The sequence below is a fragment of the Ochotona curzoniae genome, unplaced genomic scaffold, assembly GCF_017591425.1.
Source record: "Ochotona curzoniae isolate NIBS_2020 unplaced genomic scaffold, NIBS_Ocur_1.0 scaffold_4506, whole genome shotgun sequence".
Classification (NCBI taxonomy): Eukaryota; Metazoa; Chordata; class Mammalia; order Lagomorpha; family Ochotonidae; genus Ochotona; species Ochotona curzoniae.
The window spans coordinates 16313810-16457552 of record NW_024467119.1 but is presented as its reverse complement, the minus strand read 5'-3'; the positions used below and the strand labels follow the sequence as shown (position 1 = coordinate 16457552).

Below are 143743 nucleotides of genomic sequence, written 5' to 3'. Positions count from 1 at the left end.
TCCCAGCTTCAGATTGGCCCAGCTCTGGCCATTGTGGTCATTTGGGGAGTGAACCAGTGAATGAAAGATTTCTCGCTGTCTCTTCTCACTGTAAATCTGCCTTTCAAAAAAAAAAAAAAATCCTGGACCCGGTACAATAGTCTAGTAGCTAAAGTCCTCTCCTTGCATGCGCCAGGATTCCATATGGGCACCAGTTTGTGTCCTGATTGCTCTAATTCCCATCTAGTTCCCTGTTTGTGGCCTGGAGGAGCAGTAGCAGATAGTCCAAAACCTTGGGACCCTACATCTACGTGTAGGAGGCCTGGAGGAAGCTCCTGGCTCCTAGCTCCGGATCAGCTTAGCTCTGGTTATTGTGGTCACTTGGGGAGTGAACTAACAGATGGAGGATCTTTCCCTTTGTCTCTCCTTCTCTCTGTATATCTGCCCTTCTAATAAAAGTAAAAAAAAAAAAAAATTTTAAAAATTTAAAAGAACAAAATAGAGTTCATCTCCACCTGTGTGTTGCTGACTGCCTCAGTCCCTGGGCCATATGCCTGTACTGTGTCTCAAGGGAGGCTTTAGAGGTGTAGACGACACACTGGTGTCAAACCAAGGCCTGGAATCTCAGAGGCAGTGAAAAGAAATGTTAAAGGGACTAACTCCCTTAATTTTTATTCAGTATCACATAATTCTCTGTTTATGCACCTTTTACAATCCCAATGTTTTTGATTGACAGTATCCCAGGATGGTTTCACTCTACATGCATTAGATAGAGCTGGGCTCAAATTCTGGTAATGTATGAGATGTGATTTCATTTCCTCGTCCATAAAACTGGGACACATGGGAAGAATTAAATGGGATGTAAAACATTTGGGAAGATTAAAAACCACACACACAACAGAAAATAAATATTTGTTCCTTCCATTTCCGGAAGACACTGTGGTCCCCTTCCAGCCTTGGTTTGGATTTTCATATCCTTGTATGAGTCTGTAAGGCCTCCAAGGGCTCTGGCAGGACAGGCAGCCCCAGCTGGCCCCCGGGGCATCACTGGGAACAAAGAGCTGCTTTCAGGCCAGTACAGAGCAACCACATGGCCTCCTGGGAGGAAGCCGCCTTTTGAGCCCTGTTGTGTGGCCCACCAAGGGTTGCTGAAGATCCAGCCAAGATTTACAGAAATTACAAGCGTGAAGGCCCTGTGACAGTGACTCTATTACGTGATGCAGGTCCCTGGAGGTCACTGAATGGAAGAAGGAGAACCAGAACATAGAGACGGCTTTGTTCCTGGAAAAAAGAATTGTGGGTCCATCTCAGTCCCTTTATATACAAACACACCTGCTCCAGCTTTAGACTCACCATTTGACCACAGTATTTGAGTTCATTGCTAAAGGCTGTATTTTAAGTATTCACAGCACCTCTTAGGAGATGTGGTTTGCTTCCTGTGAGATGGCCACTTGGGGAGTGAATCATTGGATAGAAGGCCTTCCTCTCTGTATATCTGACTTTCCAATTAAAAATAAATAAATATTTTAAAATAAATAAATAAATGAAGGGGCTAGCACTTTGGCTCATCAGGCTAAGCCCCCAACTTCAAGCAAGGGCATTCCTTGTGGATGCTGTTCTGTGTCCCAGCTATTCTGCTTCCCATCTAGCTACGGCCAGAAAAAGCAGTGGAGGATGGCCAAGCCCTTGGAACCCTACACCCATGTGGAAGACCCAGAGGAGGTTCCTGGCTCTTGGTTTCAGATTGGCTCAACTTCCACCAGTATGGCCATCTGGGGACTGAACCAGCACATGGAAGATTTCCCTGTCTCCTCTTCTTTCCGTATATCTGCCTTTCCAATAAAAATAAATAATTTTAAAAATGTAATAAGGGCCTGGCATGGCAGCCTAGCAGCTAAAGTCCTCGCTTTGAACAAGTTGAGTTCCCATATGGGCACTAGTTTTAATTCTAGCAGCACTACTTCCTATCCAGCTCCTTGCTGTGGCCTGGGAAAGCAGTCAAGGAGAGCTCAAAGCCTTGGGACCCTGAACCCACATGGGAGACCTGGAAGAGCTCTTGGCTCCTGGCTTCGGATTGACTCAGCTCCGGCTGTTGCAGTCATTTGGGGAGTGAATCATCAGACAGAAGATCTTCCTCTCTGTCTCTCCTCCTCTCTGTATATCTGGCTTTGCAATAAAAATAAGTAAATCTTACAAGAAAGAAAGAAAGAAAGAGAGAGAGAGAGAGAGAAAGAAAAGGAAATGTATCCTCACGAATGCATGTTCCCTAATTCAAGTGTAACTTCAACACAGTCCCTTTTCCTGTGTTTTGCCAAATATCCACAGGATGGAACTCCCCTTCCCCAAAAATATTGTCACAACTTTTTTTGAATTGTATTGTTTTATTTTCATTTTAGTTGAAAACCACAGACACTTTCCATTCACTCCTCAAATGCCGTAACAGCCAAGAATATGCCAAGGCAAAGCCCAGGACCCAGGACTCCATTCAGGCCTGCCACGGGAGTGAGAGGGACACGTCTCCTTGAGCTGTCACCTGCTGCCACCCCAGCTGTGCACTGGCAGGGAGCTAGACAGGAAGTAGACATCCCAGCACGTGAGCTAGGCACTCTGATATGTGATGGCAAGTGTCCTGAGCAGCAGCTTTACCACTGCAACAAACGGCCTCCCCAGATGAGTATGTTTAAAAACTGAATGTGCAAGCTCAACCAGAAATCAACTAATTCGTTAATTAATTAAAATGCATTTTAATTATCTGGAAGGCTGCATGACACAGAGAGATTTTCCATTTGCTGATTCTCTGCCTAGATGGCCGCAATGAACCTGGATTTCATCTGAATCTCCAACATGGGTGATAAGGACGAAGTGTTGGCCACTGTCTGCTACTTCCATAGGAGTATTAGCAGGGAGCTACTCAACAGGATCTGACTGGTGCTCCAACATGGAATGCTGGAGTTGTTGGAGTTACTGGTGTTGGGGTAGTAAGTTAACTAATAACTGCACCACAACACTGGACCTGGGGAAGGAAATATTTTTTGAAGGAAAGGATATTGAGAAAGCAACAGCCTACCACATAGCAAAGTATTATGAAATTATAACCTTTGGGCCCAACATGGTAGCCTAGTGGTTAAAGTCATCATCTTGCACGCGACAGGATCCCATATGGGCGCAGGTTCTAATCCCCACTTCCTATCCAGCTCCCTGCTTGTGGCCTGGGAAAGCAGTCGAGGACGGCCCAAAGCCTTGGGACCCTGCACTTGCGTGGGAGACCGGGAAGAAGCTCCTGGTTTCTGGCTTTGGATCAGCTCAGCTCTGGCTGTTGTGACCACTTGGGGAATGAAACATTGGACAGAAGATCTTCCTCTCTGTCTCTCCTCCTCCCTCTTTATATCTGACTTTCCCATAAAAATAAAATAAACCTTTAAAAAAAGAAATTATAAGCTTTAAATGTTTACAAAGAAACCTAGATCCAAGGGATGAGTAGGAAGAATAGAAATAGATGGTATATAAACCAAAACAATTAAAGAAAAATTATTCAACAAATGGTGCTGGGATAACTGGATTACTATTTGAAAATACTTGCTTACCTAATTTCTTATACCAAGTTAAATTTCAAATGAATCAAAGATGTAAACATAATATTGAACCCATAAATTACAGGTGAAAATTGATTGAAATATTCTTTAGTAATTTCATAGAGAAAGTCTTTCCAATATTAACATAATTCCAGATGCCATACAGATACACACACCTAAAATTCAATAAATGGAAAGAAAAATCAAAACTAAAAAACCACCATTAACAAAATTTTTGAATCTGCACATTGAAGGAAATATTTGCAGTATATTACGTGTTTATTTCTTGACAGAATTAACAATTCCTCTGATTCAGTGTGAAAAAGATTGGGCTCACATTGTGGCATAGCCTGCTAAGCTGCTGCTTGGGAAGCCTACGTCCTCTGTAAGAGTTACTGAGATCAGTGTCCCCTCTGTTGCCCATCCAGCTTCTCCATAATGTGCCTGAGAGACAGAGGCAGGCGGTGGTCCCACTCCTAGGGTCCCTGCCCCTACTGCGATCACAGACAGACCTCCTGGCTCCAGCCTTCCTGCACTGCACTGCTGCTACAGGCATTTGGAGAGCGAACTTGCAGGTGGAAGAGCTTCTCTAGCTCTCTCTCTCTCTCTCTGTCACTCTCCCTCTCTCATTCTCCCTCTCTGCTTTGAAAAAAAAAATTAAGCATTTGACAGCTTAAAACAGTTTCATAACCTTTTTCCCAGCAGCCGCTGAAGATGGCAGAGAGGTAGGAGGGCTTGGTGCTGTTTGGTCAAAGCCATGTCTTAGTGTTCATGTTTCTGGCAATTTCTACAAAAAAAAAAAAAAAAAAGGTTACAGCTGTCTGGCCTTCCTTTTCAAGCAGGTGTGCACCAACCTGACCATCAGCACTTTCCCTCTAGGGTCCCCAGCCACATCTTGTGAAGAAAGCCAGGCATATTTCCCACACAAGATGTGCTGGCTCAAGCTGCCCCGGACTGCCTCAAAGTGTTGCAAGGAATCTACTTCCCTGTGACAACAAGTGCATGGTGGTTACTGCAGCCTTCAAGGTCATGGGTCTGAAGCCATGCTGACGGGGCACCTGGCTCCCGAGGCTGGCTGGAAGGCCCAGGGGTGAGAACTACCCCAGAGGAACAGGCTACAGAAACGGTCAACAAAGAGATGGTGGAGAAAACCAACATTCACAGAGATCCTCCAACTTGGGGGACCTGGGGCAGGGCCCAGGAAGCGGTATTCTTTCGCCAACCCCTCTGCGCCCCCCCCAAAAAAAAGCTCAGAATAATTCTGCACATATTTCTTTGTTTATTTGTGTTGCAATCATTCGTGGTCAACTAGGGTAATGGTTTTCAGAGAGACTGTGTAACTTTTCTAAGTTAGTATGACCTATTAGTGCTGATAATAATAATTAAATGAATAAAAGGGAAAAAAAGTCAGCATTTATTTAACATTTACTGTGTCTCTTTACCGTTTTGTAGGCTCTTCTTTAACCTTGCTGTATCTTATTACCACTGTGTGGTAAATACTATTGATACCTGCATTTTCTGGATGGTAAAACGGGTCATCAGTTCATTTAGCTCCACATCTTTCAGAATGGAATCGGGGTGCCAGATCATGATGCCAGACTAGGAAGTTTAACGTGACTTCCTGCTGGCTCCTAACATCTATATCCTATGGTTTCTTTTGCTGTTATTGCTTTGTTAGCTACAATACCATGTTACTGCTGCTAATTTACTGCTTCTTAAAAAAAATATATATTTATTTATTTTTATTGGAAAGGCAGGCCAGATTTATGGAGAAGAGGAAAGAGAGAAAGATTAACCATCTACTGGTTTACTCCGCAAATCGCAATAATGGCGTGAGCTGAGCTGATCCAGAGCCTAGAAACAGGAGCTTTTTCTGGGTCTCCAACACAGGTGCAGGGTCCCAAGGCTTTGAGCCATCCTCAGCTGCCTTCCCAGGCCACAAGCAGGGAGCTGGATGGGAAGTGGAGCAGCCGGAACACGGACCATCATGCACATAATAATCCTGGCATGTACAAGGAGAGAATTTAGCCGTTGAGCCATCGTGCCAGGTCTAATTTGCTACTTCTTGTGCCAGAAGCCTTTGTCCATTTTCTGTGGTAAGATTATGGAAATTACTTTGATTTTCTTCCTCTCAGCATTTTTTAATGGTGTGAGAATTCCATTTACAACATGGAAAAAAAAGAGAGAAAACCTTAACTGTAGCGTCTGTTCAGAAAGCAGTTCAGTGTTGAATACGGCTGGAACCAGAGGGCACAGCACAGGTTGTCAGGAACGTGGGCTGTGGGATCTCCCGGGGACTGGGTCGTGACCATCTTCTAGCCTGGGTAATCATCTGAACTCTGCTGCACAGGGAGGAGGGACGAAGCTTTCTAAGCTTGTGGTCACCAGTCAGGGAAAAGCTGGGCTCGGTGGATTATTCCTACTGGTGCAAACAGAATTAAAGTGGGCAAGGTTTGTTTGGGCAGCAGTAACTGGAATCTGGGAGTGGGAGAGGCCTGGGAGGGTAATAGTGGGCTCATCCCTCTTGGGTTACCACTTCCACGGGAGGACATAAAACTAAACAGTGGCTGGGGTGGAATGGGGTGTGGGACAGACTGGATTACTGCTACACTTACTGGCAAACCAGGGTAGGGGCGGTCCTGGTGGGGGTTATTGTGGGTCGCTCCAACTAGGCTGCAGCTCCCACTGGTTTAGGTGAGGGCCAAATATGTGCGGGGCAGAACCAGGCTGGACCACAACACCCATTGGCTCCAGTGGAAGTCGGGAGTGAAAACAGAACCAACCCAGCAATTACAACCACCAGCTGATTGGAGCGATGGACGGTGCCTGGCCCTGTACTTGTTAGCACATACAAGAAGTTTCTTTGGAGATCTTCCTAATCTAAATGCTGGACTCAGAACCCTAACGAAGAAAAGAGAGAAGACAGAACAGGTCGACCAACCATCTCAGCTATGATGGACTATGTCAATCAGTGGATTTTTCAAAGACCTCATAGTGCTTGGAGTGGCAAGATTGGCTGCAATATCAAAACCACTTGAGCAAGAACCTCAGAGCATGCCCTACATCCAGGACCTGGGGAGGGTGGGAAACTGGGTGGGCCTTCTCCCTTAATACCCCCCTTTAAACATGAAGGTAACAATATAGAAAAAATACTAGTCTTATCCACTTTCCTGTAGCCCTTGAACCTTTTTACCCTAATTAAATATGTAAAGATTGTAAAAAAAAAATTATAAAAATAAAAAGAATATGGTACTACCAAAAAAAAAGACTCATTTTAAAGATTCTGATAAAAAATGAGAAGCTCACACAAGAGTTCAAAGAATTTAAGGAAACAATGAAGCAAATCAAGGCTGATATATCAGAAATTAAGATCACAGTAGAGCAAATTAAAAGCACAGAGAGAGTCTCCAAAATAGAATGAAGCATGCAGAACAAAGAATCTCAAAATTGGAAGATATCTCCTGTCATCTGGGGGAAGCAAACAAAAAGCTGGAAGCAGAGCTGGATCAGGCCAAAAAAAGTATTCAAGCATTTAAAGACACCATTAAGAGGCCAAATATAAGAATTATGGGAGTCCCAGAAGGTGCAGAAAGAGAAGCTGAGTTTGCAAATGTATTTAATGAAATAATAAAGGAAAATTTCCCTAATCTGGAGAAAAAATTGGGACACAACATCCAGGAGGGGCACAGAACTCCCAACAGACTTGATCAAAAGAGATCTTCACCATGACACATGATTATCAAGCTCTCTTCAATTGAACACAAGGAAAAGATCCTTAAATGTGCACGGGAAAAAAATTAATTGACATACAAAGGAATGCCAATTAAGCTCACAGGAGATCTCTCACAGGAAACTCTACAGGCAAGAAGAGAATGGAGTGACATATTCCAGATTCTAAAAGAAAAAAATGTCGGCCTAGGATAATATATCCAGCTAAGCTTTCTTTTGTCTTTGAAAATGAAATAAAATTCTTCCACAGTAAAGAAAAGTTCGAAGAATTTGCCTCTTTCAAACCTGCCCTACAAATGATACTTCAAGGGGTTCTCTTGACAGAGAAGAGGAATAGCACCAAACAAAACCAAAGGCAAACGGGAAGGACATCCTAGTAAAAAGACAACAGAACTAATCCAATGAACAACCCATTCCTAAAATGACAGGACCAAAGTACCATCCATACATATTAACTCTGAATGTAAATGGCTTAAGCTCAATCAAACATCATAGATTAGTAGACTGGCTTAAAAAACAAAACCCGTCTGTTTATTATCTGGAGAAAACACACTTCACCAACAAAGATCAGCAGAAACTATATCGCATGGGTTTTGTTGTTTTCAGTTAGTTTTATCTCTTCAAAACACTTTCTTCAGATTAAATCATTCAACGACTCGTAGATCATACAGTAGCATCATTTTTGTCAAGAAGGTTATTGATTTTCATTTCTTCAGCTATATGTTAGTCATCTAGTAGCATGTTATTTAACTTCTTGGTGTTGTTAATTTCTTTTTTCTCCCTGATGTTGATTTTGTCTTGTGGCTTTTCATTTAAGGGGATGTATAGTAGCTGTGAAATGGAGACTGTCATATCTAGTAACATGTCATTTAACTTCATGGCACTGTAAATTTTGATTTTTCTTTCTATTGTTGATTTTGTATCATGACTTCATTTGAGGGGATGTACAGTAGCTGTGAAATGGAGACTAACATCCAGATGTGAGGATGCAGTGTGGTATGCATTTCTGCTTCCAGACAAAGATGGACTTACAGTGAAACTATTTGCTATATCTTGACCATAGGATTCTGGACTCTCTGCCATTGTCCATGCCCGCAATGATGGACATATGACTGAGTATGAAGAACCATATGTTAGTAATGATATAGAGGAACTAGGTGGCGGGGGAGGGGTTTGGAGAGGGGATAAGGGAATATGGAACTGTATCATAAAATGAAAATAATAAAAAAAATTTAAAAAATAAAACATTCCAGTAAGTTAATGAAAAACCCTGCTCACATCAAGCATGAAATATGAAATTATCTGGTAGTTTCTGGTTAGCTGGATGAAAGACATACCACTTACTGATTTTTAAGAAAATGAAATGGCATGGCTAGTTAATGTCAAGATGACACTCACACAAAACACATACTGTATTGATGGATAATATCAACATTCCTGCAACTCAAACTGTACCTTTTAGTCAGGTCTAGGCAAATAAAACCACATTTCAAATTAGAAATACCAGTGTGCTAAAAATACCAATTGCTACCAGCCGTCTGGCAAACAAGAGCAGGGCACAGTCAGGCACTGGAATTCAGCAGATAGACGTCTTTTCTAGCCATTTATGGATGATAAGGTTTTCTTATCATTTTCAGATTGCACTATCAGAAGAGTGGTGAAGTCTTAGGCAACAGAACCTGAATGGGTATTTTTCTTGGTTCAGGTTCTATTGGACACATGAGCTTACAGGCCAGTTATCACATCTCTGTGTGTAAAAGTTTCTCTTTCAACAGACGCGTGGGATTAGACCAAGTTATTAGGCTTAGCCACAGACGATGCTAACAGAGCAGTCTGAGAGAGCCCTGAAGCTCTTTGGGTGATTTGTTTGTTTAATGTTGTGTTTGTAGTTGTAAGGGGTGCATGCCCACATAGGTTTCCAGTTAGGGTGGGCAGGGTCAGGTATGGAGGAAGGTGGGTGGGACACATGTTCAGCATTTGTTTTCTCCTGTGTCGCCAGTATGGGACGACAAGCAGGAGATCAGTCCTTGTGGTCAAACTACCACAGCAACTGGGAATGTGGGCCAGTCATTCGATGATGCCTGGAGTCCTGATGTGGGAAGAGTGTTTTGAGTATAACTTGGGTTGTTTGGATAGTTCTGAGATGTTATTGGTTTCACTGCACCAGGGTTAAGAAAATATTTCCATGGTCTTTTGGCTGGTCAAGCCCACTTTAGTGCATCCACAGGCCCAGGAACTGTTACAAAGCTTAGGCAGAATTGTCCAAACTGTTCTGTTTTCCATCTTCTAACATGGCACTTGGTGTCTTTTATTGGCCTCGATTACTGGCGATCATGTCCCCTGTTTGCATTTGGGCATGCTAACTACTGCACAGGGATCAGCAACTGTGAAGGCACAGGCCCAATACATGCACTCCAAGATTGCACTACACATCCTGTGAGTTTTCCTGTAGCCAGGGTCTGAGTCCTTCTATCTTGCTGTGAAGTCCCCTAATAAACCTCACCTATGGTTGTGTTAAACTTGACTCTTGTGTGCCAGCCAATTCAGGGTCAGGTTCCATCTGTCACCTGCACCAGCCAATGCACACACTGGTATCTGCAGCTGTCTAGCTGCTTCCACATCCAGCCCCACTTATCATGGAAACTGATGGGTGCTGCTATCTAGCACAGCCTAGCCCACTACAGACCTGGTCTTATACACACCAGTGAGTGCTGCAGCCTAATTAGGGTGGCCCCAAATAACCCCTACCAAGTTTGCCCCCACTCCCAGTTTTTACATGTGCTAGCACGTGCTGCAACCTAGCTCAGTCAATCCCGCATCCCATCTGGCTTTTGTGCACACCCATGGATGCTACAGCTTACCTCAGCCTGATGCACCCCCATACCCAGCCCACATGTGTGCTGACAAGTACTCTACCTTGAACAGCCTGGCCTGCCCCCAACCCTGGCTCTCATGCTCACCTGCAGCCCAACAGAGGAGTGCCACAGTTTCTCTACCAGGAGCATTACCTACTCCAGACCTGCACCTGCCAACAGGTACTGTGGTCCAGCCTGACATGACTCACACCCAGTTCTAGCACCTCCCAGGAGTGCTACAGCCTAGCCCAAACTGGCCTGCACCTAAACATGCCCACCCCCAGTCCCAGCTCCCACACTCACCAGTGGAAGCAATGACCCAGCAAGGGAATGCCCAAAGTTCCTCTACCAAGGCCACTCCCAGCCACAGATCTTACACATGCCAGCAGGTACTGTAGCTCAGTCTGAAAGGGCTTGTCCCTAGTCCCAACTCTCACCAGCAGGTATAGCAGCCTAGCTCTTTATGTTTTTTTTTTTATTAGGCCATTTCCACATCTATCTATTTTTTTAAAGATTTATTTATTTTCATTGGAAACGCAGAGCCACAGAGAGAAGGAGAGATAGAAAGATCTTCCATCCACTGCTTTATTCACCAAATGGCTACAATGGCCAGAGCTGAGCCAATCTGAAGCTGAGCCAGGAGCTTTTCCAGCTCTCTCACTTGAGTGTAGATCATCTTCTACTGCTTTTGCAGGCCACGAGCAGGAAGCTGGATGGGAAGTGGAGCAGCCAGGACATGAACTGGCATCAATAAGGAATGTCTGCACTTACAGAGCAAGGATGCATCAATTGAGCCAATGCACTAGCCTCTGTTTCTACTTTTATGCACATCAGTATTCATCTTCAAGATCCTGCATTCCAAAATAACCTAAACCCCAGTCTCTGTCTAGGTTTTTCATTTATCCTCTTAAATGATTTTACAGGATCACACTTTGCATTTACTTGTTACATCCCTATGTCTCCTTGCCTTAGCTAACAAGCAGACAATGAGACAAAGCTCATGTCAAAGCTCAAAATGTTACTTCTTTATAAGATAGTTCAATAGCAGCACAATAATTCTGAAGGAAAAGAGCCATGGGGGTAAAGAAGCTGGGAGAGTGAATTTAAGGGTGTGTTGGCAAGCTGTCCCTTTCAGCAGGTGGCTGTTTACTGCTGCAGAGCCATCTTTTGGGAGGCTAGATGAACAGATATATTCTAGGATGGTATGTGGCAGAACAAAGAATATACCATCAGTCATTGCTTTCTCTTGACCAAAGTTCTGCATGATGAGGCACCACCTCCTCTTACTGCTTGGCACACATAAACCAAAACATACCTCATGCCTCGCCAACATAGGACTCATTCAGGGCAGGAGACAAGAATTGAGAAGCATGAGTGTAAAGATGGCGGGTGTTGTGTGATCCCCTTGTGATCCCTCTGTGAGGCAGCACTGATGTCGATGCTCATATACACTGTTTCTACAACTCTACAGCCACTGTGTCTTCTGAATTACACTTAGTGGCCACAATGCATTTTGAGATTGTAAATAATTAGTGTTTAATACTCTCTAAATCATGAATTCTCCCCCGTCTACCTTTTTCCATATTGACTTGTAAAAGGAGACACACTGTCCAATATAAACCACCCTTTCAGTATTTGTTCACTGCTTTCCTCATGAAGTCAATTAGTTTCTTCTTTTATCCCTATTCTTCCTGTAAATTGTAAGTTCAATATAAAGACTTATTTTTTTTTTTACATTTGTTCTGTCTGTTTGAAAGGCAGAGGGGCAGGAGAGAGACAAAGATAAATTTTCTATTTGCCTGTCCACACCCCAAATGGCTGCAAAGTTCAGAACTGAGCCAAGTTAAAACCAAGAGCCCAGAAATCCATCTGGGTGAGTAGCAGGGGCCCAAGTGTTGGGGCAATCAGTTGCTGCTGTCCCAGGCATGTTAGCAGGGGGCTGGATCAGAAGTGGAGCAGCCAGGATGGCAACCTCTTTGCAACAGTGTTACCTGCTTATAGCCCTCATTTCACCTGGCCCCCGGCTCGGGGCGCCCAGCTTCCCCATGGCGGGACACCTGTCTTCGGACTTCTCCTCGCCCCCTCCGGGGGATGGCGGCGACGGGCCGGGAGGGCCGGAGCCAGGCTGGGTGGACCCTCGAGCCTGGCTGAGCTTCCAAGGCCCTCCCGGTGGGCCCGCCATCGGGCCCGGAGTTGGGCCAGGGTCGGAGCTGTGGGGGTTTTCCGGGTGCCCCCCGCCGTACGACTTCTGCGGAGCCATGGCGCACTGCGCACCGCAGCTCGCCGTGGGCCTCGTGCCTCAAGGCGGCCTGGAGAGCTCTCAGCCGGAGGGCGAGGCAGGGGCCGGCGTGGGGAGCATCTCCGAGGGGACCTCCCCGGAGCCCGGCGCTGCCCCACCTGGTGCCGCCGTGAAGATCGAGAAGGAGAAAATGGAGCAAGCCCCTGAGGAGTCCCAGGACATCAAAGCTCTCCAGAAAGAACTGGAACAGTTTGCCAAGCTTCTGAAGCAGAAAAGGATCACTTTGGGATATACCCAGGCCGACGTAGGGCTCACCCTTGGAGTTCTCTTTGGAAAGGTGTTCAGCCAAACGACCATCTGCCGATTTGAGGCTCTGCAGCTCAGCTTCAAGAACATGTGTAAGCTGCGGCCCCTGCTGCAGAAGTGGGTGGAGGAAGCTGACAACAACGAGAACCTTCAGGAGATTTGCAAAGCTGAGACCCTGGTACAGGCTCGGAAGAGAAAGCGAACTAGTATCGAGAACCGAGTGAGAGGCAACTTGGAGACCATGTTCCTGCAGTGCCCGAAACCCTCGCTGCAGCAGATCAGCCACATCGCCCAGCAGCTGGGGCTTGAGAAGGATGTGGTCCGAGTGTGGTTCTGTAACCGACGCCAGAAGGGCAAGCGATCAAGCAGTGACTGTTCCCAACGAGAGGAGTATGACGCCGCTGGATCTGCCTTCCCAGGGGCACCTATCTCTTTTCCTCTGGCTCCGGGGCCCCACTTTGGTACCCCAGGCTATGGCAGCCCTCACTTCACCACACTGTACCCCTCGGTTCCTTTTCCTGATGGGGAAGCCTTCCCTGCAGTGTCAGTTGCTGCACTGGGCTCTCCCATGCATTCAAACTAAGCTGCCTGCCCTTCTCTCCCAGGAATGGGGTGGGCAGAGGTCAGAGGAGATGCTAGGGAAAAAGCACCTGGAGTCTGCAGCTGGGGCTTTGGGGATCCAAAGTTCTTCATTCACTAAGGCAGGAATTGGAAACGTGGAGGGTGGGGTAAGGAGTTTTCAGGGGGAAACTGGTTTGAGGGAAGGTGAAATTCAATGATGCTCTTGATTTTAATCCCCACATCACTTTGATTTTAAATAAAGAAGCCTGAGACACTAAAAAAAAAAAAAAAAAAAAACAGTGTTACCTGCTTATAAAGACTTACATATATTCAAACTAACATTTTTGGCTAGAATATAATGGATGATAGTGTATATTTTATCTTGAATTACATTAGGAGACATATTATCTTTTCCCATTGAGAGAGGAGTTAGACTGGGTAGTAGGCAGTTAGGGTATTCTGGGTCCTCAAGTCATCATTTTTTTTTCTTGGATATAAAAGGGTATTTTCCCCACCATGTCTTGGATTCATCAGAGCACTTCTCCAAGGTACAAGAGTGACATTAGCATATCAACTCCCCACCATTATCTCCTGCCATTGTGTGGGATGGCCTCAGGCTGGTCTTCTTATCATTGAAAAAAGGGACTGGACTCACATTCCCAAGGCCAGGAAAGTCCAATGTCTGACACCTGTCTGGTCTTTTGCCCCAAAGCCAGATACCAGGGGGACCAGGAATTTCCTTTTATATTTGGAGAGCCCCTTTGAAGTAAACCTTTAAAAGGTGCTTTCCCCACCATTAATATGGGTCTCTTTTTTTCTCCACTTCTTCGGCTGTCACTATGGCAGGGGGTAAGGGTCCTTTATATCTCCTTTCTCAACTTTCCTAATAAATCTTGCTTTAAAACTAAATTGTGTCTGCACAAAAATTCTTCTTTCCTACGAGACAAGAATTGAAAGTGCTGCCATATTTGGGGTGAAAAACCCTACAACACCATTAACCATGATGCTAAAATTGACCTCTACTGCACAACTCATCATCTTATATTAATTTGTTTACTGACAGCTTTTAGGTTCAACTACAAACTCCAAGTAGGTATCTTTTTGTCTCCTCTTTATATCAAGTGCTCAGCTAATATCCGGCTTCTAGATAACTGTTTCTTAATGTGCCTTCCCAGTTTATAGCTCCCACAGGCAAAATCTCCTAAGAGTACCCAGAATAGTTCAAGAACAAATAATGTGAAGAGAAATTGTGGCAACAGGTTTTTCAACAAATTCCAGGTCCTTCTGCAGTCAGCCAAGCCTCTCTTGGTTTGTGGACCAAAGACCTCTGGTTCACCTGGCTCCAAGTCTGGCTCCATCTTCCTTGCTCTTTCCTTTATGATAGGGGCTATACTTCCCAGAGTCCCCAACATCAGCTGAAATCTGTCTGATAAGTCATTCACACCCTGCTGTGACTTGGTTGAATGGGCTATTTCTTCAGAAATGCTAATGGTGTCATTTGAGGGTCTATGATAGCATTGGGTGGGAGTGGTTCAGGGAGGAGACTTGCTTCCTGGCTCCACAGATGACTAACTGGAGAATAACTTCCTTTTACTTACCCACAGTCAGCCCCACTTAAAAATTATGCATCACCTTGCCATTCAGAGAAGAATTTCAGGAAGAAAGTGTGAGTCAAATCAATGGAAAAATAGGAGTAGTACCTAGTTAAACAATCCCTCTCTTTTGTTCTTTATCTTTTTGTTTTCTTTTGTTTAATTGGAGCAAATATGTAAAAGTTTTCCTAGAAAGCAGAGGATTACTCTCCCTGAAACTACTCAGTGTAGTCTGTATCTCCATTTGGCAGAGATTCTAGAAAGGGGATTAAATTTATTTAGACTCTTCCAATCATCCTTAACGCTTTTTCTGTACCAGTAACTGAAAATGTTGGCTTCTTTGCTTCTTGGTCCAGTATTTCCCCAGTTTATGACAAGTGGGATGAAAGCCTTCCCTTTTGACACTTTTTGGTAAGTGACATGGGTTTGAACTTTCAACCCTTGATCAGAGTTGCCCACAGACTTGGCCAGGGCCCTTTCAGGATAGTGGGATGTCCACAGGCAGCTCTTGGGTTTGCTCCTCTGGCCAGGCCCTGGGGCTTTGCTCCTGTGCATTACTGAATTAGTCCCTTAGCCGCCTTCAGCTTTCTCATCTTCCTACAGTCAATGCTCCCAACCATTGCCAGAGCTGAAGTTCTTAATTTAAATTTGTGGATGTCACTTTCCTACTTGACTAGATAAAACCATCTTCTTCCAGACAGTTCAGGTTCCTTAAAATGCACGCATTAAGCTTTTAGCAATCAGACTGCTATTAGTCTTTGCAAAATTTCCATTAGACTAATATTCCTGCTAAAAACCATTTGTAGTTCCTTGAATTCTCCAGGTTCTCTTATGCCTGAGGATTTTGAAAAAAAAATGTTCATTCTCTTCTTGGGACAACCGTCCCTTCTTCATTTTGTTAATCTTTATTGATTTTTTAAGATCCAACTTCAAGGTCAGTTGTCTTTAAGCCATCTTTCATCACTAAGAATGTGAAGATTCTCTCTTTTGAAGATCACTGGTATTCTGAGTTTCCCCCATTAAAGTAGTAATTGATCTTTTAAAATTCATTTTCCCTACTAAGAGAACCTCATTGTTGGGAAACTTGAATATACAGATTATTTTCATTTTTCTATTTTTCCTTATCTAATACCAAAAAATGTATATACTCATAAACATTTCTGAAACCAATGACCTTCAGAAGAAATGACTCATAACTCCATCTTATGAAGCATGAAGTCAGATTCATGTTCAGTCAAGCCAGCATGATCAACCTCAAAAATTGCAATAAATGGAGAAACAAAAACCTGTGTGAGAATACCATCCACATCAGGGGAGGGTACACTACTGAAGTAAGGTTCATCATAAAAATTATGAATAGAGATGTCCCCAAAATGTTAGACATGGCATATGGCATAGAATGGGATTAAACTCAGTGGGGGTGGTGGTGAGTACAACTATTTTCCTGAGCTTTTCTAGGGTTAGTCCTTATAATAACTTTGACACACGCCCCCACTATAGCATATCAACAACAACAACAAAAAAAAGGTAAGCCCTTTTTATCATAGTTAACCTCCTCATCCCAAAATCTTGAGAGTTTGTTATTATATTAGTAACAGACTAATGAATTCATTTCATACAAATTAAGTGTAAGTGATCATAATAGAATTATATCCTAGGTGAATCATTTCTCATGCTACCGTACAATTGACAAAACTGAACTTAACATATAAATTGGATATCATATATGTAGTTCTAGAAGTCTCTAGTGTTTGTAATCATTAGGTGCTACAATGCAAATTAGAAGTACCTAGGAGAGAAACCATTTTCACCAAGCTGGCGCCGAAGGTGAAGAAGGAGGCTCCTGCCCCTCCCAAGCCGAAGTCAAAGCGAAGGCTCTGAAGGCCAAGAAGGTGGTTTTACAAGGTGTCCACAGCCACAAGAAAAAAAAGATCTGCATGACACCAACCCTCCAGCAGTCAAGATGCAGCGCCTGCAGCCACTGTCCAAGTACACTTGGAAAAGCAGCCCTAGAAGACACAAGCAGGCAGAGCTCTATCTGATGGTTCACTCCTCTAATGTTCCAACAGTTTGAACTGGGTCCAGCCAAGGACAGAAGCGGGGAAGGTAATCCAGGGCTGTCACACATGTGCAAAGGCCCACTTTCTTGTGCTATCATCATTGACTGAACGTCTGCTTTAGCAGGAGGCTAGAGTTAGAACTGGAGCTGGGGACTGCACCCAGGCATTTTGATGTAGGTCACAGGCTCAACACATGCTCCTGATATGTACGTGGTGAGGGAAACAGACTAAACATAATACAGAAGAAATAAGCCCAGGCTGAGGCCAGCACTGTGGCATTGCGGGTGAAACCACCTCCTGCAGGTCTGGCATCCCCAAATGGGCACTGGTTCAAGTCAAAGCTGTTCCACATCTGAAAAAGGCAATGGAAGATGGCCCCTGCTACTCATGTGGGAGACCTAGAAGCAGCTCCTGTCCCCTGGCTTCCATTTGGCCCTGCTCCGGCCATTGTGGCCATCAGGGGAATGAATCAATGGATGGAAATCTCTTTCTCTCTCTAACTCAGCCTTTCAAGTAAATGAATAAGTCTTTTAAAAAGAAAGCAAGGAAGCACGGCTAACACAGTTTCACAATGAGGATTCATACTCCTTTGATGTCCCTCAGAAAAGTATATTCCTGCCCCAAACCCGACACTCAAAGAGCCTCACAGAGCTTAATTTTAAACTTGATGTATTCTTTCTTTAAAGGATTTATAATTATGAGAGATTATAAAGAAATAAATACTGACATGAAATCAGAGGGAAGAAACACATGTAAATACAACAATGACTATTTTCTTTCAACTATATCCATAGAAACAATAGTCAGCACTTACTAAGTTCTTGCGTACCAGGCATCCCACAACTCTGTGGTAGTTAGCATTGCTGCATTGTTAGAATGAGGGAACCCAGAACCAAGAGCAGGCCAGACCAAAGCCATCCCATAGCTCCTTCCCAGAAGATAAACACTAAATAAGATACAAATACTTATCAACAGTCCCAGTGTGATGGCTCAGTTGGTTAAATCCTCACTTCGCAAGCACCACAATGCTATATGGACACCAGTTCATGTCCTGGCTGTTCTACTTCCCTTCCTGTTCCCTGTTTATGGCCTAGGAAAGCAGCAGAGGATGGCACAAAGCCTTGAGACCCTATACCTACGTGGAGACCTGGAAAAAGCTTCTGGCTCCTGGTTTCGTATTGGCTCAGCTCTGGCTGTTGTAGACATTTGGGGAGTGAACCAGCGAATGGAAGATCTTTCTCTTTGTCTCTCCTTCTCTCTATAAATCTGATCTGCCTCTCCAATAAAGATAAATAGATTGTTAAAAAAAATAGAACAAAACACAAATATTTACCCATGAGGACAGGATCTAGGTTTCAAGCAGAATGCCCAAGAAATGGCTCCATTAAGACTGCTCTCACCAGGCCAGTGTGGTAGCCTCATGGCTAAAGTCCATGCCTTTCACGTGCCAGGATCCCATCTGGATGCTGATTTGTGTCCTAGTGACCCTGCTTTCCATCCAGCTCCTTGCTTGTGGCCTGGGAAAAGCAGTGGACATCGGCTCAAGGCTGCTGGACCCTGCACCTGTGTGGGAGGTCTGGAAGCTCAGCTTCGGCAGGTGCAGCCACCCGTGGAAGATCTTCCTGTCTCTCCTCTCTGTATAGCTGACTTTCCAATAAGAATAAATGAATCATATAAAAAGAAAAGACTGCTCCCATCTTCACAGTAACTAATGCATGACCACCACCTTTGTCCCTTGGGGGTAATGTGGTAAAGAGTGGCTTGGCCTTTCTGCCATCCCTCTGGGGCTTCTCCTTTTCTTTCTTATATAAGACCACTTTTTGTTATTTGTGTTTGACCTCATTGACATAGGGTAGGAACCTGAACTCATCTCACCAGTTTTTCTCCAGCAATAACTTAGAAAAACAAAATTCAGAGAGATAAAAATATCTGGAGCAGTGTCATATAGCTAGACATTGCATAGCCAGGATTTCAGCAAAGTGTCTCAAATGTGAAGACTTACATTTTTGCTATAACTATGCTGTTAAGGTGCAATGGGTAGCAGGAATTATTTTTTTCAAATATAGCAGATTTGCCTTATCCTTTCATATTTTCTGTGCTGGCGTCTGTGTGTAACACAGGATCTCACTTGTCTACTTTGCTTCCTTTTCCTTCTTGGTCTAAATTTAGGAACACACTGGTTTCAGAATATTCCTCGCAGCAGGTGTAAAACCTGTCAGAATCTCAAGTTCAACAGAATTACCAAATTTAAAAATGATGAAACACTGCACAGACCATCCCTGAAAAATACACAGAACTCTGATGCTAGTGTCTGTCATTGAGGATGGTGGTTGGAGGCAAGCTGTGTTCAGCCTCCTCTGCTTCATGTGTGTATGCACATGTGGGCACATCGATTTTCTTTAACACTGTATTATATGTTGCCTGTTTAAAAGATACAATTCATTAGAGCAAAGCATTTTTTGCTATTGGGTATCCTGTGCCAGCTGCTCCTCTGAGAAATAAGAAAGTGAACTGTTTTTACCCCTAGCTTTTGTCCTCCTACAAAGAACCAACTACAGTGACTCCTTCTGTCTTATCTTTGAAGATATGGCCAGAAGATGCCACAGCTCATCCTTGCACCTGCTAAATGCCCCCAGTGTTACTACACACCCTTGACAAAGTGAGCAGCCACTTGGCACTTAGTTTTTGCAGTTGCCTTCATTATCTGGAGTAAATCATTCTTCTTACCACAATCATGCTGACTTTGTATTCCAGGAGCCCTCTCAGGAATGCAGTTTACATTAGCCAGTCTTGTTCATTTTTAAATATATGTCAAATGCTAGAAATGTAGTATTCAGTCACTTTTGATTTTCAAAGGAAGCATTACTTCTTGACAAGAACATTTCATTTAAATAATCAATTAATTCCTTTCTTTCCCAGAGACGTATCTTAACGTATTTACAGGAGTATTAGTCTGTGTATGTCAATCATAAATAGATCTATTTTATTCCTTCACAGAGAGTTTTCCAAAAACAATGTATAGGATGGGCATGCAATCTGGTTAACATGGACCTGCTCTTATGAATATAGGGCAAGGGATAAAGCATTTCTAGGAAAAGTGTGATTCCAGCAAAAACAAAAGTTTCAGCCTGTGGCCCTAGAGTTTCAGTTCACCTTGTCAGATAGAAGGAGGCAATGAACTGGTGCTAAAACGCATCTCTTTGTCTTTCCTTGGAAATAACTGGTAACCCCCATTCCTGAATTTCTCTTACATCTACCGAACCTAATAAACTTCTTTCTTTAATCTTGGATGACAAATAGCACCTTAATCACAGGTTACACAAATGGGCACCATTTCTTTATGGCACTGACTACAATCCTTTTCCTTTTGCCACCCTAGGCTATTTGACATCCATGGCTCATGATTTTTGGCTTCTTTCAAATGCAAACAAGGCCATGGGGCAGGACCCTGGGAGATGAGCTCAACTTCATTGCATATCAGAAGGGAGGTATGTTCACCTCTGAGAACTGAGCGGCACAGACAATAAAATGAGTTCTTTCATTTATTTGCTAGGAATCCAAGGAACAGTCCACTTCCAGCCTTCTCCCAGCTATCCTAAAGTGCTATTTTGAGCTCTAAGAACTTCCTTTGAACATTTTTCCTAGGCATGGAAGGGAACTGTTTTTTTTCCCCTTGTCCTTACCCTACCCAAATTCTAGAATGTTTCCCCCAATTTAGATTCAAGAAATTGTCAGAAAGGAGGCTTACAACCTTCTAGTACTACTCTGTCATCCGTGTAAGTGCTCTATGGCCATCCCAGGGGAACAATGCTCTATGATCAGTTTATTCTGGAAAAAAGTGGGGAACCCTTCTATTTAAAGCTACTCTCAGCACGTACACTTTGATTATGTATGTTTTTCTCCTGGGTAGAGTCCTTCCCAACATCAGTCAGCTTATCCTAGAGTCACAAACTTAATGTAAACAAAGCAAAACAAAGCCTACTTTTGGCCTCTATTTGCTTTATGCTCAATCCCTTTCTTCACCCACAAAAATCAAACTTTGTTGGCATTTCTTCCCTTCTCCTAAGAACTTTTTTTCATTTTTAAAGATTTATTTACTTTGGGCCCGGCGCAGTGGTTAAGGTCCTCGCCTTGAACGCCCCGGGATCCCATATGGGCGCTGGTTCTATCCTGGCAGCCCCGCTTCCCTTCCAGCTCCCTGCCTGTGGCCCGGGAAAGCAGTCAAGGACGGCCCAAAGCTTTGGGACCCTGCACCCGCGTGGGAGACCCGGAAGAGGCTCCTGGCTTCGGACCAGCATAGCATCGGCAGTTGCGCTCACTTGGGGAGTGAATCATCGGACGGAAGATCTTCCTCTCTGTCTCTCCTCTCTGTATATCTGCCTTTCCAATAAAATAATAATAATAATAATAATAATAAATCTTTTAAAAAAAGATTTATTTACTTTTATTGGAAAGGATCTTCTGGATCTTAAGGATCTTCTGTCCGGTGATTCACTCCCGAAGTGGCTGCAATGGCCAGAGCTGGGCCAATCTGAAGCCAGGAACTTCTTCCAGGTCTCCCACACAGGTGCAGGGTCCCAAGGCTTCGGGCCGTCCTCCACTGCTTTCCCAGGCCACAGGCAGGGAGCTGGATGGGAAGTGGAGCTGCCAAGATTAGAACCAGCACCCACATGGGATCTGGGCGCATTTAAGGCGAGGACCTTAACTGCCACGCTATCACGCTGGGCCCTCCTAAGGACTTTTGAATACTCCCTTTCAGAAACATGCTGTTGACTTCTCTTAATGTGCTTCAATCTCTTCCTCTTTTCTTTCACGTAGCAGGTTCATTTTCCCTACTTGACATTAAATGTTAGAATACTTCAAATCTGGTTATCAGATTATCTTTTGTTTCCTTTTTTAAACTGCTGTATTTATTCATTTGAAAAGCAGATTAAACATAGAAGAGACAATGAGATCTTCCATTTGCTCATTCACTCCCCAAATGGCTGCAGTGGCCAGAGGGGGCCCATCCAAAGCTAGGAGCCAAGAGCCTCCTTCGGGTTTCCCATGTGGGTGCAGGGACCCTAGCATTTAAACAAGGCTCCGCTGCCTTCCCAGGTCGGTAACACCAAGCTACATCTGAAATGGGGCAGCCAGGTCTTGAACCCTTATGAGATGTCAGCACAGTAGGTGGTGGCTTTACCCTCTGCTTCACAGCACAGGCCCTTTTCTTCTCTTTTCACTCGAAATTTGGTTCTAAGCAATTTTTTCTACACCTGTAGCTTCATTTATACCGACAGGTCTCAAACGGATATTTGTAGGTCAGTCTTTTAAGACTTAATACAGAATGACTTTTTAACACTTGCTTGTTTGCAACACATCTGTATTTATTAATTTCAAACTTTCACAGGGAAGCAAAATTATCCCTGCCCACACTACTCCAAATATAGTAACAAAACGACACAATAGCCCATCAGCTCTCCAGTCCTGTCAATTCTATGCCCAGTCTCTCAAATCCTCTCTCTTCCCTTCCTCCATCTCCATCTTTACCATCTCAGTCAAAAATGGCATGTCAGGGCAGAGGTTTGTCACGCAGTTAAGACACAGCGACGAGGGTGGGTATTGCAGTGCCTGAGGCTGGGATGCCTGTATCCAAAGTCAGAGGGCTGCTTCTGGTCCTGCCCCCATCCTGGCAGGGAGCAGATGTGGATCCCAGTACCTGTAACCTGCCACCTGCCACCCTGTGGGAGGCTGTGTGTGGCGCCCGGCTGCAGCCTGACCCCCAGCTGGCTCTTTAGCGCCCTTGAAGAGTGAGCCAGCAGACAGAAGAGCTCTCTTCATACCTGTTTCTCTCTCTCTCAAAATATTCTTTCTGTGTAAATACTTTTTGTCCAACAGAACTTTATTTTTAACTTTCCCAGAAAAAGAAAATAATTAGCACTACAAGGAGAATTCGTTATTTGTTTTCAAAATAATATTTGCTGGGGCTGGTGTGGTGGTGCAGTGAATAAAGCCACTGCCTGCAATGCTGGCATCCCATATGGGTGCTGCTTCACGTCCTGGCTGCTCCCCTTTCAATACGGCTCTCAGTTTATGGCCTGGGAGAGTAGAGGAGGATGCTCAAAGCCTTGGGACCTTGCACCTGTGTGGGAGACCCAAAAGAAGCTGGCCCTTGAAGGTGAAGGATTAGCCAACTGAGCCATCATACCAGACCCTAATTGACCCTTTATACACACAGACACACCCACACCCGCACGTTGCTGTTATTTATTTATTTATTTTTGAGATTTTCAAAACGCTGATACACAGAGACAAAGGGGGAGGCAGAGAAATCTTCCTCCGTCGTTCACTCCTAAACGGCTATAACACCTTGGTTTGGGCGAGCACAAAGCAAGAAGACAGGAGTTTCTTCTGATTCCCCTATGTGGACATAGGGATTCAAGCACTTGGGCCATCTTCCACTGGTTCTCCAGGCACATTACCAGGGAGCTGGATCAGAAGTGGAGCAACTGGGATACAACTGATGCCTATACAACAGGCAACAACTTAACCTTCCATCCCACAACACTGGCTCCTCACATTGGTACCTAGTCTGTAAACCTTTTATATAAGCCTTTTACATCCCAGAATAATGACCAGAACAGACAGACAGACATGCACCTGTGCACACATGCGCACACACACACACACACACACACACAAAAGGGTGTTTTTTCTTTCTTTTTCGGAGATTTGCAAAGTCTTTATTTCAGTTTTTTTTTTTTTTTGCATTCCTGGTAATGCGCATTGCATGCATGATTTTAACACTTTCTTTTTTTTTTTTTAATTATTATTGGAAAGGCAGATATACAGAGAGGAGAGACAGAGAGGAAGATCTTCTGTCTGATGATTCACTCCCCAAGCGGCTGCAATAACTGGAGCTGAGCCAATCTGAAGTCAGGAGCCAGGAGCTCTTCCAGGTCTCCCACACGGGTACAGGGTCCCAAGGCTTTGGGCCATCCTTGACTGCTTTCCCAGGCCACAAGCAGGGAGCTGGAAGGGAAGCGGAGCCGCCAGGATTAGAACTAGTGCCCATAAGGGATCCCAGCATGCAAGACGAGGACCTTAATCACTCCACCATCGCGCCAGGCCCGAAAGAGTCTTTTTCAAAGCTAGTTTCTTTTTTTGCCTTAGATTCTCCTTAAGTAGGCCTGCACAATGGTGCGATTGCCTAATCCTCTACCTTCAAGCATGGGCCTCCCATGTGGGCACAGGTTCCTGTCCCAGCTGCTCTAGTTCCCATCCAGTTCCTTGTTGTAGGCCTGGGAAAGCAGTGGAGAATGGCAGTGGGAGGCAGTGGGACACGGCCCGAGTGCGTACATGTGGCAGACCAGGTTGGAGGTTCTGGTTCCTGGCTTCCAAGGGGTCAAATCCTGCCTTTTGGGGCATGCATGGCACATGCAAGATATAACTTTTTATAATTTTGCCTTTCAAATATACAAAAATTTTTTAAGATTTATTTATTTATTGGAAAGTCAGATATACAGAGAGGAGGAGAGACAGAGAGGAAGATCTTCTGTCCGATGATTCACTCCTCAAGTGAGCGCAATGGCCGGTGCTATGCTGATCCAAAGCCAGGAGCCAGGAACTTCCTCCAGGTATTCCACACAGGTGCAGGGTCCCAAGGCTTTGGGCCGTCCTCCACTGCTTTCCCAGGCCACAAGCAGGGAGCTGGATGGAAAGTGGAGCTGCCAAGATTAGAACCGGCGTCCATATGGGATCCCGGGGCGTTCAAGGCGAGGACTTTAGCCGCTAGGCCACGCCGCCGGGCCCACAAATTTTTATTTAAAGAAAGCTGTTACGTTTCTAGAAGTTCAAGGAAATATTTCTATGATGTGTTGCACAATAAAGCTCCCCTTTTGTTAGTGTTTCCTTTTTAACCGTGAGAATTCATTTATGTCACCTTTGGGGGTCATCAAACTTCCTCCAATATCACCCCATGTCTATCCATCACCGCGATATCACATGCTTTCCCGAAAGGGCTCAGGTGCCGCTCACGTCACCAGTCTGGGGGTGTGGGGTCCACCGCTGTCGGACCTCCCCCGGGAAGGGGCAGCCGGCGCCCGGGAAGGCCCGCCCACAGGGCGGAGACCGGGCGGAGCGGCGCGCTCTCCTCCGCCTCCTGGCACCTCACCGCTTCCCCGGAGCCGGCGGCGCATGTGCCCGGCGTCCCCTCCCCGGCCCTGGATTCCACTTCCCCTTCGCTCGCGCTGCAGCGGCAGCCGCCTCCAGGCCCCGTGCCGCCGCTGGAGTCCATGGCCGGGACGCGCTGGGTCCTCGGGGCGCTGCTCCGGGGCTGCGGCTGTAACTGCGGCAGCTGCCGGCGCTCCGGCGCCGCCTGCCTACCCTTTTATTCCGCCTCGGGCTCCTTCCCCTCCGGAGTCTCCGGCCGCCGCCGCCTGCTGCTGCTGCTCGGGGCCGCCGCCTCCCAGACCCGGGGCCTTCAGCTCGGGCCTGCGCCCGCCGGTACACTGGCGGGCCCTGCCCCCGCGGCCACCTCCGCCGCCGCCGCGGCCGCCGCCGCCTACCCGGCCCTGCGCGCCCCTCTGCTGCCCGGGGCCGCGGGCACGGCGCGGGGCTACAGCCAGGTACGTGGGCGCCGCGAGGGCCGCGCGCCGGAGCCCCCTTCCCGGCCGCGCGCACGCGCCGCACACCGGCCCCCTCCCCCTCTCCGGTCCGCTCCGTCCTCCTATTGGGCCCGGGAACAAGGGACGCTCACCCAGGCCTCCCGATTGTTTTTTTTTTTTTTACCCCCTCGTTTTGTTCTCTCTTTGAGTCTCTCTGGTCGGTTGGGCAAGTCTTAAGTGTGACTGGGGTGAATGTTGAGGCCTTGTTTCCCGCCGGGCCCATGGTAGGTTTGGTGAGGCTGCTGCGGACCGGCCTCCTTTGCTCCCCGCATCCCTCTCGCTCTCCACCCGCTGCTCGTCAAGTTGGGAGGCCGGACCCCGCGCCGGGTGGCGGGGAGCTTCGGTGCAGCCGACCCGCCGGGCCCCGGAGGGTTCACGCTCCCGGTGGCACGGCCGGCCTGTCGGGGAGAAGCCAGGGCCCCCGGCGCGCGCTCCTTGCTCGTGTCCTCGGGCCACGGCGCGCTGCCCCACTTTCCTGAAGGTCACCTCTGGGAACTCCGCTTGCTGTGACGGAAGGCCCTTCAGGATTGTGGGTCACGGGGAAGAACAGTTTGGGGAGCGGAGCGTTTGATTCCGGGGCATGGGGACAGATTGCTGGGCTCGGGCGGGCGGGGCGGGGGAATGCGCTTGCAGGGTCGAGGCCACAATGTGGGGGTCCCAGGAGTTCAGTGCACAGGGTTTTCCTGTTAAGAACTCCGATGGCAGATGTTTGGCACCTCGTCTGTGAGGCTAGGTGGCCTCTGCGAAGTGACTGCACACTTTGGACTGTCCTTCATTCTGAGGTGTTTGTCTTGATTCAGTTTGTGCTTCTCTTTGAATTTCTGGAAGCTGCAAGATTAATCGGCATGGCTGCTCTCTGCCAGGGGCTGAGCTAATTGATTTGAATCCTGGCCCAATACTTTGCTACTGCCCTTTTTCTGTAAAGCTTGTCATACTGCTTTTTGGAAGGCTGGGAAAACGGGGAAAGTTGCCTTAAAACAAACACCCCCTTCGCCAACTGAACCTTAGCGAATCACCTGCTCTTATTTTTTCTTTTCTGTAAAATTGAGGACAGTGGTAGAATCTGTTGAGCATCTCCCAGTACTGCGCGTTAGACGCAGTGCTGGCATGCATGCTTGGTTCCTTAGTAAGGGAAGACATCCTAAGACAGGGCTTGGGGGACACGGGGCGTGTTGCTGCGCTTTCCTGTTTTCTGAGCTCAGTGGATGTGTGTTAAGCTCCTGCTGGCCTCGCACTGCGGCGGCCTTTTTTGATGCCCGCCCCGTGTTGAACCGTCCTGGGGTGCCAGCTGATAGGTCAGTCTGCGGGGCATCCTGGCCCTGCATTTACCCACTGCGTTGTCTTTATTCCCTCTGGCTGCCTGGCAGAGGGCATGGGTGCCCAGGCTCCAGGCCTTGTGCTGCATCCTCCCGAGGTCCTTTTGCCAGCTCATTTTCTTTGGCTCCGAGTGCGTGTAGTTGCCGTTTTCCAAATGGGCCTTGGTTTTTGTGGCTGCTTTCCCCGCCTCTCCCGCTGTAATGCCCCGTCTTGTGTACATCTGGTATCCCATCTTGATTCTTTAGTTAGTGCTGTGTTTTATAACCCTTCTTACTTGAAGCCTTAGTTACAGCACTTAACGTGTGTTGTCTCATATGCTTGTCAAGATATGAATCTCTTGGAGAGAGGGGAGTCTGAGCTATCTTGTAGTATCTCAGTTAAACGTGAGAGGTGTAGTTTGAGGCTGATGAATTTTAAAATTTATGGCCTGCCATATCACGAGAGTATGCTTGCCTCTTGCTTTAGGATGTACATTTGAAGCCAAAACAGGACCTGTTCAATTTGGCAAGTTTGCATTTTGCCTCTGAAATGTTACTAATATGTAGAGCATTCATTTGTAGAAATCAACATTTTCCCCAATAGGTTGTCAGACACATTTTTACACGTCTTCATTTGTCTCGGAAGGAGTCCAAACCCACCTACCTGGAAGACCTTCCGGCCCTGCCCGAGTACGACCTGGCCCCGCCCAAGCTGGGAGAGGAAGTGGATGATGTTTTTCTCATTCGCGCGCAGGGGTTACCGTGGTCCTGCACCATGGAAGACGTGATGAACTTCTTCTCGGGTATGTTTTAAATGTGGGACTTCTTGGGAGTCGAAGGGAATCCTGCGAGATCCTGCAGGTGCGCTGTGGGCGTTTTGCTTGGTGATTGGGAATACTTTTATGCTGGCTGCTACCCTGGTCCGACCGTGACACCATGGGTTCCGACTGGTCTGTATTTGCCAGGTTTTTAAGTGAGTACAGTGAAAGTGTTTGCTATTAAAACTGTGGTATCAAAGCCGTTTTCTCTGGTTTTAATATGAACATATCAGAAAGCTACACCTGTTCATGGGGATACTGGGTTAAGAGCAGCGCTTTCTGTGGTATATCCACTTAGAATGCAAGATCACTTAATACCAAATGGTGGAGATCCCTCTGTCATGGGTTTTGACATGATACAATCTGTGTTCTTAATTTCTGTATGTGTGGCTCTTTAATTTGATCTTCAAGAGATTTTCAGAAGATGCCACTGTAAACTGGGGTAGAATAGTCTAACATTTGAATTAGTCCCGTCATAAGAGGTGCACTAGGGCAGCCCTTTCCTTCCTTCTGCAAAGGGGGTGAGGGATAAAATGTGGTAGCAAAACTATTCTTAGAGGAGGTGCTTCAGAAGCCTGTGGTTATGACTTTAAAGGAAGACGGCTGTGCAGCAGCCCAAGCACATTTAAATCCCATTAAGTGATGGGAACTGACGGAGAAGCAGAGGCAAGGACTTAATGCATTTTGTGTTGGGTCAGGAAAGCCTCCGTGCCAGGCTGAACTGCCCTTTTCTGCTTGGCGTGCTGTAGAGCTCCTTCCTCACAGCGTTTGGATGGCTCCGGAGATGGAGGTTGTGTAAGGAGCATGACAGATGTTTCTGGATAATTGCATGCTAGCCACTTGTGAATTTGAGCTGAAAGTTTGCTTTTCATTGATTTTTCATTCACTCTCAGACTGCAGAATCCGGAATGGTGAGAATGGAATACATTTCCTCTTAAACAGAGATGGGAAGCGAAGGGGCGATGCCTTAATTGAAATGGAGTCTGAGCAGGATGTGCAGAAAGCCTTGGAGAAGCACCACATGTACATGGGCCAGCGTTACGTGGAAGGTGTGTGAAGTTCTGGCTTTGGAAGAGGGGTTCCATGTTTGTGCTTTTCAGAGATGTTTTCGTTTAATCCCCAATAGTAGTGAAGTTGTTAGATATTTTAGGGATGTTGACCAAATTGTCTTGAGAGTTGAGTGTCTGGAACACCTCATGCCTTGTGAGAGTGGCTGAGTTCAAGAGCAGCAACTGCTCCTTGTCCAGCTTCCTCATGTGCATCTTACGTAGCCGACACCCAGATGCTCGGGTCCTTGTGAGCCACATAGGACACCTTAGTTATTAGATAACTCACCAAGGGGTAATACAGATTTGATTTTAAAAATAGCCTCTTCCTTTGTTCTGTGAAGTTTACACTCATGCTGTGCCTTTTCTGCGTAGTGTATGAGATAAACAATGAAGATGTGGATGCCTTAATGAAGAGCCTGCACGTCAAGTCCTCGCCTGTGGTGAACGACGGCGTGGTCCGTCTGCGAGGACTTCCCTACAGTTGCAATGAGAAAGACATCATAGAATTCTTTGCAGGTGTGTCTCACTCTAATGTGTGGGGTGTCATTTTTTGCTCATTTCCCTCTAATTATCTCCTGTATTTTATTGTGTGAGCCCTTTAGGAATTATTAAATTTCAAAATAATCTCTTATTAAAGTAAATATCTCATGACACGAGGCCCTACTTCAGACAGTAGCAACTTCTTTGGCTTCGAAGTGTTGTCTAATTCCTACTAAAATTAGTTATAATAATGTTAGCCTCAGTCTCCATTTAGGGTGCTTCAGAAAGTTCATGGAAAAATGAAAATAGGAGATTAGGTTATTTTGGTGCAGCTTCATGCATGCTTTTTTTCATAAAATGTGTTTTCCATAAACTTTTTTTTTCTTTTTAAGATTTATTTATTTTTATTGGAAAGGCAGATATACAGAGAGGAGGAGACACAGAGAGAAAAATCTTTCATCTGATGGTTCACTCCCCAAGTGATGCTGAGCCAATCCAAAGCCAGGAGCCAGGATTTCTTCCTGATCTTGCATGTGGATGCAGGGTCCCAAGGCTTTAGGCCGCCCTCAGCTGCTTTCCCAGGCCACAAGCAGGGAGCTGGATGGGAAGTGGAGCTGCCGGGATTAGAACCGGCACCCATATGAGAGCCCAGCTTGTTCAAGGTGAGCACTTTAACCACTATGCTCTTGTGCCGGGCTCTCCCATTAACTTTTTGAAGAACCCTTTTGTGCATGGATTTCACAAGATTTTTGCATCAAAGTCAACTTACTCTGATTCCTTCTTCCATGAACTTTTTGAAGTACCCCTTTTAATGGTCTTTGCTTACTGATGGAATCTGTTCTGAGAAAGGTGTGCCTGGGGGCTTTCTCCTTTAGTGAGCATGGAGCAGTGTGCTTACACAGACTGAGATGGCTTTGACGTCACTAGGCAGGGATCTTATGGGACCAGTGTCCTGTGCTGTTGTGTTTATGGGGTTGTTAGGCAGTGTGTGACTATTGGTACCCCATGAGTAAACAATGGATAGGTGTGTGTTTTAGAGGGGCTCTTTAGGCACCAGACATTTTGGAAATGCAGATATTAAATTCTGGCTGTCCTATCTGAGTACATCTAGCTTTAGGACAAGCAAAACAAGATGTAGGTTCTCTTAATAATTATGTTAGTTTTAAGATAAAAACCATTTCTGTTAGCACTGATTTGTAGTAATTTTTGGGTATCCTAGGTCTCAATATAGTAGACATTACTTTTGTGATGGACTACAGAGGGAGAAGAAAAACAGGGGAGGCCTATGTGCAGTTTGAAGAACCTGAGATGGCCAGCCAAGCCCTGCTGAAACACAGGGAAGAGATTGGGAAGCGGTGAGTGAAGGGGAGCCTGTTTGTCGGTGGCAGAGGTCCTGCAGGTCAGCCTGATGCATGGACTGGACCGAGAATGTGAAATTGTCCAAGTGCTGCAGAGCGGGGAGGGGAGGCTTCTGAGCTGTCGTGCCTGTCACTTGGAATAACAAATGATAGCATCTGTTAGATTTGTTTGATCTCTCTTTTCAGTATGCATCTTAAAACGCCATTGTCTTACATAAGCACTATGATCATGTGTAAAAAGTCAGCAGTTATCTAATAGCCTACAATGACACGTTCCCACGTGTACCAAAAATACTTTTTTACAGTTGGTTTAGAATTCTGCGTTCACATGTTGCATTTGATTGTTGTCTCTTAATTTCTTTTGTAAACTGGAGCATATTATTTATTCCCTTGCCCTCTTTTTTTTTTCCAAGATTTATTTTTTAAGATTTATTTGCAAGGCATGTTTACAGAAAAACGGAGAGACAGAGACCTTCCATCTGCTAATTCCTCACATGGCTGCAGTGGACGGAAGCTGAGCGGCTCAGGAGCCTAGAGCGGCTTTCTGGGTCTCCAACAAGAGTAAAGGTCCCAAGGACTTGAGTGATCCTCTGCTTCTTTGCCAGGCCACAGGCTGGGAAGTGGAGCACCTGGGACATGAACTAGAGCTCACTGTGGATGCTGGTGTGACAGGTGGAGGATTAGCATGTTGTGCTGCTGTGCTGCCCCCACCCCTTCTCTGTTGAAATGCACTTGGCGTTGGAAGAAGTTGGGTCTGCTGTTGTGTACTGTGTCTCATATAACACCAGTTGGGATGCAAATAATTATGGAGGTAGTTTGAGTTGGAACTTTACTTTTTGAAATGTAGAAGATGCCAAATTTTAAATCATTGTTTTGCTGCTTTCTACTCTTTTTAACTCAAAAAAAGGTGTGTCAGGTCTTTTAAGCAGAAATGCTCATTTAATCTTTGTTAAATATTTGTTTTTATTGGAAAGACAGATATACAGAGAGGAGGAGAGACAGAGAGAATGGTCTTCCAATCTGCTGGTTCACTCCCCAAATGGCCGCAACTGCTGGAGCTGAGCCAATCCAAAGCCAGGAGCCAGGCGCTTCTTCCAGGTCTCCCATGTAGATGTAGGGTCCCAAGGCTTTGGGCCATCCTCTACTGCTTTCCCAGGCCATAAGCAAGGAGCCAGATGGGAAGTGGAGCAACTTGGGACATGAACTGGCACCCATATGGGATCCAGGCTGGTGCTTAAAGGCAGGATTAGCCAGTTGAGCCATTGTGCCAGGCCCAATCTTTATAAGTCTGTAAATGAAAAATAATTTTACAGTTCACATGTAATAACTCTGCTTCAAAAAGCAGTGTTGAAAAAAATCTGATTCTAAACACTGCATTTAATAGTTAGTCCCTTTGCTGCTGCAACAGCTAGTCAGCATGACCGTTCGTGGTTCTCCAGCTTTATCCTGAACTTCTGGGGAAGTCATGTCTCACACTGTGGTTTTTTGTCTCTTATAAGAGCACTGCTCATGGAATTGAATTTCGAGGCTCCTATAGATTGTTGACCACTGTGTGTGTGTGTGTGTTGGGGTGGAGGGCTTCCTGTAGCTGCTTTTCTAAGTACATAATTGGCCTCACAGAGTTATTCACATGGAGCAAAACAGGGCTTAAGAAATACTATGCAAATAGGTTTGAAGGAGCTGGTTTTGGGGCAGCCCACTCTATGGTCACCGGTTTATGTTCTGGCTGTTCTGCTTCTGATCCAGTTCCATACTAATGACCTAGGAAAAACAGCGAGGATGGCCCGGGCCCTTGAGCCCCTGCATCATGGGAGACCCAGCTGAAGCTCCAGGTTCCTGCCTCCTGCCTGGTACAGCCCTGCTTGCTGTGGCCATTTGGAGAGTGAATGAACAGGTGGAAGACTAGTGTTTTTCCCCTCTCTGTGTTTCTGTAACTTTCCCTTTCAAATAATTTTTCTAAAAATCTTTAAAAGGTGCGTTTTAAGAAAACTGTTACTTTTGGAACCTCAGTGACCTACTGTCATGGGCTTAAGGTATGTTTCTGTTATCAGTTTGGAAACTTGGCGTTTCTAAGCTGTTGGAAATGTAACATATGCATGTTTGTTTTAAATCCTTTCGTTGTGAAGTTAGCTGTCGTCATCACTCACGCCTGCTCGTGTTTGCTTTCACACAGGTATATAGAGATATTTCCAAGCAGAAGGAATGAAGTTCGAACACATGTTGGCTCTCACAAGGGGAAGAAAGCTGCATCTCCCACTGCGAAGTTTATCACGGAGCCGGAAGTGGTCTTTGAAGAACAGGAAGTGAATGAGGAGGTTCGCCCCATGACAGCTTTCGAAAGTGAGAAGGAAATAGGTAATCTTGCATCTCCTTATACTCATCTTAGGTATTTTGCTTTTTGTTAAAAAGCTGTTTTTCTTTAAGATCATGTGGTATGAAATGATAAGATGATATGATAACTGAGTTATAGGTTAGAAGTAGTCAGTTGTCTCTGTGGCGAATACTTTGAATAAATGCAGGATGTAAATGTTCAGTTAGTTTTATTTTTATGATTTTTTTTTTAAAGAATATGTTTGAGAAGTGATGTGAGAAAGAGATCTTGCATGTGCTGGTTCAGTCCCCAGCTGGCCTTAATGACTGAGGCTGGTCTAGACTGAAGCCGGAAGCCCTGAGCTGCAGCCGGTGGCCCATAGGTGCCGGGGCCCAGGCCTGTTATTGGGGAGCTGAGCTGGAAGCTGAGCATCAGGCCTCTAGGGAACATTGAGATGTGAGATGCTAGCATTTCAGGCGGCAGCTTCACCCACAGCCCTGTGGTGCTGGCTCCTGGTTAGCTGTATTTTTACTTGAATCATTTTATGGGCTGTAAATCAAAAGCTTGATAGTAAAAATGAATGAAAGGAAGTAAAGTGACAGCGTTTAAACTAAGGAGCATGAGGATGTAGGTGGAGACTAGGAATATTGACTGAAGTATGGATTGGTATTTACTTCTGGATTTTATTCCTTCTTTGATTCTTAATTCAGAGTAAATTGAAATCTTGGTCTTGGAAGGTTGGTAAATACGTTTTTATTCAGAGTGGAGCGGCAGATTTCACTGAGAGAGCTTCTTCCTGCTTGCTTACTCCCCAGATGGACATCAACTCAGCAGCCAGAGCTGAGTTGATTTGGAGCTAGGAACTTTGTCCTGGTCTCCTGTGGGTGCAGGGGCCCAAGGACTTTAGCCATCCTTCACTACTGTCTCAGGTCATAAACAGGGAGCTGAATCAGAAGTGGAGCAGCTGGGACATGAGCCAGAGCCCATATTGGATTGATGACTCTGCCGGCGGAGGATTAACGTGTAGCACTACCACGTTGGCCCTGATAAAGACCTTCTAAACTCATACTCAGGGATATCTGTCACATTGCTTAGTATTAATTCTTTTTTTGGGTTGGGGTGGCGCTGCACATAACCCAGAAGGCTTTCTCTTGCTTTCATAGTATAACTCATAATATTTTACTTTTGCTCTGTTGTTACAGAAAGCTAAGTTCTTAGTGTGATGATGGTTGGAGATACTAAATGCTTATGGCTGTTTAGGTGATGTTTGCTAAGCAGAAGAACTTTCAGATTTTTTTTTTTTTTTAATGTTTGAAAGACAGAGTTATAGAGAGAAGAGAGATTGAAATGCAGGGACTCTACCAGGCCAAAGCCAGGAGCCCAGAGCTACTTCTGAGTCTCCCATGTGGGTGTGGAGGTCCAAACACTTGGCTATTTTTTTTTTCCCAAATACATGAACAGGGAGCTGAGTCAGAAGTGGAGCAGCCAGGACCTGACGATGCCCATATGAGACGCCAAAGTGCAGTTGGAGGTTTACCCACTCATTTTGGGCTTTAAAGCTTTTCTTTACTAGTTTAAGAGGAATTGAGAGGTTTTGACATAAATGTGAGAATGCTCTGTTAGGAACCCCCGGCGTTGTTGGGGTTATCACAGTGGTTTTTGTTCCGTTTCTCAGAAATGCCTAAGGAGGTTGCAGAAAGGCTTCCCGAGCCTGGCGACTTCGTGACGGCGCCTTCCCTGCATGTTGTCCACATGAGAGGACTGCCCTTCCAAGCCAACGCCCAGGACATTATAAATGTAGGTGGCACTGTTTGAACAAGTTCTAACCTCGCCTTGTGTTCATTCGGGGAGGCCGAGAGCAGGCCACACAGGCTCTGCAGTCTGAGCGGTAACAGCATCTCCCTGCTGGCAGAGGCTTGTTTTGATTTCCGTGTTTCGAGGTGTGGGTTTTTATTATTCTTACTGTATTTTAAAGTCAGAAAAGTCTTAGAGGATAAGATGGAAGGAGCCGGACAGTTTGCTGTCATTCGTTTGTGCATTCCCCTAAATGCTTGTAACCGGAGGGACTGAAGCGGGGAACCAGGGACGCAATCCCCATGTCTCACGTGGGTGCTGGGGGCCCAGGTGTTCGAGCCGTCACAGCTGCCTTCTTGAGTGCAGCATCAGGCACTCCGTGTGGGATGGAGGTGTCCGCACGGACATCATAGCTGCTGGGTTACATCCTGAAATGGAGAGTAAGATCCTCAGTTCATCACAACTCAGTTATGTACTAGACAAGAATCTGGTACTACTTTTTTTTTTTTCCTTCAAGATTATTTTTTATTTGAAAGAGTTATACAGAGAGAGAGAGATATTGTCCATCTGCTGGATCATTCCCAAATGACCACAGTGGCTGGAGCAAAACCAGGAGCCAAGAGCGTTCCCTGCACCTCCTGTGTGGGTTTAGGGTCCCAAGGACTTGGGCCGTCTTCCACTGCTTTCCCAAGCCATAAGCAGGAAGTTGGATTGGAAGTGGCACAGCAAAGACACAAATTTGGCACCCAAGCATCTGGTACTTCTAAATGCGTAGATTTTCATTGGGTACCATGTGGCTTGCTTGCAACATCTGTATGAAATGAAAAAAGTAAAATAGCAAAGCCCTTGATTTTTTTGAACTTGAGGACAAAAAGTCTTAGTAACGGGACCTCTTTTTCATTATTTCATAAAGTCTAATAGCAATAACACCCTGTTTCCCCCACCCCCAGGGTTATGTATTCATTTGGAAGAGCTACAAAGGAAGGGAGGAGCAGAGGCTGGGCCAGGCAGCAGCCAAGAGCTTCCTCCAGGTCATTCATGTCCATGTCAGGACCTCAGCCACTGGGTCCTCTGCTGGGTTGGTAGAACAGCATGACATGAACTGGTGCCCATAGGGGGTCTCAGCAGTGCAGGCAGTGGCTTAATTCACTGTGCCACAAGGCCAGCCCGAGGAATCGTGTCTTAAATTGCGCTTAAAAAAAATTTTTTTAAATTATCTTTATTGGAAAGTCAGAGAGGAGGAGAAACAGAGAAAGATCTTCCGTTTGCTGATTGACTCACCAAGCGGCCTCATCAGCCAGAGCTGTGCCAATCCGAAGCCAGGAGCCAAGAACTTCCTCTGGGTCTCCCACAAGGGTGCAGGGTCCCAAGGCTTTGGGCCGTCCTCAGCCCAGGCCACAAGCAGCAGGGAGCTGGATGGGAAGCGGGGCCACGGGTACCAGAACTGGCACCCACATGGGTTCCTAGTGTGTGCAAGGCAAGGACTTTAGCTGCTAGGATAATGTACCCGTCTCCAAATTGTACATTTTTATGAAAGCATTATGCTGTATTGCTTTGGTTTTTAATCATGACTGCTCAAGTGTGATAGCAGTGTTTATATAGCACTGGTAGGATAGAAATCTCTCAGGCTTATATCTCATTACAAAAATGGTGAAAAGTTAATCATCGTAAAAAGTTAGGCATATTTGATGGGCGTTCGTGAACAAGAGGAAGGATGTGTGTGGGAAGTCATGAAAGTGGTCCTTGTTGGTTCCCAGGGTGTGTGAGAGCTGTTTGTGCCGTGATTGTAGCAGACCCTTGAAATGTAACCCCGAGTTCTGAGCAAGGGAGGTCAGAGGAGCTGGTAGGTGTAGCAAGTCCGAAAAGCGGTTCGCGGGGCTGTGGGCCGGGGGCGGAGACGCGCGGAGGGGGCGGAGGCGCACAGGGACTTGGTGTCACTCTGGCCTGCCCTCTGCCCAGTTCTTCGCGCCGCTGAAGCCGGTGAGGATCACCATGGAGTACAGCTCCAGCGGGAAGGCCACCGGGGAGGCCGACGTGCACTTCGACAGCCACGAGGACGCCGTGGCCGCCATGCTCAAGGACCGCTCCCACGTCCGTGAGTACGCCTCCCTGCTGGCCAGGCGCCGCAGCACCGTCTGTGCCTACTGTGACTGCTGGGAATTGGCCCGCAAGTTTTCCTTTGGAAAATACAGGATAAAACACCGAGTATTATAGTGAAAAACACTTTCTCACCTGTTAATTAATCTGCATTTTAAAATTCAGAATTAGGTAGAAGCATCATTGTTGTCTTTTTAGTTTTCAGTTACAGAATGGAAATGGCAAAGAATTTGGGTTGTTTTCTGAACTAAAAAGAAAGATTCCAACATGTTTTTTTTTTCTCATTTTTCCTTTTTGACCTTTTAAAGCTAATGTTTTTTTTGCTCTGTTCTGTCTTTAATTTTTCTCAGATCACAGATATATTGAGCTCTTCCTAAATTCATGTCCAAAAGGAAAATAAAACTTCCAGGGACTCCGCAAAATAAGGTAAATTTCAGAGGTGTGATTATTTTGAATTGCTAACAGTTGTCAGCTCACTGGTTTGTAATATGGTGGCAGCAGCTTTGTTCAATAAAGGTCAAAGTCACCGCAATCATTGAAGCCTTAGTATAAAGATTGAAACTCTCCTGGGAAATGATGGTATAATGGCCTTACTTTCTTTTTAAATGTTTTAAATTTTCGTTTAATTTGAGAAGCGGACAGAGACAGACATCTGACATTGGCTGGTTCTCTCCACATAATGCCTGTATGGGCCAGGGCTGGCCCACCTCTCACAGCACTCCAGAATCGGCCCAGCTTTCCTGTGGTGCCTGGGAGGGACCCGACCGCTTGAGCCGTGCCCTGCTGCTCACGGGCATACTGGCATGCGCTTCGACAGAGAACGCTGCCATGCCAAGTGGCAGGTTTTCTTTCTTTTTTTATTTTTTTAAGACTTAGTTATTGATTTCACAGAGTTGCAGAGAGAGAGGGAGAGACAGAAATCTTCCAGTAGTTGCTTTACTTCCCAGATGGAAGCAGTGGCCAGAGCTGGGCCAGGCTGAACCCAGTAGGCAAGAACTGCTGGGTCTCCCACTTGGATATTGAGGTCGAAACACAGGCCATTAGCATGGAGCTGGTTTAGAAGTGGAGTAGTCAAGAGTTGAAACTGCACCCGTATGGGATCCCGGTGTTGCAGACTGCGGGTTAACATGCTGCACAGCAGCATCTTCATGGCTGTGGGAAATACCCCTGGAGAGTGGGCTTGAGCCTTATCCCCTTGTGGAATCTTTTCTTCATATTTTCATAATTTCCAAGATTCATCATGCTATGTGGTGAAGTTATTGGAATGGGAGTTTGGCACAGTGTTTAAAGTCCCTCCGCATTGGCGCGCCTGGCCGTGAGCCCAGCGCTGCTTCTGCTCCCAGCTGCCTGCTGCTGAGGTCGTGCCAGCCACGCGGGGGACCTGCGCAGGGTGCCTGGCTCCAGGCTTCTCCCAGCTTCTGCTGTTGCAGGTGTTCGGGCAGTGGGTTGGGTGGTGACACTTTCTCTGCCTCAACTGATAAATGAATAGATGAAATTTAAAATTTAAAACATATCTTTACTGGCTGCAATTCATAATATACTGTAAATGTGTCTTGCATTGTCTTCTCATCAAAATTTAAGTTTTTTCCCTAATTCTAAGATTTTTAAGATGTTTGAAATGATACATGGGAAACCAGGCCGTGTCCTCAATACAACAAATTTACAACAGTGTGCTACTGTTTCCTTTTTTATTAAATGATGTTATAATGAAATATTTCATGTATGACTTATCTAAGTCATTTTGCTAAGTAACTTGATGTCTTTTCCATGTCTAAATACATGTTGTCTGTTGTCCCCTTTCCCATAAAGTATTTTAAAATAGAGCAGTCTTTTTTCTGCTTGTAGTTATAGATTCTTCAAGACAGTTCACTGTAATGATATAATGAAGACACATGAGCATTCTGACATTAATAAGCATCATGAGCTATGTTTGGATATAAAGTCCCACAATTCAGTGGTGTTCTATATTTCTTTTAGCTAATTTTTATGTAAAATCTATGTTATACTCTGTTCTGAAAGTCTATCTTCATCCTAGGATGTGAACACTCACCTTAACTTTTTGAATTTTTTGGATGATTTGCACTTTATCAGAAAGGAAGTGTGAATGTGAATTTTCAGTGGTGTGGGAACACCTGTGGGCCTGTTTCATTTGGAGTAAATGTGTGACATTTTTGTTTCATTTTCAGGGTGAAACAAGAAGCATTTCATTTGCACATCCTTTTGGGACTTGGGATAGAATGTTCCAGTTTATTAGCAGCAACTGCTAGAAGAAAGGGTTTGGGGTTTTTGGTTTAATTACTTCTAAGAAAAATTTAATAGTGAACTATTTAGAAAGAGAAAGAAGAGTGTCAGTTTGGGATTATGAAACAAATCAATTAAAACTTTTGTTTAAACTGTTCAGGATTTGATTTCAAAAATTGACCTTTATATGGTTTCGACACTTTGTTTTGATAGAGGATATGTTACCCGTTATGAAGACTACAGATCTGTATTTGGCACTATTCTTTAAGATCTTCCTCCCTTTTAAAATACTCTGTTTGAGATCTTGTTTTTTCACTCATGGAGAACATGATACTATGCTTCTCATGGAATAAAATAATGTTTTATTTTAACCAAATGCACACCAAAGCAAAGGAAGGTTTCAGACCTTTGAACTGGTATGGTTTGGCAGAATATGATTAATTGTAGCTATATTTGATGACTTAAATAGGAATAGGAATTAAATGGACAGCAAATAAAAAATAAAAACCATGGTTTAGTGTAAATCATAGTTTGACAGTTTTATGTCTTTAGAAGTGTTTTGCCTTTTTAAGCCTTGTGCTAAAGGCATTGAACATTGGTGCCTGTCTATTTAAGGGGAGATTCTAATCTCAACTTAAAAGCTGTCTAAACTGCCCATAACCCCCAATTTGTTGGTTTTGGGTGAATCGAGCGTGTGTGTTAGTCTTGAAATTGTGGAGTGATGTGTTAGCAGTCCAGACTGGTGAGGACATTATGGCCGCACTTGAATTTAAACCAGCTCTAGATAGGAAAAAACAACATCTGAGTTCTCATTTGCTCTTTCCGTGGGGTCGCACATCCCATGTTTTAGAACAAGTAGGGGTGCCTTGCTTAAATAAAAATAGCATTTAATGTATATTTGTGTACGAGGGCGTTTTGATTAAAGCTATACTTGGGTCACATTGTGGCAGTAGCTGCTGCTTTAATATCCAACAGCTTGTGATTTAAATAGTGGACAAAATGGCCGGCCTCCCGATGTAGTCCCTAATAAACTAGCTTTCTGTGTACCTGCCTCAGACAATCCACATCCTGTATACTGTTTTTGCTTTTTCCCTGACGCATGGTGACAGCAGCCACCAGGGCCAGGAGATGTGTCTTTGGTTCTTAAATTTGTCCAGATCTCTAAAAGGTGGTATCTGGGACATAGAACGACAGATTGTGTCTTCTTTGCTGTACTACGTGACCGTCTAACTGCCATCCGAGATACAAAACCCCTGTATTGTTGTCAATAAATGAAGGCTGATTTCAGGTTGAAGATTACCTGAGAGTATTTTTTATTGGAGTGCGTGAGTCAACTGATTGTATTTCATTCCATCTTTCCTGATATATAAGAAAAAGTATTAATTTTCATTTGCGCTTTTTTGTTTGTTTCATATGAGGGAAGTCAAACTGCTTGACATTTTTTAGCTGTAATATTTGGATAGGAACAAGTTTTCATTACTGGTTAACACTGGATTCTGGTTGGATGATGTTAACGCTGTCTTCTTCCCACCTCCTTTCAAAGTTGGTATTTAAATTTGTAGTGGAAAAGGTCTGTAGGACCTATGGGTTTGGAGTCGGTGAGGAATTCATGGTCTTGCAGTCATTTTTTTTTAAAGATTTATTTGTTTTTATTACGAAGTCAGATATACAGAGAGGAGGAGAGATAGGAAGATCCGTCCGATGATTCACTCACGAAATGACCACAATAGCCAGTGCTGCGCCTATCTGAAGCCAGGAGCCAGGAACTTCCTCCAGGTCTCCCACGCGGGTGCAGGATCCCAAAGCATTGGGCCATCCTCAACTGCTTTCCCAGGCCACAAGCAGGGAGTTGGCTGGGAAGTGGAGCTGCCGGGATTGGAACCTGTGCCCATAAGGGATCCCGGGCGTTCAAGGCGAGGACTCTAGCCGCTAGACCACGGTGCCAGGCCCGGTTTTGCAGTAATTTTAAGCTGATGCATTTCATTTGCACGTATTTGGGAAAAGAGCAAAAGCATTAGACACTCGTGATAGCTGACCTGGAAGGTGGCCCATCCTTGGGAAGTTCTCTGAGGAATCTGAATACTGCCTTTAGTTTTTGCTCACAATGGAGGCTCTTCAGTGAGTGGTGTGCTGAGTTAGAGAGCTTCCATCCTCTGGTTCACTTTACAGATGGGTGCAGTATCCAGGACTGGACTAGACCAAAGTCAGAGCTTGGGATTCCATCTGGGTCTCTGCCACCGGGATGGCAGAGGCCCAGGGACTCGGCCTGTCTTCTGCTGCTTTCCCTGGTGCATAACCAGGGCTGAAACTGTGCTCATGTGGGATATTGACATCACAGGTGGCTTAGCATGCTGTGCTACAAGGCCGTGCCTGGATTTCTTTTAATTGAGTTTCTTTTACTTTATTTATCTACTCCATGAGAAAGGTATTGAAAAGAATTGTGGAAATTGTGTATATGGCCAGGGTGTTCATATCTCCCTTTGATCCAGGTATTACAGAACTGTAAACGAGAACTCTTAAAAGCAGGTGTAGGAACCAGCATAATAGGATGACTCAATTGGCTAATCCTACACTTGCAAACACTATCATCCCGTGTGTATGCCAGATTGTGTCCCGGATGCTCCACTTCCCATTCAGTCCTCTATGGCCTGGGAAATCAATGGAGGATAGCCCAAGTCCCTGGGCTCCTGCACCCATGTGGGAGACCTGGAAGAAGCTCCTGGCTTCTGGCTTCGGATCAGCTCAGCTCTGGCTGTTGCAGTCACTTGGGGAGTGAATCAGTGGACAAAAGATCTTTCTGTCTCTCCTTCTGTCTATAAATTTGCCTTTCCAATAAAAATAATAAGTAAATAAGTGAATTTTTTTAAAAGGGTAGGATGTAGATACCAACAAGAAATTGGTGTGATCTGATAGCCTCAGTTTCACCGGCAGATGGAGCACGGCCAGCGTCCCCATGCCTGGCCGCAGAAGCATCTGCCCTTGGGAAGGGAGTCTGCTGGGGGGCTGGTGTCTCAGTACAGAGGAAGCCACTGTGCGAGCCCCGAGCCAGCTGGTGAGTCAGTGCGCCTCGGCAGCATCCTCTGCTCCGGTGTCCTGAGGCAGATCCTCATTATGACGTGGAATGGTATAGTTCCGTGGTCAAGTAGAGGCCAGACTGACTCTTGGGTTGCCTCTCGCTCCACTTATTTGCGGATTAGAAACTGTGATGGTTGTAGGAAAAAAATAAGTGAGAGCTGCCATTAGCTTTCTTTCTTTCCTTTTTTTTTTTTTTTTTTTAAAGATTTATTTTTATTATTTTTTCATTGGAAAGGCGGATATACAGAGAGGAGAGACAGAGAGGAAGATCTTCCGTCCGATGATTCACTCCCCAAGTGAGCGCAACGGGCCGATACTATGCTGATCCGAAGCCAGGAGCCTCTTCCGGGTCTCCCACGCGGGTGCAGGTTCCCAAAGCTTTGGGCCGTCCTCGACTGCTTTCCCGGGCCACAGGCAGGGAGCTGGAAGGGAAGCGGGGCTGCCGGGATTAGAACCGGCGCCCATATGGGATCCCGGGCGTGCAAGGCGAGGACCTTAACCACTTGCGCCACCGTGCCGGGCCCTCTTTCTTTCCTTTTTTTTTTTCTTTAATAATTCTGCATCATTTATTTTTTTTTCTGGGTAAGATTATTATTTCCACATTGTTATCTTCATGTATCTGAGGTAAATTGAGGGAGAAGCCCCAACTGGTTTCCCACCCACCCCAAGTTCCACATGTGGGGCATGCTCTGAGATACTCGCCCAAGTGGTTTTGATAGTTAGATTTATTTATTTATTGGAAAGTCAGATATACAGAGAGGAGGAGAGACAGAGAGGAAGATCTTCCATCCGATGATTCACTCACCAAATGACCACAATAGCCAGTGCTGCGCTGATCCGAAGCCAGGAGCCAGGAACTTCTTCCGGGTCTCCCACATGGGTGCAGGGTCCCAAAGCTTTAGGCTGTCCTCAACTGCTTTCCCAGGCCACAAGCAGGGAGTTGGATGGGAAGTGGAGCTGCCGGGATTAGAACCGGTGCCCATATAGGATCCTGGGTGCGTTCAAGGCAAGGACTTTAGCCGCTAGGCCACACTGCCGGGCCGTGCCATTAGCTTTCTTTGCAAGGCTGGTGTGCAGTTCCTGACTGCTTTGGCTGAGCCCCAGGGGATGTGTCTGCAGGGAACAGTTTTGTTAAGAAACGGCCAAGTGGGCTTCCTCCCATCAGTGCTGTTTGGTGGTGTCAGTATTACGGGTTTTAGCCATTCATTCTGTTAGGTGTGTGGTGACATACTGTTTTATCTATTTTTGTATTTGAGGGAGAACCTGTGTGCATCGGTTCATTCCGCCTGATGGCCTGTAATGGCTGGGCCTGTGTGTGGTCACAGGGACCAGGAACTTAACGCAAGCTTGTCGCATGGGTGGTGGAGGCTCAGCTATGAGCCATCCCCCGCTGTCTCCCAGGGTGTGCATTAGCAGGAAGCTGAACCCGGCATGCCAGGCTTAGCTGCTGGTTGCAGTGCTACCCCAGGTATCCTAGATTACCTTTTCAATTTCATGCTTACTTATTCAGCATCTTCTGATCGTTCTTTAGCACCTGTGTATCATCTTCTGTGAGCTGTTTGTTCAGGTCTTTTGCCTGGCGTTACGGCTATTCTTACCAATTCTTGGAAGTGGTTTAGGAAGATCTCGTATGTCCTAAGTCCTGGTTATATGAAAATAAAAATTAGTGGTCTCAAGGTTGTATTATTATTGTGTGTGTGTGTTTGAAGCAAAGTTTAAGAGATGGAGTATATGGTGGAGAGTGTCCCTTTGGTCCTCATGGTAGCCACTTGGTTTCTCTCCTCAGGCAGCCCTGTCATCACTTTGACATATATTTCTAGTGATTTTTACTGTATACCTATCTATCTATCTATATATATATATTGCATATATTAAGACTTCTTTGTTTCTTTTATATATAGTGTGCTATGCATATAAGTCTATTTTCCCAAACATCCCGAAGATCACTTTATATTAGATTATATAAAAATATCTTTCTTTATTCTTTTTAAATTGTAGAATGTGGATCTATGTAATTTAGCTTGTCCCTTCCTAATGAACATGTAAATTGTCTCTAAACTTTTGCTATTGTAATGCAGAAATGAATGACCTTGTATAAACTTGTCATTTTGTGTATACATCTCTCTGTAGAATCGATGGTTTAGAGTATGTGCACTGAGTTGATACTCTAGATTTTTGTGGATGTCTGCAGTTGTTATTTCATAGCACCAGCAATGCCAGGACCCGTTCCTCCTGAGCTGCTCGGACTCGGGAGTGGATTAGCCAATCTGTTTTTCCAGTTTAAAAAAATAAACCCAAACAAATCCATAATCGATACTTTCTTGACATGGTAGTGGTTTTTCACATTTTAGAGCTTGGTTGTTCCCCCCATCCCAACCCCGGGGACCTGTCTTCATATCTTAACATTTATCTTTTTTCTTTTCTTCTAAACCCATATTGGATACTTCAAGCATACAAAAAATGAGTTGAGAAAGCTCCCGTGGGCAGCAGTTACCAGTCAGGCTTTTTCACCTGACATATCTGTCTACTCAGGGTCACTCTCCGAAAGCGCGTCCTAAGGGCAGCTTTCATTTCAGCATTTCAGGAGAGAACTCTTAAAAAGCACTTTTTAAAACCACCCCTAAAAATAGGAACATATTCTTGCCACCAGATAACTAATTACCTGCAATGTCATTTTAAAAGAATTGCTCTGAGTCGGGAGTCAGACAGGCCACACACTGATATGGGTTCCCTGGTTCTCTTGTGATTTTTTTTGTTTGCTTTTGCTAGAAAGTTCCAATCATGCAAGCAACATGTCTGTACTGACCACCTAAGATTCTACATTTTTCCATTTTTTATCATATAACTTGTTCAGTCTTCATAGCAAAGTCAATTGTAGACATCTGCACTTTTATGTTTTCAGCATATAGGGGCACTCAAACGTGTGGGAAAATGGGATTGCAAAGGAAGTTGTTTTGAGGCAAAAAAGGCAGAAATCTGCGGTCTTTTTCCATAAACGTTTTGAAGATCCTGTGCATGTCATGAATTTTTCCTGGAAAAAGAGCATACAGTGACACAAGTTCAAACATTGGATGGATTTTTGGTGTATACCAGTGCAACCCAAATCCCTAGTAAACTATAGCATATTTCCATCATGCCAGTTCTTCTCCCCTCCTTTGCAAGGAACCACTGTTAGCATTCTATTCATGATTTACATTTGCCTATGCTAGTACTTAGCTAAATGGATTCCTATGGTATGTAACCTTGTGTATGTTTCCAACACGGGGCGTGTGCTGAGGTTTGCCCTTGTGATGTATTTGCTGAGTAGTGTTCCATTGTATGAATATGCCACAGGATAACCATGACCTCTTAGGTGAACAGCTGATGGACAGCAGGCTGTTTCCAGTTTTTGCAATCCTGAATAAAGTCGCTGTGTATGTTCTGTGCAAGCCTTCTTGTGAAGCTATTCAATTTCTGGGTAGGTACTTGGGAGTGGACTATGCCAAGTTGTGTTTTCCTACACTTAGAAGTCAACATACCTTTTCTCAGAGGGGTACCCCGGTTTTCCATCCCACAGAGGCCAAGCAGTACGCATCCTCACCGTCTTAGGTACACCATTTGGTGTTGCTTCTGGGTTCAGCCACAGTGTTTCTAGTGGTACCTCATGGCTTTAACTTGTTTTTAAGTGGCTCAATCCTTAAATCTCCCATTATGGTTTCTGGTTTTTGTGTCGACGAAGGGTATCCCAGGAAGTGATTCTTCAGAGCACCTGGTGATGAGGTACAGGGATGTGTAAACAGGCCGACTCTAGAATCTGATGGAGAGTTCACAGAAAGGACCAAGATGCATGTATTTGAAACCCACATGCAAACCTTCACAAGACTGAGAAAAACCTCTCATCTAAAAACATACCTGGTTTGAACTGAAATAAAACTCTTAACCTTCTCTTCTGCCATTTGATGGAAAGAGAATCTCAGAAAATCAGCATTACCTTGGCCCAGATGCTGAGAATGGGATTCTCAAATGTTTATGAAGAATAAACATTTAAAAAATGCTAGATTTCAGTTTTTCAAAGTGTAACTTTTAAATTTTTCAATGAATTAAAGTATTAATTCAGGTACCAGTACCTTAGTATTAATTTTTTCAGTGAATTATTTTTTTTTAACTTGAGAGGGAGGGAACCCCCATGTACTGCTTTCCTCCCCAGATGCCCACATGAGCTGGGACTTAACAGCTGGCAACAAGGCAGCAAATGTCTAGGACTAATTCCAATTTGACATGGGGCGACTGTGTTAGATGTGAAGGAACATGATGTAAGGCCACTTGTGATACTTTCTGATTAAAAAGGATCTGCATTTCAGTGAGCAAAGCTGAAACGACATCTAGTGGACAGCGGCCTGAACAGCAGCTTCAGAATCACTAGGCCGCCCCTGGAACCCTGGAGCCCTGGAGCCCTTTCACGGATAGCTCTGTCTCCTAAACCTAAAAGAGTTTCCTCATACATTTTTTGCAATTTGACCATAAATAATGAGTGGACCAAGGATCGATCTCTTGTGCATTATACATCCCATTCAGAAGTAAAATATGAAGTAAAGTTCTGTCAGATCAGACCTGGCACTTGTTCTAAGCATGAAGGCACAATTCTTCAATCAAAAAAAAAAAAATTTAGACACACAGAACTGTTACAGAGACAAAATTCCCAAATAATACTTTTGCTTTATTTAGCACGTTACTACAATCTTGGTACCTTGGTATCAATTATATCCCACATTTCCGTTTTTCTTTGTTTTTCCCTTATAGCCTTCCCATTCCAGATTCCCACATGAGCACTCTTAGCTAGAGTGTCTCCTTCGCTTTGAGGAGCAGATTCTGGTTTGTTCTTGACGCACTGCTAATGTCTCCTAGCACATCCTTCAAGTTGGCTTTCTGAGGTTTCTCTGCTGGTTACACAGTGCTTGGATTTTGGCAGAAGACCACAAAGGGCATGCACTGTCAGCAGGATATACTGATGAGGCCAATTTGGGTCACACAGCCCAAAAGGGTTTGCTGGGAAACCATAAAGTTAACTTTTTTCTCCTTCCGTATTCTAGCCCTTTGAAACTGGTTTCCAAGCACAGCATGCACTGTGTGGGCAGTTAGGCCTCACCTCCCTGAAAAGGACTCAATTATAAGAAGTGTTCCTGTCCAAAAGACACGGCACCCTTCAGTCTACTTATTCATTAATACCCCCCCCCATGCTTAGAACCTCGGATTACATCCTCAATGCCACACTGCTTCAATGCTCACATGCTTTGAGCTCCAGGAGTTCCTGCAGTTGGCTCGTGTCCCTTAGATGTGTCTGCAGAACATGTCCGAGTATTCTAAACAAGATCTTGGTATTGGGCATGCCCTTTGCTACTGGGGTGTCTGCTGCCTTACTCTGCCAGCTGACTGTGTGGGAAATCTGTGTAGGTACTTACTTTGCATCCACCTAGAAAGCATTTTCAGAAACTTGGATAAAATATGCATAAAACATTCACCTTTCTGTGCACACGTCTGTGGCATTAAATATACTCATTGCACATTACTGTGCCACAACCACCACCATCTATTACCATACTTTTTCCATCTCCCCAAATGGAAACTATGCAGCCACTAAACATCAGCTCTTCCCTCCTCCGCCCTGAGCCCCGGCAGCCACTCTTTAACCTTCTGACCATCACAGCCACTTCATATAAACAGGATTGGAAATCATTGTGTAACTTCCTCAAGGTTGAGCATGTCACAATTTCCTGTTTACCCATCCACTCGTGGGCATTTAGCTTGTTTTCACCTTTTGACTTGTGAATAGTTCTATCAACACAGGTGTCTACATATCAGAAGGAATTCTAGATTTTTCTTTATTTGAAAGTTACAGAGAGGGGTAGAGACAGACCTTTTATCTGCTGGTTCACTCTGAAGATGATTACACAGGCTAGAGTTGAATTGGGTCAAAATTAGAAGTTCATGTGGGTTTCCCACATGCGTGGCAGGGGACCAAACAGACTATCTTCCACTGTTTTCCCAGAGATCTAGATTAAAAATGGAGCAGATAGGGCCTGGTGTGGTAGCCTAGTGGCTAAAGTCTTCACCTTGAACATACTGGGATCTCATATGGGTGCTGGTTCTAATCCTGGCAGCCCTGCTTTATATCCCACTCTGTTTGTGGCCTGGGAAAGCAATCGAGGATGGCCCAAAGCCTTGGGACTCTGCACCCGTGTGGGAGACCTGGAAACAGCTTTGGCTGTTGTGGTCACTTGGGGAGTGAATCATAGGGAGATCTTGTCTCTCCTCTCTGTATATCTAACTTTGCAATAAATATAAATCTTAAAAAATGGAGCTGCTAGGACATGTGCTGATGATGCCTCTGCGGCATGCCAGTGTCTTGGGTGGTGGCTTTCCCAGCTACATGTGGTCTTTACCTCCTTCCAGTGGTTCTGGGTACAAACCCAGAAATGCACTTGATGGAATGTACTGTAATTCCACATCACCATCCTTTTACAGCTGTTGTACCATTTTACATTTCCCCGGAAATCACACACTTCTCTTGTTTTGGGGTAGTAGTCACAGTGATCAAATGGTATACAATTGTAGTTCTGGTTTGCACTTCCTTGACGACTAGCGATACTGAGTTGTGCTTTACTGGACATTTCTGCCTTGGAAGATGTGAATGGCCAAGCACTTTACCCAATGCAACAGCTGGCTTTTTGTTGTGTGCAGGGCATCTTTATACATTCTTGGCATCAATCTCTTATCAAACATTTGATTTCCATATTTTGGGCTGCCGTTGGACATTGCTACTGACGTCCTCTGGTAAAGTTAAATTTTGCTGACGTTCAGGTTTTTTTTTTTTTTATGGCAAGGCTTTTGTTGGTATCTAAGAAATCTGACATATGCAACATGATTTAGTCTTATTCTGGGTTTTATAGATCCTCCTGGTGAAGGTCTTGGGCCATCTTGAGCACAGAGGAAGGGGTACAATTTCTTGCAGATACCCAATTTCTAACACAATTTGTTCTTTATCTCCTGAATGATTTTGAGTTTTTATCAAAAACAAACCACTTAGCAATATATGGGAAGATTTATTTCTAGGCTCTATTCCACATCAGTCTGTCTTTAGGCCAATTTTGGCAATCGCACCCTTGTGGTAAGATCTGAGACTGGAAACAGGATGCCTCCAGTGTTTTGTTTTCCAAGGTTGACTATTTGGAGTAGAGAGGCATCCCTTGAAATCCCTTTTATATAAAAATTAGGGAAAATGTTGGGAAATAACAACTGCATTCACTCGGTAGGTTGCTCTGGGTAATGCTGACATCCTCACAAACGTCGAGTCTTCCAGTCCATGGAACTTGCTCTTAATTTCACAGGCAGTATTTAACAGTTCTTAGTGAACTTTTGCCTCTTTAGTTATGTATGTGCCTTCTTAATTTTTAAAAGATGTATTTATTTTTTATTGGAAAGTCAGATTTACAGAGAGAGAGAGAAGGAGAACCAGAAAGATAAGCTATTCCATCTGCTGCTTCATTCCCCAAGTGGCCACAATGCCTGGTGGAGCTAAGGTGATCTGAAGCCAGGAGGCAGGAGCCTCTCCTGGGTTTCCTACACGGGTGCAGGATCCCAAGGCTTTGTGCCGTCCTCTACTGCTTTCCCAGGCCACAAGCAGGGAGCTGGAAGGGGGAAATACAGCAGCCAGGATATGAACTGATGCCAATATGGAAGCCTAGTGCATTCAAGGTGAGGACTTTTAGCCACTAGGCAATTGCGCTGCCCCCTCCCCTTTAAAAAACTATTTAAAAGGCAGCTTTATTAAAGAGGGAAATGCAGCAAGAGCTTTCCAATAAATCACTCCCCAGTGTCCACAAGGAGTGGGACCAGGACAGACAGAAGCCAGGAACTTTTGGGTCTCCCACAAGGGTGCAGGGGCCCAAGTGTTTTGGGTTTTCCTCCATTAGCAGGAAGCTAAATGGGAAACAGAACAGCCAAAATGCCAACCAGTGCCCAAGTGGAATGCCAGCATCACAGGTGGTAGCGTTATCTGCTATGCCATGTTTGCCCCAGTATTTCATTCTTGATGCTATGGTGAATGTTAGAAAATCATGTATATATAATATTAAGCCAAGTGATTCATGACTTAGGACTTTAGTTTTGAGAAAGGTTATACCAACAGATACTCAGTGTTTTTGTTTATAAACATGGTGAAAGCTATAGAAATAGCTATGTGCAATTCCAAGTAACAGCTGCAGTGAAGGGGCCAATTCATGTCCCCGCTGTTTCACTTCCCATCCAGCTCTCTGCCTGAGGCGCCTGGGAAAGCAGTAGAAGATGGCTCACAGCCTTGGGACCCTGCACCCGCGTGGGAGACCTAGAAGTCTCTGGCTCCTGGCTCTGGATTGGCTCACCTCTGGCCGTTGTGGCCATTTGGGGAATGAACCAGTGAATGAAAGATCTATTTCTGTCTTTCCTTCTCTATGTAAATCTTATCTGCCTTTCCAATTAAAAAAAATCTTAAAAAATTCTCCAGTGATGAATCTCTCCTTATAGCTCATATTATATTTCATTTTACTCAGAACTACAGCTTTTAAAAAGTATATACTTCCCCATTTTCCCCATTTCTGTTCATATATATATTGCATCATGTAGGTGGCCAAATAAGAATGAAAGCTGACACGAAATTATTGGAGAGGGAAAGGACTGATTGGGCAGGTGCTGTGCAGAAGTTTCCGCTGTTGCTTGAGAAGCTTGCATCCCGTTTAGGTGGGGCCCAGTCCCGCCTCTGCTCCTGATTCACTTTCCTGCAACTGTGCACTCTGGGAAGCAGCAGGTGACAGCTCCCTGATACTCACCCAGCTCCCAGATGAAGTTCCTGGCTCGTGTCTTCAGTTTTGATGCTGTGGGCCTCTGTGGGAAAGATCTGTTTATTCAGTTCTCTGTCACTCTGCCTTTCAGATAGAAACAAATGATAAAAGACAACAAACCAGACGAGAATTACTAGGTTTTATTTTCCCTAGTATTCTTAACGTGCAGTTTTACCAAGTAACAGGCAAAGCTTGTGGAAGAATAAAATCCTTTGCCAGGCTGTAACCTGGGACAGAATTTGTCAAGTAACATGGTGCCAGGATGTTTCCACCCCAGCAATCTAAACCATCAGACATTCATTTCTTCTCAGGTCCTATCAGCATCAGCAATGCAGCAGGTGTAACATAACCCAACAGGATTTCCCACTTTGCTTGCTGAACGTGCTTTCCCTCCCCCACTAACGAGTCTTAGAGATGTTGGAGAATCATCCTGTGTCCCCGAAGAGCATAAGGAATTCCTTGTTTAGAAAGCAATCTACTATTGTGCTCAATGTTGTCAGCAGTCCACCAATTTGGCTCATTTTATTTTTCAATGATTTAGCTTTTCTCTGTAATCAGTATTTCACTTATGTGAGGGGAAACCCTAACTGCAGAACTCCTTACAATGTCCGCAGTGACTCGGGAGGGGGCGGGGAGCAGAGCCCACTTGTTTGTGGTATGCGATTCTGAGGAGCACACGCGTTGTGCACTCAATATGTGGAACAATGATGGATGATGTTGTTCTGACGAGACCAGGAAATGGTGGTCCTCAAATCCTAATCTATTGCTTTTATTACATTCAGAATTTATATTAACTTTCTCTTCCCTGAGATTGGTTTCACAGTTTGATAGATAAAGAGGTAGTTAGTGGGGGTAAAGAGGAAAACAAGGCTTTCACCTAGCAGCACCTGAGACAGCAGGTGTCGTCTGTCATCTAGATGTTAACTGGCATTTGCCTGCCCTCCTTGGTCTGCAGGTATAATAGAGGGAGATGATAATCTTCCTTTTATCATGATCTTCTTGGACTTTCTCTGTTATTCTCCCCACCCCCTCACTATTCAAAACATAAAATAAATATCCCTCCCCAAATGTGCTACCAAAGTGGGGTTGTTAAGATTTAGAAGAGAGAGGCTCAACTGAGTCACGTTTATTTATCCAGCTGTGGGGACATCCCGAGCACCTCCAGTGGCTGCTGCCTTCTCTCCTGGGTCTGGATTCTTTCCATCATGCTGTCAGCTCTGGTTGATCCTATGGACTAAGCTGCCGGAGAGCCTGACGCCTAGCCTAGGCAGAGTGGCCCTGCATGGATGTTTTGGTCCAGGTCGTGGCTTCCAGTCTTAAGATGGGCTGGTGGAATATTGCTTCAGCAGCAGCTTGTGACAGGAATTGCAAACTCGCTCAGGCTTGATACTCGAGGGGAGAGGCAGTTCCTTACTTGAACAGGCATGACAGAAAGTCCCTCTGCAGTTCTTGCACACGTTCTGGAAGAGGAGGAGGAGGTTAGCTTGGGAAAGCTACAGCAGCAAGGCAGGATGTGTGGGCTGTCAAGGCCAGCTGTGGCAGAGGCGCAGCGCCCACGCAGCCCTCAGGGCTGGACCCCACCCGGACTTCACCTGCAAGGCTCGGTCTAGTTCTCAGCTCTAAATGGAGGCAAGGAACAGTACCAGTGAATTCAAAAGAACACACGCTTCACCAATCACTCACCCTCGGGATGTATTTCCCACTTTGGCTTCCCCTATGCACTGTCTGATGGGCGACTTTGTGTTTTTTTAATATTTTATTTATTTGAAAGGCAGAGTTGGGGGAGGGGAACAAGATAGAGTGAGAGATTCCCATCTACTGGTTTGGTCCCTGAATGGTTGCAGTGCCAGGCTGTGCCAGTCTGAAGCCTGAATCCTGGAGTTTCTTGCAGCTCTCCCACATGGGCTTATGCACCCAAGCAACTTGGCCCTCTTCCAATGTTTTCCCAGGCACGTTAGCAGGGAGCTGCATTGGGAGCAGAGAAGATGGCACTCCAATTAGGGCCCATATGGGTGTCAGTATTGCAGATAGTGGCTTAACCCATTGTATCACAAATTAAAGGCAGAGATAGAAGGAGGAGAGAGATCTTCCATCTTCTGGCTCACTCCCAGATAGCCTCTGTCTGGGTGTCCATGTGAGTGCAAGGACCCGAGCCCCTGGGTCGTCGACTCCTTTTCCAGATGCATTAACAGGGAGCTGGATCAGAAGTGGAGCAGCTGGGACTCAAAAGGTACAGATGGACTGTCTATAGAATTAGTTTGCAAGCCTTCAGTCCATGCTCCAAATAAGGCAGAGACATCACGATACATTGGGTGGGCAGGCTAGGATGTAAACTTTTGTTGACTATCAACTGAAGGTGCAATTCCTAAAACACTGATGACTTATCAGTCTTTCCTAGGCTGTTCTGTTGGCACAGCCTTTGGGATATCAGTGCAGCAGGAGCATGGCTTCAAGACAAAGTCCGTGTGAGGGTCACTAGGCTCTGTGCTGACAGAGCCCTATGGTTGTATGTATAAATGGATGCATGGAAGAGGGCCGGGCCCCGTGGTGCAGTAGGGTAAGCTGCCACATGTGAAGCTGGCATCTGACAAGGGAGTGCTGGTTGGAGACCTAGATCCTTTGCATCCTGTCCAGCTCCCTGCTAATGGGCCTTGGAAAGCAGCAGATGGCCCGTGTGCTTGGGGCCCTGCCACAGTGTGAGACCTGGATGGAGCTCCCGGCTTCAGCTGGGCCTGTCTCTGGCCCTACAGCCCTCTGGGAAGTCAGCCAGTGAGCAGATACATGCTCTCCCTTTTAGCTACGTTATATAAATCTAAAAATGCTGTGAACCATTTCTCTCGTGAAATGCTATGTTCACCCCAAATAATACCGCATCCTCAAAAGCCCCGTGGGTCACTAACTCGAAGGCCTGAGAAGAACTTCCCTCTCTCATACTAAAGCTACTTTACATGGCTTGGAAAAACCAGAATTTGATTAGCAGCTGCTTCTACTTTGGAACGTATTTCTCCAGCTGCATCTCCCAGTTCCATAAAGGCAGTCCATCTGTCTTTGGCTTGTGCGAACCTAAGACGGGGTCCCTTACAGTTCTGCTCATTAAAATGCAGCAGGATCACAAACGGTAGCATGTGTGCTATAATCCTGAACCTGCACATGTTCCTCGTGTCTCTCAAGCACCTGTTTCCCAAGTTCACTTGTCTGTCACACTTCCAGAGCGTCTGCTATGAAGTGTGCCCCAGATTAGATGCTGCGGGAGACTGCAATAAGACATAGCTCCAGCAGGACACAGTGGGACATGCATTCTTTCTTGACACTTCCTTCACTCTGCTCACCCTAGGGAGACAACCTAGGAAGGTGCTCAGGCGGCAAGCCCTACTCAGCCCTGCGGCAAACGGCGGCCTAACTGGGGAGAGTTCACTTCCCCTGTTCTGGGCAGGAAGGATTCCTGGAGGGAAAAAAATTAGGATGGAAACCAGACTCCATCGCTCAAAGATGTGAGTGGCTTTGGGAAATGTGCTTAACATCTCCGAACCTAAGGCTCTCCCTCTTTCACACGCCCGCCGAGGGCTGGAGCTGTGACACAGTGGGTGAAACTGCTGCCTGTGATCCTGGTATCCCACACAGGCTGAGACCTCACTGTTCCACCAGTGATCTAGCTCCCTGCAAATACACTGGGAGAGCAGAACCGGCAGCCGAGTCCCTGGGCCACTGCCGCCCATGCGGGACACACAGAAGAAGCTCCTGGCTCTGGCTTTGGACTTATCCAGTGCATGCAAGATCTCTCTGTAACAGCCTTTCAAATAAATCCTAAGTAGAAATGACAGGCATACAGGACACAATGTCTACGAGACAAGGGATATGACCTATTTTCATTTCTATCCTTTTCCTAAGCGCAGCCTACATAGTAGGCATGCCACAAATGTCTTATTGATTTGTAAATTTATACATACTTACTTGTTTCAAATTATGTCTATGGTTTTTCATACTAACCTTAACATAAGCACTAGCTCCCTCTGCACCACACCTGGCGCTCTCTCTGGTGCCCAGGATGCCTGGCAAGGGGCGGCAGAGGCAGCAGAGTGCCCAGGAAGGAGCCCGTTTGTGCCCAGCAGTTACCTGTGTGAGGCCGCCATCCGCCTGGCACAGCTGACACAGCCCAGGCTTTTCGGAGAGCAGCTGCTGATCCTAAAGCACAGGGAGCCAGTTAGCGTCCCGCAGGGCCACAAACATCACAGCTTCACAACATGCACTGGTGTGGGGACCACAAAATTAATCCACTCATACTATAGACTACCTAGAAACAGCATTCCTTTGTGCTTCAATGTCCTTCACGGGAATAAAACCTTACATTTTTACCAGAAAAATTACAAGAGCCAGAAAAATTACTGGATTCTTAAGAGTTGTGTTAATAAGGTGGTATATCTATCTAATTTGTTATTTAAAGCAATGGCCTTATTCCCTTTATCTCACTCCTGCCATCAGGAATAGAAAGATGGTATCATTTTATGTCCCAATAGGTGACAGGAGTCAGAGTAGCATATAATGTCCTTCTCAGGGACTGTCACATACTGTTCCATTCCAACTATTCTCCTAATTTTGTGTCTGTTTATTTATCTGTGAGCAAAAAGGGTTGTTTCTCCCCATTTTATGTTAGCAAACACTGAAGGGCAGGGAAGTCAATTGAGCTCTCTTGGTCTCAAGAGGTCATTTCACGTTGAGAACTGCTGTGCCCTCAGCAAGTGGCTGAAAGCCGAGCTGCTTTTTGCAGCAACTTGGGGCAGCCCACTGCTGGGGCCCGCCATTGGGACGGTGCCCGGCAGCGTCCTCCTTCACCTCCTGCCCGCTCTGCCCACCGCGGCTGTCCTGTGACCTGGCCAGGCCCGGGACAATGAACTTCATAATGACACTCAGTTACCTGTTCACTTGGAGGGTGCGACTGCGGCCTGGAAAGGGGAATACAAACAGTTAAGCCATGACAATTTACTGTTTCCACTGACGTCACCCCCATTAACAACTGAGAAGACAAACATTTTGCCAAACAAGTGACACCGCAGTTCTTTCACATCATAACTGTGGCTAGGAATAACCTATTACTTGCAATGTCTTAAAATTTGGGAAATTTTGTTTGAGTCTTATTACTACATACTACTAGTATCTAGTATCTTAGTATCTAAGATTACTAGTATCTAGTAATAAGATTCAAACAAAATTTCCCAAATGGCTGTCTTGGCCGGGCTGGGTCCTGGACACTGTTACCAAGGAATGCAGGGACAGAAGCTTCAAGACAGAGCACATAAGTGGGGGTAACGTAGGTATGCCACCTCGCCTCTCTCTGCTCCCCAGTTTTCTCCCCAGTGAAGTAGGAATCATTCTCAGTAAGCAGAGAATGACGTACGGTTTGCTTGCTAAGCTGCAGGGCACAATGAGAACCTCACGGAAGGCAGGCTCCGCTGACTGCTGAGGTAGGCTGGATTTTAGCGTGGCACTAGGGCTGACCCTCAAACACACTGGAAACTCTCACTAATCTGACAGCCTTTCCCTTTCCTGGGACCATGCCAAGCTCTGCAAGCAGTAGTTTTGCATTTGTGCTGGATTAAACCATACTTTCTAGGGGAAAAGTTAAAGACCCTGGATTCGGTTTGGCCTTGGCTGCCAGGAAGCCTTTAGGCAAAGCACGACCGGCTCTAGGGGCTGGGCTTTGTCATCCCGTTCTGGCAGCTCCTTTTCGCTGCAGGTGACATAGTATCTCTTATCTTTAAGTTTTCACTCATTTCTTGAGAGCCAGGAAAGCACGTGTGCACATACACAAACACACAGACACACACACACTCACACACAGAAAAAAACCTTCAATCCTGGTTCACTCCCCAGACGCAATGCCTGCAATGGCTGGAGTTGTCAGGGAGGAAATACCAGGAGCTGAGAAGACAACTCAAGTGCCCCTCAGAGGTGGCAGGAATCCAGACACCTGAGCCATGAACTGCTGCCTCCCAGGCTCTGCACTGGCCGGAATCTGGAGTCAGGACCCAGAGCACAACACTGCACCCAGCACTCACACCTGGCACATAGCACCTTAGCCACCAGGCCAAAGGCTGTCCCTATCCCACTCACGAGCCTGGATGGAGAGAGAGTGGCCCAAAGGGTCAGTGTATAGTTCTCTCACATCTTTCCCTCATCACTGAACTCTTCCTCCTCCTTTGACATATAGACAAAGTTTAACAGTGGTTTTAGCTTCACAGCTACGCTGGGCAGAAAGCAAAGAGACTTCCCCTGTGCCTCTGGCCTCTCCCATCGGCAGCACAGAGACCACGCTGACACAGCCTCGCCACCAGGAGGCCACTGTTCACATCGGGAGTCACTCCTGCCCTTGAGTGGGTCTGGACAAATGTCTAGGTGGCACTGCTCTGCTGCTGCTACAGTCTGGCACCGGACAACTCCACTGCCCCAAAACCCTCTGTGTCCTGCCAGTGCACCCTTCTCCCTAACCTCTGGTGACCACAGATTTTTTTTTTTAACTTTCCACTGGCTTTTTGCCTTTTCTAGAATATCAATTAGTTGAATAACTTTGATTCTAAAAGGTTTTCATAATTTTCCTCTACTTAAAATGCAAAGTGAAACACAGAGCCAAGAGACACCTTCCACGTGCTGGTCCATGCAGAGCCATTCAGGTCTCTTATGTGGGCGACAGAGGCCCAAGCACCGCGCCATCATCTGTGGCACCTCAGAACACACCAGCAGGAAGCTGCACGGGCACTCTGACCCACTGTGCCAACGCCACCACAGATACCCTTCATTTTTTAATGCTCTAGCATAATAGTACAATTTATTTCTAACCTTTAAAATAAACCAAAAAGCCAGCTTCCTTGAGACAATCTTACATTCTTTTTAAAAAGCCAATTAGATGAAGAGTCACAAAAAGGAATGACGTTAAGCTGTTTGATCCCCTTACAGGGATGGGAACTTCTGCCCATGGGCCATGTAAGTCCCTGAAATCATTTGGTCTGGCCCTGCCAAGGCAACTGCAGGTGAAACTCAAAACTCAATAAATGTGTAACATACTCAGGCACTGCAGAACCTAAGAAACCCAGGACGTAGGATCCTTCCTTCTGGGACAACTCGTTCAGAAAAAATGAGGAATATTGTTTTAAGTGGTTATTTATGTTTGGGGAATAATCAGGTGAAGTTCAGAGGGTACCTGGGTTATTCTGCTTCCTGCTGAAGTGGTCTAATGTGTCTGATCCAATAGCACAAGCTCACTGATCATTTATTCACTTACTCTTCAAAATGCCTTTCTGTCCAATGACTAGTACGAGTCAGTCTCTGGCCTTTGCCAGCGCCAGCATACATCGAAAGCACCCTCGTTCCTGCTTCCCCCAAACAACTTTATATATCCTAGTAAGTACTGAATTAACAAATACCTGTGGCTTTCTTCCGCAGGCTTTTTTAGTTCAACATTTTCCTGTTGGATTCTATGCTTTCCATCCTGGCAAAAAAGAAAAACAAACAAAATAAGGTTCAAAGTATCAGTTATTCAAATATTAAATGATACCGTAATTTTCTCCCCTCTGCAATGCTGACATTTCGTAAAACTATGGAGCTTTTCAATTGGGAGAGGGATCTGACTTTCAAATGCATTTTCTTCTCTGCTCAAAGTAGTTTCCTAACTATCTGAATAGTTTGCAACAAATGATCTTTTCCTTAATTCCAGAGATTCAAATAAAATCCAGAATGCATCCTCAAGACTGCAGCTCTCAGGGCAAATGGGATTCTCCTCTCTCTGACTCAGCCCTGAGGAGCTGCTAAAGCCAAGTCAGGTTGCCCCCGGGAGCCCGTGGGACCCTCTGCACAAGCGGGAGCCTCGGCGCCAATGCAGCTCCCACAACCCGTGCAGCTCAGCGAAGCTACTCGCGAGTTCCAAACTACCTTTTCCCCAATGTTCTGAAGTCCTGTCTGGATTAGCTTTTAGCAAGAAATTATTATAACTATTTAAAAAATATTTACTTACTTATTAGAAAGAGTCACACAGAGGTTCCCTCCCCAGATGGCTGCAACGCCCAGGGCTGGGTCAGGCAGAAGCCAGCAGTAAAGAATTGCATCTGGATCGCTCCCCTGGGTGGCAGGAGCCCAGCTCTTGGGTCATCCTTTGGTGCTTTCCTGGGTGCATTACCAGGGAGCTGGATTGGAAGCAGAGCAGCCACGAGTTGAACCCAGGCTCACGTGGGATGTCAGTGATGAAGGAGGCAGCATAACGCACTGCAGTGCTGGGCTCAGAATAGACTGTTTCCGTGCACTCTCCCGCCTGCTGTCTGCTTCCAAATGTGGAAAGGAGGGAGGTCAATGTATTTTACCTTCCTGGGAAGTGCACTGCTAGGCAACTGGAGATTCAGACCGAACTCTCATGGAAAGAAGAGCAGGAAATGAGATGTTCTAAAATCAATCAATACATGCACCATTTAGACTTCATGCTTGCTATACAAAAATTATAGAGGGAATGCTGGAGTGGTTCTCTGTACGTTTTATTAGTAGTGAATGCTGCATAATAAATTTCACTTTCCATTCTTTTCTAGTTTCTAGTTCAAAAATCAGTAGCACACTATACAAACTCTTAAGTAAGAAGCTTGTACTTTGTCCGATCTGGGGGCCAGTGCCACAGTATAGGAGCCTAGGCCTTCGTCTGCGGGGCCAGCATTCCATGGGGACGTAGGTTTGTGTCATGGATCCTCCATGTGTTCCAGCTCCCTCCTTATGCCCTGGGAAGGTCCTTGGGCCCTTGTACCCATGTAACTTGGAAGAAGCTCCTGGCTTTGGACTAGCCCAGCTCTGGTCATTGCAGCCATTTGGGGAGTGAACAAGAGGACGGAAGCTCTCTGCCTGTCTCTCCTTCACCTTCTATAACTCTGTCTTTGAAATAGAAATAAATCTCTATTTTTTTTTTTGTTTTGCCTTTTTCGATATAATATGTAAACACAGGAGGCAATTTTGTCACTGCTGTTTGTGTTTGATGACAACAATAGGTCAAGTTTTTCTGGTTTCACTACTTGAAGAAGCTGGTTCCTGGCAATAACGAGACGCTATTTTAGTCCACATCACTAGAGGTGCTGGAGACCCTCCCCTTCCAAAGCCACGTCGTAGTAATGTCCACTTGTGCATTTTAAACCACTCTGCATTAATTGCTTTTTCATCCTGAGGGCTGTTTTCTAACTATCTCCAGGAGAAGATTCTGACCATTCTCAACTGAGACGCCAATAACTGAGGATGGTACACACAGAGACAAACTCACATTTAAGAAATCCATATTCTTAAAACCATCCAATTCATAGTATTAAAACTATCAGCCAGCAGATTTCCAGATATATTTTTGTTAAGATAGCACTATAACTTTAGTTTTAAAATTGAAAGGAAAAAGAGAGTCACTGAAAATTATGACTTAGAATTTCACTTCCAAGTGAAGTTAGGCAGGACAATGTTCTAGATAGATCCAGAATCCAGCTTTCTTCTACTCACTTCATCTCTCAGTTTGCTGTGTACAACCTACAGGCCAAACTCAATCCAGGATATGAGCAATGAATGAGAACTGGCAGGCCCAGCAAGGTCGCCTTCAACATCAACGTGCACTTCGGGAAGCGGACAAGGGACTGAGGGGTCCTAATTACCATTTTGGGGTCCAGTTTCTGGGAAGCCCCTCCCTGGGTGTTCCTGCTGCTTTGTAGTCGTCTTTCTCTTTCCTGTTTTAGTTCTGACTCGAGCTGGTTCCTGGGGTGGGTAGGAGAGGAAAGGATGAAAACTTGGATTTCTACATTCATATTCTCTTAAAGGATGCCAAACTCTGTACCCAAAGTTCAATCGTTCAAATTTTATACTTCATCAAAAGTGGCCAAGCAAGCTTTAAGATAACAGAAAATGTAGTCAATGACTCCCAAGATACAGGACTAAATTGCAGTCTTCCTTAGATGGTGAACAATGGTCTTTAGGGCTCTCCCAGTCACTCTGAGGGCCAGCGCAGAGTACCAGGATGTTGGACGAACTCCAAGTGAAGAGCTGTGATCAACTAAATGACAGTTATTAATGCTACATGTGCTAACATCAGAAGACAGACGAAAGTCTGAACACAGTTACTTCTGCTGTCACTGTGATGGCCTCTTATTTATAGCTGTCTCCTTAAGTCCTGCTCACACTCTCATCATCACATTGCTCCTGGAGTTCAGTGCCTTATATTCAGCCACGCACTCCGTGTTCAAATTCAGTGGCTTCCACACAGAAGCTGAGTGTCAGAGGGTACAGAGAGTGCTTAAGGGCTGGGACTCAGACCGGGCTCCAAATGATCCTGCTGGCACTTACTATCTGTGTGAATGGGACACTCTTAACTCCTCTCCTAGCTTTTATTTCACCTGAAAGCAGGGGTAATATTGTTGCCTACATAAAGGGTGAAGATATGAGGGAGTTCATGCGAGCTATCTATAAAGTAGCTGGCACACAGAGCTCAGAAAACTCTAACGATCACACCGAGGATCATCTTGGCTATTTGTTACTGTTCTGGACCATGGGCTCCAACAAGCAGGCTGACAGATTAGGGGAATCTGATGTGTGAGCAGCTTTCTGAGTCCCAGCTGCAGAGGAAGGACACTGCAAAGCCAGAGCTGAGGTCCCCGCCCTCCTCCCATCTGGCCTGCAGCTGCCTGGGAACCCCCGCCAGCTCTAGCTGCCCCCTCTTCACCGCTGCCTGGTGAGCGCCTCCACTTGCAGCTGCAGAGTGTTGATCTTGTCTCCGAAGTCCTGTTTGAAGAGCCGGTTGTCCAACTCTGCCGACTGGCGGCCTCGCTCAGCCTGGCGCAATCTGGATGTGAGCCACATGAACTTGTGATAAAAAACAAAACCATGGTGGGGAGGAAGACCGAGTTCACAACACAAAATAAAACAACCCAGGGAGACAGCATGGAGAGACAGAGGAGGGGGAAGCGCAGGACACAGGGGAAGAAATTATGGGGGGAAAAGATGGAGAAGGAACACATTCTAAAGAAACACAAGATGATGGTGAACCAGGCAGAGGAAAAGCTGATTTTGCACTTTTTTTTTTATTCTAGTACTACAGTTTACAGCCATTAGATGACAAACGATAAATATCACGTTTTAGAAAATCCATATCCAAAGCCAACCTTAAATACACAGAAATTTAAGTCAAATCCACTTGCTTGCTCTTATGTCCTAATAGGTTTGATACTTTATATTTCTGTTTTGTACACATTAACTGGAATTTGCAAATGGGCAGCTACCTTGTATGTGGAACTGCAACATTTTTGCTGGTCCTTTCCTTAAACCACACTTACTATTAGCTCACAGGACATGATACATCAACCCTCCTCCAGGCTCCATCTGGCTACTGTGCAAGGAAAAGCCTCTGCCAAGTGTTTGGCTGTCTCTCCTTTTCCATTCCTGCCTTGTGGTGTGTGACTAATTGCCCCGGCACTGGGCCTTAGGGAGACTCCTGACCGTATTCTCAGGAAGATTCTGATGGACATTTTCTCCCAAGAGTTTTACAACTTTGCACCTACAAAGAATCAGGGTTTTAGCAGGTAAAAAATAAAAAGGGGGGGTTTACATAGTAGTATTTAGAAGCATGCTGTGCGTAGTCGTTTAAGTAGTTTTATTTTGGAGTTGGATCTTTCCTTTCACATCTCATCGCAAACAGCTGCTGAAGGTAGGAACAAAGTAGGAGCTGCGTATGAAAAGGTGTAAAATCTTAAGAACTAAAGTTAAGTTCCAGAGCACACCATCTTCCAGGAAGCTCATCTGGATGTGATTTGGATTCAAGGCTGTGCAAGAACCTATGGAAGCACACAGGAAATCTTACTCTTAATTTTAATTTTTCCAAGAAGGTAAGGAATTCCAAAAATTGGAAGCAAAGGGGTTGCCTTTGTCCCCACCAACGTAACTGCAATGTGGTAAAACCCACCAGATCAGGCAACAGAAGAAAAAAGAAACCAAAATATTATGCCAAGATCTTTTGAAGATCTTGTCTATGTAAAGCCTGTCTCCCCATTCAAGCCATTAAAAAAGAAAAAAAACATTTATAGGGTTATTTACAATATAACACGGAAGAAGGTCAGATACATGATTGCTTAGAAAAGAAGGTCTTCTAATATTGTTTGTGGTTATATACTGGGAATGTTTACTCAATACCAATAAAGAATGAGTTTATCATTTATTTACTTCCCATTTGAAATTTCAAAAAAAAAAAAACAAGTAAATGATTAGCTTCCCAGACCTGTTAGCAAATCTCCATTTGAACAAAAACTTCTGCAGGTGAAGAATGACAGAGGAAATCCTTACTTGTGCATGCACCTTGTCCTTCTTATTCCAGTAAGAAAAGCACAATAGTTCTCAAAAATGTATAGAGTTTTAAATTTTTTATAGGAGAGAGGAGTTTCTTTCATTAAAATTTTTCTCTCTAGTTATCTAAATAGAAAACAGATTGCAAAATTAAAAAAAAAAAGGCATAGGTGAAGATGGCCAATATTGGAGGGTTTTTCCCAAGCTTCCACATCACATTGTTCTGTTACCTAATTCCTAACTTTATCTCTGTGGACTTCAAAGAAATCTAAGGATGCTGGTTTTTTTCTCCCCCAAGTCACTAAGGCAAAACAAAAACCAGAAAAAAAAACAAAAACAAAACAAAAACAAAAAACAAAAAACAAAAACCACAACAAAAAACCAAACCCCTGCAAGCAATCTTGGTTATTGAGAGTAGGGCTATAGTGAAATACTTAAGTATTTATCCTCAGGCTTGGGGATGAAATCTATACAACAAAACTGAAAAGGGATCATGGCGTTAAACACAGAAGGACGTGAGAAGAGTCAGGTTCACAGGGTAGTCACCCCTGGTTCATGCCACGGCAGTGGCAGCACAGGCCCGCTGACACACACATGAACAATGCACCAACAATCTGACATCATCAAGGACTGGGCTGTAAAGGCATCCCTCATAAGTGTACGGAGCTCCGACTCCCTAGGCTTTTGCTTTAGTGGTATTTCATTTATTGGTTAATTCACAATTGTTGAAAGTTTTATGTGACACTTAATTAGGAAGCTATACCAAATTTTCTAACTCTGGGGAGAAAATAAAAAAAGAAATCCAACCTATATATTCAACCTATTTTCTTTAAAGTCTAACAAATTCAAAGTCAACTTTGGATAACATTTCGTAATAGGATCAGAGTTTAAAACACAGTAACTTTCCAGTATCTTCCTGTTACAGTTGTGACAGCAGACTTGTGAGGTGACCAACCGCAAAACTCCTAGTGGTGCTTTGGGATCAGTTTATTTGCTGCACTATTTAAGGTCTTTGCCTGTTTCACCAAATCCTTTTCACTAAGCAAAACCAAAATGAGAATGGAGTGAAAGGGGGATGAGAAAACAGATAAGCAGGAAACAGAAAAATAGTAAAATAATAAGTCAGCTCAGTACTCAAAGAGGTAAATCATCATTTCAGTTCTATCTGCTTTAAATGCCAAATCAAAATCACTGAAAAGTAATCTGTACATTCCAAACACTATTTAAGAATATTAAAATGAATTTATTAAATCACAAACACGAAACAGCATATAAAAAAATACTTATATAAACTTTCAGAAGTGAACTGATAGCTTTCTATTGGCCACATGCTAGTAAAGCTTAATTATTAATTTGCAATTAACTTTTGAGTTAACATGCATTGCTGTTCAGGACTCTCTCTGGTTAAGAATAATCTGAATAAAAGAAGTCATCCATTCATATATCCATGGAATGGATGTCTTATTTATTCAAGGCATTGTGAGAGATCTAGTGAGAGAACATAACAGGTGAGTCAACTAATCTGAAGAAATGTTACAGTTTCATTGGAAGGTCAGGTACAGATTACATGTATTGTAACTGTGTAATGGAGACTATCATATCCAGTAGCATGTTATTTAATTTCATGGCATTGTAAATTTCTATTTTTCTTCCTGTTGTTGATTTTGTATTGTGGCTTTTCATTTAAGGGGATACATAGTAACTGTGTAATGGAGACTATCATATCATATCCAGATGTGAGAATACAATGCAGAATGCATCTCTAATTCCAGACAAAGATGAACTCCCAATGAAACCGTTTACTGTATCTTGACAATAGGATGCTGGACTCTCTGCCATTGTCCATGCCCCCAATGATGGACATTTGACTATTTATGAAGAACTATACTATAATAATATAGGGGAACTCAATGAGGGGGGAGGGAACATGGGGACAAGGTAAGGAAAATCCCAGGGCCTATGGAAATATATCATAAAATGAAAATAAAAGTAAGTAAAAAAGACACAGATTAAAAAGAGCTACAAGATAGTGGGCAGTGAGAAGTGCTGTAAGAAGTGTGGATGATAAGGATGTAGGGCCACGGAAACTTCAAGAGGAATGACCATTTCTAGAGGGGAAGGGCCATGAGAGGAAGCGTGGCAGCTGGGTGTGAATCCAACAAAAGTAACTGAAGAGCAAGGGGGCGGGGGGGCGGGGAGGAAGAGAATAGAAGGACAATGGCCAGCAGTTTTACTTTGATCAAATACAAGAAGGATAATGAGTGAGGTTAAAGGTGCAAACACCGAATCACCATGGGGAGTGCCAATGTCACACTCCATCAGCCATTTCACTTGGTTCTGAGTCAACAGGAACCAAAAAGTCCTCTTAGAAAGGTAGGGATGAGAGTGGCACAGGGAGAAGATGTGTGATAGGCAGATGGGATTGTAGGCACTGCTGTTAGAAAAACTCAAGACTGGTCTCCAGATGGAGAGCTACACTGGAGGAGACAGGCAAGCTACAGGAGTGTGCAGGAGAAGGTAGAAAGAGGAGGCAGCTGTGAGCGTAGAACAGAGGGGTGAAGCTGAAGAGGGAAAGATCCAGAACAGAACTATGGTGGATGGCTCTCTCAGTATTCCAACCTCACCTGGCATCAAAATACTCAAAGACTTTACTGATGCACAATGGAATCACAAAATTACAAAGGATATGCTTTTATCTGGGGCTCTGTCTTCTTACAACAACCATGAAATGCATTAAGAGCTCCCACACTCAAAGCAACAACGAAAGGTTGCTGTTACTTAAAACTTAGAAAACACAAACGAACTCTAACTGGCTCTGTTCTACCACTGCATCTGATGCTAACTGGAAGAAGTCCATACACTTCTAGCTGCCAAATGCAACGCACATTTTCTCCACTTCCAGTACTGACTGCACAAAGTGTTGTATGAAAAGAACAGCACTTTTACCTTTGTTCGAGTTGTTTGATGGTGGCTGCCATCTGATTAGTCTTCTCTTCTAAGCGACTGTTTAATTCACTTTTCTGTTTTACCCCTAAGTCTGAACTCTGTTATGGAAAAGAATAAGAAGCAATTTATGTAACATATAATCCTTTTAAAACTTTTTTATGTTGATTATTTAAAATACAGCATTATAGAATTACAGAAAAACAGCTTGATCGAGATAAAGTATCTATCTATCTATCTATCTATCTATCTATCAAGATTCAAGCTACCAGTCCACTCCCCAAATGGCTGCAATGGCCAGTGCTGGGCCAGGCCGAAGCGTGGTGTGCCACCCAGGTCTCCCATGTGAGTAACAGGGGCCCAAGCACTTGGGTCATCTTCTACTGTTTTCCCAGGCACATCAGCAGGGAGCTGGACTGACAGTGGAGCAGCTGGGATCTGAGCCAGTACTCATATGCATATTGGCACCTCAGCTGGTGACTTAACTTGCTGGTCCCCACATATTTAATACCAAGATTTAATTGTACATGCCTTTTGAATGCAAGATAAATAAATAAAAATGTTCATATGCTTATCAACTGATTATTAAAAACAAAAAGAAAAAAATCAATTAAAATGAATAGTTTTACATGGCCCTCGCTCAGTACCAGAAGGTGCACCCATTTATCTGATACATTAGGCTGTTGTATGGAGCCTATCTCATAGGACAGGAAAGACTTGCACGCCCACTGCATGTAAAAAGTGGCTGTGGCTTTGCAGAGCGGTACGCGGGTCCTTGGACAGTCTGGTTCTTACAGTGGTTTACTGGCAGCTGATTTGAAATGTGATGTTCCTGAAGTGTGCCAGTGTGCATGCAGAGGACAAGGTGGTGCGGCACGGCAGAGATGGGGAGGCCCTGCTCCCTGCCTCCCGTACCTGTAGCTTGAAGGCAAGTTCGTGCTTGAGGGCCCTGAGGTCGTCCAGTTGCTGCCGCAGGGACACCAGGGCGTCCTGCTTCTCGCACACATCCTTCTCCAGCATTTTCATGGCCAGCTCCATCTCCTGCCTCATGCTGATCTGCAGCTCCAGTTCTTTTTCCACATCCTGTCCCCAAGAGCAAATAAATGCCTTATTCCCTTTCTATGATTAGGTACAACTCTTAACAGCTTAGAGGAAAAGGAAGATGAAGACCCATAGGTCTGAATATTTTAGCAGAATAGCTAAAGCTATCGTTTGCCTACAGAGACAATAATGGTTAGAATCACAGGATAATTACAGTAACCATGTATTCAATAGTGTATGAAAGTAAACTTGCTGGGCCAAAGACACCGCACGTAACATGCACATACTCATTCGTACCTCATTAGGCATAAAGACCACAGATGCCATGTCCTCTACACGACCAACACGCAGTGCTACGGCAGCCAGCGTGAAATGAGGCAGTTACAGCTTTTCTAAATGTGTATGTTATTGATACAGTCATGCGCCCAAGGAAACCAGAAGGTGCTCTGGGTCCCCAGGATAGCACAGTCAACACAATTAACTGAACTTGAGGCTCACTTGACAAGGAACCCCCTTTGGTTTGGATCATCATCCTTATTTTAAAAATTAAGTGAAATGCAGCACCACAGATGGAGGGGCAGAGACAGAGAGAGAGAGAGCTTTCCCAGCCACTGCTTCACTCCCCAAGTGAATGGAACTGCTGGAGATGGGTCAGGTCCACTCCAGGAGCCAGGGGCTTCATCCAGGTTTCCCACACGGGTACAGGGACTCGAGCTCTTGGGTCACTCTGCTGCTGTCCCAGGTGCACCAGCGGAGATCTGGGTGGGAGGTACACTAGCCAGGACCTGAGCCAGATGGGATGTTGGCACTGTCAAGGGTACCCTCTGTTTGGACTACTATTTTTAATTTTTTCCCTTATTTTATATGATGCACATACTCATGTGTGATCATGGTATTCCCCTGTAAAACCTTTTAATATGTTCTTGAACTATCAAAATTCTTTTCAAAAATTTAAAACTTTTTAATTTTTTTTTTAACTTTTTTATAGGCAGATTTACATATAGGTTGAGGGAAGAGAGAGAGAGAGACTATCATCTGCTGGGTCATCCCTCAAATGGCTGCAACGGCTGGGGCTGAGTCAGTCCGAAGCCAGGAGCCTGGAAACCTGTGGGGGTCTCCCATGTGGGGATCAGTGGCCCAAGTGTTTGCACCATGCTCTGCTGTCTTTCAGGCACATTAGCAGGAAGCTGCATCAGAGATGGAGCAGCTGAGACATGAACTGGCACCTCTATGGAAGGCCAGCACTGCAGTCAGAAACTTAACCCACGGGGTGATAGTATCAGCCCTGGACCCATCACAGCCTAAGCAGAGCTTACCAGTCGTAACTGTGTCTCCTCCTTCAAATGCTTTCTGGCTTCACTTAGTGCTTGCCCTTCTGAAGTTCTGTCTTGTTTAGGACCCTTAAAGAAACACGTAGCACAAATTTAAGGATTTAAACAATCTGGATAGAGCACACTGGCATGGCTATTCAACAGGGAAGACACCCCACCCATGCAGGCTTAACATTGTGGAAACATGACCAAGCGACTGAAGGGGTCTGGCAAATTTGAAAAGACCTTAATAGGCAATTTCCTACTACTTTATTTCAAATCAAACCAGGTGGTTGAAACATTAGCCTCAAAAAATCACAGTATTCAATGCAAAATATGAGTTGGACCAACAGTTTACATGGAAACACATTAATTCTCAGAAAACTCCCATCTAGTGTCCTCAACTGCCGAAGGATATCACAGCTGGAAATCAGTAAGCATCAAAAAACTGCTGGCAATTCAGAATTGTTGACCTATCAAAACCACTTGAGCAAGACCCTTGGAGCATGCCCCACATCAGGGACCTGGGATGGGTGGGAGACTGGGTGGGGCTTCTCCCTTTATCTCCCCCTTTACCCCAGATTCAGGAAAAAAACAATGTGGAAATAGTAGTCTTACCCACTTTCCTGTAGCCCTTGAGCCTTTGTGCCATAATTAACTGTGTAAAGATTGTCAAAGATAAAGAAAAAAATGGAAAAAAAAACCCAACCAAACATACAAATAAACAAAACCTGCTGAGCAGTAACACGTGTTTCATGGACCACGCACAGAGAGAACTGCCCCAGGCCCTGCTCAGAGCGTTCTGCTCTTTAGGAACATACGCATTCCTAGGTTAGAACAGATTAGAAAGACGCTGACGCTCTATCAGTCTCATAGTTCCCCAACAGAGCATCTTCACAATTTATTACAGAATTGCCTATGTTGATAATGGTGATCATCAGTTAGCAAAAAGGGCTAAATGTGCTTAATCAAGTCCGCCAAGTAAGAAGCCTTAGAATTGTGTAATAAAAATAAGATTTGCAAAACTTCATTAAAACACACACACACAAAATGTGCCCTTGAAAATGCACTTTTTACCAAAGCTATCAGGCAAATGAGGTGTCACTTCTTATAAAATTTACACACTATACAGAAAGTGCTATACTCAAATATAACAAGTACAACAATTAAAAAAAGTTTTTAAACAGATGTGGGTGGCCGTGAAGGCAGGAGCCATGGTGCAGCAGGGACACAGCCCACTCATAACGGCTGCTGTGCACTCAGCTCTGCACAGCACAGGAAGGCTGCCTGCTACATGTGAGCATCTGCTCCTACGGGTAACACCGCCGCATGCGCCCTCTGAACGTTCTGTGGGTCCGGGGAGGCTAACCTTCCGATTGGATTCCAGTATGTAGGAGCTTTCCTCTTTGACTCGTTCCATTTCTTCTTGTAAAGTAATAATCCTGTTGTTTGCAACTGCGAGCTGTAGAAGAAATTTTAAAGAGAATCATATATTTTTTCTTAATACAGCATAAACTCATGATGTGTTCGGACATTTTGAGGTTTCAGTACTCTTAAAAATAAGAAAAACTGTTTTTTTCTTTTTTTTTTTAAAGATGTATTTATTTATTTGAAAGTCAGATATACAGAGAGGAGAAGAGACAGAGAGAAATCCTCCATCCGATGATTCACTCCCCAAGTGAGTGCAACAGCCGATGCTATGCCGATCTGAAACCAGGATCCAGGAACTTCTTCTGGGTATCCCACACGGGGTGCAGGGTCTCAAAGCTTTAGGTCGTCCTCAACTGCTCTCCCAAGCCACAAGCAGGGAGCTGGATGGAAAGCGGGGCTGCCGGGGTTAGAACCGGCACACATATGGAATCCCAGTGTGTTAAAGGCGAGGACTTTAGCCGCTAGGCCACGCCGCCGGGCCCTGTCTTTTTCTTTTAAAAGAAATATTTATTTTTATTGGAAAGGTGGATCTACAGAATGGAGAGACAGAAAGAAAGATCTTCCATCTGCTAATTCACTTCCCAAGTTGTTGCAATGGTTGGAACTGAGCTAATCCAAAGTCAGGAGCCAGGCGCTTCTTCTGAGTCTCCTCTGAGGGTGCAGGATCTCAGCAGGGTCTCTTTGGACCATCCTTGACTGCTTTCCCAGGCCAAGCAGGGAGCTGGATGGGAAGTGGAGCAGCCAGGATATAAACTACACTCATATAGGATCCTGGTGCATATAAGATAAGCATTTAGCCACTAGGCTATCATGCCGGGTCTGGAAAACACTTTTAACTTAATAAAATGCTCTGTGCTGGTGGTTAAGATGCCAGCCGGGACACTTGCCATCTGAATACCTGGAGTCAAGTCCCATGTGCTCCTAATTCCAGACTCTTGTTTGTATAGCTCCTGGGAGCAGCAGGTGCCTGCTCAAACACTCACACAGGAGACCCGGATTAGATCCTGCCTGCCAGGGTCAGCCGTAGGTCAGACCCTGCTGTTACACAGAACATTAGGGAAGTAAAACAAGATGGGAGCTCCCTGTCACTCAAATAAATAAATAAATAAATAACTTTAAAAACGTTCTTGCAGGGGACTTAGAAGAAATTCTTTCAGAGCAGGCTTAAAAAAAAAATCAAGCAATAACTCTTATTACTGTTTTGAAAATACTTTTAATTCAAGGACATTCTGAGTATCTTGTAGTAATTATATTTAATAAGAATTTATATATATTTCTGGAAATGCTTGGTAAAGAGACGATCTCATGCAAAGGGAATCGCATTATAAATGCTTCATAAAAGCAGTTACAAATGGTTTAAACAGATTAAAGAAACAGACTCAAAGCTCCCACTCTTAAAGTCCCAATTAAGCACTGCAGAGGTTTTTTTTCAGTGTCACCATCTAAAAAGATTATGTTGTGAGGGTAAAATAATGAAAATTTCATTCTGAAGAGAAAAAAATCAGTAAACAGTAGCTCCCTAAGCAGTGCTTTCATTTGATATTATGCTAATCAAATGCATCTCACTGCATATAACTGGAAATAAGAGAAATGCCTTGTTGCCTGGGTAATTTTAAGACTATTTCTTTTAAAAAAGATTTATTTATTTTTATTTGAAAGGCAGAATTTTGCAGAGGAAAAGAGAGACAAAGAAATGTTTGTCTTTCGAGTCACTCCCCAGAGGAGCGCGATGACGTGATCTGAAGCCAGGAGCTCCCTCCAGGTTTCCCATGCGGGTTGCTGGGGCCCAGCGATGTGAGCCATCCTTTGGTGCTCTCCCAGCGCAGAGCAGAGAGCTGGACTGCAAGTGCAGCATCCAGGACGCAAACTGAATGGGATGCGCTTGCAGGTGAAGGATCAGTGTGCTATGCCACTCTGTCAGCCCCTTCAGATTTCACAGCAGAAATGTCTGATCAAAGAAATCTGTAGGTTAGACTTTGCCAAGTGGGGGAGGGGATCTTTATTAATCATGAAGCGATTTTTTACCAGGCTGTTTTTATTTTGGGGCCTTTTCACATATTCATTTGGATCGGATCTTCAGAGTAACTGTGAGGTTGAAAGGGGAAGTAAACACGCTTGCTCAGCCGTGAAGGAACTGGGCCTGCCAAGGTCAAGTGCCTGACTTAGCACATGACATGGGAGCAGGATTACTGGTCTTCTGACCTGGGAGTGGGAGCCTGCGATCTGCAGCACAGAAATCCACGAGTCTGTCTAGCTCTCCACATGAACCATGTCCACTGTATGTACTGAGTGAATAAATGAGGAATAGCATGCTAGATATTAACCGTGTGCTCCAGGTTAACACAGACACTCACACAAAAGAAACCAAGACACTCGATCAACCAGGAAACACGCCCATGTGGTCACACTGGGAAAAGCACACATCTGTGAGAAGTGCACCTCCTCCTCTGGTCAGAAAAAGGGGCTACGCACCACAGTAGGCGTTATCTGAGAGGTCAAGTTCATCATCCTGAAGTTACACAGAGACCACTGGTTCCCTAAGGCACAACAGACAAACTTTACAGGGCAAAAGGCCCAAAGCACTTACCTCCTCTGTCAGCTTAGTGTTGGATTTTTCTAAGGCATCAACTTTTGCCTGAAGGTTGTTTACAGTAGCGCTATCAAGAGAAGAAAAAACACCATGGTCTCCTTTCAAAAATGAAACATAGCCTGTACTTCTCTTTCCGGATACCCACTGCACTCATCCCTTTTTGTCTGAGGTCTGTGATTCCTGACAGACTCCCAGGCTCCAACACACAGCAAAGGGCTGTGTCTCCCTCAACTGCTTCTTTCTTGGGCACTGGAGTTTGTATTTAGTAGTAGTTCAGTGAAATAAAAGACCTACTGCCATGCATAATAACTTTTGAGGTGAATCTATATTTGACAATAACAGGCTATAAGAATTAAGTGTTTATGTGCACCAAAAACTTTTCTGAATAATTTTGTTTGCATTATTTCAGTTACTCATTTCAACACTCCCACATGTTAGATAGTCCTGGTCACAGATGAACAAACCAGGGCTTGGTGAGAGTAAGCAACCTGCTGCTCAGATCCCCATAGCTCATGACAGTCTGCATCAGCTCTTGGCCCCCTGAGAAGGGTACTGAAATCACCCTGAATATGTTAGCTGGAACCAAGACCACCCCAAATGTATACTGATGTTAGATAACCGTACTATGGGTCTTAAATTAAAAATGGCTATCATTCATAACAGAACAATAAATGAGAGAGAACCCAATGTAAAAATGAGAACTACAAGGAAAGAAAGAGATCTGATTCATCTACAAGTGCTAAGGGAATGAGTGGTTGACCTAACCAGTCCTAACACAGTAGGACCAAGAGAACTACTGATTTCAACTGTTGGGTATTTTTATAATTTATTTTTATTTTGTTTGAGAAAGGTATTTTAGGATTCTGAACTGCATGTATTTACCTACTCACTAGAGTAATAAGTAAACACTAATCTGCAATTGTCTTTCACCAAGCACTGAGGGCCCCCAGGAGGGCTGAATGAGATGACCCCTGGCCAAGCCAGTGCAGGACTTCAGCGCGGACTTGGTGAGCACTTTGTGCTTGCTGTTTTAACCCGTTCCTCCCCCCTCAATAAATAAATCCCTAGGAAAGTAAGATTATTCATCCATTACTTTAAATGTCTGTTGAGTTCTTCTACATAGTTCTTCTGGTCTAGAATTGCAGTAATCTGGCCATCTCTAGAGGAAAAAGAAAGAAAATGGAAATTAAATAAGTAACATCAGAAATACCAGGATCCTGCCCACCAACCTCATCTATTGTTATAACAGAAGCAGAAAGCTGTGGCGCAGAGACACTACAGCAGAAGACGGAAGTCAGGAGCCCTCAGCACAGCGATTAGAGAGACTTGGAAGTTTAAAAATGTTTTTTTAAAAATTCATATTAAGTCCTTGTTACAGCTTATAAGTCTGAAGAATTTGCAGATTTTAAGTCTGATGTTGCACTCACAGACATTGAAAGGATAAGCATTTTCTTGTAAGCTAGTAGTCTTTTTCAATTTCACTGGCATTGCATAGCAACAAGTTTGCATTTGTCATGGCAACCGAGGAAGGCTCACTCGGGCTAGTGGTGGTTCTCAAAGGCTATACAGAGCAATCATCCTTAAGTGCTGTTTACATTCACATTGAGTGCTTAGGTTCAGTATTTCTCATGTGAAAAGCCTGGCACCACCAGTGTTCAGATTTTGGAATATTTTCACATAATTTGCCAGCTGAGCAGCCCTAATCTGGAAATCTGAAATTCAAAACTCCAAAATATTTTGAGCAACAGTGTCAGTACTGAAAAAAATCTCAGCTCTTAAAGTAGTGCAGAATTTAAATTTTTGAATTAAGGATGTTCAACTTATATAAACAAACTAGCATAAAATTCATGAATGTATCATTACATGAACAACAGCAGTGTGGAAAAGGGTCACTTCGAAAACCAAGTAAAAGCAGTAACAGGCAAAGCTGAACAGAGTCGGCCCTGTTAGGTGAGGATGGGAAGGTCTTGTTTCGTATGACTACCAGGATAAGTGCCAGAATCCAAATTCAACAGCTGAAGCTGGGAACAGCAGACAGGGAGGAGCCAAGACCAAAACCAACACCAAAGCCACCTGACTGCCCTCCACACTGCTCAGTCCCACGTGGAAGGCGTGCTTCTCATCTCTAATTACCAAGCAAAATCATGACTGTTTTTTAAACGTTCACAATACTTGGATTTGAAAGAATTACTGTAAAGAGTTCCAAGTACGTTTTTAAAAACATAATGCCATTCACATCTTTCATATTGTAAATCTTAAGTAAAACGAGCCTGTAGTCCCTCTGTTCAAGAACATCTCGCCTTCAAACACACCTTTAAGAGGTGGCGAGCTGGATTCCTTTTTGAAGGTTTTTTATTTTGTTTGTCCCCAAAGTACACCGCAGGAAAATGACTCAACTCGGAAGCTTTCAGAGTGTAGCAGTCTGTACAGCTCTCAAGTATTTGGGGCTTGTTAATTAACAAATTATTAATTTATTCAGTAAAACTCATCATCAGAATTCTTACAGCCAGTCTGTTTAAAGCAGTATTCCTGTAAGTTTAACTACAAAGAAAAACATGACTGTATCAGAGAAAAAAAGAAATCTAATTTTTTTGTACCTACCCTTCACTGCCTTTACTGCTGCTCCCATCCTTGAGGTACATGGAAAAATCTATAACGCCAACCTACAGAGAGAATGTTCAGAATTAACATAGAATTAGATGCCTTTTCCAGAGCATACATAATTTATTTAAGTACTCATAAATAATAATATAATCATTACTGTCATCAGAACTTTTTGACAGAAAATGAATGTTTTAGTATAATCAGTAATTGGCAAGGGTTGGAAAGAAGAATCCAGATGAAGCCATCTTAATGAAGACCATCTCCCAACAGCCCACAGAATCCTTAACAAAAAAGGCTAACGTTTCTCTCCCATCTGGTTTATTTCAGGTCCTCTGCTACTGACTCAACATCAGGAATAACTTTAAAATTTTTTAATTTCTTTTTTTAAAAGATTTATTTTATTATTTGTATTGGAAAGGCAAATATACAGAGGGGAGGAAATATAGAGAAATAACTTCCATCTGGATTCACTCCCCAAGTGAGTGCAATGGCCGGTGCTGCGCTGATCTGAAACCAGGAGCCAGGAGCCTCTTCCAGGTCTCCCTCGCGGGTGCAGGGTCCCAAAGCTTTGGGCCGTCCTCAACTGCTTTCCCAGGCCACAAGCAAGGAGCTGGATGGGAAGTGGAGCTGCTGGGATTAGAACTGGCGCCTGTATGAAATCCTGGGCGTTCAAGGTGAGGACTTTAGCCGCTAGGCTATCAAGCTGGGCCCAAACATTTTTAATTTCAAAAACAATGTACAGCCTTCTGTGTAAATGTTTGCAGTTCAAAACAAAACAAAAAAAAAACAGTTAAATAAAAGACAGTCAACAGTCATAACCTCAGCCACCCCAAGTGACACTGCAAGTACTTTTATGTCTATTCTTTCAAACTTCACTGATGAAGATATCTTAAGTTTTTAAGGACTGACATTTAATAATTCAGTTTATATATCTTTAAAAATCTATTGTGGTGAGCCTGGAGCGATAGCCTAGTGGTTAAAGTCCTAGGCTTGTACGCATTGGAATCCCATGTAGGTGACAATTCTAATCCCGGCAACCCCACTTCCCATCCAGCCTGGGAAAGCAGTCAAGGATGGCCCAAAGCCTTGGGACCTATGTGGGAGACCAGAAGAGGCTCCGGGCTCTGGGCTCCCGGCTTCAGATTGGCTCAGCTCAGGCCATTGTGGCCACTTGGGAAGTGAATAAATGGACGAAAGATCTTCTGTCTCTTCTCCTCTCTGTATACCTGACCTTGTAATTAAAAATAAATAAATAAATCTTCAAAAAAAATTTTTTTAAATCCCTGTGGCCTGACAGGTTAAGCCACAATGCAGGATGTGGTGCTAACACTCTGCTTCAGTGTCGGGTCCCAAACTCTAATTGCAACCAACTCCTTGCTAATATGCAAAAGCAGCAACAGATGGCCCCTGCCCCCACGGGGGAGACCCACATGACACACCTGGCTCCTGGATTTGCCCGGACAGCCTCCCAGGTGCTGGAGCTATTTCAAGAGTGAGATCAGCAGGTGGAAGATGACCTTTCTCTGACTTTCTTACTGTAACTCTTTCAAACAAAAACCTCTGCAGTTTCTCCTCTCAGCACTTCTATTAAATAGACAGCTTTCTCAAATTAATTCGAAATTCGAGAGGCAGAGAGAGAGAGCGCGAGCAAGTGAGCGAGCAAATGTCTGCGAGAGCCAGGACTGGGGAGACTGCAGCCAGGACTGGGGAGACCGCAGCCAGGAGCTGGGACTCTGCCAGGGCTCGCACGTGGGTATTGGGAATTCAGGTACTTGAGCCATCACTGCCGTCCCTGTGATGTATATAAATATCCACATGTATGAGAATATGACGGTCAAAATGTTTATGGAATGGAATTAGAAGAGAAGTTCATTTGGTGCAAAAATTCTTAAATATTTGCCTGTTATTTCCAAATATGCATTTTTCATGAGCTTTTATATGAAGGGATTTAAAAATCTTTTTATCTTGCCTTTTAATTCTGTTTTCCACCAACAGTGATAGCACAGTTAAGAGAAGGATTTGAAAATCATTCATAATACATACATAATTCAAGTTGGAAGGAACAGGCTACTTTTAATATTCACAACAAAAGTGAAGCCAAAACTATTTGTGCATTATAATTTTTTCTAATTTTGTCACATAAAAAACTAATCAGTCAAAATTCTGAAGTCATGGGCTTGGCCTGACGCACTGGGGAGCGGGGCTTCCTTCCACACCTGTGAGTCCAGGTCTTCTCCTTTCATGCAGAAGTTGGCATCAATGACATTCAGACCCACCAACAAACCCGCAATTATGGCTCCTTCCTCTTCCATCATGAGGGCATTGGGTTCATAGAATTCACTGCAAGAGAAATACAGAGGTTCTCCGTTATAACACAGCTGCAAAAATCCAATTCTTCATGGTTGAACATGGTCATCTATGATGACGGAAAGTTGAAGACAAAAGCTTCAATAATTACGTAACAGGTGCAAGCAGATGCTGGATGGTCTAGCTGACTTTATATGACACTGAACATACACTATGGAGAGAGAAAGTGGAAGACAGTATTAATACCTGAGAAGCTCCTTCTTATTGATCAACGCTTTCATATACTCTGAAAGTTTCTTTTGCATTAATGCCAAACGAAGCCAGGCTCTTCCTCTGCCTACTGGAGTCCTACAAAGACACACACACCAAACAACTAAACACACGACAGACAGGAGCTACAGAACACACTTACTGCTACTAAGGGTTTTAAGTATAGCAAGCAAACAAGGTCTTCCTACAACCTCACCCAGCTCAGTCCTAGCCAAGGTTGTGTGGGCCTTGGACTCAGCGGTGCGTCTGAAACAACTGAGACCTCATAAATTCAGTACAGATTTTATGTTCAAGCATGCAAACACTAATGTGAGAACATAGGCAACTGAGGTTTCTTTCTGGTTCAAGTTAAAATCTCTTCCTTGGGAAGGTGCCCCCACTCCTCTCAGCTCCCCGGCAGGCTGCAGGGGCCAGGCTCTGATGCTCACCTGACAACGCTTCCGATCTTTGCTCTCAAATACCTTCCTTTTGCTACATCAAACCTGGCATGCCACCTCCCTAGACCACAAATTTACAAGTGCTTAAAAAATAAGAGTAATGCTTGGTATTCCACCAGGCAGATTCTCTAAGATGAATCATTATGGGGCACATTTTTCTTGATATTCGACCAACTAGTTCTCTCATTAACAGCGCCTATTCACAAAACTATGTGTTTTGGATTATTATCAAGTAAGTTCTTGTGGACATCTTTCATCTTTAGTGTCACACTTCAAGGACACATCTGAAAAACAAGAAGAATCCAGACCAAGACTTACTTTAGCCCAGGGAGATCTTTTACACTTGCTGTTATCTCTGCAGCTTCCGGGACAAGCTTTTCTACCAGTTCCAGAGGTCCCCAGAAGGACTTATTTTGTCCAAGGAAAGTTTTTTTAGCTAAGGCAATAAAAACAAAGAAATATTTTAATGTTCTTTATAACATAAATACTTCCTCAGCTCACGCACATGCGCATACACACATCCACATACACACATGTCTCATTTACTGTGTTTTTCAGGTTGTCAAAATCCCAGGTTATTAGTTTTTAAAACTATTCAAGCTGTCAGGATAGATAAGAGTTCATGAAAAAAAATTTTTTTTTCTCTGCATCCAACACTCAATCCTTCCTCTTTAAAAGGAAGACTTTGTGGCCTAGCCTTAAGAAAGAAATTCAAGGGAACAAGAGCACACCCTGCTCTTGGCGGCCGTGCGGGACGTGCGGGAGCAGCACTGAGCTGCGGGAGGAGGCCCGAGACCCAGGGCCCACTGTGCTCCAACTCCCTGCGCATGTCCCTGCAGGCAGGCCTGTTTCCGCCTGTCACATGCAACTATGCTCTTGTATTTGGTTACTTATAATGACCCTTACAACTGTAACATAATATGATCTCCATTTTTTAAAGCTACCATGTCCTTGAATCAGCTACAAGTCCACCCCCTTAGAGGCAGCATTCCAGGGGGTTATTATTATTAACCCAATCCTCTTACACTTGGGTTCCACAAACAATGCTCTCCTCTGGAGTGCGTACTGCTGGGAGGCAGTCTGCGTTCCAAGGCCACAGCCTACCTTTTAAGCCATGTTTCAGACAGTGCTCCATCACCACGAAGAACTGCTGAAGGGGTGCATAGTCAGAGTCCAGAGTCCTCCCTAGGTTCAGAGCTGATTCGATCAAGCCCTTGATGCTCAGCTTGGCCATGTTCATCAGGTTCATGCGTTCGTTAGCCATGAGATAATTAGGATCTGCAGCAGAGGGGAAGCAGGTGAGGTCTGGTTACTGCAAACAGCACATTTTAAAAGTCAGCATGATCTCACTGTGTTCACATTTGCATCGACGCATAAAAGTACTGGTGGGTAAGACTGCTGGTGCCATGCCAGGAAGCAAGGAAGCAGCACTACGTTGCTACCTGCTTTCTTCTTGGCCATGTATTTGCTGTGAAAAAAGAAGATGCCAGTTTCTCTTAAGAATATTCTTGCTAAAACATTAAAGGGTGTTTCTGATCACACTGCAAGCTCTGAGTATAGTACTTTAACATCCTTCTTCTCATGTCAGCCATTAGCCCCTTACCCTGGGGTACTGTCACTACTGTAAAGACTGTACACTGGTCTGTTTCCACTCGGGACTGCCCCCGCTCATTTTCTACAGTTTCTAATGTGCTCTGAGAATAAAGGCAACACGCCCCAAGAGGATAACATGCTCGAACAAACTTTGTTCCAAGTATTTGCACTATTAGTGTTAATACTAACTAGCGCTAGCTTTATTTAAACTTAGTATTAGCTAGGTGTTACACAATACTAGAATAACTCACCAGTATTTAAGACCTGGGATCTAGGGATCTAGTAGGTGGTTCTTAACCCCAAGGAAATGATCTGAAGAAGAACCACATTCTATCTGACATAACGCACGTGCTATGTGACACAACTCAGCCTAGGCACGCACTCACGCACAGTGGGCTTGCCCTATGCTGGGCCCAGTGGACTGTAGCTTACAATTAGTTCACTCACCTCTTACAACATGTTTACATAACCAGTCACCAATAATTGCATGGTTTTACAGATGAAGAGAACAGGAGACTCACAGAGTAAGGTATCAAATGCTCTGTTAACTCACTGTGAAACCTGAGGCAGTGCACATCCTATCCAATGTCTCTAGCGGCCCCTAGGCACAGCCAGCGACCAATGCCAAGTCCAGGCCCCACCTGTGCAGCTCCGGACCACTGCCATCTATTTGCAAATGAATGGATGGCTTGGATTAATGCTGAACCCACTCTCCTCCCTTTCACTTATTACCAACAGCGCAGTATTCGCCCTTCGTTCCAATTCAGCATTCCAAAGCCAGCTTTAAGTGGCAGAATTTGGACCTGGATCTGACCCCAAAACTCCTGCTCTTACATAACCACCCAAGCACCACTCTACCACGAATGAAAAGACCTACACCTCTATAAAGTATTTTACTTATTAGGAAGGCAAAAATTTTAATTAAAAACATTAATCAAACTATGCCTTCATAATACAAATGCACAGCTTACTATAAGACTATTTTATGCTAATTTTCCCAAGTAGTTACCTTCACTAATGTTTCATTTATTTATTTTCACAGTTAAATGAATAGCCAAATAACCCAATTCTAAATTAATCTTGTCCATAAGTTTAAGGACTCATAGATTTACAGTTTCAAACATACACATTTTGCTTGACTGTGGTGCTATTTTTAGTATTTTTAGAGAAGCACTTTATATGAAAATCAGAACTGTACATATTGGTTCTTACAAACAAATATTTTAGGGCTATGCTTCAAATATGACTCATTTTTCATGACAGGTGACTCAGAAAGGACAAGTTAATAGTAATTTCACAAGAAGATAGTGAAATATACAATAAACGTAATGCCCTGAAAACCAGCCGCAAAGAACAATGCTATTAGAAATTAATTTCTTCTATCAGCATTTACTTGTACTTGAGTGCCTTGGGCCTCTTAGTCTCACTGGACCAAAGCAGTAGGGCATGGTGTGGGCACCAATGTTCCTGGCGAGCACCTGGCCTCCCCAGTAACACCTCCAGACAGCAGCAGACTACCACATTTGATTTGGGTAACTTGGCCACTTATAAACATTCACTCTGAGCTTGCACACTGTTAATTGGGGAGCTAAGAAGAAAAGCAAAAACTACTGCTACTCAGAGTAGAGGCCGATTCCGACCCTGAGAGAACTAGTCACACAGGACAGCCAGATCTGGAGTAAGTAGAAACCTGAGCTGAGGCCTTTCCCACATGCAGCGATGGGTTTCCTCGGACCATCTGCGCAGACGTATCTTGTTCTTTGCACAATCAGTAGCAGCGATATTCAGAACATCTAGCTGGAATTAGGGACCCAGGACTACTGAAGGATTATGTTGTGCCTAGGGAATCACATTCCGGATACCTTAAGCCTCACCACAAAGGTCCTACACCTACTAACCCACCTCTAGCCAACACAAACAACTTCGGCACACTCTTGACATTTTGAGCTAAACTTTTTATAGGGGAGATTGTGTCAATGAATTAAGTTTTGCAGCACCCCAATTCTATATCTATTAGATGTCAGTATCATACTTTAGTTGTGATAAAGTTTCCTCAGACATTACCAATGTCCTTGGCAAACAAAATCTGTCCCCTCTCTCATTAGAACTCCTACTGTAAACAAACGAGTCAAACAAACCCCAGGGGAAACTGACTATGGAAAGAGAATCTAAAAGCAAGAATTTGGTGTTGTTAAGTAACATAATAATTAGTGGGTATTACTTGCTATGCTTGTTATTATACTAAATTAATAAAGGAAAAATATCACATGATGATCTCCATAGAAGCAAATGAAGCATTTGACAAAATCCAACATCTTTCACAACACAAACTAGGATGAAAGGGGGATTTGGCAGCTATAAAAACCTACAGTTAGGGGCCAGTGCTGTGGCATAGTAGGTTAAGACTCCCGCTATGGTGCTGGCATCCCATATGGGTGCTGGTTTGGGTACTGGCTGCTCCAAGTCCTGGCTGTTTCACTTCTGATCCAGCTCCCTGCTAGTGTGCTGGGAAAAGCAGTGAAAGATGGCCCAAGTCTTTGTGCCCCTGCACCCACATGGGAGACCCGAAGGAAGCTCCAAGCTCTTGGCTTCCGACCATGCCAGTTTTATCCACTGCAGCCATTTGGGGAGTGAACCAGCAGATAGAGGGAAGATTTCTCTCTGTGTCTCTCCTTGTCTCTCTGCAAATTTCCTTCCAAAGAAAAATAAATCTTAAAAAAAAAACACTAACAGACGAAAACTAACAGACTGAAAGTTTTCAGAAATCAGAAACTAGAAAAGGATATTGACTTTTTTCCTTTTTAAAGTTTGTTTACGTGAAAGGCAGAACAGAGATACGTCTTTCATCTGCTGGTTTGCTTCTCAGTGCCCACAACAGTCAGGACTGGGCCGGCCCACAACAGTCAGGACTGGGCCGGCCCACAACAGCCAGGACTGGGCCGGCCCACAACAGCCAGGACTGGGCCGGCCCACAACAGGAGCCAGCAACTTCATCCAGGTATCCCATGAGGGTGGCAGGCCCCTCGGGATTTGAGCTGCTATTTGCTGCCTCTCAGACCTGTGTCAGTGACTGCCCCAAGTGCATCCACTCTTGCTATTTCTAACCAACACTGTAAGAAGATCTAGCCAGAGAAATTAGTTAAGAAAAGGAATCTATGGCATCCATTTTGCAAAGGAAGAAGTGGAAATATTTGCTAATGACATGGCCTTAGATATTAGAAAAAAAAAAACCCTCAAACTATGGATAAAACAAATATTTGAGACAAAAATACCAATCACCTTAATTTTGTCATTACACATTGTACCCATGAACCAAGTTATCAGGAGTTAGCATAAATGAGGACAAATATTAGATGTCAATTAAACTTTGTATTTCACAAAAGTTACTACTTTAAGTATGCAGCTGAATAGTGGTTAGAATATTCACCAAGCTGTGCATCCAACATCACTTATCTAATCCTAGATTTTCATCATTATAAAAAGGCACCCTGTACTCAATTAGCAGCCACTCCCCATCAACCTTCCTGGCAACCATGAATGTGTTTCTTGTTTCTGCAGAGTTGCCTATGGAATACACACACACACACACACACACACACACACGCACACACACACACACACACACACACACACACCATGGACCAGCTAGTAAATAAATTAAACAAGGTTAAAGGGTACAGGTTCAATTCACAAAAATTAATTCTATATCTGTATATTAGCTTTAATAAACAGTTCAAATGAAATGAAATATAACCACATCAGCAACACGAAAAAGGAATACAATTTTTTTTTTTAAAAAAGAGCAAGATTTATACATCGAAAACTACAAAACATTGTTAAAGGATTTTAAAATGAAAAACGAAATAGATATCCAAAGCTCGGACTTGATATCGCTGAAGTGCAATACTCCTCACATTGACAAATAGATTCAAAAAGCTCCTATTGATTCACCAACTTTACAGAAATTGACAAACTTATTCTAAAATACATATGAAATGCAAGGGACACAGACAACGGAAACAGTCCTAAGAAAGGATAACGTGGCAGGATGCGTACTTCTGGATTTCAAAACTTACAACCCTACAGTGGTCTCGACTATGGCACTTTAAAGTAGAAAGTCCAGAAATAATCTCACACAGAAGGATTTCTGGCTAAGGTGTCAGGATTACCGGTAAGGAACAGGCTTAACTAACAATGGTAGAACTTTCGGTATCAACATGTAGGGAAAAAAATACTCTCAAAATGCATCAGAAATCAAAGCATCAAAAAGTAACACTCTTTGGGAGATAACAGGTGTGGTTACTTCGGAAAACAATCTGGCATTTTTGCAAAAAGTTAGACATAAGAGTTACCATCTTTGTTTTGATACTACCTAAATTTAGGCAGTACATATAATCTGAGAGCTCCTTGATTGCTCAATTTACTTCATAGAAATAATTTCCACAGATGTTACAGGTCCAGACGATGACCCACCCAGCAGGCGAGCTCTGTGACTGGGAATGGGAGCTGGCTGTTTCACACACCCCGAAGGATGGCGGCGGTGGTGGTGGGTCCTCTCCCCTTTATGTCTCACCTGTAAAATGTTGGGTGGGGTTGGGGGGTACCTCCTGTGCTCCTGCCTGTCCTGACTGTACTATATGAAGAATGAACAGCACTTGACACTTTTCCCTGGACTGTTTCTCAGGGTGTCCTTCACATGTGAATCTTAATGAAGTGACAGTGTAAGCCACTCTAAGTCCTGGGCATAGGATCATTACGATTACCATGCTGCCTGTTTACAAAACAACTGTGGTCAGAGACGATCAAATTGTCTCCATGAGGAACTGTAAAGCACCTCAAGTTTAGACAGTCACTGAGGACGGTTAGGCTGAGCTGAAGAGGATCTGTTAGGAAAATGGAAGTGTTCAGAATGAGCAGTTTTTGTCCTGGGCGACTACTACGGTGTGATACAAATGGAGAGAAAAAGAGAACTATTTAGGAAGTGACAGGCAAAATAAGCATTTGGTTTGGATACAGTAAAGGGTACTGATGTGGAAGAGTCCATCCTTAACTACATGGTTGTCCATGCAAGTTCAGAGTTGGACAGTCATCAGCACAGTGACAACAAACATAACAGTGAGAACTAATGCTGCAGGAGGAAGCTGGACAGCTTTGGCTGTTACGGCCCTTGCTTCTTCCTGCCGGACTTAGCCATTAAACCTTTGATTAGAATGTAAATTACAAATGTTATCTCAAAAAAAAAAGTTAAGTATTAAGTTTTAAAAACATGATGCTATCATCGGAGGACATGACTTCAAGAAGGAAGCAAGGTGAGCAGCCCATGTGTGTTAATTATTTTAGGCCGCTGAGACCCATCACAGGAAACGTTTTGCATATACCTGGATAACGGCTAGGGCTCAGGCATATATATACCAGAGAGGCACTACAGGAAAATTCGGCACCTTTTATATGCTTTAGTTAATTAGTTACCTGATTTATTAGGGAGAAAAATAACCTTTCCACTTGTTCGTCTATTTCCTGAACGCCCACGAAGACCAGGCTGCCCATCCCAAAGCTGGGACATGGGAATTCAATTTAGGCTTCCCTAGAAGTTGTCAGGGACTCAGTCACTTCAGCCAACACCGCTGCCTACCATGCACAGGAAGCAGGAGTGACGAGCCAGGCCCGGGAATCCAACCCAGGCTCTCGGATGTGGGACACGGGTGTCTGACCTGACATTTGAACCTCTTGGCTAAATACCTGCCTTGGCAGTATCTCTGCAATTGAACCACACAATCTCTTAGCAGGTCATGCAACTGATAAGGTTATGTACTGTTGCGTAGAACATTTGTTTTGGATATGAACAAATAAATGACATATACTCTGAATTCTGATGGAAATACATTTTTAGAGCATACTTGGTCAAGTGTATTTGAAGAACTTAGGTGGAGTGGCTAAGAATCTATGTAGCTAGTCTGGGAGAGTTTGTAGAAGACTCAAATTCATCAACAGTTGTGCAGCCTTGGAAAATTTTTCTCTTCCTCCACCTGCTATATGTTTATTTTGAGGTAACTCAGAAATAGTATTCAGATAACAAACGCATTTAACCCAAACCCTCCACAGGCAGGCAGTCTCAAAATGATACATGATATAGAAGTATGTTGAGTACAGTCAACACACAGCATTTTCACAAGGGTCACTCCGACTGACGCTTTTAAAAGATTTTTTTTAATTACTTATTTTTATTGGAAAAGCAGATGAGATTTTACAGAGAGAAGGAGAGACAGAAAGTGGAGGATGGCTCAAATTCTTGCTGCACCCTTGTGGGAGACCCAGAAGCTGCTGGCTCCTGGCTTCTGATTGGCTCAGCTTCAGCCATTACGTCTGTTTGGGGAGTAAACCAGCAATTAGAAGATTTCTCTATCCATAACTTTCCAATAAAAATGAATACAGATATACAGAGAGAGGAGAGGCAGAGAGGAAGATCTTACATCCACTGATTCCCCAAGTGGCCGCAACAGCTGGAGCTGAGCTTATCTGAAGCCAGGAGCCAGGAACCTTCTCTAGGTCTCCAATGCTGGTGCAGGGTCCCAAGGCTTTTGGGCTGACCTCGACTGATTTCCCAGGCCATCAGGCAGGGAGCTGGAATAGAACCGGTGCCCATGGGATCCTGGTGCAAGGAAGGCAAGGACTTTAGCCGCTAGGCTACTGTGCTGGGCCCAACAAATCTTTTTAAAAATTGCTAGCTATTATATTATGATCCTCCATTAATATAATGTTTTAATAAACTTTATGTGAACGACTAAGTAAGTGGTATAGTTTCAGAAGCTCAGAATAATCTCTAGATAATTCCTTCTGTCTTCCAACATGGTGGAAGTTTTAACACAAAAGAAGTGCCAAAAAGCCAATCAGCGATCTCAGGGAGGAACTGGCAAACCCCAGCAGTGTCTGACCACTGCAGTTCTCAGGAGCTGTGGGACAGAGGCTGCATGTTCACAGGACCTGCTTGCCAGGCGTGTAGTGAGCGCTGCTGTGAACTCACTGCTTACATCTCATTATTTGATTTAATCTTCATATGTTTACAGAAAGTTTCGATATTGTAAAAATTAAGCAATAAATTTTAAAAAATATATACTACCATACAAATGTGCAGTTTATTGGAGTTTGTTGTTCTTTTTTTTTTAAGATTTATTTATTTTTTATTACAAAATCAAATATACAGAGAGGAGGAGAGACAGAGGGGAAGATTTTCCGTCTGATGATTCACTCCCCAAGTGACCTCAGGCCACAAGTGGGGAGCTGGATGGGAAGTGGAGCTGCCGGGATTAGAACTGGCACCCATATGGGATCTTGGAGCATTCAAGGCGAGGACTTTAGCCAGTAGGCCATGGTGCTGGGGCCCTGGAGTTTGTTGTTCTAAAACACAGCTTTGCCAGGGGTCAAAAGCCTGTTCTGGGAACAGCGCTATGGCTCAATGGCTTGAGCCACCAGCTGCAGGGTCAGCATCCCACATGGGTGCAGTTTCAAGTCCTGGCGGCTCCACGTTTCACCCAGCTCCCTGCTAGTGTACCTGGGAAAGCAGAGAACAGCTTCAACTGCTTGGGCCCCTGCACCCACACGGGAGACCTGCAGAAGCTCTGGGCTCCTGGCTTTGGCCTGGCCCAGCCCTGGGTGCTGGGGCCTTTTGGGAGTGAACCAGTAGGTGTAAGACCTCTCTCTCTGTCTCCTTGTAACTCTGCCTTTCAAATAAATATACACTTTTTTTAAAGGCAGAATTAACAAATTTAGTAAAAAATCGACTTAGTCAACTGAACTGTCACACCCCATATAAAGATCTCAGAAATACAATGCAGACAACTCAGTAAGGAAGGTATTCTGAAAAAAAAAAAAAGAAAAAAAAAAAAAAAAAAAGAATCGAAGCCTACCTGCATCCTTAGCTTTGTTACATCAGCAGATCTGAGCCCATGAGGCGCCTCCCCAGGCCCCATGCCAGGAAAAACAAACTGGAAAAGCAGAGGCTGACTCTCGCAGTGCACTTGATTTTGTAATTATACTTTCCCCTAACTTGAATTTCAGGGAAGAGCACTTTAAGAAGGCCACAGATTAGGCGTGGCCTAGCGGCTAAAGTCCCTGCCTTGAACACACCAGGATCCCATATGGGCGCTGGTTCTAATCCCGGCAGCTCCACTTCCCATCCAGCTCCCTGCTTGTGGCCTGGGAAAGCAGTCGAGGACAGCCCAAAGCTTTGGGACCCTGCACCCACGTGGGAGACCTGGAGGAAGTTCCTGGATCCTGGCTTCAGATCAGCATAGCATCGGCCATTGCGCTCACTTGGGGAGTGAATCACCGGATAGAAGATCTTCCTCTGTCTCTCCTCCTCTCTGTATATCTAACTTTGTAATAAAAATAAATAAGTCTTAAAAAAAAAAAAGGAAGGCCACAGATTCTGGGTAGTGTTTTTGTTACATAGCTTATGAAAGGAGTAAAAGAATAAAACCTGATCATGCCTAGCAAATGATAATTGTAACAGTGGACACCACTGACTGAAGGAATAAACACCCTCCTCCTTTGTTCTTGTCTATGAACCGTCATTCACTAGACAACACTGATTCATTTTTTCATTAAATTATATACAATCAATCATATTAAAAACAGAATCAAAGACAGCACTGCATGTGGTTGGGCCATAGGAAAAGAGACTGTCGGGCTTTCCTGGACAGAAAAGAGTACCTTGGCTTTGTTTGGTGTGGCCAGATTGACAGAGGAGGCTAGTGTCCCAGGTCTGATAAATTCAAAGCAATTTTTGCTCTCAGGAGATTGTTGGCGTGGGGAGGAGGGGAACGGGGCACATGAAAAGTACAGAACAAATGCAAAGCCTTAAGCTCCCTGTTGCACAAGCATGAAGTGAATGGCAAACTGCATGTGGACCAATCGTGCCATGAGCTTCGTGAAGCCCCTGGCTACCTGTAAAGGCTGGGTAGGTGGCACAGGTGGAGGGTGGGAACTCTCTGCACATGATGTCATATAAGGCAGGCTCAGCAGAGGCAGTGCAGAAGCACTCGTGGCAGGCTGGGGAGCGCACAGAGGCTGCCAGGACAAAGTGGGAAACACAAGAGATACAGCAGAGTGGAGTCAACCCTCAAGTTTTTAATCTTCGGTATAAGATATGTAAATAGCCCCAATTTCCTGTAGCTCTGTGCTAGAATTACAGAAGGGAAAATGACTGGCTTGGGCAAACTTCGTACCTTATAGATGACCAAGAGAGTTACTCTTCACAGAAATTCCACAAGGAAGGAAGGTTAACACATGACAAAACCGAAGGTGTTTAATGTGATGAAAATCCACAAGATATGGCAATGCTACAGACCAGACACTAGACAACAGCGAGGCTGTGTATGACTGCTGTGAAATTCACAGAAATGCACACATGTATTTTTATGTGAGTGATGACATTTATTCTTTTCCCAACAAGCAAATGAAAAACAGCCACAGAAAAATGGTCCGACCTTCGTATAATGTCCCTTTTAAACACGTTAACAAATATCTCAAAAGTGCAGTGAAAACACATATTAATGCTATTTCACTGAGAATCACAAGCATACAGATTTCCAATTATGCCATGAGAAATAAAACCTAAAGCCGACACTCCCTCTTAATGGAGAACAATTAAAAAGTGGTCAGGAAATTAAAAAGGGGGGAGAAAAAGCTGAGAGATGCTGGTGTGGCACGCACCTTCTGTATCATCGCGCATTTGCTCCACCAAATCTGTCAAATCCTCCCAAGAGTCTTTGCAAACAGCAAAAAGAAAGGAAAAGAAAGATACAATGTCATGCAAGCCAAGGAAAAAAAAAGTGCCGTTAAAAACAAGATTTCCAAAGGGGTAACTTAAAGGGAAGTTTCTGGAACCCTTTCTGCTTCCCAGCTCTTAACACTGAAAAGCCGCTGGGGACGCATCAAGCTGAGCAGTCCTCTCACACAGGTTTCTAAGCTTAGGCTGGGAATTTCCGAGTTTCTAGACACAAAGATGTGTGCCCCACCAAAAAGTAGCATGGAGACGGTTTCTACCCAGAATCCAATGAGGGCCCTCCTACCCCTCGCACGCACATCACGTTCCCATCAGCCGTGCTCAACGTCTAGTTCGCTCACTTCAGCGGTTCTGAAGAGGTTGTTTCTTAAACTCAGGACAAATGTCAGCATGCAAACAAATTATTTTTTCTTAAAATAACGACAAAAACCTAAACACTTTTTCTAATCCCTCCAATTTTTCTTCTCAACACACAGGCAAGGGATACCGTTCTGAAAATACTGAAATAAATTTTAGTTCACGAAGTCAAGTGTTTGAGCAATGTACGTAACTGGTAGGATGGGAGGCAGGCCCCCACATTCAACTACATTAATATTTCTGTAAAGAACAGAGAATTACTCAGATGAAAGAGGCTGAAGACTATAAATAGCCTCAAATTAATTCAAAGCACGTTTAACTACTAAGTGAGTTGAGGAAAATCTACAAAAAATGCTTTTAGCTTCTGAAGCTGCTTTTGAATTTTGGAATGATTTGTCTATATAAAAAAATACTTAGAAACTGTTCCACACAGAGGAAAACAAAAACACAAACAAAAGCCCTGTCAGTGTTGGCTAAGATTTCACAGTAAATTAGTGCTAAAGTGTATTCTGTGTAGACATATTTGCATATGCTGTTTCCAGATACATTCCATACACAGTATATTCTACTGCAGATGTATTGTGTACAGTCAGATTGCCAAGAATGTACTATTATAACCATGTGCATTAGTAGCCTTACAGACCTGCTCTTGTGACGTAGAAAGTCATAGAACATTCCCATTTTGCTGATTTAATAAGAAGCTATATCCATCATCTAATAAAAGGCTAACTTATTATCGGCATATTCCACATCAACAAGAGCTGAGTGGCCACACGGTTCACTCTGGTCTCTTCCAGCACATTCTGTTCCTGCAGGGATCACGCTTGCTTGCTTTCAACAGGTTCTGCTTGATCTAAAAAAACCCTGTATTTACATAGTTTGTATCACAATAATCCCCATTTACAAATGACAGAGAGAGGCATTCTAAGAGATGGCTGGTCGACATTACAGGGGTCTAGATTAAAACTCTGCTGCACACGGGTACTACAAATAGTTCGTGGGAAAACTGGAGGACTAGCTATAAACCGGACAGGTGCATGTCAGTCCCCACCAGAAGTGCCATCAGGTTCAACACTCTTGCGTCATGGATGGTAACAGGCATTTACTCCATCCCGAAGAACCATTCTTAAGAATTTAATGCCAACTCAGTCTTATTTTACATTTTTAACAGAAGAAAAATGGATGCTCTTTTAAGACTAGGAAACAGAGTCAGAAAGGATCGAATCAAGACTTTAAAGTGGGCCTGGCACGCTGGCTTAGTGCATATATCCTCGTCTTGAATGAAGGCATCAGGATCCCTTACGGGCACCATTTCGCGTCCCGGCTGTGCCACTTCCCATCCAGCTCTCTGATTGTGGCCAGGGAAAGCCCGCTTGGGAGATCCTGAAGAAGCTCCTGGCTCCTGGCTTCAGACTGGCTCAGCCCTGGCCATTTAGGCCACTGGGGGAGTGAACCAGCAGGTGAAAGATCTGTCTCTATCTTTTTCTCTCTGTTCCAATAAAAATAAATAAACTTAAAAAAAAAAAAAAGACATAGAAGTGGTTGCCAAAGATTTATCATAGACTCTCACCAGACTGCTGCTGGCTGATGGGAAGGATGAGCTGGAGCGCTGGCCGCTGAGGACTCTCCGGTGAAGCTGTGCCATTTCTTTATTTCTTTCCTTCCTTCCTTCCTCCCTCCCTCCCTCCCTCCCTCCCTTCCTTCCTTCTTTCCTTCCTTCCTTCCTTCCTTCCTTCCTTCCTTCCTTCCTTCCCCCCCCCCTCTCTCTCGCTCTTTTTCTTTTACGATTTATTGGAGAAGCAGATATACAGAGAGAAGGAAAGACTGAGAGAAAGATCATCCATCCAGTGATTCACTCCCCAAGCAGCCACAACTGGAGCTGAGCTGATCAGACCCAAGAGCCTGGAGTCTCCCAGGTCTCCCACACGGGTGCAGGGTCCCAAGGCTTTGGGCCATTCATGACTGCTTTCACAGGCCATAAGCAGGGAGCTGGATGGGAAGTGGAGCAGCCAAGACATGAACCGGTGCCCATGTGGAATCCCGATGCATGCAAGGCAAGGACTTTAGCCACTAGGCTATGGTGCTCGGCCCCTGAAAGGGGCTTTTTTTCAAACTATCATCTTACCCTTCTTATTGCCTCAAACTACATCTTGTTCAGGCATGTTATTATAAGTCAGTGTGATTTTTTTTTTGATACACATTTAAAAAAAAAATCCATGCACTGTTTTTTTTCCCATAATCACATTATCCATGACCTTTTTTGAAGGCCCTTGGAGACAATGCATAATTCAGAGCTGCACTATCTGTATTGTGCTACATGGATGTCATGAACATCAAAGCAGCTGGTGAAGGAGTTTCCAAAGTCACTCGGGCTAGACAGCTTGCTTTTGCTTGCCCCAGGTCCTGCAGCAGGAAGGAGGAGCAGCCAGCTGAGAAAGGCAGAGCCCACGGGGCACGTGTGGGGCCTGAGACCTGTGGCTGTCACTCCGCTCCAAACGCCTGGCTTAACCGCTTCAGGATGCCGCACAGACAAGAATTTACGGGCCTTAGTTTCGAGATGCACATGCAAAAAGACTTTTTTGGTCACAAGAGACAAAGCTGGAACTCCACAGGGCTCCCAATCAGAACGCAGAGCTTATTTGAGGTTTGCTTTGCTAATTTTTGACTATCATCCTGTTTCAGATCTAAAAATGAATGTATCACTGCATTACGTGTCTTTAGGGAAACTTACGTGGTACTGGAACCTGTTTATCTATTTATTTACTTTGAAAAGAGTTATTTCTTTTTATTGGGAAGGCAAATATACTGAGAGGAGGAAAGACAGCGAGAAAGACCTTCCATGCGACTGTTCACTCCCCAAGTGGCTGCAACGGCTGGTGGAGTTGAGCCAATCTGAAGCCAGGAGCTAGGAGCCTCCTCCAGGTCTCCCACTCGGGTACAGGGTCCCAGGGCTTTGTACTGACCTTGTCTGCTTTCACAGGCCACAAGCAGGGAGCTGAATAGAAGTGGAGCAGCTGGGATACAAACTAGCAACTATATGGGATCCCAGAGCAGTCAAGTTAAGGGCTTTAACCACTAGGCTACCTGGCTGGGCCCCTGGAAGCTGTTTATAAACACGGTGACTATATGAGGCAGTGAAAGAAGTGACTCAAAGAGTGACCCCACCATCCTGGACTCAGTGACAATATGAATGCCTGCTTTATCCTGTACTACCTTATATCCCCTAGGTCTCAGTCCCCTCAGTACCTGGTTACTCAGCACTACCGTAAACGTCCTAGATCTCAACCCCCTTAAGGCCTATTTGCCTTATTAAGCTTAGTGACCTTCAGGTTTGTGTCCACTCCCAGCCATGTCTGCCACTCCCTGACCTGGAGCCCCCCATGCCCACCTTGAGATGGGCACCTTTAGAGAGAGACCTCTTCCCTTTGTTCTCTCAATCCTTGTGCTGTCTCTCTCTTTCCCCCATGCTGCCTCTCTCGCCACTCTGCTCCTTTCTGCTCCCCGCCTCCACCTCCCTTGCTGAAACAATGGCCTCGTGTGCCGCTTGCTGTGTCTGGAGTCTCCAGTTTGTGGAAAGAGCTCCCAGGCAGCAATTTAGTGTGGTCTACCTTTGACACTGACACAGGGTCAGGATGTTATATGCTGTTGATCTACGTGTTGCTGCAAAATCTTCCTTCTTGACACAGCCTCAGCCACCAAGATACAATCAAGCCCTGCAAGGCTTGTGGTTATTTTGTCTAGCTGAGGCAGTGATTCTCTGATTTAGAGTGTTCATTTTTAAAAGTTTATTATAGTTTCTTGGTGGACTGATCTTTCTGATGGATTGAGGAGCTGCGGTAAATTACAAGTCCCTGGCACATCACAAGTATTCAGTGTCAACTTCACAGTGTTAAGAAACCCAAGTGTGCTCTGTATTACGGTTAGGCTACAGCTGGGAGTGTATTTGTTGTGAGTTCAAAAGAGGAAGAGGAAGAGAGACAATGAACAGCTTTTTTAGAAATCAACTAACCTGGATTGGTATTGTAGCTTAGCCAGTCAAGCTGCCTTCTGTGCAGCCAGCATCTCACGTGGCATTGGTTTGCGTCCTGCCTGCTACACTTCTGATTCTGCTCCCAGCTAATGTGCCAGGGAAAGTGGCGGAAGATGACCCAAGTGTTTGGGTCCCTAATCTCATGCTGGGGGCTCAAAGTGCCTGCATCCTGGCTCTGGCCTGCCCAACCCCGGCCATTTGGGCCATTTGGGAAGTGTACAAAAATAAAACATCGCTCTCTGTCTCCTCCTCTAACCAAGCCTTTTCAATAAATAAAAACAGATCTTTAAAAAAATCAACAGGGCCCGGCGCAATGGCGCAGTGGTTAAGGTCCTCGCCTTGCACGCCCAGGATCCCATATGGGCGCCAGTTCTAATCCCGACGGCCCCACTTCCCTTCCAGCTCCCTGCCTGTGGCCCGGGAAGGCAGTCGAGGACGGCCCAAAGCTTTGGGACCCTGCACCTGCGTGGGATACCCGGAAGAGGCTCCTGGCTTCGGACCGGCATAGCATCAGCCGTTGCGCTCACTTGGCGAGTGAATCATAGGACGGAAGATCTTCCTCTCTGTATATCTGCCTTTCCAATAAAAATAAAAAATAAATCTTAAAAAAAAAAAACACAACAAAGCTAAATATTAAACATAGGTTAAAAAATTAGTCAACCTAAATAGACTAAATGACAACTTTTAATGAGAAGATGCCAGTAAACCAATAAAAACATGATTAAGTTAGAAACATAATAACATTTGCAAAGAAATTGCCCAGCTAATTTTAACGCCAAAGAGGTTCATCAGTAACATGTGCCACAGCTAATCTTCCCACAGTATACTAAGAATGGAAATTTCAGGGCCCGGTGGCGTGGCCTAGCAACTAAAGTCCTCATCTTGAACGCCCAGGATTCCATACGGGTGCCAGTTCTAGTCCCAGCAGCTCCAGCTCCACTTCCCATCCAGCTCTCTGCTTGTGGCCTGGGAAAGCAGTCATGAAAGCCCTGGGACCCTGCACCAGTGTGTGAGAGACCTGGAGGAGGTTCCTGGCACCTGGCTTTGGATCAGCGCAGTACTGACCTTTGCAGTCACTTGGGCAATGAATCACTGGACGGAAGATCTTCCTCTCTGTCTCTCCTCCTCTCTGTATATCTGACTTTGTAATAAAAATAAATAAATCTTTAAAAAAATATATCAGTGAAGAGTTGCAGATGGTCCTAGAAAAAGTAATACATTCCATTAACAACACCTAGGCCACCTAATGATAACTGAATACCATGGTCACAAAGGACTCTACTGAGGCAAGAGAAGTCACAGAGATGAATGATTCCTGGACATAAGTAAGTGTGACAGAAAGCTAGAAAGGAAATTATATTAGAGCATTGGCTGAGGAGAAACACATCCCGGAGGAACTGAACACCAAGGTGACAATGGAAGGCTGGGCTTGACTGGGGCGAGGGGACTGCACAGCTGCATGCTGGGACAGGAAAGAGGCACAGAAAACAGGCAGCCCGTCCAGCTCTTTTGCCTTCTTGTCTGGATGGCTGCACTGCCAGAGGTAATATTTATGCTAGCATGGAGCCAGGGAGGGGCCGGCATAGCACCTTGCCATTGGTTCTAGTCCCAGCTGCTCCACCTTTCCCTTCCAGCTCCCTGCATGTGGCCTGGGAAAGCAGTCAAGGAAGGCTTAAAGCCTCGGGACCTGCACCCAGTGGGAGACCTGGAAGAGGCTCTGGGCTCCAGGTTCCAGATCCCCTCAACTTTGGCTACCGCAGCCACTTGGGAGTGAACCAACAGATGGAAAACCTCTCTTTCTATGTCTTCTCTAAAGTAATAATAAATCTTGGAAAAAAAAAAAAAAGGAGCCAGGAAGGTGCTGCCTAGGGCTGGATGGACACTGTGGGATTCAAAGATAAATTGTAGTCCAGCTTACACTCGTTAGGTCCCAGGAACTGCAGGATTCACAGGACACCATGACACTGTTTCAATACAGATCCAATATTGCCACTGAAGGCATGTGCTTCCAGCAGAGTGGTTACCAGGCCTGTGTCCCACACTGGAGTGCGTGGACAGGATTCCTGGCTCCTGCCAGCAGACCCCGGAAGGCAGCAACCCTGCCAAGAACGCTCTCAGCACGTGCTTTCTCCCAGGCAGAACTCTGTACCCAGCTAAGGAATCTAACAACTGGAGTTAGTAATTATCTAATCTACAACAGCAGCTAGTTTTGGAAAACACAGCGTATCTCTGTCATCAATTCAGGATGAAGGACTTCCAAGTGCGAGAAGCTCATGGGAACTAAGACAGGCACAAGTTCGAGACTGGCGTAGGAGCTCTGCTCTGAGATTCAGAAGAAGCAGACCGCAGTGTGCCGGGGTTCAGGATGGTACAGGTGCACCAGGTCAGATAGGAGGAAAGATGAAAGCAGGCATCACATGGGCGACCTGCAGAGCAGTCACCCCCGGCTCAGGGCACCCAGAGCTCCTAGGGAGGTTAGACAGGGGCTGGGGGTGGGGGGGGAGCCACACACAGACCTGCTGATACTCTCCAACAAGAGGGAGGATTTTATAAATTTCTGTAGGCCACGCGAGTAAAACTTACCTTGAACGCCAGGTTACTGCCAGGACAGCACAACAAGCAGGAACAGACCTTGTCTAAAGAACTTTGCCCCGAGCTTGCTGAGGCTAGATTAAAGCTGCAGCCATCTCGAATCTGACAGGCTCACCAGAGCCTGCCTCCTGCACACGTCACAACTCACAGAACCTGACTGTGGGAGGGTAACTAGCCAGGGGCAACAACTGTTCTCTAATCTCACCAGGCCTGATTCTAGAGGTGGGGAGGAGGGCAGGCAGAGCACAAAAGACAACAGGATTCCACCAGGTGGAGGCTCCCAGCCACGCCTGGACAGGAACACATCAAATGGAGTGCTTTTCTGTCTAGCTCCAGGGGTCACCAGGGACCCTCGCTGCAGGCTACTTTTAGACACCCGGGACAACAAAACATGCCAGGAGCTAATAAACACAGGTGTGGGACATGGAGCTACTCAGAATGTCTGCTAGATTGTTTCTGCTGCTCACTGAGAAACATGGCCACGGGGCCCAACCTAGTGGACTAGCAGCTTAAGTCCTCACCTCGAATGTGTGGGGATCCCATATGGGCCCCAGTTCTAATCCCGGCAGCCCTGCTTCTCATCCAGTTCCCTGCTTGTGGCCTGGGAAAGCAGTCAAGGACGGCCCAAGGCTTTGGGATCCTACACCCATGTGGGAGACCCGGAAGAGGATATGGGCTCCTGGCTTCGGATCAGCGCAGCACCGGCTGTTGTGGTCACTTGGGGAATGAATCTTCGGATGGAAGATTTTTCTCTCTGTCTCTCCTCCTCTCTGTATATCTGACTTTGCAATAAAAATAAAATAAATGTTAAAAAAAAAAAAGAGAAGAGAAACAAGGCACTGGTAGACTACAAAGTCACATGAATGGGGGAATGAAAACCACCATTTTCATGAAGCTTTTTGTTAAGGGAGACTGGGATAGTAGCTTACAAACTATGTGAAAGATACAAATAGTGAGTATCATGAAATTCACCTGTAATTCCATTATGCAAGTTTATATTTTTTGTGCATTTCAATTTACCTGTGCTTATGTATTTTCTGCTTGAAAAAAAAATTGTGATCACACTATATGAGGTTTGGAATACAGCACTGAAAAACAATTATACTCAAAACATTACCCTATGCCAGTCAATATTCCAGAATAATTTTTACGGTGTGTTGCACAAATATTCACAAATAACATCATGGTTTGGCCTCTTTGTTTGAATACTGTGATGAGCACGCACCTGGAACTCTTGGGACTCTCATTATTTTCTTGGGATAAATGTCTGGTACAATGCTTTTTTTTTTTTCTTTTGCTTTACTTGAAAGAGTTACAGAGAGAGAGGGAGAGACAGAAAGATCTTTCATTCTCTGGGATAGTCCCCAAGTGGCTGCAATGGCCAGAACTGGGCCAGTCAGAAGGCAGTAGCCAGGAGCTTCTTCTGGGAATCCCGTGGATGCAGGGATCCAAGGCCTTGGCCCCTCCACTGCTTTCTCAGGCCATCATCAGGGAGCTGGATTGGAAGTGGAGCAGTCAGGATGAAAACCAGCGTTCATATAGGATGCCAGCACTACAGGTAGAGTGTTACCCTGCCCATTAGCTCTGCAAAGTTCCCCAGCTCACACTGATAAAGTGATCTAATGCTGCCTTTCTTTTCTTTTTAAAGATTTATTTATTTTTACTGGAAAGTCAGATTTATAGAGAGAAGAGACAGAAAGATCTTCCACCCGCCGATCCACTCCCCAAGAGGCCGCAACGGCTGGAGCTGTGCAGATCTGAATCCAAAGCCAGGAGCTTCTCCTGGTCTCCCACACGGGTGCAGGGTCTCAAGGCCTTGGACCATCCTCAACTGCTTTCCTAGGCCATAAGTAGAGAGCTGGATGGGAAGTGGGGCTGCTGGGACTAGAACTGACCAGAACTGGCACCCAGATGGGATTCCAGTATGTGCAAGGCAAGGACTTTAGCTGCCTGGCTACTGCGCCAAGCCCCTAACCTACTGCTGCCTTTCAAATAAACACATCTCTTAAAAACAAACAAACAAACAAACAAAATACTTCAAAACTATAAATTAAAATGTGTGTAATAAGAAAAGGCATTTCAATAGTATTTTCTTTTATAATGAATTATTTCTGGAGTACAAGGAATTACTGAGTTCACCTAAAGCTTGTTGGTTATTTACTGTAAATAACACCATTTTATAAGGTCTTCTGAAGAATTCTTAAAAAAAAAAAGAGAGAGAGAAAGAGAGATAGTTTTGCCCTAAAGAAGTTTATATATAATTTAAGAAATGAGGGCCCAGTGCTACGGCTTGATGGGTTAATCCTCCCTTGCAAGCTAGAATTCCATATGGGTGTTGGTTGGTGTCCTGGCTGCTCCATGTCCCACCCAGCTCCCTGCTTATGGCCTGAGAAAGCAGGAGAGGATGACCCAAAGCCTTGGGACCCTGCACCCACGTGGGAGTCCTGCAGGAAACTCCTGGCTCTGGATCAGCTCCGCTCTGGCCCTTGAGACCATTTGGTGAGTGAACCAGGGGATGGAAGAGCTTTCTGTCTCTCCTCCCCTGTGTAAAACTGCCTTTCCAACAAAAATAAGTAACTCGAGGGATCACATAAAATGAACAGAGTATGATTCCAAGCATATTCAGTATGCAGGGATTCAGCAGAGGCAGGAGTTAAGGGTGCAGGGTGTTGGGGTCCATGCAGTGGATGTGGGGGGACACGAAGGTGTGAAGAGTATTGTTCCACTGCAGGCAGGGCCACAAGGAAGTTCCCGTCTCATGGCAGGGCCCAGCAGATGTCTCTACAACCACCTGAATGCAGCTCCACCTTCCTTTGCGTGGACACCGGACCACCCTGCGGAAGAATTCTAATCCATTCAGGCAGTTTGCTACTGTAGAGTTGGCTTTTTATTATCAGTGTGAGCTTGGAGGCTAATGTCAATAACAACGTCCTGCAAAAGGACCTTCTATTATTCCTACTGTCTTGGCTGTCCCCATTGACCTTACGCTAATCAAGGGACCTATATTTAGGGTTTCATTCTTTCCTTGATCTTTAGGTTTTCCTTTTCTTTGTGATACAAGATAGGTTGTAGAATAAAAAATTGTAGCAGGAACTTCTATTGTTTTTAGGTAAAACAAATGGCAGAATTATCCTTAGAAACACCCACTTGACCATGACATAAAAAGTCTGAGTCAGAGTTTGAATGTTTCTGTATAAATAAAGAGGACAGCTTTTCCGCATTGACCATTATGGTCATGAAATCATAGTGGTCCATTTCTTTCCTCCATGCACCCTTCTGAGCTCCGAACTCAACTGGAACTAGATTCCGGCAGCAGGGATCATAAAGAGACTTTCCTGTTGACTCTGGCAGGAAGACTCTCAGGAGGGAGTAAGAACAGCTAGGGTTCTGGTGAAGTACAAAACCATCAGCTTGGCTGAACAGGTAAGTATTTTAAAAATGAATCTGAAGAAACATTGAATTGGGCCCGGCGCAGTCGCCTAGTGGCTGAAGTCCTCTCTTTGCACGTGACTTGGGACCCTGCACCCGAGTTGGAGAACCAGCAGAGTCTCCAGGCTCCTAGCTCTGGATTGGGCTCAACTCCGGTGGTTGTAGCCACTTGAAGAGTGAATCAATGGACGGAATATCTTCCTCTGTCTCTCCTCCTCTCTGTATATCTGACTTTCCAGTAAAAATAAATAAATCTTGCAACCAAAAAGAAAGGAAGAAAACACTGCATAAATGAAACCATCCAAAGAAGGGCATGGAGAGCTTGTCCAAAGTACGAGGATTTGGATCAGGCATTTGGCACAGTGGGTTAAGTTGCCACTTGGGGTGCCTGCATCCCAAACTGGTGTGCCTGGTTCAAGTCCTAGCTACTCTAACCTGCTTCTGATGCAGTTTCCAGTTGATGCATACCCTGGGAGGCAGCAGCGTACCCTGCCATTCACGTGGCAGACGTGGATGCAGCTCCAAGATCCGGGGTTCTGCCTGCCCCTCTATAGCTGCTGAGGACACTGGGGGAGTGAACCTGTACCTGGAAGATTTGATCTTGTCCCTGCCTTTCAAAAAAAAAAAAAAAAAAAAAACCCAGAATTTGATGTAGTTATCTCAACTAATACATAATTATGAGCATGACTGATACTTTGCATATCATTAAAAAACATTTACTAATTACTTATTTGAAAGGCAGAATTACAGAGACACAGGGATGGAAAAGATCTTCCATCTGCTGGCTCACCGCCCCCCTCCATAGCTACAGTGACTGGAGCTAGGCTGGGCTGAAGCCAGGAGCCAGGAGTTTCTTGCAGGCCTCCCATGTTGTACAGGGCCTAAGCACCTGGCCACCTTCTGTTGCTTTGCCAGGTGTATTGGCAGGGCACTAAATCAAAAGTGGAATAGCCAGGATTTGAACCAGTGTCCACATGGGGGTGCCAGTGCCACAGAGAGCAGAGTAACCTGCCAAGCCACAATCTGGCCTCTCATATCATTTTTGTGTATCTTTTTGAGGACCATTTTAAACACAGCATACAGAGAGGCCCTGGGACAGCAGGGTCAGTTTTTGCATCACACCATTTTTGATGCTTGGCAGGGTCTGCTCAAACATGTAAACACTTCCATATAGTATTTCATAAAAGTGAATGGATAAAGGAAAGAAAAATGAGTGGACAAAAAGCACAGGTCCAATTTAACTGAAAGTCATCACCAACGATGTTCCATATGCCATGTTTTTATTTTCATTTGGACGCCTACTAGAGTTGAGCTGTATGGCTTATGCTGTTTCCAACTAGAAGTGTGTCACCAGGGCCTGGGGGGAAAGGTCTCTTCACACGCAGCTCTGTGGTTGGACTTACTGGCTTCAAGCACTGGTGTGCTGTTTATGGTTTGAGCCACGGGGTGCCCTAGTTTGCATGGCAGTTAGAGTCACTCTACATCCCCGAGTATCCATTTTCCATTTGTAATCAGAGAATAACGACAGTATAGTAAGGATTAAATAATGCATGTATAACAGAAGCATTTCGTCACAAAGAATGTGCTCAATGAACGGCAGTTTCCTCCCGCTCAACCTGCTCACATTTTCCACAGAAGTCTCCGTTCAGTGCAGCTGGGCACTGAATCTGCGCTCCTGTAGAGGAAGCACAGTCTGCTTTCAGGAAGACTCCTCTGATGATTTTACAAGGAATGGACTGCAATGGGAGTGGTCACAGGTTTGGGGAAAAGCTGAAAAGCAGTGTGACAAGATTGGTCCTTGTAGTTGTAGAAATGCAAACAAAAGACAAACTGAGACGGATGCAGGATGGAGCACGCACACCTCATCTAGGCCCTAAACACGCATGACACCATTTACACAGATACAACCAGATACTTACACAGATGATTTTACATACACACATGAACACACAAACAGGTGGGAGGACATTTATAGTAACATGTATTATAAAAATACTTGCGGTTTTGAACTTTGATCAACTTTAGCTAAGTGCTTTCATTTAAGAAATCTTGAGTATTCTATATCTACAATTTAGTTGCTTACATGCTTACTATCAAAAGAATAAGGGAAGAGTTAATCACAACTAAATGAAAACAGAAACTAATCATAGATTACATGATTACATAGATTACTCAGAATTAAGAGTACTGGCTGGCTTATTTTTCTGTTAATTGGAAGAAAAAATGGTTCTTATTAAAAATAGAATAACAATTTTTAAAAGACTATAATGGATTCATGCTGTGAAGTCCATCAGTAAACTGCCACTTGGCTTCCTCCTAGCAAAACATCCATCGGACCAGGCTCTGTTTGCATATAAGCTATACCGTCACCCAGTAGCATGGGGTTGTATTAACATACGGCGTTTGTTAAATAAGTCAAAGTGTAATAGTAAACATCAGGGAAGTGATCACAGTCCTGCAGGCTTCCTGCAGTCATCAAATAAAAAATACTTTCCACTTCATCTAAGGGACCAGCGTATCCTTAGTGTATCCCCTAGTGAATAGCAGAGCCAGCTCTAACCGCACCCATGCTATCCTTGGGGTCACAAGTACTCTAAATGCTGTTTGTCTGTATTTGAACTGTGTTCCAGTTCCTACAAAAACGGGGGTCCTTTTGCAACTCAGGAGTTTATGCCTGTTATACATCAGCCTCTTTACCTCGACAGTTAACACAAAGAAGGCAAGAACTGTCTAGTGTTTACAGTCTCTGGGACTAAATATTCAACAGGGGTGCCTGATGGATATCATAGCAAACTAGCACACCCTGAATGGACAGCACTCACAGCTGCTTCCTATGAACTCTTTTACACACAACAGCACAAATCTCAGACACTCTAAGTGAACACCAAAGCAAATACAACCACCAGGGGAAAACCACGATTATGCAAACACTGCACATGGGAATTCTGCCACCAGCTGCGATCATCCACAGTAACCTGCAAATCAAACACTTGGGCAAAGGCTCTTTCCTCGATGTCTTCTGTTCCTTACAGACTGTCCCCGGCCTGGTTCTCATTATCTGTGTTTCAGAAGGAGTAAACAGAGTCATTCCAAAGCTTACGAAGCTACCTGTGTAAAACGCATTAAACTGCATTAAACTGATTGTGAACCAACTTCTCAAGGTCAGATTTCCAATCTCTAAGAGTGTTAATAGGAAAGCACAGGTCTTGATAAATGAGTTTCATTTTCACCCAATTTTTAAAATACATATTGCTATACTATCGATAATACTTCGGGTGTCACTCAAGGGCCCGTGTGTTACAGGCTTAACTCCTAAAGTCTTGTGTTAATGGTGCTGAGAGGGCAGACACTGAAAGTTGGTCATGCACACAGCAGAGTGTGGTGGGAGGTGTGGGGGACATGGAAGGCAGGCCCTCTGGAAGCAGGTGGTGGTCAGGACAGGGTTGGTTCTAGAAGCTGCGCAGCCTCCTGCACTAAAAAGCACAGCGGGCAGAGCAGGCACCTGGGACATCAGCATCCGCTGAGTGCCAGTTTTGCTTCCTGGCTCACCAATGAGCCCTGCTTCTGCAGGCACGTCCTGCCTTGGCCATCGGCTACCCTTTCACCTGACCTTAAAAATGAGACTGCCTGACCTCAAAACTAACCCTCCAAAACTCCGAGCTCAACAAAACCGTCCCTCTTTATAGTTTCCTCCTATTTAGTGAAAGACATGAAAAGCAACTCCCAAACAAGGCAATACTAAAACATGAATTTAAACTACTCACATTCACCAGAGACTGATAATTCATTTAGACTATTCCATAAGATTAAATATAAAGTAAAAATAAAAATTAACACAGTAATAGAGTTAAGTGGCTCATGGGCTGGTGTTGCAATGTAGTGGCTAAGCCAATCCCTGCAATGCCAGCATCCCATATGGATGCAGGTTGCTAATGTGCCTGGGAAAGCAGTGTAGAAGACCCAAGTGCTTGGGCTCCGGCATCCATGTGGGAGATGGGGATGAAGTTCCTGGCTTCCGACCTCTGACCATTTGGGGAGTGGGGCAGCAGAGAGAAGATCTGTCTCTCTACCTTTCAAATAAACAAAAGGAGACACATAATCTTCCTGATAACCAATATCCTAATTTCCAAATTAATGACTAATATAGTGGCAGAAAGCCTCCTTTACCAAGTCACTTCTACTATTGTAACATCCCCTTGATTCTTACTGGATATGCCACTATATCAGGAGTAGCAACATTCCATAGTCCAACCGCCAGCTACCCAACTCCAAGTCAGCTCATTGGGGAAAAAGAGTTCTTCAAGACCATTTTAGAATTTGCCCCAAAATTCTACTTAGAAATTTCCAAGTTCTCTTAACAAATTTTTCATATTCACATAAAAGTCTTATTTTAAACATCTAACTTTGGCTTACATTAGTAAACACTCAGCAGAGTAGAAATGGGAAAGAAAAACGTATTTGAAACTAGACATTTAGTCCAAGAAAGGAATTTCACTTTAGTACAGAATACTTCAGAGCGTCAAAGCAATATAGGCAGAGTATTATGTTGTTCTCTTTTTAACTCCAATTTCCTTGCAAAAAAAAAAAAAAAAAGGTAAAAAGGCTTACAGTTGTGTATTTTATAAAGATTCTTGTTAAGAAATCTATGATTGGGCTTGGCGGCGTGGCCTAGCGGCTAAAGTCCTCGCCTTGAACGCACCCGGATCCCATGTGGGCGCTGGTTCTAGTCCCGGCAGCTCCATTTCCCATCCAGCTCCCTGCTTGTGGCCTGGGAAAGCAGTTGAGGACGGCCCGAGGCTTTGGGACCCTGCACCCGTGTGGGATACTCGGAAGAAGTTCCTGGATCCTGGCTTTGGATCGGCATAGCATCGGCCGTTGTGCTCACTTGGGGAGTGAATCTTCGGATGGAGGATCTTCCTCTCTGTCTCTCCTCTCTGTATATCTGACTTTCCAATAAATAAATAAATCTTAAAGAAAAAAAAAAGAAATCTATGATTTATTTTTAGTATCCAAATTGTTAATTAGGTAAACTCATTACAAGCTAAGTCACATCTACAACTGAGTTTGTTACTTACATGATTATATTTAGGGGGACAGAGTTACGGAGAGGTAGAGAGATGTTCCATCTGCTGGTTCACTCCACAAATGGCTGCAATGACTAGGCCAAAGCACGAGCTTCAGGTCTCTTCTGTGGGTTACAGGGGTCCCAGCACCTGGGCCAGCTCTGGCTGCTTTTCCAGGCATATTAGCAAGGAGCTGGATTGGAAGTGGAGCAGCTAGGTCTCAGAGCAGTGCTCAGGTGCAATGCTGGTGCTGCAGGCCGCAGCTTCCCACGCACGCTGCAGGCCCGCTGTGCATCTGCTGCTGTAAACACTCTGATGACATGGAAGGTTGAACAAGCAGAGCCTGTCCCTCCTGTGCCTGCACGTGTACATGACACACACTGAGGAATTTCTGCGGGAAAAATGCAAACGTCTCTTCCTCTTACACCGGAATTATAATTATTTTGAGAATGCTACTGCAAGAAATTCACTTGCAATAAAGCATGTGACCTTAAGAAAAACACACAGAGTGTGTATCCTGTCACCTCCCTGACTGTCACTTCCAAAATCTCCATTGTGAGGCTCTGTGGCCTCACTGAGGCGCCGTTTTCCCTTTTGGGGAAGACAAGGGCTCAGGCGTTCTTAGGCTTTCCATGGTGCTTCACTGTGAAATCCAACTTTCTTTCGGAAACAAAAAAGCCTCAAACAATGTTTGGGAGGTCCTTTCAATGACAATACACATTTTTCTAAACCAAGAAAAAGCACAGTGAATTTTACGTAACCAAGGCTGCTGCTCTAGCTGTTGATATGACCAAAGTGAGCCAAGCCTCAGATCACCAAGCGCCCATTTAAGTCTACCTTCCTGCAGCCCTGGCTCTCAAGGGCAAGGATTTCAACTCCTAACAGAAGCTAAGGCCACAGTATGGAATCCATAAAAGTGCAGCCCAGCGTCTGCTCCTGTGGGGGTGGCTGGAAGGCTAAATTCAGAGTGTTTACCATCAGGGCCTCAAACTTCCCCTTCCGCTGCCTTCCCTAAGGCTGTGGCGAACCCGGACCCGAAGCCACAAAGTGCAGGGTCATCTCCTGACTGTCACCCACTAGCCCACAGCCACTCAAGCACCAGCTATGCTCACAGGCTCACCGCTCTTGTCGGGAATGGTCTTCTCTTCCCTGGACCGTTTCAACCATCACGGTTAGGGGGTCCCTGGAGGGCCTTCCTCCCTCTGACCCCTCAACTATATTGCTGCCAGGGTGATCACATCACAATGAAAACCTTACTTCACATAGCTCCACGACACAGCACAGCAGCTTTCACTGCACGCTCAGGTCCAGGGTCTCAGGCGCCAGGCTGCACCCACCGTGCCCTCCTGCTCCTTGCTGCTTGCCCTGCCCTGAAATGCCTCTGCCACGTCTGTCTGCTGATCGGCCGTCATTTCTCTCCAGTCCGTGAAGCTTCCTTGCAGGAAGTCTCTACTGACGCCTGCTCCTCTCTTGCGGAATCAGTTCCAGGTAATTGTCTTTTGGGAAAATCTACTTGCATTCCAAGCTGTAGATATGCTCCTGGTTACACATACACACACATACATTTTTCTATATAATTAAAGGGCGGATAATAACATCACTAACCACCAATAAGCACTGAATGAATGAAGTGCTGATTTTTATTCTCATGTAGTTAACGATTACTGTGGACATACATAATTTGGAGGTACAGGTTTTTACTGTGGCCTGCACCATGACAGATGGGAACTCCTTTTCTGAAAACAAAACTTGGAAATTGCAAGCCTTCCAGTACTGAGGTAAAATACAACCAGTCTGTATCATAATCTTAAGAAGGTACATTATGGGCCAGTGCTGTGGTGCAGTGGGATAAGCTGCTGCCAGGGGCTCGGCCTACAACGCCAGCATCCCATGAGCACGCACTCACATCCCAGTCACTCCACTCCCAATCCAGCTCCCTGCAAACGCACCTGGGAGAGCAGTGGAAGATGGCCCAAGCTCCTGCCTGTGTCCCTGGCATTCATCTGGGAATGTTACCCTCTACATCAGCTAGGGTTGATATTAACAGCTCCTGGCTTCAGCCTGGAGCAGACCCAATCACTGTGGCCATATGGGGAGTGAACCAGTGGATGGAAGATACCTCTCTCTTTCCTTCTCTTCCCTTCTCTCTCTCTCTCTCCATAACTCTTTAAAAAAAATTTTTTTTTAAAGAAGGGATACTGTGTTTTCCGTCCATTTTCTTCAGTGAGAGAGATTCCGCTGCGGGATTTGTGTTGGTTCATGTCTTTCATCAACTGGAAAGCAGAGTGTGGAGTTGTGGAGTTGCTTTTTGTCACTCAGCTGAGTCACATGGTCACAGGGAGTAGGATGAACACGGCCATGCACTCAGGTCCTTGTCCCTGCTCCACAGCCAGGACCAGCCCTACATGAGGGACAGCAGTACCTCAAGTCACACACTTTAGCAAGGGGCTGCTAACTCAGCATCCATGTCTAAGGCTAGCAGTTCCGGACATGTGACGACTTTGTTAAACAAACAGAAACATATGCTTATCTTTCGAATGACATCCACTCCTCCATTTAGTCAATTTATAAATTATATTATTTGTGCTACTTTGAAATTTAAATCTTATTAGAAGATAAGCACCAAACCTATTAAAATAAGAATTATAAAAATCACTGTGGCTCCCCACAGCAGTGATCTGCACATCCTGTAGGCTGGTGAACACTACTAAGTGCATGAAGCTAAATCAGTCACTGGCGTAAATAATCAAAGTAGACATTTTTCACGCCTAAAGGACTGTGTAGGCACCAGGGGAGTTAACCAACAGAGCAGGGAGGTAACAGCCGCAGGCAGTGTCCTCTGGCCCACAGACGCTTCCAATGCTGCACTTTCTTTTATTATTTTTAGTTTGAACCTTGCCCGTTTTAAAGGGGAAATTCCCAAATTCATGGTCAGCACTTCTTCGTTTTCCTCTATATTAGCAGGGGTTGAGTAAGACTTCTTTTTTTTTTTTTTTAAAGAGGTATTGATTTTTATTTCAAAGGCAGATTTTATAGAGAAAGGGAAAGACAAAAAAAGATAGATCTTCCATCTGCTGGTTCACTCCCCAGCTGACTGCAATAACTGGAGCTGAGCTGATCTGAAACCAGGAGCCAGGAACTTCTTCCAGGTCTCCCAAGTGGGTGCGGGGTCCCAAGGCTTTGGTCCATCCTCCACTGCTTTCCCAGGCCACAAGCAGGGAGCTGAAAGGTAGTGGAGCAGCCGGGAACTGAACCCCTGTGAGATGTCTGCACTTGTAGGCACAGGGTTAGCCTAAAGAACCCTGGTGCTGGCGGCTGATTAAGGTTTATAAAACTTTCCATTTATCTGATGTTCTTAGTCACAGACATGCCACTTAATTCTTACGTAGTAGCTCTCAAGCACTTTCTAGGTCACAGAAGAACCTGTCACAGTTCTGCACGAAGGATTCAAACAGTACCACTCCCAAATGCTTACACAAACCAATGAATCTACTTTCACTTACTCACAGGAATCATGTTAAAACAAGCATATGTTCAAAGCACTAAAGTTGCCAAAAAAATTATTTTGAAGACACTAAGAAATTGGATCTTGGATATTTCATACGAAGTATTTCAAATATGACGAATTTTTTTTTAAAAAAACAACAGTGAGAATTGTAGCATTGGCTAAGATGTTTTATAGCCTTCTAAAACTATTTTCATTTCCAAAGATATTTAAAACTATGGAAGCTGTTTAAACAGTACTGGAATCGTATAGAATTCTAGCAGATGTCTTCCAATCTTCGTACATATTCTAAAATTTACAGCTTGAGCAGGCCGTCCAATTGACAAACCCATTGCAAAGATGGAAAGGTCTTAAAAACTACTTCAAGGTCTTAAAGGCACAGCTAATAGGACCACTTTGTTCTCCCTGATGTCATCTCCCTCTGAAAATTCCTCAGGGCAGAGAGACTGGGAAGATTAATCCTTATCAAACACAAAGGGCACTGTAATCTGAGTCAGCATTAGATTACAAAGGAAGGTCAAGGGCAAGCAGTCACTTCCTAAGCCCGTGGCTGTGATTCTCCTGGGACCTTCCCTGTCCTGCAGGGCTGTCCCAGTCTCTCAGGCAAAGGTAAAAGGTAAATAAGGAACACTAAGAAACCATTGTGTTAGGACAAACAATGGCTCCAACTCCTTTCCGGTTAAGGGAACCAAGGGGCAGACAAGCATCATGGCTGAGGGAAGGTTCTGGGAGAGGCACAGCTCAGAACAGCTCCATGAACCACTTAGAAAAAGCACCTTCAGTTCAGGGTAGGAATGACCACACTAATAATGGCTGAGCTTTCCAAGGTATTGTGCTTTTTCCAAGAGTCCATATTTATTAAATAAAAATGGAATGTAAATCCGCTTTCTCATTTAACCTGATAATCCGTCTAAAAACCAATGTTTTATCAAATACTTTCTAGATGTCACAGTCTATTTAGCATTATGTTCCTCTAAGTGTTTCTACTGTTTTATCATGTACAACCCTATATTTATAGTCATGCTATCTTAAATGAATGTTTAAGAATCACTACAATTTCTGTAATATGGATAAAATTGAAAGCTTTGTTTTTATTACTGATCAGGATAAGACGTGATATATGTGACCTCGAATGTTCTCATAAGAGGTTCAAGGACAAAGAACACTAAACAAGCACCAGCATCTTTTCTAAAGGTGTAGGGAAGTGAGAGCTGGGGGGCAGGGTGGCAAGTAAGAATGAAAGGTCCTCAGTCTACGGGCGTACAGTTCTTCCTCCCTCTCCAGGGCCCTCCCAGCCGCCTGTAACAATGAGGATGCTGGCTAGAGACTAGCAGATGGGATCTGACCGTACCTTCATGGGTAGGCTCTGGGTCAGGTGTGAGTGAGATGTCATCCAGCTCTCGCAGACAGAGCCATTCTCCATCCATAGACACTCGGAATTTGCAAAGGTAGATGGTCTCCATGGCAGCCTGTGTGATCTTGTCAGTGGTGGGGGTTGGCATGTCGGTCGGAGGCGTCAGGGCAGACATGATGACTCAGCTGGGACCACAACACACTCACGCGCACACACACACCACAAAAATAAAGAAGACCTCCTTATCAAAAACCCCCAACCCAAAGCTCTCAAAACAAGGCTTTTAGGAACAGGGGCAAGGGGAGGTTAAAAAAAAAAAAAGCAATAAACAAACCAGGAAAAATCCCCCACCGTTTAGGAACCAACTGCTCAAGCCAATTCTGCACTCTCTTGGAGACAGTTCCTACCACATCGTGAAATTAGACGATGCTGCTTCTCCTCTGAGCTCCCCGCCCTGCCCCTTCTCCGCAGCCGAGCAACAGCCTTGAAATCCGGCACAGCTGATGCCGCCCTAGCTGGCTCTAAAAACTGGCCTTAGCATGAAGAAGTGGGAAAAAAAAATCCTCTTTCTCTGTGCAGGAAAAAATAAAAAGAAAAGCTGAACAAAAAACTAAAACTTGTATTTCCGATGTAGATTTAAAAAAAAGAAGAAGAAGAATCCTGAATTGCAGAGATGGCTTGCAGGGTCTGCTCAGCCGAGCTGGGATGCTGAGTTCTGATAGGGCTGGCTCTGCGCAGTGAGCAGGGTGTTGACCAAAATGGCTGACTAATGAACTGAACTGAAAATCCAGGCTCATGTGACCAGCTGCTCTGGACGTCGGGCGAGCAATTCCCAGGATGCTTTTATAGATGCTGCTGCTGATGCGGGGAGAGCAATTAGGCTGCTCCCTCTCATCCCGCACAGCCCACTTCCAGACTGTGCTAGTCAAGCTGTGATCAGACATAACACAATGCACGTATCCTCATCAATCGCCCTCGCTATGGAACACAAGGGCTGAATAACGCGAGGACAATGAACACTGGGCAAGGCTCCACAGCCGAGATGCTCAAAGAGGCAGGCAGAGAAACTGAACAAGTGCATATTTTACCTCAGTGTTTTATCTTTACATGTATTGCTGTTAAGTTTTTATTCTATGCCAAAAGTGGTGTTTTAAGGAAAGCTAGGCCTATTTTCAATTTAAATATTTTATTCTCATTTAAGAGTTCCATGTCCAAGGCATAAAGACCTGACTTTTTAGACTGGGAAGAAATGCAGGAAACACATATGAAGCTGAAAAAAATAAAATAAAATTCCTCCTGTTTAATGGTAATCTCTCCCCTCTTTAAAAATACTAACCATAATGTTTTTAAGCAAAAGATAAAATCATGTTATTTTTTTTTAAATCCTCCCATCCTGGTGCATACTGAAGACTCATTATCATATTCTCCTGAAACAATAACCGCAGCCCACTCTTGTGATATTAGCTAGTGAGGTCTGTATACCTGGGCAGCAGGACGGAAGGCGCCTGCTTTCTGAGCTCCGGAAACAAGGAGAACACCAGCAAGGATTTTCTTTGTGAAGCTGCTTTAGATCACTGAATGCAAGGAATTTTCCATTTTCTTACCACGTGGTTTTTCTACGGAACAACTGTATTTCTTAAAAGAAAGATTTTATTTATTTACTTGAAGCGTTGCTAAAGAGACAGGAAGAGAGGAAAATGCTTTCCATTCACTGGTTCACTCCCCAAATGGCCACTGATCAGCTCAAAGTCAAGGGTCAGACGCTTCACTGAACTGGGTGCAGGGGCCCAAGGTCGTGGGTCACCGAGTCTTCAACGTGGGTGCAGGGGGCCCAAGGTCGTGGGTCACTGAGTCTTCAACGTGGGTGCAGGGGCCCAAAAACGTGGGTCACTGAGTCTTCAACGTGGGTGCAGGGGCCCAAAAACGTGGGTCATGTGCCTCTGCCTTCCCAGGCAGTTTAGCAGGAGCTGCATCAGAAGTCGAGCAGCTGGGACTTGAACCAGTACCCAAGTGGGATGCTGGTGCTTCAGGTGGAGGCTTAACTTAATGTGCCACAGTGCTGACTCCTGCATGCTCCTTCTGGTGCTGAGGGATAGCATGCTAACCCACTGACATTCCAAATAGGTAACGCTTTGGGTCCCAGCTACTTCACTTCCAATCCAGCTCCTGCTAATGTAAACGAGAGAGCAGTGAAAGACGGCCCACTTGCTTGGGCCCCTGCAGCCATGTGGAAGACCCAGGAGAGGCTCCACGCTTTCAGCTGGAAGGCCCAGCTCCAGCCACTGCCGCCATTTTGGAAGTGAACCAGTGATCCAAGATTTCTCTCTGTAAATCTGTCTTTCAAGTAAAAATAATTTTTTGGAAAGTCAAATACACAGAGAAGAAGAAGCAGAGAGGAAGACCTTCTGTACCCCAGTTCACTCCCCAAGAGGCCTCAATGGCCAGTACTGAGCTGATCTGAAGCCAGGAGCTTCTTCCAGCATGCAGGTGCGGGACCCAAGGTTTTGGGCCATCCTTGACTGCTTTCCTAAGCCACAAGCAAGAAGCTGGATAGGAAATGGGGCTGCCGGGATATGAGCCGGCACTCATATGGGATCCCGGCTCAAGCAAGGTGAGGATTTTAGCTACTAGGCTACTGCACTGGGCCCCAAATTACTTTTTTTTTTTAAGAAACATGCAACTTCAAAAAATAATAATCTAAGACTGTCCCATCATATGGATTCTTATAAGATAGATTGCTGGTGATGGATAATTAACAAGTGACCGAGGTAAACAAAACGCTTCTGGTTTATTTCTCTCCTGTTCTCTCCCGACATCAGGACCCAGAGCCATTCATTCACTCCTCAGTAAATATTCACCGAGAAGGACTCTCTCCATGCCAGGTGGCAAAGCAGGCCGCCAGCACACAGCAGACAGGAGCCTTGTGTCAAGCCATCAGAGCTGCAAAGCCCAACACAGAACACAGGATATCATTCACCACATTCACACGCACTTACAGTTCAATCCCCTTTCAGCCAAACCTATTTCCATCATATGCATTAACCCATAGAATTCATGGTCTCACTTTCTTCCATGCAAGATTCTAAAACATGTTAGGTCATTATTAAAATCTTTATATTACACTGAGCAGTTTCCAGAACCACAACTCCTAAACAGCCCTAGTTACCCATGTGAGCTATGGCAAGCTTTGGACTCACTGAGACAGCCTTTAAATACAGAACAAGGAATACGTGAAGCTTCTAGACGTCCAGCGGCTGCCTGGGATCCAGCACAGCAGTCCTTCCTCATCCAAAGGGAAAATATTTTAAGATCCCAAATGGATGCCAGGAATTGAGGACCGTACTGAACAGTGAACACATGATTTTCCTTCACTATACATTCATATATATAATGAACCTTAACTTTATTTATCTATTTTTTAAAAGCTCATATATTTCTTTTTATTGGACAGTCAGATACATACAGAGGAGGAGAAACAGAGGGGAAGATCTTCCGTCTGAGGTTTCAGTCCCCAATCAGCCTCAACAGCTGGAGCTGCACCGATCCAAAGCCAGGAGCCATGAGCCAGGAATCTCTTCCAAGTCTCCCGCGCAGGTGCGGGTCCCAAGGCTTTGGACCGTCCTCAACTGCTTTCCCAGGCAGTGAGCTGGATGGGAAGTGGGGCCGCTGGGATTAGAACCGGTGCCCATATGGATCCTAGCGCGTGCAAGTTGAGGACTTCAGCTGCTAGGCTACAGTGCCACCCAAAGCTTAACTTTAAATAGGGTGATTAAAGCAAAAAGTGTATGCTGTAATATAAAAGGGACTACGACAAGTCTTTCTCAAGCATCTTACTGGCTGCTATCACTTCTCTTGTGAAGATGAGAAAAACAATGCCCACACCGTCAGCTGGAAGCGACCTAAATGATACGGGCATTTGTGACGCAGGGTTAGGCCACCATAAGGATGATTTGAACACAATGGTTTATCTGGTAATGCAAGGATGGTAAATAAGATATGGATACACTGGACAAACAGATGAGGCACATCTGCAGCAAGACGGCATACGATTTCATCACACTGCTCAGAATGGTGTGAAAGATTAACCCATGAATCACTTATTTCCAGAAATTTTCATTAATCTTTGGACCACAGTGAACTGTAATTTTTGAAAGCAAAACCAGATAGGAGAGGATTACATTGCTTCAACTCAGCCTTGGCAGAAGTCTTAGTAAGCCATTTTCACCAACCAATAAGCATTTATTAACTTTGCAACAGGATTAACTAGGTTAGCAGTTAACATTCCTCCCTCCAAGTGGAAGACACCACGAGGACTGCCCGAAGGAAGAAAACTTCTGGCTAGGACAAAACATCCTTGTTACGCTTGAGCTTTCCATGTCTATCCACCCAGGAGGCATTAACAGCCATTTCAGAGTAACTGAGGGAGGGCAGGAAACCCTGTACTTCTGCCACTGAAATCACACCTGCTCCTCAATAATGCCACTGAGTCTTCAGCGAGAGCAGCTGCTGCGTTACCCGTGAAAACAGTGTTGTTTTAAAATAATTCTAAGGATGGCCTAGTACTGGGCCTGGCGCTGTAGCCTAGTAGCTGAAGTCCTTCCCTTGCATGCACCAGGCTCCCATATGTGCGCTGGTTCATATCCCGACTGTCTCACTTCCCATCCAGCTCCCTGCTTGCGGCCTGGGAAAGCAGTTGAGGACGGTCCAAAGCCTTGGGTCCCTGCACCCGCATGGGAGACCTGGAAGAAGCTCCTGGCTCCGGACCAGCTCAGACCAGCCACTGCAGCCACTTAGGGGGTGAATCAGTGGATGGAAAATCTTCCTCTCTGTCTCTCTCCTCCTCTCTATAAAGCTGACTTCCCAATAAAAATAAATAAAACCTTAAAAAATAAACCCCGATTGCTTGGTTCTGTTTTTACATTTGGGTCGTTACTAAGTAAATGTATCGGCCTCAAACAAGTGAGCATATTAAGCCATCAACAGAAACACACTTTAATTTTTCCTCACAGACACACTGATGACAAGCTGCAGAAAAGCATTTTCTCATTTAATCCCATTCGTCCATAGTGGCACAGACTGGTATCTGTGGCCATAAAACAAAATATCCTGTGTGAATTTACAATCCACAAACAATGCCATGTTCTAGTTGTTCAAGCCCTGAATTTGCCACACTTAAGACTGATTCAGGGCAAAAGGGATTCACATCTCAGTGTTAGAAATGACCTTCTTCAGCAGGTGCTTTGTCCTCAGCTGCTGCTATTAGAAGATACTGACTGATTGGCCAGGCTTAATGGGCCAGAATGGAAAAATCTGCTAAGGTAGCTATCATGAATTTCTGTGTTACTAGGTGCTCTACAAATACCGCACCAAATGCTTATAAGCACACTACAACACAGATAATGACACTTCATTTTCACAAACAAGGACATCGAAGTTCAGCCATGTGACTGAGCCAAATGGTCGAGCCGAGATCCACGGTGCTCCGTCTCCACGCGCGCACGCTCCGTGTTACTCCTCTAGCCAGCAATTCCAGCACACCACCACAATTCTTTCCCCAAGTTAATTTTTACTCAAAGAAAATACAGGAACCAAAACAAAGTAACACAGGCAAGATCCTCATGAAATTTCCTAAAGTGTCAACAAATTAAGATTGGAAGATGAAGGAAAGTTTTTTTATTGGCTTTCCCGCTCCACATCTTAACATTTCACAGTCTCTCCCACTCAGCCTCCTAATCTCTTGTACAATGAATTCAGATGTCTAGGAAGTGGGAATTTCCTGAGAAACCAGAAACAGCCTGGATATTTCTTCAGTAACGTGCTGCTGGGGACGGGAAAGCCAAAATGTCCCCGACCCCGGGAAGGTCCACAGCATGTGGCTCACTCCACAGCTCAGCCCGCGGGAATCTCGGAGCAGGGAAGTGGAGCCAGCACTACCCTGAAGGAGGGCATGCAGCTGAACACCTAAGAAGGGACATGAGGGGACCATGTGGCATGCATCGTCCGCGTTCACAAGGGCAAGGCCATCGCGCTGCAAGGCAAGCGGGTAATGGAGAGGCGGGAGCAGGCACAATAACCCAGCCCACTTACAACTGTACAGAATCAGGGCAGCTGCAGGCCCAGCGGTAAGGTAAGCCTCCAGGACAATTGGGACAGTGAGCTCCCTGCTGTGGTTTCAAGGCCATTTATTGAAATCCCCTGCCAGCCTTCCTTGACTTCAACTATAGAACCTCTGACTTGAGAGTTCAGTCCAACTTCACATTTAACATGACTGATTTTTTTTCCATCTTAGAGAAAATGTTTAAGTAGTTGTCATAACTGTCAACAGTTTTGTGTATCATTCTGCTTGTTTTCTTGCAGCATTGAGACACATTTGCAAAGAGTGGAACTGAAGGTGTTTGCTGAACGTGTGAACACAGCTCGCGGCTGGGTGGGCACGGCTTGGTCTGCAGCACTAGCTCTACAGCTACTGCCTGCTACCCAATATTTTCAGTTTCCATTTTGAAGGCTGTCAACTAATTTTAAAAATTTACCTTATTTATTTGAAAGGTAGAGTTCCAGAGAGGGAGGCGAGAGATGGTCATAACGGCCAATTCCGTCCCCCCTCACTGAGTTCCCCTATATCATTACTATAGTATAGTATACACAGTCGTATGCCCATCATTGCAGGCATGGACAACGGCAGAGTCCAGCATCCTATTGTCAAGACATAGTAAACAGGTTCAGTGGGAGTCCTTCTTTGGAAGTAGAGATGCATACTGCATTGTGTCCTCACATCTGGACGATAGTCTCCATTACACAGTAACTTCACATTTCTGAGTCTTCTGTAACCTACATGCAGATGGTAGTATTACATTACACGCATCTATCTGTGCATGCTGGTTTAAAAATGTAATCTTTTCTGAAATAAACCTTTATGTTTATTTTTTTAAAGACTTATTTATTTTTACTGGAAAGGTAGAACAGATTTAGAGAGAAGAGACAGAAAGATCTTCCATTTGCTGGTTCACGCCCCCAGTGGCACAATGGCCAGTGCTGAGCCGCCCAGGAGCCAGGAGCTTCTCTTGGGTATCTCTTGTAGATGCAGGTCACAGGGTTTTGGGCCATTGTGCATTGTTTTCCCAAGGCTATAAGCATGGAGTTGGATGGGAAATGGAGCAGCCAGGACACAAACCATATGGGATCCTGGCACTTGCAAGGGGAGGATTTAGCCCCTGAGCCACCATACCAGGCCCAAAGCTTCATATTCTTTACAGTTGCAAAAAATGACCTAAGTTCCTTCCACATTACCTGCTCATTAAGAACCCTTGGGCCTGATTCAATGCCTCGATTGCTAAATCCTTGCCTTGCACATGTGAGGATCCCATATTGGTGTCACTTCATGTCCTGGCTGTGCCACTTCCCTTTTAATTTCCCTGTTTGTGGCCTGGGAAAGCAGTTGAGGACGGCCAAAACCTAGGAATGCTTCACCTGCATGGGAGACCTGGAAGAGCTCCTGGCTTTGGATTGGCTCAGCTCCAGACGTTGAGGTCACTTTGAGAGTGAACCAGTGGACCGAAGCTCTCTGTTTTTCCTTCTACCTGCAAATCTGCCTTTCCATTAAAAATAAATAAAAAACATAGAGCCTAATGCACATGGAAAATATGGCAGCCCATTGGGTACCTGCACAGAGGAAGGAGAACAGAACAAGTTGGACAACTACCCCAGCAAAAACCTGGGTGAATGGAGACTTGCGGTGTACTATGGCAGCCAAGGGACACTGGGAAAGTTGCCTCAACCTTGGGTTGGGGAAATTGACAGCATTTCAAAACTATCGAAGCCTCTTGATCAGAACCCTGCACTGGGACCCTGGATTGATACGGGTGGCGGTTCCCCATCCCTGGGTACTGGGACCCTTGGGAGGCTGGGCGTGGCTTCCTCCTCTGTCTCTCCCCTTCTCCCAGAGACAAGCAGAAATGGAGAATTAGGAAACAATGATTTCACCCACTTTTCCCTGATCCTCGATTCTTCCCACCTTGGTCCAGCCTGCAATCACCATCAAATAAAAAAAAAAAAAAAACAAATTTAATTTAAAAATAGATGAATCTTAAAAAAAAAAGCCTTGATACATTAGGAAACAAGATATAAATAAAAGGAGGTACCATTTTTTTAAAAAAGATAACTCTATGTAGACCTCCTTTAAACAACCAAATCAAGATAATTTTGATTCTTTAAAGAATAACTGATGTCCATGAAACCTCTGGCCAATTAAGGAAATGGACCAACAACTGACATGTCTTTACAAGTTCCTTCTCTCCTCAGAATTCCCACGACCCTTTTTAAGGCAATCACTTTTAAATTGTGTGGAGATTGCTCTGCTCCTATTTTTTAAATTAAACAAATATTTCACTTTTTTTTTTTTCCAGAAAGCCCTCCAAGCCCCTCGCAGTCTCCTCCACTGTGGTTTACTGAGCCCTGTGGTTTCTGGGTAACGGAATGCTCCACGGAATGTGTGAACAAGTTCCGATTCATTTCCATGCTGTTGTACATTTGGGATATTTCCAATTTTGTTTGTTTTAAATTATATACACTTTTTTTTTGAGGTGGGGAGCAGGTCTGCCAGTCAAACCTAACAGGTTTGAGGGAAAGAGACCATGTCATTCATTTCTTTTTTCTTTTTAAAGATTTATTTATTTTTATTGGAAAGGTGGATATACAGAGAGGAGAGGCAGAGAGGAAGATCTTCCATCCAATGGTTTCACTCCCCAAGCGGTAGCAACGGCACGTGGGTGCAGGGTCCCAAGGATTTGGGCCGTCCTCGACTGCTTTCCCAGGCCACAAGCAGGGAGCTGGATGGAAGCAAGGCCACCAGGATTAGAACCAGCGACCATATGGGATCCCAGTGCGTGCAAGTTGAGGACTTTAGCCACTACGCTATCGCGCCGGGCCCCATGCCATTTATTTCTGACACTGAAGTTGCTTCTTCCTATTTAGCTTGGTCCTATTCCAGTCACATGATGCTTCTTTAAATGGAAGCTGTGCAACTGTGCCAATTTGCAAAGCTCACAAAGTGAGAAGAATAATCCCATTAAGTCCCATCTCATGGAACGGACCGGCGATGACCTATCCTTATGGTGGAGTGGTAGAAAGCCCACAGGTTTCTGCTAAGTTTCAACATCACACACCAGAGTGACCCGGGTAACTCACACACTCCCACCTCCCCTCATCTCCTACAACCAAAATCGAATCCATCTCGCCTCTGTGTCGGAGTGTATTTTTCAATTTTCGTTTTATACACTTGGTTGTAGATATTAACCGTGAATGACAGGAAGCAACAACACAAGAATTACACCTGGGAAGCTGGGTTCTTATTTTCCTTTTTTTAGAAACAAATGTCACCAAGAGTATTATAATCTTTTTGAAGCGTTAAAATTAACCAGCACAACAGAATAACTTCTATTCTGAAAAGTAAAGCTGCTTCCACGCTCAGTGGCAGCAGGTGGTCAATGACAGCAGAGCTTACAGCAACCTACTGAGAATGACCATGGGAATTCGCTCTCCTCTTGCCACGATGTACTCAGCTGTAAAAAGAAGCTAAAAGCTAAGGTCACAGGGCACATGGGATACACCCGCACGCTGTACGTCAGCTCTGCACTGCTTCCCAGGTCTGCCTCTGACCCAAGGTCCTGCTAACACTAACTCTGGGGGGGCAGCCGGCGAGGGAGCAGGTAACTGGGTCCCCCGCGGAAGACCTAGCTTCATCCTGAGCCAGCCCTGGCTCCTGCAGGCATGTGGGGAGTGAACCAGCACACTGACCGTCTCCTTGCTCTCACAGGGTGCACCAGAAGACACCTGCTTGTTTTGTACACCATTTATCTACCTCCTCAAACCAACTACCTACCAAACACGAGACCGTCAAAAGATCCTGGTTGCTGTAATATACGAAAACAATTTGGCATATAGTAAGGATTTGTTAACTTATTTGAAAGGCAGCCTGAGAGAGAGAGGAGGGGGAGAAAGAGAGAGAGAGAGAAATCTTTCACGACTGGTATATTCCCAGGGCCCTAACAACTGTGGTTGGGTCAGGGTGAATTCAGCAGCTCAAAATTCCATCTAGTTTCTAAGTGGGTGGACGGGCCCAAGCCCTTGGACCAGCTTCTGTTGTGTTCCCAGGGACATCACTGGGGAGCTGGGTCACTAATGAAAAGCCATGACTCAGTACTTGTGTGCCGTTCTGCAACCACAGACAAGAGCTCCTGGCTCCTGGCTCCTGGCTTCGGATCAGCGCAGTACCAGCCATTACACTCACTTGAGGAATGACTCATCGGACAGATCTTCCTCTCTGTCTCTCCTCCTCTCTGTATATCTGACTTTCCAATAAATAAATAAATCTTAAAAAAAAAAAAAACAGGTCATTCTAACATAGGCATTTTCTCAGGTGATGCACTATTTGACACGTGCAGGGTACCTGCTACATGACAGTAACCTGGGATCAAGAAAAAAACAGACAACAAAGAGCCAGGTGTTTTACAACTCTGCCAGTTACACGTGGCCTACTTAATGTTGTTCACATCCATAACCATTTTCCCCTACCATTCTGGCTACCTCCTACTTCATTCATTACTCTTTTTTAGCAAACAGGGCTGCCATAAGTAAGACAAGTGCCTGGGTGAGGAGCATGAGGGAACTGGTAGCCCACAGCAAAACCAAGATTGCTGGGTTACTCCACTCTGGGCCCATTGCTTCATGGATAAAATGGGGTAAGTGATATGAACTGTGTCAGCGGCTTTATTTATTTATTTATTATTTTTATCGGAAAGTCAGATATTCAGAGAGGAGGAGAGACAGAGAGAAAGATCTTCCGTCCAATGATTCACTCCCTAAGTGAACACAACGGCCGGTACTGCGCTGATCCGAAGCCAGGAGCTCTTCCAGGTCTCCCATGTGGAAGCAGGGTCCCAAAGCTTTGTGCCATCCTCAACTGCTTTCCCAGGCCACAAGCAGGGAGCTGGATGGGAAGCGTGGCCACCTGGATTAGAACCAACGTCCATATGGGATCCGGGCACATGCAAGGTGAGGACTTTAACCACTATGCTATTGTGCTGGGCCCGAACTATGTCAGTATGAAGCGAAATAACCCAAGTAAAATGCTTAGCATGATACAAAGCACACAGGAAGCAGTAAGAAAGCAAAGGCAGCCCTTGTCTGCAGCACAAGTGCTTCTGAGAGTTCCAGACACCAGGCGCGCCCCTGGAGCAGGAGAGCCACACTCGGGATGGAGGCGGAGGACAGGCGCAAGGAGACTGGGCAGAGGGCACACTGTGGTGTCTCTGGCTTTGAGAAAGGAGAGAGAGAGACGGGTCAGGATTTTACTAAGCACTCACAGCAGGTGACTTAGAAAGCAGAAGCAGCTAAATGTCTTGTGGAGAGGCCAGTAACACATGCTAAAGTTAGCAGAGTCCCCCTCTAAGAGACAATACACTGAAACCAGCTTCTGCTTTCCCCATGTCTGCCCTTCCCACGCATCATGAGGTTCGCACCCCTTGTTTTTTAAGCTTCCTGGGTCTCAGCCCCACCACCCTTGAGCAGGCTTGGTAGGGAGCTTGTTCAGAGCACAGCACAGCAGCTACACGGAAGGCCCAGCATCGCTGTGACACGCAGGAAGGTGACAGCTCGTGGGCTGTGCTGCCGCACTCTCAAACACCACAGCCATGGAGCTCTGAGAGCCTTTTTTTATTTTAAGATTTATTTATGTTTATTGGAAAAGCAGATATACAGAGAGGAGAGACAGAGAGGAAGATCTTCTGTCCCGATTCACTCCCCAAGTGGCTACAGTGGCCTGACTGAGCTGATCCGAAGCCAGGAGCCATGAACCTCTTCCAAGTCTCCCATGCGGGTGCAGGGTCCCAAGGCTTTGTGCCACCCTCGACTGCTTTCCCAGGCCACAAGCAGGGAGCTGGATGGGAAGTGGAGCTGCTAGGAAATGAACCAGCGCCCATATGGGATCCTGGGGCATGCAAGGCGAGGACTTTAGCCGGGCCCTCTTGCCCCTATTTTCAAACCGGCTCTTCGGTGCGTATGGCGCACCACTGTCTGCCAAGACAGACCTGCAAAGCCTGTGCACGCGCCACCTGGCACTGCGAAAGAACACAGTCAACAGTGATGGCGCCCTGCAAAATTCTCTAATACAATATTTCACTTTTATTTATCTTGGCCTGCTACTCAGGCATAGAGGGCCAGCCCATGTTTTAGCCAATTCTTGTGTTAAGGAATGCTTCAAAAATAGTTAACAAAGAAATCATTATCTTATCCAACTAATTTTGCCTCCATTTTTTTAAGGATTAGTTATGTATTTGGAATTCAGAGTGAAAGAGACAGATCCCATCCACCTGGGGACAAGATGTGGAGTTGAGTCAGGTGGAAGCCAGAAGCCAAGAGCCAGGAGCCAGGAGCCAGGAGCCAGGAGCCAGGAGCTTCATTGGGGTCTCCCATGTGCCTGGCAGGGCCCCAAACCCTTGGGCCATCTTCTACTGCTTTTCCAAGGCCACTAGCAGGGAGCTGAATCAGAAGTGGAGCAGCCACACAGTTCTTACAGGCTTTTTTCCCCATCTTCTCTTATTTTCAGTTTGGACGTTCTCATCTACTGATCCATAAAGTAACATTTTGTGGATCAGAAAATGTTTTTCTTAATACACAGAGAACAGGTGAAGGCCAACAGGCTTGTGACTCACCATGCTGTAGACAGGCACTAATCTACACTGGATGTACGAGAGTGTCTTCTGAAAAGGCACACATCAGTCTGTCGTTTCAAAATCGACTTGTATGAAGGAGAAAGCTTGGGACTTTGGGGTTCTGATGGTTTCTCACTTCCCTCTATATCCCACAGCTCGGGCAGATAACTATATTTATAAAACAGAATCAAGTATACTTGTCAACTCAAAATTTTAAAAAGCATACAGCAAAGGAAGTGATTAATGTGCATTTAACTCCTATATGTTTACTACAGTACTTTCTAGTTTAAAAAATGAGATAGAATCAATAACAGCAATTGGGAAGGTCCATGAAATATAAAGTAAAATCACACACACATAAATGTACACTCACATACACCTGTATATCTTTATGCACACATGATATGTACACACATCTGCATGTCTGTTTACACACACACAGGGACCTCAAAAAACTTGTAGAAAATAATAGCAAAAGCTAAGTTTATTCAGGTGCAAAGAATATTTAAATTCTCGTATAATTTCTTCAAAATATGCATTTCCCATGAACTTGCTGCAACTTCTCAAAAAATGAAGCTACAAATATAAAATTTTTGTCACTAAGACACTCATTGCCGGGTCTATAGGTAAATGTGGATAGTCTTTCCCCCACGACAGGTTCTTGAAGGGCTGGGAGAGACCCACGTTTCTTAATGCCTCATGCTCTGCAATCCGTGTCAGTGGACCCAACTTTGATGTGGACACTCACAGTAACACTGCTAGTAGTTCTTAATGCTTAATTCATTTTTTGTTCCACTTCCAGTGTATCTTCCATCTCAAAAAAAGTACACACAATACAAAAAGTTATGCTGCTTCCTGCTGAGTGGGACATTTTTTTGTACCCTGCTCTAACTGGAAGAGAAAAGGCACAAGTGGAGACGTGCACTGCTTGCGTGGCGTTGCCTCAAACATAAACGCATCCTGCAGCTTTTGGGAGCTGGAAACACAAAGTAACTGGAGACTAAAGCTGGTAATCCTGCACACAGCGGGAGTACCTCTTCCATTCCGGAAAAACCTTTTCCTGGCCACCCTGTCCTTCCACCAGGACAGCTTCTAACATGAGGAAGGGAAAAGGAAGCTATTAAGGTATTGCACCACAGCATTCAAGCAGCTTTAACTGGTGAGAGACTGGCTTGGGAGGTCACACATCACAGGGGAAAGGGCACCATGAAATAAGAAATACGTGTGGATCTGAAAATATTTTTGCTTATTTATATGAGAGGCAGAGAGGAAAAGGAGAGCTCCCATCTGCCTGCTCTCTTTCCAAATGCCCACAACCGTGCTGCGGCTGGAAATTCAACCCAAGCTCTCAGATGGAGGGCAGGGCTTAATCCCTCCAGCTATGACTCAGGGTGTGCACCAGCAGGAAGCTGGACTCCCCAACAAAGCCAGGATTCACACCCAGACACTCCAATAAGGCAGGCAGCTTTCTTTCAGGTCCTAGCCAAACACCTGCCCTGGATTATAGGTGTTGGTCCACGTGTCCCAGCTGCTCATTTCCCATCCAGCTCCCTGCTAACAACCTAGGAAAGCAGTGGAAAGTGGCCCAAGCCTCTGGACCCGCATGGGAGACCCAGATGAGAGTCTTGGCTCCAGCCCAGCCCAGCTCTGGCTGCTGCAGCCATCCAGGAAAATGAACCAGTAGAAGTAAGATCTCTTTCTCTCACACTGCCTCTTCTACTCCCTGTAACTCCGACTTTCAAATGTTTACATCTTTTAAAAAATTATCATCTGCCAAAATGTTCATCTGCTATTTTTTTTAAATGTATCTTTATTTCTTTTTATCAGAAGTATGAAAGAGATAAGAAGAGACAAAGATCTTCCATCCGCTGGCTCCCACCCCAATGACCACAACAGCTGGATCTGGGCCAGGCTGAAGGCAGGAGTTAAGAGCTTCTCCAAGGTCTTCCACGTGGATGCGGGACCCAAGGACTTGGGCCAACTTCTGTTGTTCTCCCATGCCATAAGCAAGGCTGAACTGGAAGAGGAGCAGCTGGGAACTTGAACTAGCACCCACGGGATCTGGGACCTCAGGCAGAGGCTTCTGCTATGCAATGCCAACACACCGGCTCCTACATACTTATTTATTTGAAAGGCAGAGTTACAGACAGAAAGACACAGAGACAGAAATCTTCCATCTACTGGTTTACTTCTGCAAAGGCTGCGATACTCGGGGCTGGGCCAGGCTGAAGTCTGGAGCCAGGAGCTTCTTCCAGATCTTCCACAGGGGTGCAAGTTGAGCCATCTTCTGCTTTCTCACACAGAAGAGCCGCAGTGGAAGTGGAGCAGCTAGGACTTGAACTACTGTCCTTACAGAAATGCCAGTGTTGAAGGCAGGAGCTTAATACACTACGCTACAACACTAGCCCCAGTTTAAATTTACTTAAAGTTGTTTTTCCCCATGAGCCTTAGGAAGTATCTTTGTACAAAAGCAACAGGTGAAAATCCAAATACCCCACATGAGAACTACTTGATGAAGTAACGCTCAGCCGTGACAATCAGTGTAGACAAAGATGAACTGAAAGGCAATACAACAAATACCAGTTTATTGGGGTGGCCACCGTGGTACAGCAGCGTCCACCTTGGATGCTGGCACCCCTCTGGTCACAGGTTGGAGTTCGGCTCTGCTACTCTCAATCCAGATCCCTGCTGACGGCCTAAAAAAGCAGGGCAAGGTGACCCAAGTGCTTTGGACCCTCCAGCTCAGGTAAGAGAGCCAGATGGAGTTCAGGCTCCTGGCTGGTTAAGTCCAGGTCAGTGTAGTCACTTAGGAAGTGAATCACCACTTGGAAGATCTCTCTCTAGCTCTATCTTTCAAATATATCTTTTTTTTTTTTTTAATGGAGTTCATATAACTCTCCCCCCAAAGTCTGGAACTACTATTACTTGAGCAAACTTTACAATGTGAATAATACGCAGTAGAAAAAAAATTTGCTGCTAGTGTTCAATATTTTTAGTGACTGGTCTTTAAATGAAGAGGAAGTGTGACATGTATTTTCCCAATAATTTTTTGGGCATTTATACATTCAGGAACTATTTCAGAATTAAAGGTCATGGGAACAATACTAAAATTTTTCTTTAAAAAGACTGGTTTATTTATTTGAAAGTGAGTCATATGTAGAAAGACACAGAGACAAGCCTTCCATCTGCAGGTACACCACCAGAATGACCAAAAGGGCCAGGGCTGGGCCGGGCTGGGGCCGGGACCTTCGTCCCCAACATCCCTGTGGGTGCAGGGGTTCCAGTACTTGAGCCATGTTCCGCTGCTTTCCCAGGCCACTGGCAGAGAACTGGATGGGAAACGGAGCAGCTGGGACACAAACTGGTGCCCATATGGGATGCCAGCACCAGAGGGGACAGTTTTACCTACCGTGGCACAACACTAACCACACTAAAACTTTTACACGCTCACAAAGCACACCACACATCTCCTAGTACCATAAGGTCACAAAGATCACTTGTAAAACTTCAGGCCAGTACCCCGGACACTGATCTTAGCTTCCAATTTCCTTATGACACTTTAAAGAATAAAGTCAACCTTTACTAAGAGGAAGAAGGAACCAAATGAACTATAATTCAGATAAACCCAGCAAAACAAAGAGGAAAAGGAGTTCAACAAGCATTGTGCCCCAACTATCACACATGGAACAGCAGTATGTCTCCTGCACAAAGCAGAAGGCAGATTCTAGACAACAGGAAGTAGCTGAGAAGATTCTGCCCTTTACTTAAGCTACCTAGAAAGTTGTTTCTGTATTTCTGCAGGGCGTTCGCATTTCTGGGTCATACTGGCTACTTTACATCAGTGATGGATAAGGTTAACACTAGCCGGATCCAAGTAACTTCAGCGCACTGTTCCCCTTCAATAAACCCTCTCCCACATCAGGACCTCTGCTGGCCAACTCAAGAGCACGAGCTTGGCAGGCCAGGAAGGCAGGTCTTCACACCGACCTCCAGCACCTCATCATACAGATGCATCCAGCTGCTTCACCAACTCAAACAACAGGTGTCCTGGTCTGTGGCCTGTGCTTAACACAACCGTGCCCATTCGGGGCGCCTGGGTCTGATTCTTGACTCTTGTTCCTAACCCCAGTGCAGACCTGGCAGGAGCCAGCAGGGTCACTGAGTCCCTGTTACTCCCGTGGTGCACATGGACAGAGTCCTGGCTCCAGCCCTCGGGCAGTTACTGTCATTGCAGAAGTGAGTTGAGAGGATGAGCTATCCATTTGCTGCTCTAACAACAACAACACAACAATAAACTGACAAGCGCCTCTCCTCAACACCCCAAGCAAGTTTCTCTCCCTTTGCAGAACTCCTAGAACAAAGTATTTGTCATGCCTGGCGTGTCAGCCACATTTCCACACCCCAGGATCTTGGCTTTGTAAGCCGCATTTCACGCTCCTCCCAGGGTCTTCACACGGTCTGCTTTCAGACCACGGCATCTTAACGAGGCGGAGGCCTTTTCCTCACAAAAGCCAGACTACTGGGAGGTGCCCTTGCAGAGCCACGCGTCCAGTTCTCATCTCGCGCACTGCCCGGAGTGGCTCTCCCCATCTCCGGAGCCCAGTCCGTCCTATTTATGGACACCGAGTGAGTGCGCTCGGAAGGGCACCAGCACCCCCTGACGCGAGCGGCCGGCCACACCTACTTGGCGCCCGCCCCGGAGTCCGAGCCCGCAGAGGGTGGCGGGGCTGCGGGATCTCCCCACACCTCCGCCGGGATGAGCCCCGACTTGGGATCGGGCGCCGGGGAGGCGGACGCTCGACGCCCCCGCGTGAGCACGTGGGAGGCAGGCGAGGGCCCCGGCCCGGGCAGGGAGGGCGAGCAGGCCCGAGCAGGGAGCCCGCGGCCTGGCGGCGGGGAGGAACGTGAGGCGCGGTACCGCGGCCGCCTCCCCGAGCCCCGCGCCCCGAGCCCGCACCGCGCGCCGAGACGGCCGTCCCCAGCGCCCCCCGCCTCCCGGCCGGCCCGGCGCGCCCCGCACCACCCCGGCGGGAGGCGGAGCTCCTCGGGGGGCCGGCCCGGCGCTCCCCGGCCCAGTGCCCCCTTCCCCGCCCGCCACTCACGGTGCTTGCCGCCGCCGCCGCTGCCGCCGCTCGGGTAGCTCAACAGCAGGAAGGGCAGCGGGGAGCCCGGCGACGGCGGGGTCCTCCAGGCGCGCTGTTGCTGCGGCGGCGGGCGCGCGGAGAAGCCGGCGGCTCCATCGCCCGGGTAGAGCAGGAAGAAGGGGGCGGCCACCGGCGAGTCCGGCTCCGACTGCCCGCCGGGGGAGGCCGGCGGCGGCCCCGCCTCGCCCTCGCGCTCCTCCGGCCGCCGCTCCCCGCCCCTCGCCGGCTCCTCAGGGCAACTCCGGGCACCGGCGGCGGGTGGCGGCGGCGGCGGTGGTGGTGGTGGCTCGGCCATGCTCGCGCCTTTCCCGGGTCCCGCCTCCGACTCGTGCGCGGAGGAGCAGCCGCCCCGTCCGGTGCGCGTCGCCGCCGCCACCACCTTTCCCCTCGGCCGCGCGGGGCCCGAGTCAGCCGGAGGAGGGACCGCCCAGCCCGACGGCGCGGCCTGCCTCCCGCCCGGCCCCCAGCCTGCGACTCGGCTCCCCTAGGGGGCAGCGTCCTCCTCTTCCCGCCTCCCCGCCCTCCGCTTCCCTCCCGACCCCGGGAGGACTCGGTGCCCGGTGGCGAGCTGACCCGCCCAACCCCGCCCGGGCCCCTGGGGCGGCCGTGTTGGCCCCCTAGGTGCTGGGAAGGTGGGAGTACCGACGAGACGGCGCGCAGCGGCTCCACCTGAACTGCCACTTCAGCAGGCGGCACAAAGCCTGGGGTGGAGGGACAGGGGAAAGCGAATTTTAGGAAAGCGCCCGTCTCCCTCCCCCACTCCCGGTGGAAAACGATGTCATTAGTTTTTTTCGCACGCTTGGAACTTCAACCGTTGATGCGCGGTTTTGATGGATGAGCGTTTTAGGTGATAAGCTGGAGGTGGGTGTCTCCCTTAGACCTTGTCTTTTGTTCCCTGTCATGTGCGTGGTGTGGAAATCTTGTATTTGCTTTCTGGGCTTGGGCTGCCTGGTCGCCAGGGCTGCCGTTGCGCTTAAAAGCAGTGTAAGCCAAGCACTCAGGATTTCCGAGGACAAGTGGCCGTGACAGGTGGACAGTTTTCACTTTCCTATGCCTGGGTCTCGCTAGCAATGGCCCACCATGGCTTTTAGGGCCAATCTTTGGATCCCTGATTATTCCTGCAAGTAAACATTTGTGTCTCTAAAAGGGACGGTGTTAAGTTGGTCTTTATCCTGGATTCCTAGCTGGTTAGCTTTTGTGTTTGGGTTGCAAAATGCTGGCATGGAGTCCATGTTGACTCGTAATTAAAAATCACTGTTGTGTAACGTATTGCCCGCCTGCCTCCCCTTCCTCTGTGGAGTCTTTGCTTCTGCAGAAGTAGTAGCGTATTCTTCTGAAAGAAAAAATAAACCTTTTGAAAATATCGCCATTGTTATTCTCTATATATTACTCTTCAAATTACCACCAGAAAGTGACAGGGAGACTTCTAATGGGGTCATTTCCTCAGGTCTTTTAAGCCAAAAGCATTTAAAAGAATGGGAAATGTTTATAAGATGCTAACTCAACGCAGACTTAGAGAATTTGATAGAATCATACTAGTTGGGAGCATTTTCCTGACCTGTTGATCCCAGTTCTGCTGGAGTAATTCACCTGTCCTAGAAAAAGATTTTGTTAAATACGGATAAGTCAGCTGTGAGTGTAACATAAGGTTAAATTGCTATGATTGGTAATGTTTCATCGTTTTGACAAATAGTTTGTACCTTACAATTAATAATAAAAGGCTGAATTGGGCAGAAATAAAAGTGTTTTCATGGCTGTTTTTAGAATGTTGCAGGTTTGTTTTGCCTTTTTGTTGCCCTCCTGACCGGGCTGAGCGTCCTAATAAAAACACGGGTTTACTTGCCTTTTAGGGTTCTGAACTATGGACTGACTTGAGAAAAAGTTTCCAGATGTTTGGCATTAAAAACCTGCCCCTAAGTGAATTTCTTCTCTTGCCTGTAGACATTCTTAAGGATCATAGGTCCCTGTTGGGCTTCTTTATAGAAATGGCTCGTGATCTTTCAGAGAAGAATTTGACAAGAAAGGACGCCTATCCCACTGGGGCGTGACCGGAAGAGCAGAGTGCTTGGAAACAGTTCCCAGGACACTCCCAGCATCAGCCAGAGGAGTCACCAACTCAGCAAGGGATGGAGTGCTGCCAGTCTGACAGCTCCCCCTCCTTGTTAGCCAGGATACCTACCCCTAGGGAAACATCTCCATGAGGTCAGCTCTTCCTTTTTTTTAAATTTTATTTTTAATATTTGTTTACATAGTTGAGCAACATTGCCCCGAGGTGGATGTGTATTTTTTTTTATTAAAGATTTATTTTTATTATTTTCTTATTGGAAAGGTGGATATACAGAGGAGAGACAGAGAGGAAGATCTTCTGTCCGGTGATTCACTCCTCAAGTGAGCACAACGGCCGATGCTATGCCGATCCGAAGCCAGGAGCCTCTTCCGGGTCTCCCACATGGGTGCAGGGTCCCAAAGCTTTGGGCCGTCCTCGACTGCTTTCCCGGGCCACAAGCAGGGAGCTGTATGGGAAGGGAAGCGGGGCTGCTGGGATTAGAACCGGCGCCCATATGGGATCCCGGGCTTGCAAGGCGAGGACCTTAACCACTTGCGCCACCGCGCTGGGCCCTATTTTTTAAATTTTTAAAATTTTATTTGTAAAACTGTTTACATAGTTGGGCCCAGTGCGGTAGCCTAGCAGCTAAAGTCCTCACCTTGCATGTACCAGGATCCCATATGGGTGCTGGTTCTAGTTCCTGCTGCACCACTTCCCATCCAGCTCCCTGCTTGTGGCCTGGGAGAGCAGTCAAGAATTCAAGGATGGCCCAAAGCCTTGGGACCCTGCACCCATGTGGGAGACCTGGAAGAAGATCCTGGCTCCTGGCTTCAGATTGGCTCAGCTCCGGCTGTTGTGGTTGCTTGCCATGTGAATCAGCGATGGAAGATCTTCTCTGTCTCTCCCCCTTTCTATATATCCGACTTTCCAATAAAAAATAAATATTTTTAAAAAATATATTCTTTACGTAGCTTAGAGAAATGCATGCATCTGTGGGTCTCTAATTAGGGTGGGGAGAGCCCAGAAACGGAGGAAGGTAGTGAGACAAATGTTTCAGTTCTTTTCTTTTTATTCTCATGGTCTGCTGTGGGGAATGGGAGAGAGCAGCTGCTTGCTGTCATGTCAAACTACATCAGCACCAAGGGATGAGGGACAGTCATTGATGACGCCTGAGAGACTGCAATGGGTGAGATGTTCCCCGGGTGTTATCTGAGTAGCTTTCATAGTTTTGAGACTGGCTTTGTTGTACCTAGGGTTGAGAAAATCTTAAGATCTCCTTTTTCCTAAGCGAGCTCCCTTGAGAGTCAATGAGTTCTGAGGTCCAGCCTGGCATGGTCAATCACCACCCCCAGCTCTCTGCACACACTGGAGGGTGCTGTAGTGCCACTGAGGCGAGCCCACAAGTCCCCTGCAGAATCTGCCCCCAGATCCTGATTTGCCACGCTTTGGTGGGTGCTGTGGCTCAGCCTGATGTGGCCCAATCCCTGCTCTGGTGCTGTGACCTAGCCCCACCCAACATGCCCCCCAGCCCCAGCTTTCATGTGTGTCGGTGGGTGTTAGCCCAGCCCAGGTCTCCCGTGGGGGTGGGTGCCTGGCCTGACTCGGGCATACTCTTTAGTTCTCCCCTTCTCAACCACACTGTCTCAACTCCCTCACTTGCCTGTGATGTGAGGTGGAGTCGTGCACTGTATTGCTCCTGTGTGCCTCCCTGCTTTTAAAAAGGGCTCCACTTATGCTTTAGGTCAGTAATTAAGTGGCAGTGTAAGGAGTACAGAAAAGCAGTTGAAATACGAGTCCTTTAAAATTTACAGGCAAGGCTATTTATGAGCTGCTTCTGTAAAGGTGGCTAGGACTCCAAGTTCCTAGCTGCTTATGCTTTTAGCTCTTGGATCAATAATAAAACCACAGCTCTGCATTAGCTGCAGTGACGTAAGGGCTGATTCAGCTGCTACACACTGAAGGAAGCCAAGACGATAAAAACAAGTCTAAACACCAATGCTACTCCCTGAAAACCGGGCAGAGTGCTGTCCCATATTGTAAAGGGACAAACCCCCTGGCACCCTAGCACTGAGGCTGTCTGTGGTTGTGTTTAAACACTTTGGTGATCCCAAGGATGGGTAGTTAGAATGTAGTACATTATATACAGAACCTTTAAGGTGGGTCTCAGGACGGGGCATCTCATGCCTGGATCCCACCTGCCAGCCATCATGTGCACGTGGTGAGCTGTCCCTGGGTGGCCAGTGAGCCATTTGGCATCAGGCACCGCTTGCTGGCCGCCTGGCCTGGCCTGGTTCTTTGAATCGCTGCTTAGGTAGCTCTAGGTTGAACCCACTGTGCTTCTGGGATGTGAGTCAATCCTAAAGATTCCCAATGACATTAACTCTTCCCTTGAAAAATTTGTAATTGCTTAACAATGCTGAGCACCAAACACCAGTTCATGCAAAAGCTAAGGCTCAGGCCTTGTCCAGCAGATTCATATCCTATTACCTGGCATGATGATGGATCAGCAGACGGGTCACATTAGGCAGGGCCATGACATTAACTAGCACTCGAGAACCATATCCGGGTGTAGATTCTGTGGGGGATGTGTGGGCCAAACCTGTGGAAATTCTAGCCCCACTGGTTATCTCAAGAGTTTGGGTGGTGGTGGACTAAGCTCAGTGTGACCAAGGAGCATGCAATCAATCACAGATAAAGGAACCTGCAACAGTCTGGACTGGTCAAGGCAGCAGCACCCGAATGTGCACCCTGAATAGGGTGTGGAGTGAGCCGGGCTGCAACATTCACCAGTTCATACACGGCCAAATAGAAGGCCAGACTGTGCTGGGCACTGGCCTAAAACCCATTGGTATATATGAGAACTGGATCGGGGAATGGATTAAGTGGAGGAACTTGGGAAACACCCCTGGCGAGTCATAGCTTCCGCTGGTGAACATGTGGTCCAGACCTGGGGGTTGGACAAGCTGGGAAAAGTAGCTCCAACAGCTGGCTAATGTATGAATTGGTAATGGAACAGGGTGGACGGGGCAGGACTGAGCAAACCTTAGCCCACAAGCAAAACTAGAAACCGGCATGGAGCACAGGTCATGCCGAGCTAGGCTTTTGCACCTACTGGTCTGTGTAAGCCAGGGACACTAAGCCACAGTGTCTAAGGCAGAGGCCAGGACAGGTGAGGGGCTGAGCCAAGCTGAGTCAGAGCAAACACAGGCATGCACGTGATCTACGGTGGGAACAGGCCTGGTTTGAGAGCTAAGGGGACACCTTAACTGAGTTGAGGTTCCCAGCTATGGACATGTGGGCTGGAATGGGGACTGCATTCTGATTAGGAAACGGTTGCAGTCTCCCCTGGCATAAGTGTGGATTGGGACTGGATGCACCAGGGCAGGCCAGACCCCAACACTGTCTAGTGTCCTTGAGGACCAAGGTAGATGTGGGATGGACTAGGCTAGTTCTCAACCCCTACTGAGCCATGTATGAGCCATATGTGGGTATGAGTGAGCCATGGCTGGGCTGAAACATCCAACAGCAAGAACAAGATTGGGTTGAAGGTCAGTCAAGAAAAGCCACTATTCCTGCTAGGACTGGAGGTGGATTGAGTAGGTCTGGCTCATGGACCCCCTGGTATGCACAAAATCTAGCATTGAGAGGGGTTTGATGGAGGAGCCTGGGCTACTCCTCTGGCAGGACACAATCCCTGCAGGTAAGTGCAAGAAGCATGATAGGAAACAGCCCAGAATAGGCCATGGAAAGTTTCTCACTGGCATACATTTGGCATGGGCTGGGGGAAGACCAGGCTGAATCAGTTCACGTCATCACTGGCAAATCCAGGCACCAGAACAGAGTGTGGGTCGAGCAAGATTTGGTCGCGACAAAAACCAGTGCACAATACGGAATGCCAAGGTGAGGTTGCCTGTACAGGATGTGACCACAGCGCCCAACCAGCAAGCGTGAGAACCAGAAAGGGAGGGGCAAGAGCTGGCAGGGGAATAAAGGGTGGTTCCTTTGCTGGACAGCTACTCCCACTGGAGAGCGTGGACTGGGATGGCGGCAGACCAGTCTAAGCAGGGCTACAGCACCTGTGCACCTCATGTGGACCAGATCAAGGAAAAGCCAGGCTGGGCTGATTGTTCCTACTGGTGCAAACAAAATTAGAGTGGGTAAGGGTTGTTTGGGCTTAGCCACAGCATCAGCAGGCAGAAGCTGGCACTGGGGGCTAGTTCTGTCAAGTCAAACCACAGAAACACCTGGAGAGTGCATATTCTGGGAGTGAGAGAATCCTGGGAGGGAAATAGTGGGCTCCTCCTTCTTGGGTTACCGCTCCCACGGGAGGGCAAGAAAACTAGGAAGGGGCTGTGGTGGCTAGACAGAGAAGCACTCAACAACATCCATGAGGGCTGGATAGTTGAGCTGGTTAGATAGAACTAAGCTTCAATACCCATCGACATGTACAAGAGCCAAATGGGGTGTGGGACAGACTGGACTAGTCTGCTACACAGACTGGCAAACCAGGGTAGGGGGTGGGCCTGGTGAGGCTTATTGTGGGTCGCTCTGACTATGCTGCAGCTCCCACTGGTTTATGTGAGGGCCAAGTATGTGCAGGGCAGAACCAGGCTGGACTGCAACACCCATTGGTTCCAGTGGAAGTCAGGGCTGAAAAAAGAACCAACCCAGCAATTGCAACCACCAGCTGATTGGAGCGATGGACGGTGCTGGGCCCTGTGCTTGCTAGAACACACAAGAATCTGTTCTGGGAATACCTCAAAGTTTCTTTGGGGATCTCCTCAATCGAAATGCCGGACTCAGGACCCTAACCATGAAAAGACAAAAGACAGAACAAGTCAATCAACCACCTCAGCTATATGTTGGCAGCGAAATACTGGGTAAATGGACACTCTAAGATGGACTATGTCAATCAGTGGATTCTTCAACGACCTCATCGTGTTTGGAGTGGCAAGATTGGCAGCGATTCATAAATGGTGAACTATCAATATCACTTGGGCAAGTATCTCAGAGCATGCCCCACATCTGGGACTTGGGGTAGGTGGGAAACTGGTTGGGACTTCCCCCTTAAAAATCCCTCTTTACCTGAGATACATGAAGGAAACAATATGGAAATAATAGTCTTACCCCTTCCCTATAGCCCTTGAACCTTTTTTTCCCTAATTCACGATGTAAAGATTGTCGAAAGTATAATAAAAAATAAAATTTAAAAATAAATATAATAAATAAAATTTAGAAGAAAAAAAAACCAGAACCTTTAAAAGAGCAGTGTCATGGATAATAATGCCTCAGAGAAGATCCAGCCTGGGGCAGGTTGTGATGCTGGGGTCCCGCACTGGACTCTGCTTCTCATCCAGCTTCCTGCTCATGTTCCCTGGGAAAGCAGCAGAAGATGGCCAGTTCCTGGGTTCCTGCCACTCATGTGGGAGCTTCCAGCCATTTGGGAAATGAACCAGTAGGTGAAATCTCTGTCTCTCTTCTCTCCCTCCTACATCCTCCTTCTTTCAAATAAAAAGTCTTAAAAAATAAAAAAGATACTACCTGAAGAGTGATATTCTCTTTTTAGTGTATATACATATGTGTATATTCATATATATACATAAATACTGATATATATATATTTATCATGATTCTAAAATAATGGTTCTCTTAAATTGTTTCACACTGTACTTGAGACAAGCTGAATTTGAAAACAAGGTACTCAACTTAAGATTTCATGTTCAATTTATTTTAAGAAATGCAGAAATTGGGCCCAGCAGGATGGCTCAGTAAATAAATCCTCACCTTGCACATGCCAGGATCCCACAAGGGCAATGGTTCATGTCCCCGTTGCTCCACCTCCCATCCAGCTCCCTGCTTGTGGCCTGGGAAAGCAGTCAAGGACGGCCCAAAGCCCTGGGACCCGCACCCTTATGGAAGACCCAGAACAGGCTTCCTCTGCCTTAGAATAGGCTCAGCCCCAACCTTTGTGGCCACTTGGGGAGTGAATTAGAGGATGGAATATTTTTCCAGTAAAAATAAAAATATCTTTAAAAACAGAAATACAGAAAATTGGGCCATTTATTATTATAATTGCACTGTTCTAAATCACTAGGTTTTGATGGCTGCCATTGACTCAGTTTTTTCCAGAGCATAAGTTAAAAAATAGCAAACAAATGATATTTCCTGTTGATTGTAGACAGGCCTGCACTGGAGGAATTTATTCTGGGTCTTCTTAGCATTTCATGTCTGGATGATGTTGCTGAAGCTTCACTGCATTTTTTTTAAATTGGAAAGTCATATACACAGAGAGGAGGAGAGACAGAGAGGAAGATCTTCTGTCTGATGAGTCATTCCCCAAAAGCGGCCTCAATGGCTGGAGATGCTCTGATCCGAAGCCAGGAATCAGGATCTTCATTGGAAGCCAGGAATCAGGTCTCCATTCCTGAGATAAGTCTTTCTAAACCACCTTCCTCTTGCCTGATGGCTTCCTCCCCATTTCCACAGCAGTATTTTTTTTTAAAAGAGTTATTTATTTTTATTACAAAGTCAGATATACAGAGAGGAGGAGAGACAGAGAGGAAGATCTTCCATCCAATGATTCACTCCCCAAGGGAGCACAGCGGCCGATGCTATGCCAATCCAAAGCCAGGATCCAGGAACTTCCTCCGGGTCTCCCACACTGGTGCAGGGTCCCAAAGCTTTGGGCCATCCTCGACTGCTTTCCCAGGCCACAAGCAGGGAGCTGTATGGGAAGCAGGGCCTGCTGGGACAAGAACCGGCGCCCATATGGAATCCTGGTGCATTCAAGGCAAGGACTTTAGCCGCTAGGCCTCGCAGCTGGGCCCTCCACAGCAGTATTATCTTGCCATGCCTGTTCAGCCTGTGACTGTGCTTGGACATATTTCACATCCCTCATATTGCCTTGCCTTCTTAATTCCCATCCCCACCCCGATATTCATGAAAAAAATAAAAAAGAACTGTACCACCTTCTGTGCTCTCCTTGGGGGAATGTGCTTTTCTTCTCTTGAGTCCTATAGCAACCTGGAGTGAAAGCTGGTAGAAAGTCTCTCTGTAGCTTTTTTTTCTCTCTATATATTTTTATTTTGTTGATAATCTTTACATAGTTGATTAGGGCACAAAGGGTCAAGGGCTTGAGGAAAGTGGGTAAGACCATTGTTTTCACATTCTTTTTTTTTTTTTCCTTCTTGTATCTGGGGGAAGAGGAGAGATAAGGGGAGAAGCCACATGCAGCCTCCCAACCCTCCCAGGGTCCCTGATGTAGGGCCTGCTCCGAGGGCTCTGCTCAAGTGACTTATAGTTCAACTGTTCTGAATTGCTGCTGGTCTCGCCACTACAGGCACAATGAAATCTCTCCAGAATCCACTGGCTGTCACAGTCCATCTTAGAGTCTCCATTTACCTACGTTCTCACTGCCAACCTATGGCTGGGGTAGTTGATCAATTTGTTCTGTCCCCTGTCCTTTGTTCTGGTACCAGGTATCCTCGGCAGGTTCTAATGTACCATCGTATCCTCCGTGTGCAACTGGCCATGCTATCCACTGTTTCGTCTAAGCCACTGAAGAGGTCCAAATCAGACACAAGCATTCCACGGTCGGACCAAGGATCCTGCAATTTTCTCCATGGTTGAAGTTTGGAGTCCAGTGATTCAGTTGGACCTGAGGAGATGCCAGACCTGATTCTTATGTGTGCTTGCCAATACAGAGACTGGCACAGTCTGTCGCCCCAGTCACACTGGTGATTGCGGTTGCTGGGTCAGTTCTGTCTCCAGCCCTGCCCTCTATGCAAACTAGTGGGTGTTGCAACCCAGCCCAGTTCTACCCACCACACACTTGGCCACATAAACCAGTGAGAGGTGCAGCCTAGTTGGGGCAACTCCCAATAACTCCCACCAGGCCTGCCCCTGCCTGGATTCCTTGCTTCCCAGTATGTACAGTTGACTTCTCTAGTCTGTCCCACATCCCATTCAGCTCTTGTACATGTCAATGGGCATTGAAGCCTAGTTCAACCCAACTAGCCACAGTATCCAGCCCACACACGTGCCGGTGGGTGCCATTCTCTGTCTAACCATTCCTGCCCCAGTCCTGGTTCTCATGCTTACCAGTGGGAGCGGAAACCCAAGAGGGAGGTGCCCACTGTTTCCCTACTGGGCCAGCTCCCAGATCCATGCACTCTCCAGGTGGTTCTGCAGTTTAACCAGATAGAATTTGTGCCCCCAACCTCCCGCCCCATGCCAGCCTCTGCCGGCTGATGCTGCAGCAAAGCCCCACCAATCCACACCCACTCTGACTTATGCATGCATTCTGTAGCTCTTTTGAATATATATTTTGAAATCTATATGTTAATAATATTGTTATCTACTTGAGTGATCTTCTTCCTCCAGTCATGAAAATCCAATCTCAGTTAATATACAAACATGAGCCAAATAAATGGGTGCTTCAGAGATGCTGAGAGCACCCTACCAGCTCTTGGCCTCTGAAGAGCCTGTTACTGCTTAATTCTTTCCATTATGCCTGCTACATGATTGATCTAGGTTTTGTGATGTTCCTGTGCCCCTGCATTCTTTTGGTTTGTTTTTATTTGTTGATTTTTCTTTTTTCCCTTCCTCAGCAATCAGGCTTGCACCAGAATGCTTCTGCCAGCACCTTGTTTCGCCCAGAGGCAAGGAAACTAAAATAAATCTCATTCTGCACAACTTTGTGCTCAGCTGTCTAACTCACTCTTCCAATATTTTGAAGTAAATTGGAATGACTTATCTTTTGTTGTTTTTTTGTCTTAATCCCATAGATTCCCATAACACAATGATAAGGTGATTGAAAGAGAAAGATATGAATGGCATTTTTAAAAAAGATTTCTTTATTTTTATTGCAAAGTCAGATATACAGAGAGGAAGAGAGACAGAGAGGAAGATCCTCTGCTCTATGATTCACTCCCCATGTGAGCGCAACAGCCAGAGCTGAGCTGATCCAAAGCCAGGAACCAGGAACTTCCTCTAGGTCTCCCATGTGGGTGCAGGGTCCCCACCCTGCTTTCCCAGGCCACCAGCAGGGAGCTGAATGGGAATTGGGGCCCCCAGGAATATAGGATCCTGGCATGTTCAAGGAGAGGACTTCAGCCACTAGGCCACTGCACCGGGCCCTGAATAGAACTTCTTTCTGATAAAACTTTTGAATATTTTGAAAAATTTGTATGCCTTTGATAATGAGAAATACCTTATTGCATCACATATAATTTTCATGATACTTTGCAATTCAGTCTTTTTTGTTTGTTTACTTTTAAAAATTTCATGTATTTATTTATTTATTTTTGGTTTTTGCAATTCAGTCTTTAAGCAATTATAGTAATCAACTTTTTGAGTTTTGAAATAGCTCTGAACGAAGGGAATGAGCTTTTGACATTTGAAGTTAATTGTTTAAATTTTAACTCCACAACATTTTTTTGAGGTAGATGAGGCTTTATAAAGAGTTTCTTGAAACTAGCATATTAAAAGGTCACTGTTAGAGTTTGTTTCAAAAAAAAAAAACAACAACCTAGTGTCAAAATGCGTGTGTGTTGGATTTTCTGTTTTGTTTTGGTTTTTGCTTCTCCTAGTAAGGCTTCTTTACCCAGTTTCGATTCAGTTCCAATATAAATGTAACTGTCGATGGTGCTGTGTTTTGTTGACGAGCACTCAGGTTCCTTGATATTTATTTCTTACACAGCCTCATCCTTGATTCTTTGCCTTTTCATCTCGCACTGCCTTGATCTTCTCCCATTGTGCAATGACGTCAGCACCTAACTCCTAACTTGGCACACTTCCACAAGACTAGAAATTGCTCATTTTTGATTTTATTTTTAAGATTTATTTATTTATTGGAAAGTCAGATATACAGAGAGGAGAGACAGAAAGGAAGATCTTCCTTCTGATGATTCACTCCCCAACTGAGCACAACGGCCAGTGCTATGCCGATCCGAAACCAGGATCCAGGAACTTCTGGGTCTCCCACACGGGTGCAGGGTCCCACAGCTTTGGGCCGTCCTCAACTGCTTTCCCAGGCCACAAGCAGGGAGCTGGATGGGAAGTGGAGCTGCTGGGATTAGAACTAGTGCCCATATGGGATCCCGGCGCGTTCAAGGCGAGGACTTAAGCTGCTAGGCCACGCTGCCAGTCCCTCTGTATTTATTTTTTAAGATTTAATTATTATTGGAAAGGCAGATGTACAGAGAGGAGGAGAGACAGAGAGGAAGATCTTCCATCCAATGATTCACTCCCCAAGTGGCTGCAATGGCTGGTGCTGCGCTGATCCGAAGCCAGGAGCCAGGAACTTCTTTCCTGGTCTTCCACATGGGTGCAGGGTCCCAAAGCTTTAGGCTGTCCTCTACTGCTTTCCCATGCCACAAGCAGGGAGCTGGATGGGAAGTGGAGCTGCTGGGATTAGAACTGGCGTCCATATGGGATCCCGGCACATTCAAGGTAAGAATCTTTTTGTTTTGTTTTGTTTTTCTATTTTGTTGTTGTTTTATTTTCTTGAAGGTAAGGAGCTTAAGCATTACACCATCATTTGATGTTTTATTTTACAGTTGCCAGCCATTATAAGTAACTATCTTTAAAGACAAAAACTGGACTAATTTGTTGCCATTCTTTCTGGGAGTTTGGAATCAGTTGTACTCTTGCTGCTTTATGCCTTAGCTCAAATGAGCAGAGTGAAATTAGCAACAAGGGAGAAGAGTCTGGAGTTGGCTTTTCTATTGTCCAGCTTTAGTTATTGTGACTCTTGGGTCTTCCCTCATTTGTTTGTCACAGAATATTGTGTTACAATTTTTTTTTTTTAGAGATTTTTAAAACATTTTTATTGGAATGGCAGATATACAGAGAGGAGGAGAGACAAAGAGGAAGATCTTTCTTCTGATGGTTCACTCCCCAAGTGGCCGCAACTGCTGGAGCTGAGCTGAGCTGATCCAAAGCCAGGAGCCAGGAGCTTCTTCTGGGTATCCCACTTGGGTGCAGGGTCCCAAGGTTTAGGGCCATCCTCAACTGTTTTCCCAGGCCATAGGCAGGGAGCTAGACGGGAAGCAGGGCTGCGGGGATTAGAAGCGGTGCCCATATGGGATCCTGGTGCGTTCAAGGTGAGGCCTTTAGCTGCTAAGCTATCTTACCAGGCCATACAATTGTTTTTTAATCTGAAAAAGTGGCTTGCTTCTTCCCATTAAAAAAAAAAAAAAGGGAATGTTTTGATGATCTTTTTTCTTACTTTTTGCAAATATTCTTTGGTCACTTTTGGGTAATGATATATGAACTGATAAATGTGTTTTATAAACAACCTACAAAACCTAAGTCAACACTTGGTTTTGGTTTTTCAAACGAACAGAGTTCTAATGCATTTGTGGCTTGTATTACAACAGCTAAGCTATGAATTCTTTATATTTTTTATTTGTAGCCAAAATGCCTACAAAGCTTAACCATGGTGCTTGAATTCAATGGAAGCACAGGTGGAAGAGAAGCGAAGCATGGTGAATTGTGAGCCAGGAACATGAATGCCTTAACAGGAACATTCACCTTTGGTCTAAACCTGTAAAATTACCCAGAACTTTTCTCGTGATAGTGAGAATTCCACTAGATTCAGATAAGTAAGTTTGCTAAAGACTGAACCAGATTTTTAAGACTTATGCTGTTTATTGTATATTAAAACTCAAAAAGGCATTGACAAACATGCCACCTTGACCATCTGACACTGTCTCCATTAAATATGATAAATATGAAAGTAGTCCTGGTTTCCGGAGTTTAATGAGTGAAACAGAGCTAAGCTGCTCAGTATTTTTATTTGCTGAACTGGTTAGAGAGATAGACCCCTTTAAATATGTAAAAGTGGCTGATCCAACGCCACAGTTCTCGGGGAACGCTCATTGCTTTCAACACATTCTTGGAGCTAACTTCCCCGTTTTACAGTGCTCCTTGGTCACTTTACATAATATATTACTCTGCTGATTACTTTCATTGCTATCCTTGTTAGTAGCTCTTCTCCTGGGCCCTACTCGAGCTCAGACAATTCAGGTTCTGTGGTGGCGGGACAAAGATCTGCATTTGAACATGTGCCCAGGGATCCTTAGGCATTCCGATAGAAACAGAGAACATCCACTCCTTCAGGTGGAGTAAATTAGCTTTATATCTTTCTATGAAGTAGTTGTCATTGTAATCAAATATTCAACACCTGCCAGGAGCTACTGGCCATCCAAAGTCCGTGGAACTGGAATTAATTTTGGTGCAAAATCCATGGATAGCTTTTTCAGAATGTATTTTTTTAAAGATTTATTTATTTTCATTGGTTCACTTCCTGAGCAGCCGCAACGGCCAGAGCTGAGCCAATCCGAAGCGCTGGGAGCCATGAGCTTCTTCCAGGTCTCCCATGTGGGTGCAGGATTGGGATACGAACCAGTGCCCACATGGAATCCCTGTGAAAGCAAAGTGAGGACTTTAGCTGCTAGGCTACTACCGTGCTAGACCGGCAAACTTTTTGAAGACCCCACATTTGCATGGGTTTGAAAATTATCTGAATTATGTGAAGTCTGGTCACTTTAAATGTTATAAAAAATAATGAAAAAAAAAAAAAAAAGAAAAAATAACTAAAACCGAAACAAAATATCGAGAAATTTTTGTGTTGCTGGTGTGGTGGCATTGCATGTTAATCCTCTACCTGTGGCACCAGCATCCTTTATGGGGGCTGGGTTGAACCCTGGACACTCCACTTCCCATCAGCTCCCTGCTATGGTCTGGGAAAGCAGTGGAGGATGGCCTTGGGCACCTGCGCTCACGTGGGACACCCAGAAGTAGCTTCTGGCTCCCAGCTTCGATCAGCTTGGCTCTGGTCACGGCAGCTATTTGGGAGTAACACAGTGGACACATTCTACTGTCTCATTCTCTCGCTGTAACTCTTTCAGATAAAAATAAATACATCTTTACAAATTTTTTCTGTTAAAATAAACGTACCTTTTAACTCTGTGGAATTTCCTGACACAGGTTATTTCAGGGGCTGTAACAGTCATATATTATTCTAAGTGAGGAAAATAGTATAGTGAGGTTATTTAATCTAGATCAAGATCAAACTCGTGATACCCCATAGTATTTTCCTTGAACATTTTACTCCCCCTACCCATTTTTTGTTTGCTCTTTGTAGTTTAATACATGTTGATTACTCAGGGTCACTGTATTTCCTCTTTTGTGAGGGAGACAGAGAGCACTCACGTGTGGTTCACTCCTCAAATGTTCCCGCCTGCTAGTGCTGGGCCAGGACCAAGGCAAGGAGCTGCAATGCAGTCCTCTTGTGTGGATGGCAGGAGCCATCCTTGTGCCTGCCCTGACCTCCCAGCAGGCTCTGCGCTAGCAGGAAGCTGGAGTGAGGCCCCGGAGTGGTCCTCTGATGTGCTTCTCGGGTAGCCCCAGCAGCCTGTGGCCCAGCGTCCTGCCCCCACCTGCAGTGCAGGCAGCCCAGACAGGCATCAGCCAAGACTTCGGGCTGCTCCACTTCCAGTACGGTTCCTTGCTCCTGTGCCTGGAAAGCAGTGGAGGATAGCCCAATTTCTTGGGCCCCTGCTTCCAGTCAGCCCCCTGCCCAGCCGTGTCTGTTATTGCCATCTGGGAAGTGAAGCAGTCGCTGGAAGATCTCTTTCTGTAACTCTGCCTTCCAATTAAATAAATAAGCCTTTTTGAACACACACATATTTGGGAAACACAGTTAAAGTGTGCATGTTCAGGGGCAGGTGTGGTGACTCAATTAATTGGCTAATCCTTTACCTGCATGTGCTGGCATCTCATAAGGGAACCGGTTCTAGTCCCAGTTCCTCCATTTCTGATCCAGTTCCCTGCTTATGGTCTGGAAAAGCAGCAGAGGACGACAGTTCTTGGGACCTATAACCAATGTGGGAGACCAGGAAGCACCTGGCTTCAGACGGCCATTTTGGGACTGAACTGGCAGATAGAAACTCTTTCTCTATTTCTCT

The 143743-nt window shown here is 45.3% G+C and overlaps 3 protein-coding genes across 11 annotated transcripts; 2 read left to right on the top strand and 1 right to left on the bottom strand.

Annotated features, from left to right (window-relative positions):
• Nucleotides 1–12180: 12180 nt before the first annotated feature.
• On the top strand, nucleotides 12181–13516 carry LOC121147235 (POU domain, class 5, transcription factor 1-like). The gene has a single exon (XM_040967050.1). The coding sequence runs from the start codon at nucleotides 12181–12183 to the stop codon at nucleotides 13261–13263; it is 1083 nt and encodes a 360-aa protein (XP_040822984.1). The 3' UTR covers nucleotides 13264–13516.
• Nucleotides 13517–25084: 11568 nt separating this feature from the next.
• On the top strand, nucleotides 25085–40275 carry GRSF1 (G-rich RNA sequence binding factor 1). 2 transcript variants are annotated; one of them, XM_040966724.1, is made up of 10 exons: nucleotides 25085–25499; nucleotides 27480–27636; nucleotides 28545–28700; nucleotides 29073–29216; nucleotides 30400–30535; nucleotides 32712–32893; nucleotides 34525–34646; nucleotides 36603–36738; nucleotides 37091–37166; nucleotides 38927–40275. In XM_040966724.1, the coding sequence occupies exons 1-9, from the start codon at nucleotides 25167–25169 to the stop codon at nucleotides 37138–37140; spliced, it is 1416 nt and encodes a 471-aa protein (XP_040822658.1). In that variant the 5' UTR covers nucleotides 25085–25166; the 3' UTR covers nucleotides 37141–37166; nucleotides 38927–40275. The 2 variants fall into 2 exon arrangements, with proteins under 2 accessions (XP_040822658.1, XP_040822659.1); XM_040966725.1 differs by lacking the exon at nucleotides 25085–25499 and adding an exon at nucleotides 25644–25762.
• An 11386-nt stretch (nucleotides 40276–51661) lies between these two features.
• Nucleotides 51662–128083, bottom strand: RUFY3 (RUN and FYVE domain containing 3). 8 transcript variants are annotated; one of them, XM_040967332.1, is made up of 19 exons: nucleotides 111355–111544; nucleotides 109870–111142; nucleotides 79270–79443; nucleotides 78484–78601; nucleotides 77705–77806; nucleotides 77368–77491; nucleotides 75149–75210; nucleotides 73641–73706; nucleotides 72545–72614; nucleotides 69896–69988; nucleotides 68533–68616; nucleotides 67091–67258; nucleotides 66179–66276; nucleotides 61620–61739; nucleotides 60559–60658; nucleotides 58324–58388; nucleotides 55821–55848; nucleotides 55022–55090; nucleotides 51662–52368 (listed from the first exon to the last, which is right to left on the bottom strand). In XM_040967332.1, the coding sequence occupies exons 2-19, from the start codon at nucleotides 110045–110047 to the stop codon at nucleotides 52225–52227; spliced, it is 1863 nt and encodes a 620-aa protein (XP_040823266.1). In that variant the 5' UTR covers nucleotides 110048–111142; nucleotides 111355–111544; the 3' UTR covers nucleotides 51662–52224. The 8 variants fall into 8 exon arrangements, 7 of the variants coding, with proteins under 7 accessions (XP_040823266.1, XP_040823264.1, XP_040823265.1 ...); XM_040967330.1 differs by lacking the exons at nucleotides 109870–111142; nucleotides 111355–111544 and adding an exon at nucleotides 127682–128083; XM_040967331.1 differs by having other exon boundaries at nucleotides 109870–111544.
• Between the last annotated feature and the right edge of the window lie 15660 nt (nucleotides 128084–143743).

Bases quoted from the DNA above. Each gene is read 5' to 3' on its own strand.
- RUFY3 (XM_040967330.1), bottom strand. From the start codon at position 128,018: ATGGCCGAGCCACCACCACCACCGCCGCCGCCGCCACCCGCCGCCGGT. The intron at 72,615-73,640 runs GTAATGGATGAA...TTCTCTTGATAG, and splicing joins GAACTCAACAGACATTTAAA to CGCTACTGTAAACAACCTTC. The intron at 67,259-68,532 runs GTAAGCTCTGCT...TCTTGGGGACAG, and splicing joins AGGAGACACAGTTACGACTG to GATGTGGAAAAAGAACTGGA.
- LOC121147235 (XM_040967050.1), top strand. From the start codon at position 12,181: ATGGCGGGACACCTGTCTTCGGACTTCTCCTCGCCCCCTCCGGGGGAT.
- GRSF1 (XM_040966724.1), top strand. From the start codon at position 25,167: ATGGCCGGGACGCGCTGGGTCCTCGGGGCGCTGCTCCGGGGCTGCGGC. The intron at 28,701-29,072 runs GTGTGTGAAGTT...TTTTCTGCGTAG, and splicing joins GGGCCAGCGTTACGTGGAAG to TGTATGAGATAAACAATGAA. The intron at 32,894-34,524 runs GTAATCTTGCAT...TCCGTTTCTCAG, and splicing joins CGAAAGTGAGAAGGAAATAG to AAATGCCTAAGGAGGTTGCA.